The following is a 144,179-nucleotide window of genomic DNA, read 5'->3' on the forward strand; positions in this document are numbered from 1 at the left end:
ATGTGTCCCTATAATTGCACCGTATTCCATGGTTGATCTGACGAGTGAGATGTGTGCTGTTTTTCTGCAGGTACGTCTTGATACAGTACTTTCAATTCTCCTTAGAAAGCCCTGGATGCAAAATGTAACGGTCACACCACTACGATCGATGTAATGTAAAAACATGATGATAAACATGAATTTTCAACCTTTTAAACCTGTTTACTGAGATGATGGTTAACATACCAAAACGCTACCAGAAACTCAGCACTCAATGTCACATAGAATTCATTTTTTACCTCCCGTAAGGGTACGAGAGGTATTAAAAGGGGCATGTGTGTCTGTGTGTGCGTGTGTGTGTGTGTGTCTGTCTGTCTGTCTGTCTGTCTGTGTCATAATTTTCTAAAAATCGGCTTGCTCCATTGTAATGAAATTTGGGATATATAATCTTTAGGGTAATAGCAAGACCTGATTAGGTTTGAGCCAGATCTGTTAATGTTTAATTAGAGAAATTTGCATATTAATGAAATCAACTAATTACGCAGTATCTTAAAAACTGCATACTTCAATTTCAATATAATATAGTATATTCGTTAAACATAACAACATACATTTGTCCTATAAAATTCGTTGATGTATCTTACAGCGTTAATGAATAATTTGCTTAATTAATTATTTTTGGTAATTAGGCTACATCTTAAGAATACATACTTCAAATTCAACAATTTAGTACATACGTTAACCATAAGAAAACACATATGTCCTGTCAAGTTTGTTGATGCACCGTACAGTGTTAATGAATAATTTGCATAATTAATAATTTTCGGTAATTAGGCTATATCTAAAGAATACATACTTCAATTCCAATATAATTTAGTACACACGTTAACCATAACAAATTGTGTATGTCCTATAAAGTTAGTTGATGTACCTTACAGTGTTAATGAATAATTTGCATAATTAATGATTTTCGGTAATTAGGCTATATCTTAAGACTGCATACTTCAATTTCAATACAACTTGGTACATACGTTAACCATAACAAAGCGGATATGTCCTATAAAATCTTTTATATAGCTTAGTTTTAATGAAAAATTTGCATAATTAATGATTTCAGGTAACTAGGTTGTATCTTAAAAATGCAAGCTTCAAATTTCGTATAATATGATACATCAACCATAATAATACACACCTGTCCTATGAAGTTTGTTGCTACAACTTTTTCCTTTAATGAGTATTTTGAATAATGAACGATATTCAGTAATTAAGCAGTATCATACACTCTTACATACATTAACCTAAGAAAGCACGCTTGTCCAAAAAACGAAGCCTGTTACCATAGTTTTTTTTAGTTTAATGAGTTATTTGCATAATTAGTGATTCCCTTACGGGAGGCATTCAGTTTAAATCTGGTTATCAACTTATCAGCATGTCAGGAGTAAGTACAGAAACTGTTATCATTGAAGGCGTGAAATTTGGTTAGAAGTGCGAAAATGAAGTTCAGCATTTGCAGTTACAGTCTTTGCTGAACAAAGAAAAATATTGGGGAATAACATCTAAGGCCAAATAAAAAAAAAGTAGTTTGGTTCCGGGTACTCGACCCCACCTAGTTTTTCACGTCGACCCTAAAAGTTTTATGTATGCGAGAAAAATAATAATAAAATCGCGAAAATCGTGAAGTCTCGCAAGAAATAGTGGAAACTGACATCAACTTAAAAAGACAACATAAAACTATTCTTCCTATCTGTAATGGCTGTACATCTGATAGGAAGAAATAAACAACACAGGGACCATTTAGAAAACAACGGAAACCTGAACTAGACACTCACACATGAAATAAAAAAATCTACCTACCCACCTATTTTAAAATTGAATGTAATCGGAACCACACAAGTTTTTTTTACGCCTAAATATCATCTGTAAACTTCTGATTTGTGATGGATACCTACATCAATATGACATTAATAAAAGTTAAGAAAAGCACAGGGCCCAACATCGATCCTTGTGGCACCCCACTAGGAATAGGGTTCCATGGTGAATTGCATCCCTGAACAAACAACAACAACAACACACTGTTGTCTGTAAGGCAGCCATTCTTCAATCCAGTTAGCTCCAACTATACATGCATGTGCTCGTACTTTGTGGAAGGTTTTAGCAAAGTCCAGGTAGATGATATCAACGGGGAATCTTTTATCGGTGTATGTTGTTACTTCACCTAGGAATTCTAGCAGGTTTGTCAAACAGGATTTCCCTCCTGGCATTACTAATTATTTTACATAAGATAACTAATCTCAAACGGGGCGAGAGCAGTTCCAATCTTGTTTCCATAAGCTGGTGTGAACATTTTGTTTTGTTTGTGTGATGCTCTATCACGAAACGTAAGTTATTCACTCGCTTAATTCTGGCCGATTTCATATTATAGACAATTTACTCAATTGTCTAAAGGTACCCTCTGATGCACTCGAGGTGCTCAAAATTTCTCAGGATTATTGTTTGTTTGTATAAAGTTCGCACATCTTTCAAACACCGCATTTCTTAAAAGACTCCCGAACATCTCTACTATTCAGAATGAGCTTCTCTACCAGCACTCACAAACCTCCTTCGATGCACTATTACATGTAAACGCCTTGACTCGAGTTGTCATGTAGCAGTGTCAGTTGTCTCTGTCTGTCCCTCAGAGGACTGTTGAACCCCCTCAGTGTTTTCTTTATTTGTCCCCTCAGTGGACTTTTAAATGCCCCTTCACGTTTTTTAGCTCCGCTGTCAGCGAAAGCTGAAAGCGTAGCTTTAGGTATAGGTGGGTATTGAGGTATAGAGAGTAGAGTGAATCATAGGTGTCCGTCAAACTTTTATATTTTTACTATCTACTCCGAAAGTGACAGTCGGAATTCTTCGATATTTGGTGTGCATGTTCCCTGGGGGGAGGCTATTCAGATTTGTTCATGCCAAGTTGATCTGTGCCATTTTCAATTTTTTATGATTTTTTTTCATATAATGTCATTTTCATCAACTCCTTGAAAACCTCTTATTAGATTGCTTTGATATCTGGCGTGTTGATGCGCAGGGGGTAGCTTACTCAGATTTGTTAATTTCAAGTCAGCACATCCTCATTTTTATTTTTTATGATTTTTTTTTTGTAATTTAAAAAAAAAATGAATATGTTAATGAGCATAATGACCGACGCCATATTGGAAATCAGTCGACGAGACTTTAAGTAAACTGCCACTTTTCAAAAGACACTATTGACGTCAAACAAGCAATGTAATATGTGCTATAGTCATAATTCTACGCATTGGGCGCCCAAATGACAAGCGTTTGTTCGAAACAGGGTTGTAAACTTCAAATCCAATTCTGCACCCTTCTACATAATCAGCCAGTCCGCAACATCCTCATTTGCATACTCTATCCTGATTCGACCAGAAGCTGAAGGTGACCTCATTCGACCGAGCGATTTTCCACAGCAAGTATCTTGAGTATCAACACAGGACGTTCTTGGTACTCACTAAAATCACACTTCAGACCCACTATAAAAGTGTGATGTTTTCAGATAACATGTAACTTGTGGTTAATTCTATATTGTCGTGCACTTTGGAATGACAGTGAACCAGAATTCAGACAACTTGCGTAAGGAAGGGCATGCCAGGCATGCGGTTGAAGTTATGGCCGACAGTTCACATGTAAAGTTAAACGACATGAACGTGTCTTGCCTTTCCAAAATGCAAATATTTGGCAAGTAAAAATAATTAAAATAATTACAACTTTAATTTGGCTTCAGACTTTGCATTATTTTTTGCGTATCTTTCCCCGTTTTACATGTAAATCCGAAAAGGTTCTCTCTCATCATGTCATCAGTGTCAGTGATCATACCGCGCGGGATAGTCCTCGGGTGCACGAGTCTGTATTACTGACTTGACTCTAAACACCGGAGGGGGAGGGACAATTGTCAGAATCGAGTCCCGAATTCCTCCGTATGCAAGCAGGACTACGCGCGGGGCTGCTTTGAGTACGAGCGAAGTGAGGCATGTTGAGGTATTTTGTTGAGAATTATAAATATTGCGAAATGTCAAGTACAAGGTTTAAATACAATGGAATGATGAAAAAAATGGCAGAGTCTGCTGACAGGCGCCGGTCACAAGAAACACTGTGAATTAAAATATCAGACGATGTATGTATTAATCGCCGACAATCCACCCGTATGCACGAGGGACTAACCCGGAAGCAAGTCGTTGTCAGCCATACGTTACAGTGGTAACATCGTCCGAGAAATCGCTGCGTTCAGAGTGTCATTATTCACAGAATTGTTGTTTTCGAGTGAAAACCCGTCTTGAATTGTACAACTCTAACAAATGAAGACATGTCAAGTTATATTTTGAAAGTTGTATCGCTAGTTTGAGACGATTTTCTCACGTACTATAGTACTATCGAGGCTTACTTGGAAGTAGTAGGACCATACTCCAGTTCATCGGGAAGTTTAGCCAGTCCGATAATTCTTTCTGGTTTAGTTTACAACACTTTTGATCACACAGATTTTGTTGTTGTGATGAAAAGAAATTAAAAAAAGATCATTTCAACCATTTCGTTGTGTTTTCTTTGTGAAAGGTAACCGAACATGAACGAGTGTTACCACTGTAACGTATGGCTGAGAATGACTCTCTTCCGGGTACTTGAGTTTGTCGCCGTACGGAAACTAAGATGGCGATTAATACATTTCTTCCCTATATATATCTACCACAACTAGTACAAGTTGAATGTTGTTGACTTTGTAAATTTGTTAGAAAATTGAAATTCAAATTGCCTCAAAATTATTTTAGATCCCTAGTTTATTTCATTCATCATTAAAATTTTCCAGGGTTACAGCTGTAAGACACTGGAATTATTTATAGCCAACCTCAAAATCCTCTTTTTTTACTTTTTCTTGTGTGAATTTCCCAGTCATTTTTTTCTGAGATTTTGTGCAATTTTTCATAACAGTAGATTTTTGTTATAAAATGGTGACTATGGTATAAAAGTACAATACATTACCAACTTCTGTGTAAAATGTGTTTTATAGTGAGACATCATATGAAACCACTAACCACTTTATTGCATCGCTAAAACAAAACTGCATAGTGAAGAGCTGAAGACCTGAACCACTTCTACATGTCACCAAAATAAAAAATTGAATTAAAAAAAAAACAGCGGAGCTATTCTGACCGATAGGTCGCTTGTTTCTCATCAGTCCCTCAGCGAACTGTCCATGCGTTTTTCTCATCAGTCCTTCAATGGACTGTTAAACGCCTCCATGCGTTTTTCGAATTTCGCCTAGCATTTTTACCTTCCGTAAGGAAGGTGATAATATACCGATGAAGTCTGTGTGTGTGTGTGTGTGTGTCTCTATCACGATTTCCGAAAGAACGGCTGCATCAATTCAAACGAAATTTCATAGACATGTTCCGTAGGGTGATGGCCAGAACTGATTAGGTTTTAGTAATAATCCGATGAATATTAATGACCAATTTGAGTAATTAATCGATCGTACGAGTATAAAGTTGGCTTCAGATTCAGATTCAGGTAGCCTTATCTTATGAACCTTATATTGAGCATCAGATGGCCACAGATCCGAAGACACCCGACGGACTCAAACCTGAAATAATACCGTTGAGCCTACAGGGAAGGATTCTGCTTCACTGCCGTCGGGTGTATTTGAGGCTACCTAGCTAAATCTGAATCTGACGCCAACTTTATACTCGTCCTCTACATAGCTCTACACTGAGAATGACTGTTTTCAGGGGTTTCGTACGTGCCAACCTTATTTTGTGTTTCCCTTGGATCAGCACTCTGCATTGGCTGGACAAACACACAAAAAAGAAGACTCCGAGGCAGGGTATTTAAGTGATTCAAACTCACAAGAAAACAATTTTTTTTCTTGGCCTGAAAATAGGTTTACAATGAGCGTGGAGTTCACACACAGGTGAAATATTTATCATCGTTTCTATTTCGTCAAATATGGACTTATCATTTTCAAATTTCACACACTGATGCGCAGATGAATAAAGAGAAATCGTGTCTTTTTAGATTTTCGATTAGACGTTTGGGAAGTATTATATTGACCGCGAACCGTCTCCTTTTTACCATGTTCTTTTCCGATTTCTCTCGATAACAAACTACCGCTGTTCGTTGCAAGGCTTGTACATAATCATTTATCTAGCTCTGTATCTCTGGATATAAATACACTCTCACATATTTATCAAGTGTAATAATCTATAATTTATACCCAAATCATGTGTGTGGTCAAAATATGGAAAACAGACCAAGCCTCACCTAGCCTGTGAAGAAAATTTCGCGACAATGTATCAATAATGGTGACCTATACATTGACCTCTATATAATAGTGTACAGTGAGGGCGCGCCACTCAACAAAATCTTGACAATTTTCCCGTAAACTCGTGGTGGGACAGAAGGAAGTTCGATACGCACATGCCATATCCTGGGTATGTTGGGGATCACGAAAGCCGAGTGAAGTCAAGGATGGCAAGCTTTCCTGTGCTGAGAATAGGAGGCATGGCGGGCATTTCAACAACATTTTTGACCACTATTACTTTCATTGGGATTTGACAAATCACAGATATAGAGCTAAATTTCTTGCATAAATCATGAAATTCCTTATGGAAGGCATTCAGCTAAAATCTGGTTATTTTTTGTCCTGGCACTACGAAAGCAGTTGAAATTGCTAAGAGAAAAAACATCGACAGAATTAAGTCATGTTTCCTGTAAGGCTACAAAGTCGTAAGAGTTGATTATATTAAGGAAATCAATGATATCTGTACATCTTTGCTGAACACCTCGTATATTCCAAGTCATAAAAGATAAGGTGTTCCCTTGTATAATTCCATTACGTTTTCGAGTACACATTGGAGCAATGGTAAAAAAATAAAACATATGTATATATTGGGCAAGGATTTAATTTTCGTCAACTTCCAGTATTAATAGACAATGTGACAGTGGTTCCTCCGAATTTTACATCAGCTATTCGTAACGATGTGAAAGGTAAGATTCCAACAGACATACGATATTATTGCTTTCATTGGGATGGTTATCTAGAATCTATGGAACATGTAATTTCGTCTGAGTATCTCAGTACACAGCATAAATCCATGGAAGACTATAATTATTTGCAAGCCAATACAACTCTTTCTATAAAAATTAGTCTTTACAAATGTAGCAAATGTTGACAGAAAGCAACATAAGCTAATTTTTGATAATGCTACCTATGGTACATATATAGGTTTGTGGTATTATACACTGCAGTAAAATATGATGTAACAAAAATATGTAGAATCAAATACAACTCCCAGTTGTTGGTTGTGGTGATAGGAAAGGAGAGAGAAGCGTGAACACTGTGGTTAAAGAGACATTGGGGATGTTGGTAAATGAAGAAGGTTGTTCTTGGTCCAGGCAATGTCTACTATTTGCGGATCTGGCCTTCAACCATAGGGACTCGGAATAGGCATTTGTATTTGTTTTGAAATGTTTATTTCCAAGTTTGTTTGTTTACTTTTTACTTTGTAGAAAGAGACGCTTCCCTTGTTACAGGGGTTGCCGACATTCTCTAAGGGTCGCCGCTCGAGAGCGCTCGCTAGAATAGCTCATTCATTATTAATAAGGTAGCCATAGTAAAGCCAAAAGAACCAATTGATTTAGAAAAAAAGAACACAACACCAGCTTTTCAAATTGTTACTTTATTACGTGACACCTTGCAAGGAAAAGATGTTTTGAATCAACACTGATTTTACTAGTCATGACGTCATTTGGCATCTGTTTTCTCCGGTTGATTAAATTTTAGTTCAATCTTTACAAATTATATGTACAACAGTTTTTCATGCTATAACCAATCGTTTTAAGCTGCATATACTGAAATATCACAATGTATAAATATATTTAATTAGTGTGTTACTTGTCTGTGGTTAGTGTTAAACTTACCTAGTGTGTTCACAAATCACTTCCTGTACCACAGACAGGGAAAAGACTGCGCCTGTATGTATAATCATAAACAATAGAGAAAGGATCTCCCCTCCACTGTCTATTATACAATAACAAATTATTAATTAAATTTTTCCCAATAAATGACTTACAAATAGGAGCTTGACATAATGTTATTCCACAATGTTTTAAGGTGGGTCGCGGCTAATTCGGTGCGCGCGTACTTTTCTGTTATCGTCACTTCACGGTTTCGAGTGTTCTAAAGATCAGCGCGGGCTACTAATAAAGTGTCTTGTTGCGCGTTATTGCAGTGGCATAAAAAAAATTTAAAAAAAATTGGTACAAAGCTGGGAAAATTTTTAGGCCAATCGTATTGATTCTAACGTATGAAAACGGAGATCCCGTTCATTAGGAATGAGGCCCTGATATCCGAAGCAGACATTGTTATTACATCGACCTAGCCAATATGACTGTGAAAGTACAGGCAGAAGACAGAATTTCTGGACAACATTATCTTGACAACTAAAAAAAAAAGTACCAATCATCATAAATGTCTTGTTTAAATTTTGAAGTACAACTGACGCTCGTTGGGAAACCGTGTCGTATTTGCAATAAAGTTGCTTTAGGTGCGACAGAGCTATATTTGGAAAAGAACCAATCTTCATAGAATGAAAAGAATACATCGGCTAAAATTTATTGTACATCTCAGTGACGGTCGGTTTGTTTAGGTAACTTTTAAAAGTAGTACTAGTACTGATCATCATAGAATAAGAAATGTTGGCGGCCAAAATGTAATGTTTTAACTCTATTTCTATAGTGGGATAAGGTTTTAATGAGGCATAAGAATTTTCTTCTCCGAGCCCCCGGGTATCTTTTTTTATTCTAATCGCTAAAATTTGATGTAAACTTACTAATTCTCATCCAATAAAAATATCATCACCTTCAATCTAATGTACAATCCATAAAAGAATGTCTCACTCATAAAGTTAGCCAGAAATAGATTGCTTTTCAAACTGTAGAGGATGCCAAAGTTACCCTATATCTGTTACCTCAGACCACTATAGACCTCTATAGTGGTCAGGTATAGTGAAACATGTTACCCACAATACATTGATGTAATTGTTGTGTATGGTGTTTAGCATCCTAATGTTTGTTTTATAAGGAAAAGTGGAAATATTGTTTTGGAATATATGTCGAATATTAATTCTATACCTTTTAGTTGTGAAGTTTCAATGGAGATTACCATGGCAACCATTGATTTTTATAGTTTTTGATTACACCTGTACACATTTTGAGGAACCTATAGTGTCGTCAAATAATTAATAGCGAGCCTCCTTAAGATGGAAACTATAGTAAAGTTGTTTTGTTAATCCAAAATTAACCATTTCCAAGCTATATGTCTATAATAAAAGCTGGATAACTTGGATAGGTCCTGTCTTTTTTTAGTACGGACCAGAGGGCGCTAAACCTTAAATAGAAATTTAACATGTCACGACTCCGTTCAAACTCTTTTATAGTGGTCTGAGGATCGAGTCAGCACCAACGAGGTGCGAGGAAACGAATATGTGCCATGCGTTAGTCCTCAGACCATCAAAGAATTGTATTAGTGGTCTGACATTAGTCAATAAGCATTAATATTTGGGGAGGGGGTTGTGTGCTTTTATGAATATTATAAGAAAATAGTTCAATTAAATTTGCAGGTCAGTTTTACTGCTAATGTGCTATGAGATGGCGTTAAACAGCGTCACCATGTGATTAGAACCAATAGTCTTTGTACTGTGAGGACGCTGTTCGCCCTGTCTAAGTATCACATAGGGATATTGCAGCAGAATGTAGCTGTGTCTAGTTTTTAGGTTTGTATAAACGAACGTTTATAATAGCGAAATTCTCGGCATGAGGGAAGGCGATCATAATCAAAATTCCCATACGACTTGACTACAGGCTATGGAGGTAAGAAGTCGATCCTTGTCCCTTTTCTAGGGTTAAGTCGGGGGTTAAGTCTATTAAATTAGAGTAACGACCTATCAAAATGTGAAAGGTACGATTGTCATACATTTATGAAGTGTATTGTTATTCAAAACCCTGAACTTGAAATGTCATCTTTTGTATATTTTACCAGCACAATCACAAAAGAAGTCCCTTGACTGTATTGTTCGCATGGCTGAACCGGGGACATTTCCTCTGATAGCATTGATCAGCTCTCCTGGTTCTGGTAATACATGGACTCGACATCTCATTCAACAAGCAACGGGGTTTTACACAGGATCAATGTATCAATACCCAGGGCTAGGTGATAATGGTAAGTTGAAGTGCACAATGTGTTCTAAATAGAAATACAAGAGAAATGACTTTGTGCATAGACCCTACTATGATTTGTGTTATTTGAAAGAACGTGTACTTACATCCAAAATATACACCCTATAACGTCTCATCATTTGTTCAACGTGGTACCCCTCCGCGAATCACTCTGACGTAATTCCCTCATTGTCAGCTTCTAGTACAGAATGGTTCCACATTCGACTTTCGATACAAGAACTGTGTCACAAGTGTACGTAGCACCTTTGAACCCAATTGTTTTATACCGTATGGAATAGCCAAACTTCACTTGTGTTAGAGAAGTATGGACTTCAAGAGACGTTGCAGTTATTAGAAATGTCATGAATTTGAAAGTTTTACTGTATGAAATTGTGTACTGTTTGGGAAAACATACATGCATCAAAGTTGGCAGGGTAATACGGTAGCATTGCTTTCAATCAAAGGTTTGAACGATAAAGTACTGCACCATCATTCCATAATGATACATCACTGAAATTGTTCTGGTGCATACGCATTGACATAGATTTAGCGTATACTAACCACAACATTACCGAGACAGCAACATGCGTTCAAGTAGCTGTTTGCTTTGGTGGCATGGCCGCCGAATAGGCACCCACATAATTCAAGTACATAGTACATGTTGGTCAACAAGTAAATGGGAATGTCACCTAAACGTAGATAGTATGTACACGTGAAGTCAACCCATTCAGCCAACTTCACTTAAAATAACCGTGAAATATAACCAATTACTCGTGAGCAAATGTTCATAATACTTAACTTGTTCGAATTACTTTCACAAGTTCCCTATACATATATACACGTATCTATATATATAATATCATAAACCACACAGTTCTGACCCAAATATTTCGAAGAGACTGAGCTGCTCTTCATCGGTGGGTCTCCAGTTCTGTCAAATTCTGTCTCTTCGAAATATTTGCGTCAGAACTGTATGGTACATGATATTATTTATATATAGAACCTCCGTGTAAAGTGTTATATATATAGATAAAGTGTGATATATATATATATATATATATATATATATATATATATATATATATATATATATATATAGTGTGTGTGTGTGTGTGCGTGCGTGCGTGTGTGTGTGTGTGTGTGTGTGTGTGTGTGTGTGTGTGTGTGTGTGTGTGTGTGTGTGTGTGTGTGTGAAACGAATAGTGCTGATATCAGACTGTCTTCGTCTATATGCTGCCTGGAATTGCAGCAACTGTATTACAGCACTGATTTTTTTGGGTGCGAACCCAAATATTGATATATTGCACCATGATGCTGTATGTACTTCTACACAACATGTGTTTATCCACATGTGATTCAATACTATTCAAAGTATGCAATATTAATGTCATTATGTCTAACAAAACTGTTCCAGTTGCAGTCATAATCCTAAGTTATAGCAACTGTGATAGCGACCTGAAGCTTGAAACAAAGTGTGTCAGAATATTGCGTAAATGTTAAACTATGACCTCAAACAAGTGCGTTCGTGTTTGTTTTATAAGGATATCCAGGCGAGATGGAAGACCCCTCTTCAGGCACTACTTTAACAATGAAAACTCATCACTTGTATTCGAAGCTTTCATCGGAGATGCAAAATAATTTGACCGCTGCTATTGTGCTGATACGTAACCCCATCGATGTTATCATAACTGAAAGAAATCGACAATTTTCAAAGAGCCAAACTGCAGTAGCTTTGCACATGTGGGATAGAAGACTACGAAATAGCACAGGTAGTTTCATTGTTAATTTAGTACTCCTAGAAAGTATATAATCCTTGTTGTAAGGGCTGTCGTACTTAATTCTATGTAACATTTTCTCATGACCCGACCAACCTTACATTGCTTCAGTCTGGCGAAATAATAAAAAACGGCGCCCTCTGTGGCAGGATTAGCAAAATTGATAACGTCACTGATTACACTGATGGCGACTAAACGATCGCGTATCTGAACGAAAATTATCATTTAATTTTGTGACATTTTTGTTGTGTCAGACTACGGTGTGGTTCAAATTGTAACCGATTCGTATATTTCATTTCAGCGTGGCTAAAATTTGCCGCATTTAATGCGAGAATGTATAGGGATCGAGTTTTGACGTGGTCGGACTCTGGGCTTCCTATTCTTGTCGTCCATTACGAAAATCTCAAACAAAACAAAATCCACGAACTGAAGAGGATGGCAGCCTTTCTTAATGTATCTGAGACTGTTACTGAAGAGAGAATACGATGCGTTATAAACAATACGGAGGGTAATTACCATCGAAAATTCGACGACAGACAGAAAGCATATGATATGTTTACAGACAAACTGAAGATTGCTGTGATAGGGTTCATGAAATCTTTGGCAAAATACCTACCAGATTCGTCCCCAATACCGTGGGAATTATGCTTCGATCCACGGTTAGGTAACATCCCGAATATATCAAATGTACCTTCATTACCATTAAATTATAACATACCATTGGAGAATCTCTTGAGGAAATAGTAGAGTTTGCATGAAGGACATGATTTATTCAGTACATTAGGCCACCCTTGTACAATATGAAAATAGATATGAAATAAGTATATAGAAAACAATCGGAATAGAACGTAATAAGCCAAATAAACATCAAAGAAGCTGAATTAAATATTTCTGATGATCTTGTTTCTTAATTTAAAACTATAGGCTAGATTCGGGATTGTATTGTCGGCCGGAAGTGCGTGACATCATAATTACCGTACGAAGACAAGTTCCATTGGAAGGTTCGCAAATTGTTGTTGATATTGTAAAGGCGACTGATCGTGTTAACTTCCGTAATGGAGCCTTCAGGTGATTACTGGTGAGGACAGTGGGAAATCAAGCCCGGTATGTGACCCTCCCTCTGGTCCGTTGTGCTGAGAAGTGACCCACCCTCAATTCCTTTCTCTAAAATATGACCCTCCCCCGTTCAAATATTTCATTGAATGAATATTTTTGAGATCACAGAGGGAGACTGTGAAAAAGATTTTAACCAAAATATTTTCTCCTCAGTGCCCCCCCCCCCCCCCTAGCCGAAAAGTCTGCTCGTTCCCTAAGGTAAAAGAAAGGCGGTCGAATCTTGAACGAATGTACAGTATTTCAGTTTTCCCGTCATTCAGCTGCAACATGTTGAGGGACATCCGATTCGTTATGTCCAGGAAAATATAAATAACTATGAAGACAAAAGCGTAGTTGAAAGTTAATTCCCTTACGTTAGCCAGTGGAGAAGAAATTTGTTCTCCAATGTCTATGCTTACATCCACCATCATGATGGACATACTACGTACCATGGACCATCTATTATTGCTATAATAGATCCATGACCTGACAGCCCGGCTAAGATTAAGCAGAATAAAATTCACATTTGAATGAATTGGATCACACTGACAATTCAATTTAAATCATCGTCCCATTCTTCAAAGAAAAAGGAACAATGTATCATAGTCAAAAATAATTTTTCTTGTGAAACATGCTCGAGTGAATTCTATGCCACTGAAAATTTCGTGTTGTTGTCACACAATGTTATTAACATCATTTACATGCCTCACATTTTTGAATGTCAACTCCAAAGCGAGTCTCTACAGTAATGTAAGGCTATTGTTGCGTAACTTACTACCATTGATACTTAAGTCTTTTCTTTCACCTCAAGTCCTCAATTATTCTTTGTTCCACTTTCTATTGCGAACTTACAAAAGACTGAACAAAGACGTTAATTTTCATTGCTAATTCTTTTCAATTTTATTCGATTTGCTGAATATAAACCATGGTCATGTTTTATCATTCAGGTCTTAGACACCTATTGTTAGTGGTCTCAGAGTACCGGTCTATCGTATGCTGCTCAAACTTAGGGAGCCATCAGTAATTACAAGGGAGGAGGGCCAAGGGAATCAGAGGGGTAGTCACCTTTTATAAACCGGCTGTCGGAGGAGGGCCATATTTTAATAAATTGTGATTAGGGAAGGGTCAAATTTTTCTTCGACTCATTGTATTGCCTGACATTGCATTATTTGTTTGTGTCATTCCATTGCTGCCATTTGGGTTAGGGTTTGATAGGTTTCCATGATATCAGCATATATCAATGAAATTGCTGCTGACAACAATGTAGTGAATTAATTTCATATGTTGTCACTGGTGTGAAGAGCTGAGTGGATCTCACAAATATACAAAAATGGGAACAGTTAGGTAAGATATTATGGATAATGTTGAGATCATGACTTTGTTGCCGACTATGTCAGGAGTGTGTCAATCTAATCGGTGGGAGTTACAGCCTTCGGATCAGCCAATGAGATCCAAACACGGGTATTTATTAATGCAGTGCCTTCACACTCATCCACGTGGTGATAGTAGTGGGAAATAACCAATACCTTTAAAACTTTTAACATTGGTGGTAGCGGTGGAACTGAATCCTAACCAATGATTCTGAAACTCGTGTTCTATTGCATTTAACTCACATTTACAACTACTTAAACAAGAGGAGGGTCATGTTTTAGAGAAAAAAAAAGAAATTTGAGGGAGGGCCACTTTTTAGCACGACAGAATCGGGGAGGGTCACATTTTAGGCAACAGCCCGAACCTGATTTTCCCCCGGCCCTCCCCTCTTGTAATTACTGACGGCTCCCTTAGACAGGTTGTCATGTCCATGAGTGATTCGTAGAATAGTGAAAGACCCGGGATTTACTTCCAGAATCAATCCAACTTCGTTAATCGTGTGCATTTTGTTTATGCTTCCTTTTCTTGCAAGAAAATACACAACACGATAGTTCCCTCTGGTTCTGGATGTACAACTGTGGCAATGGACCGTCTATGTGATGGTGGCATAAACGTTCGCGTGTCCACACCCAAATGCGTTTTCATTTGTCTCTGCGTTACTCTATGCCTCCTAGATGTATATTTTGGAAAAGGATTACAACACAATGTGACAAGGGTTCCTTCGATTGTTGCATCAGCTGTACGTGACAACGCGAAAGGTAAGATTCCAAGCAATCTTATTAAAATCTGATGACATGTAGCGAAAGCAGCTAGATGCCTGTATTTGCCTCTGTTTCCATCGTTTGTGCCGTTTGTTTTGTTCCGAGTGATCGCCACCTTAATTCACTACATTGTTGTCAGCAGCAATTTCATTGATGTAGGTTAATATCATGGGTACCTAACCCTAACCGGAATGGCAATATTATTATTCTCCAATCATTATTAGAGTATGAAGGTGTAAGGGTAGTCTCGCTGTAGTAGTCCCCCTCTTCTCGCGGCTGCGCCGCTCGGCATGCATAAACAGATTAGGGACGATAGTCACGAGTCTGGCAGCGAGACAAGTGTAAGGGGAGAAGGAGTATGCACAGTCATTCACCCATGATAGTTTAATTCTGCTGATGATAGTTTAATTCACCCATGATAGTTTAATTCTGTTTGCACAGCGATTAGCGTTTCCTGCCATTCTCGCAAGCATGAACTCGGAACATGAGGGCTTGAAATTGGCCATATTTGTTTTCAAATTGTTGGTTTTGTTCATTGTTTACGTTCTTTTCTTACAGAAGTGAGTGTTTTGTTTGTTTACTGTTTTTGCTCTTTAAAAAATATCTTTACCATGGTGAGTGGGGACGAAGAAGGCTCAACGCGGTTGAGGGGCTCAGTAGAACTAACTCATAAATAACTAAGGTCGGTCGTGAGTCATCGTATAATCAATAATAGATCCATGGTACGATAGACAACTTCGTCAGCAGGAGTGTGTGTAGCAAAACATACCTGGCATAGTCACAGTGGTAAATAAGTATGTAGGCACACAGTGTAGCTATAATTGACAAGCAAGTCAAAAGAAGATAAAGTACACACTGTTTCACCCCTTGCCAGGCTAGGTGATGATAATAACTGAGATAAAAGTGTACACATTCGGGTGAGGACACACACAGCATGCAGTGTTCGCGGCGAAGAAATAAGCCATACAACATTCACAAGCCCTGATATGACTGAACAACGAGACGTGTCTAATATTATAGTGTAGCTCATCTGAAGATCTGTGTAAAATTCGTTTTTTAAATGTTTACCGTTTCTTTTGAATGGTAACAGTTGTGCCCTTCATCCTTAAACCCTTACTGTGCAGTCACTACTCCATTCATGGTACAGTAGTATGACTTATTTTTAATACTACTCGCCACAACTATTTTTCTCCGTAATTAAGTTCTCCTCGTAATTTTGGCAAATTATTTTGGTCCGGGTCGTACTCTTGCATTTCATTCTTGAGACCATGGAGGTTCCCCTTCTATACTTCCATGTGCAGGCATATGGTTTCTGACTTTGCCGGACTGGTTTTACTTGAACTACAAAGGTCAACCCAATTCACACCTTCTAAGTCCCCCTTTGTCTTACACTATCCAATACTGATAAGACTTCAGCGGCAACTCAGACAAGGAGTTGGTTAATACCCGCTACACAAACTTTAATATTAGCTCCGGTAGAGGACTGCTAATCCCGTACATGTCAAACAATGTGTCAACATTATGACAGATAAAGGGCATAAGGTCGGAAAATTAAATATGAGTTTCCCAGAAGTACTAATAGCAAGTAAAATACCCAAAGTGTAAAAAAAAAAATAAAAAATAAATTCATAATTATTTGGAAAACATTTGAGGATTACGCGGTAAAACAAGACTGGCCACGCTATCGCTAGCGAAAGCCTTCGAACTAGTTTCATGGGGACCGGACGTTGAAGGAAGCGCGAAGCGAAGTGTGAGGTCAATGTGACGTCTCATGATGTATATATGATGCAACAACACGACGTTTACGTAGAGTAGAACTAAATGTATTCTAAACTTCAGCGGAAAGAAATTTTGTCGATCGGACACTGACTATTTTCAAATTCTTAAAACATCTGAGAAAAATGAAGAGAGGAAGCAAAATATAGCACTGACAGACAAGATAGACGTACGGTACGTGTACAGGAGGCGAGGCACACCATGTGGTGCACACTGGACAATGATCGTGCGTGTTACGTATATGGCATCAGATGTAATACATATAGCTAACCAAATATTCTTGGAATGCAGCCTTTCTTGTAACAAGTATTGGAAATTGTCAGAAACCTGAGGATTTTATGACTGAATATATTTCGATCAAGAATTCCCATACTTTCAGTTAAATTTTCTGATGACCCCGAAGCAAGACATGTTTGAAACATTTAGTGCGACATTTGATACTGATAAACGAGTGATATAATTCATAAACAAATCTAAAGTTGGCAACTCTTTTATTTCTGTAATGATCATCAAATTTCAAGGACAACTGTCTATGTTGTACACATAGATCATACATCACTGCCTAGTCTAGTTCCTATACCTGTCGACTGTTCTCTACGATCTCTAGCTCTGTGCATGTTGTGGAGATGAACGTAACGCGAACTGACAAGACTACAAGTACAATCATGGAGGCATCATAAATATTTGTTTCATTCAAATTTTAAGTTGAGAAATCGTATTAAATTCTTTCCAGATTTCTCAAAAATCGTTTCCATATGTTTTGGAACTATCCAGCAATAATCCTCGTCATGTAAATGGCATCGACTGACATCGTAGTCAAACATACGCACGGAGAGAGATCGGAGACCAAACAAGAGTCCGTACTCACCCCATCACGACGTATGCATTTATGCGTTTGTTTTGAAATAGCTGGGGTGGTACTCCTACACATCGGGATAACTCGGAGAAGCACATGTTTGTGAGTTTATTGACTGTTTTCTGAGATGGGACATTGGGTTTGGAAACAGCCATAACAGATACTTCCAAAGAATTAGAACACGGAAGGAAAATAACGGGAACATCGATGACATTTCTACCAAACTCGAGATCGCACGTAGCTAGCTACCTAGTCAATCTGATTAAAATCTGATGTTAGATAGGCTGGTTTTCCTGTATTTACCTTTATTCCATCGTTATTGCGTCTTTTACGTGAGTTTTTTTCCTGGGCGAACGCCTTTCTAATGGAAAGAAAGAAAGGCGTTCGCCCAGGAAAAAAAAACTCACGTAAAAGACGCAATAACGATGGAATAAAGGTAAATACAGGAAAACCAGCCTATCTAACATCAGATTTTAATCAGATTGGCTACCTAGTGTACAGTAAGTATGGAAGTGCAAAGCTTAGTCCGCTCTGACCCGTGCGATACTTGTGAAGTTAATTTTGAAGTTTTCACGATTATGTTGTCAAAACACGACCTACATGTAATCTGTAAAAAAAAAATCTCATTCTCTCTAACGATTTTGGTGTGGTAACGATCGACCAAATGCCGACGCTAGTGTGTACGTGTGCAACTGTAATCTAGTACCTTGTACAAATGATACAAGTAAGTAAGTTTGTTCGTACCCAAGAATTTCAGTTTACAATTTCAATGACACAAATTGTCACTGTGTAATGTTTGGATCGTGTTAGAACAGGTCCCTCAGAATATAATTTTTCGGGTTATAATTTGTATGTATAAGTTTATAGAAATACGTGTTTCACCCAGACTGGGTGTCTGGCCGTACGTACGCACCGGAAAAAACGTAGCAGAAACACTGCCACTAGACTTGAAAAAAAAATATATCAAGGGACTCTTCGGATTAGGCAAGAACTACATGTAACCAATATGTTGATAAACTACCTGGGTCGGATTTACCAAATGCTCCTCCCAGATAAACAAACGTATTCCGGCGTTGCACATGAGCAAACCTACTTCCGTAGCGTGGGCACATAGCCTGTTTGGACCTTGGCCATAAATTGATTAACCTAGTATATATTCACCTAGTCTATCAGCTAGCCCTCGGATGTTCTTCCGATAAAATACGACACACAGCCGAACAACGCTATCGAGGATGGAACATCCGAGCAGGCCCTCACATACGAACTTCGTTCGCTTATAGTTATAGCATCGAAAGAAAGCCCGAACGTCTAGCAGCAAGACTAATATACACCCAGAATTCAACCACTGCTGCGTAATTAGACTTTGAATAAAAGATTGAACAAAGGTCTAAACAAAACACACGCTAATTTGCATTGCTAATTCAATGCCTTCACACGAGCTATTGTCTATGATTCTGCTCATGGTTAGTCGTGCTGTCATGTCCGTGTGTGATCAGTAGAATAGTGAATGATACCGGGATTTACTTTCAAGAATAAGTCAAATTACGTTATCGTGCGGTTACTGATAGTTAAAGTACATGTCAGAGGACATTTACTAGTATTTATGGTTCCTTTTTTTGGCAGGAAAATACACGATACTGCACACAGTTCAGGATATACAACTATGACCATGAACCATCAACGTGCCATTTACTTTAGCCTGTCCCCACCCAAATTCTTTATACTTTGTCTTTGCGGTACTTTATGCTTCGTATATGTGTATTTTGGACAAGGATTTAATCCCGGACCTTATTATCATCAATTTCGACACAATATGCCAGTGGTTACTTCGAATGTTACATCAGCTATACGTGGCAATGTGAAAGGTAATATTCCAGCAGACATATGATATTACATGTATTGTTATAATTACAAGGAGTCTCTACACAGTCATTCATCCTTTGAACCTCAGACCACTAAAAGAATTCGAATTATTTTAGTGGTATTAGTTTGAACCCATGATAGTTACCGATGTTTGCATATAGCGATTAGCGTTTCAAAAAACTGGAAACATTACATAAAAAATAATCTCATCATGCTGTACAACTGATTGGAAAAACAAAAACAGACATTCAAGACAACAAAAATACACTACCTGAAATTAAAACTGTGTAAAATGTCCCGATATTAGAAACATACTAGTAAAAAGGTTCACGTGCAAAAAGGTAAAATATGTAAAATCACAAAATGTACTGAGTTATAAAACGACTTAAAATGTAAGTTTTCAAACTGCTTTTAAAACTGTTGAATGAAGAAGCAGCTCGGGTCGGTGATGGCATGCAAGGCATTCCATAGAGACGAGGGGCAGAGATTGAAAAAGCTCAATTACCATAATACATAGTATTGCCAATAGGCTAGTGTAAATACATCGACCCGTGGTGTATTTTCGATGCATTCATTATTGTTTGGTGATATTTATTTCTAGTACGCGGAACACGGAATAGGATTTGTTGGGGAATGTTCTGCCCTCACCTAAGCTTCGTGACCTGAAAATTATTTCATGGAATGTTAACGGAGGGTTTGCAAGTAAATGGCATGGCACAGCTTTTAGAAACTTCATATGACCTGATATTTCTGTCTGAATGCTGGACAGACAAGGATTATGAATTACAAACGGATGGTTTTAAATCTTTTGTTTTCCCTAGGCTAAAAGTAAAATCAAAACAGGGTGGAGGATCTATCATTGTGATTAGGGACGAGTTTATTCCCCTTGTGTAATGTATATTTTGATACAATTACATGGCTAAAATTAGATCAAGCCTTATGCCAAGATGCTAAGGATATTTATTGCGCATTTGTATATTTACCACCAACTGGCTCAACTTTCTATAGGTATTATGACTGTGATATTTCTACGAACTTGAAAACCAAATTGCAACTTTTCAAACTTCTGGCAAAGTTATTGTTATTGGCGATACAAATAGTCGAACTAGAACGTGCGATGATTTCATAACGTACGATAATTTGTATGATTCAGTCAACCCCAGAGATGTCTTTACATACCACAGTGACGTAACTTTACCTATACGTTAATATACTATATATACTAGGTTAATCAATTTATGCAAGTCGACTGGTTTGCGGATTTTGAATGGTAGACATACGGGTGGCACTAGTAATGACTTTACATTCAATGGGGCACGTGGAATGAGTGTAATTGACTATGTGTTGACCACACCAACATTTTCCCTATTATTAGTAAATTTATTGTGTGTAACTTTAATGAATATTCTGACCATGCGCCCCTACATGTGGAATTGGCAGTCAGCTATTTGTATCCACAAGTAGAGAACAACGAACTTAGTACAGGGAAAGTTCGTGAAGTGTACCATTGGAACGCTAATCTTGCACCACAATGTCGTGAGGCAGTACGAGTGAATCTCGATAAAATTCACACTTCTTTCAATGAAGCTGAGATTGTTTCACAAGCTACCATGAATAGTAACGTTGATAATTTCACTAGTGTGCTGAGTGGGATATTCACTCCTTTCTGTAAATCCTATGCTACCCGATCTCGAACACCCGATAGCAATGTTCATACCTTTGATGTAAATATATCGTCTCGTAATGTACCTGACAAACCTTGGTTTAATGATGAGCTAAAGCGATATTACAGAGAGTACAAACGTGCACTCAACCAAGTCAACAAGAGTAAGACTACTGAGCACCACACTTTTTTGAACGAAAAGAAACGAAAATATAATTTTTTAGAAGCTAAGCGTAAGCGATATTATTTGCGTACTGAAGGAGATATGCTAGCTCATTTGAAAAAAACATAATCCAAAAGAATTTTTTAAAAGATTCTCTCGTTCGAAGAAGGGTAGTATAGGTGTTAATTTGGGGACGCTCTCAGAGTACTTCAAACAACTACAGTCGTCTATAGTTGACACTGAGACTGCGGAAGAATATGCTATCGATGAACAAAACATTGTATTTGATGAACTAGAGGTCAGTATTACACAGGACAAGTTAGAGAATGCTATTGGCAAGTTAAAACGTGGGAAGAGTCATGGGCCAGACTGTGTTATGAATGAATTTTTCATTGAATGTAAAGATTTTATCGTTCCAATTTTAGTTAAGATCTTTAACTGTGTGTCAGATAAAGGTTTTTTTCCAGAAAGTTTGGTCATCGGCAGTAATTGTGCCAATATTTAAAAAGGGTGATGCCAAAGATCCCAGCAATTATCGTGGTATTAGTTTAGTAAGTCATTTAGGTAAACTTTTCACAGCCGTAATTAATCAACGTTTGCTTCGTGACATTGTCATCGAACCAAGATGTTATTACCGATGCCCAGTTTGGCTTTATGCCTGGCTTGAGTACTGTGGATGCAATATTTGCTTTGAACAATTTTAATTGCAAAATCTTTGTCAAATAGAAAACGTTTATATTATGCATTTATAGACTTCAAGAAGGCTTTTGATTCTATAAACCGATACAAATTGTGGTATAAACTATCAAAAATAGGTATAAGGGGAAAAATCTTGAAAATAATTCGGTCTATGTACATTTACTTCAATGTCAGGTCTTGTGTCACAGTAAATGGCTTCCAGTCAGATTTTTTCTCTTGTACTCTTGGGTTAATGCAAGGAGAACCCTATTCTATTTTCATTGTATAGTAATGACTTGGAAATGGGGTTCTTGACTAACGATTGTATTCCCTTTGATTGTAAATCCTTGAGTCTTTTTCTTTTAATGTATGCTGACGATTTGGTACTATTTTCTGAAAGTGTTGAAGGGCTACAAAGCCAGTTGGACTATCTTTGTAATTACTCCCGTGAATGGGACCTTGAAGTAAATATTAAAAAACAAAGGTCATGGTTTTCAGGAAGGGTGGTAGGGTGAGAAATTTTGAGCAATGGGTCTACAATGGTCAAATTCTTGAAATAATTGATAGATTTACATACATTGGCATTCTACTTTATTATAATAACAGATTTTGGATGGCTGAAAAACAAATATCGGATCAAGGTAAAAAGGCTTTTGTCATGAATACAAGTTCTCTTTACTTTGAACTCACTCGACCTATACTTATGGCGACCTCAAACACACTTTGATCCTATTTACATTCTTTCGTTTGTTTTTTGTTTTTCTAGTTCTGTAACTGGTGAGCAGAAATTGCTCAAAGTAAATAAAGAATTGAATTGAGTCCATCGATCGACCAGTGGTGTATTGTCGTTTTGATTACGACGGCGACGCAATACTCGTGCTAAAAAATGATTGGGAACGGGTGGCAGTAGTGGGACCAGGCCAAAATAACAAATTAATGCAAAGTTAGATACAAATGAGTCAAAGTAAAATGTGATCTCTCCTAATTTCAATTTTCTAAATAAACCCTCCCCAAGGACCGAATTGTAAAAAGTGACCCACCCCTAATTCCCTGGTCCTCCCCGTGTAATTAGTAAATTACTGATGGCTACCTTAGCTATAAAAAGACATTGCATCTGTGAATTAGAGGTCGATTGTATGTTAAATCCGTGACAAATTGCTTCCAACCCTTCTGCAACGCCAACACTGCATAAGCCATAAGCAATGACACCATTTTACCCCTTATTTGTATTTTTGAAGATTGTAAATGTAATGAGGAGGGCGCCCTCCTGTTCTGATGTTGCAGTACAACAATGGTGGGATGCCACCAATTACAAAACAATGCTAACTCAGATACTGTAATTCAAATGGTCATAGTAATAGGGAGGTGGTGTTAAAATATTTTTGTTTTCATTGAAATGTTTGAACAGGGGAGGGTCACATTTTAGAGAAAGGAGACTGAGGGTGGGGGTCATTTTTTAGCACAACGGACTAGGAGGAGGGTCACATTTTATGCCATATACCGGGCTTGATTTCCTCCGCTCCCGTGTAATTACCTATGACTCCCTAAGCTGTTGAGCGATTTTTAGCAAATATATATTTGGCTGTTCTATGAAAAAAAAAGTTAAATGCCCCAGTTGCAGCTTTAATATAACATCTGTTAACAATGGGTTAAACTATAGAGTACTCCGAGTCCACAATATTATTTTACAAACTCCTCACTGGCTTTTTTCGGAAACGTGTTTTGTTAAACCGTAGAAAGTCGGCCCCTGTATGAACTCGACTGCTGGGGAGACGTACTATAATATGTCCGTAACGTACTGTACTATAATTGAGATATACTGTGATTTCGACGAAGTGTGGGGCCTCAATGTTTATTCGAAAATTTGAACTTTGTTCACTTTAAATGTATATTTTTTCCTTTTCTCAGCACATCCACAAGATAAGCCTCTTGACTGTACTGTTCGCATGGCTGAACCGGGGACATTTCCTCTGGTAGCATTGCTCAGCTCTCCTGGTTCTGGTAATACATGGACTCGACACCTCATTCAACAGGCAACGGGATGGTATACAGGATCAATAAGTCATTATCCCGGACTGGGTAATAATGGTAAGTTATTCATAATGCTTTGGTTAATTGGTTAATTTTGTGTAATTTGAAAGTCATTGTAGTTACAATTAACATATAGAATGAGCAGAATTTACGCTGGAGATGTGCAATTGTACGGTACACTAATATACAACGTTTAGATATAGGCTGTAACAGCTGCAATCTAGTTCAGAGTCTAACAGATTCATTACAAATATATGTGGGCTCCACAATAAGGAGAAATTGCACTTTGACCTCTAACTTATACTTGGAGATATCATACAGCAGAGAGAATCAAACTTTGCAGAGACAATTAAAGACATTGAAAATAACTATTATTCTCACAGATAAATTAGACACAATACATCAAGATAAGCTAAACATAAAGGCAAAATTTGACGCCCAAGACAAGTTAACTGCAGGATGCCAAAGGGACCTTACAGAAATTAATGCATCAATAAACAAGTTCAACACAGCACTACAGAACTCAATCAAGGAAATAGTGAACATAAAGAACAGTGTTATGAATGTTCAGGAATAGCAAACTAAAATTCTTGACATTCTAAAAGATTTGCAAAGAGAAATACCAGAAACAGTAAAACCTGCTACTTGTGATTATTATTTATTTAGCCAGCGGGGTTTCTCTTCAATCTTTATGGGTGGGAAAGGGGCAACATAACCATGGTGGCTGCTGTATGGATGAAATTTATCAAATACACATAATAGAATGCCAGATAATGCTCAATGTACACAAACACACATGCTTTATCACCTGCGGCCTCATAATTAAATATTGGCAAAGATACACAAATTGTGCATTTAATATTGAGGCGATTCGCAGCAATGTTGCCAAAATATGTTAGGTAAACGACTGCTCAAGTAAGGCAAATTGCATTGCCCTAGAATGTTTGCTGGGCCTACAGCACACAATAGTGTGCCTATTGTGACATACAATCATAGTAAGGGTGTGTTCATTTTTAACTTCCAGGGAGGGGGTAGTCATGAAATTTCCCCAAGAATATAGGGAATTCCCAAAAGCTGTTTATGTAACAACTAGCAGTCGTTACTTGTACTAAAATGGCTACAAACCCTTCCGCTCCCGAAATCTTGACCTGGTGTACCTGCATGTGAAGTTTCACTGTCATCATCTCTAATGGCGGGCCGTTGAGATCTAGCCTCAGTTACCCAGACTCTCGCCGTTGAGGGCATAACCCCGTGCGAGATGCCTTCAACGGCGAGAGTCTTGGTAACCGAGGCTAGTTGAGATGAGTTAATGTGTTATTATCATTAACGAAAACATTAATACCTACGCTCGCTGTTTCTATGATACAACTGATAGCATTGTTTTGTTATGGATGGAAGTCTTTGGCATTCTACCTCTTAGACTGTCAGATACGTTGTTTCACTCTGGCCCCTCACCGGCCTCAGCTCACGTTGACCTATGTGTGAGGGCATCCTGTGACGACGTACCCTACAGACTATCTACTACTCTGCATGGCTAGTTTGAATCTATATGCTATTGTGATTAGATATATTTTAATCAGGATTCTGCCTCCCTGGTTCTAAATACCAATCCATTTCGATAAAAAAATGTTCTTTAGCAAAAAGGAGGATCATTATTAATACTAAGGTCGAGGAAGTACAGAAAAACAACAGACTCATGATGAAGATATTGATGTTCGGCCATGGCCATTGGGGGTGCTATATACAGATCATCACCCATGTCAAGTCGAAGAACATGTGATACAATTTCTATTACTTTGTAAACGCTGTACATCACAGAGGGACTGCGGGTTGCATTATCTTTATTTAAACTAGTGACTCGAAACTATTCTTAAGGAATGGATTGGGTTTACGTATTTAAGGGAATGTTGAGGCAGAGAAAAAGACCGATGTTTAGGGATTTTTCAAAACATACCCGTTCACCTTCTTATGGAAGCACTCCTCATTACTTTATAGCTTGTCATTAAATATCGCAGGACATTTATACTTTTTGAATTATGTCCCTAAACGAAAGCACTCTAATTTTTCTCAGGGTTTTCGGGCGAGATGGAAGATAACTATGCCGGTACAACTTTAACAATGAAAACTCATCGCATGTATGGGATGATGCCAGAGGAGATGCAAAAGAACATGACCGCTGCCATTATACTGATACGGAATCCATTTGATGTAATCATCACGGAAAGAAATCGACAACAAACAAACCAGCTCGGTACAGCATCATGGGAAAGCAACCTAAAAGATAGCAAAGGTAAAAAATATTATGTTATTAATAATTTTGATTGTAACTGTATAATGGTCCTTGTAAATAATACTACATATAAAATACTATTTCATGTGTTCATTCATTCAAACTACTAGTCTAGCCCCAAAATTAAATGCAATGCAATCGTCTCGATTATCTTCACCTTATGGTGAAGTGGATTTACCTCTTTCTGCAAGTAAAGGAAATATACTGTTCATAATTGTACGACAGTAAGGATTCAATACAAGCAATACTAAACGCGATCGTCACATTGCTCAATTAGTTCGGCAGTCATATTAGAATCCACTGTCTTTTTCTTCTTCTTTTTATTTTTTCGGGGGGGGGGGGGGGTCCAAGCCAAACGAGGGTCAAAGTTTGTTGATGGAAAGGAAAGAACGAATGCTCTTCTTGAACTGGGGAATTTAGAGGTATTAAAATACATAAAAGATCATCCGTTTACATGTCGGTTAATGTCATAGGATATTCGTCAGCTCGAAGACCCTACATGTGTAGGGTCTATGGTCAACTCGATGCAAACATACAATGTTATGTGATTCGCTAAAGGAGGGTGGATGTATGATAAACAACACGGTAGTTCACTAGTTGCTTCAAAGGTCTTAAACTGTAATTTGCCTTTTACATTTATGTAATTGTACATGTATTTATGTTGTACAGCTTGAGTTTTAGGGTTAGGTTGATGTCTGACATTTGACCGTCGTCCGTCCGTCCATCCGTCGTCTGTCCGTCAGTCAACTTTTTGTATTTAAATCTTCTTCTCCAAAACTGATGGGCCTAGCTATTGAGCTGAAATTTAGAGTGTAGGTGTCTTGAAATACCCAGTTCTGATTTTGTTCCAGAGAATTTGGGTCATAAATATGCAAAATGGGTCTAATAATATAATACTTTGAAAATCTTCATCTCTGAAACAGCTTGGCCAATTGTGCTGAAATTTGGTGTGAAGGTGGTTTAAAATGCCCAGATCTAGTTTTGTTCAAGAATATTTAACCGGGTCATAAATATGCAAAATGGGTCTAAAAATATAAAGCTTTGGTAAAAATGCTTCAAAAATTTGAGTTGAAATTTGTTGTATGGGTGTTTAGGGATGAACAGATATAAGTTTGTTCAAGAGAAATTGACCGGGTCAATTAGACATGCACCACAAAAAAGTAGAGTAGCCAAGGCTGGCGTCATATGTTATGGCAGAAATAAAACTTCTGCATATCTTCATAAGCTGCCAAACACATCAAAATGAAATATTTACAGATAGCTAGAAAGCAAGCACCAAATAGAAAAAAGAGAGAATACATGCACAGTAAAGATCTCAGTAAGAAAAGACTTGAATTACAGAAATCAAGAATGGAAAAAAAAACATCACAGAAAACAGCAGAAAAGAAAATAGTTAGAGCAGAACATTAAAAATAAGTGGGGTGTTTGGGAAGATGAGTCTGTGGTAGATAGAAAGCTGCAGGAAATTTAAAAACTATCATACATGCAAACAGCAGTGAAATACCAGACTTTGTAAAAGAGAAAAATGAGAACTTCAGAAACAAGAATGCAGATACTGAACAGACACATAACATGGAGAAGAAACGAAAGAGAATTAGAAAAACAAAAGAGCATAAATTTAGAGTAGAAAGAACACTGCAGGCTGGAATGTACATTGCTGTAGCTTACGGAAATTCTTGGTTTGTTGGTGAAATCAAAGATGTTCACTTAAATCCTGATGGAAATCAAAATGTCGCAACAACTTTTCTGTCTCGAATGGGTACAAATTCATTTAAATGGCCCACACAAGCAGATGTTGCTAATATCGATTCAAGGTTTATCTTAAAGGGAAATTCGTATTGAGCCAAAAAACTCTTTGCTTCGTGCATGGTCAGTCCAAGATATAACTGAGATAGAGCAACTATACAAAGTGTTTAAGCATCAGTATTTTTGAATCACTGATGCTAATACTGGTAGTTACCTTTTAGTGAAATTTGCTTACTGAATTATGAATACTTGTTTTAACTCATTTCAGAAGCAACCTGTGTATACTTCAGATTCTTTGCAAGGTATCACGTGACATGACTTTGACATGAGAAATTTGTTGAATGTCACTAAGGTCACATGTAAAGTCGTATACATATTCTACATACTATTTTGTCACTTTCAGAGTGTTGAAATTAAAATAATACATAATTCAATACATATAATAGTTTTATACAGGTATACTGTTACTCAAGTAGGCACTATGTCATGGTTGGTATGCCCAATGCACTAACACTGAACTGGCGCGATGCTTTTCCTCCATCCAGCGTATATCCCATATATCTTTGGCAATAGTATTAAGTTTATCATTCTCACCAAATTTTCAGTGAAACTGATGTAAATATCACATCTTATACTTTATTTGAATGTATACCAAATTTCAGCAATATCCCTCATAAAAAGAATTGAATAACCATTCCATAAATTTGACAAAACCTTGAGATATAACCAACACAGCTAGCACCCGGACCCATGGTCCATCCCACACACCCTTCGCTAGCGCTGGCATATTTTGATAAATGAAAGTTCATTTCTGATTTTTAAGCTAGATAAAATATAATACCACATCTGTTGCTAGATCCATGACTTTGAGTGCTTAGAATATAGATACGTGTTTGTTTTCACAGAAAATTTCATCACAACTGTGTGGGTAGTTTTTGAGTTATGAGCTTTGGAAATTCATAAATTGTGCAATTTTTCCATGATGCCACCGCGCCCGGGGGCCGCGCCGCTCACATTAACATAATCTGACAAAGGTTATTTTTTCTGATTTTCAAGTTAGATAAAATATAATATCACATCTGTTTCTAGATCCATGACTTTGAGTACTAAGACTTTAGGTAAATGTTACTTTTCACTGAAAATTTCAAGAGGATTGTGTGCATAGTTTTTGAGTTCTGGCCTTTTGAAATCGATGTATTACGTAAATTTCCCATGGTGCCATGCGTGAAAAAACTAAGTCTAATGAAATATTTTAAAACTTTAAACTTGGGGTTTTTTTTAATTTTGTAGTCAGAATTAAACATGTTAACTTTGCACAAGTTTGATAGAATGAACTTTTTAGTGAATATGATCAAAGAAATGGGATGTTTAATACGTAATAGGTATAATTCAAATTGGACATCAAAAAATGCAAATTTTGTGGTTTTTGCACTTTTTTGGCAAAATTTCATGAAAAAGCTGTAATTCTAAAAGTACTTGATGGATTTTGAAAATTTTTTTTTCTTTTTTTTCTCATCCATAATATTTCAAAATCCATGTACTGCAATAAAGCTAAATTGATTTGAAATTTTTGCTTTGAACTCCCTAATATAAATTATATATATATTTCTATTACAGAGTGGTTAAAGCGTGTGAGATTCCTTGCACAAAAATATATGGAACGCCCTCTAACCTGGCTGACGTCAGGGATTCCTATTCATGTCGTCCATTACGAAAATCTCAAACAAAACAAAATCGACGAACTGAAGAGGATGGCAGCGTTTCTAAATGTATCTGAGGCTGTAACTGAAGAGAGAATACGATGTGTTATAAACAATACGGAGGGTAATTACCATCGAAAATTCGACGACAGACAGAAAGCATATGATATGTTTACTGACAAAATGAAGGCGTATGTAATATCGAATATGAAAACTTTGGCCAAATATCTACCAGATTCGTCCCCAATGCCATGGGAATTATGCTTCGATCCACGGTTAGGTAACATCCCAAATATATCAGATATCGCTCCAATACGATTGAATTATACGATACCATTGTCAGAGCTTCAAGAGAAGAGACGGAAAAAACGGAAAAAACGTCTGTAATAAGGACAATAGCAAGTTAACAGACAACGGAATATGATTGGGTTGGCGGAGTCATTCAATCCATGTTAGCGAAGTGGTGTTTCCTTTGAGGGAGGGGATGGGGGAGTACTGAACAGTAAAAACATATTGAAGTATTTAGAGATGGCCTAATATTGCAATATTAGTTTGACATTCACTAATATCAAGACTTGCTCCAGTGTACAGATGTGCACCAGTATCAGGAACAGTATAAATACGTCGAAAAGCCAATAACTGGTAAACAGTAAATGGAAGGCGATATACTTAGTCACACTGCATGGATGCCTTGAAGGCATCCACCGATCCAGATGTAACCAAGTTAATGTTTAGTTTGTCTCAGTCTGTAATTGTTCTTTGAAAAAAATGAGTCCCAGGAAATGTCTGTATTTGAATGAGGTAATGATTTGAAACCAGGTGTTATTTGTTGTGTGCTTTCCACAGGGTTGCTGTGTGTTGGTTGTAGTATGAGATATGTATCAGGCCTGATGTATAGCCAGTATCAGGCCCCAAGCAAGTTTAAAACATGAATTTGAGGCGAAGTTCTCTTTTCTCCGTTCCTGTAGTGGGCGGATGTTATTTCCTATGAACATGACTGTCTTGATCTGTAGTTCTTTTTTTTATATAAATCTTGCTGATTGCCATAGTATGCATTCTAGTTTGTCTATATCTGATTGTGATTATGTGTCCCTATAATTGCACCGTATTCCATGGTTGATCTGACGAGTGAGATGTGTGCTGTTTTTCTGAAGGTACGTCTTGATACAGTACTTTCATTTCTCCTTAGAAAGCCCTGGATGCAAAATGTAACGGTCACACCACTACGATCGATGTAATGTAAAAACATGATGATAAACATGAATTTTCAACCTTTTAAACCTGTTTACTGAGATGATGGTTAACATACCAAAACGCTACCAGAAACTCAGCACTCAATGTCACATAGAATTCATTTTTTACCTCCCGTAAGGGTACGAGAGGTATTAAAAGGGGCATGTGTGTCTGTGTGTGTGTGTGTGTGTGTGTGTCTGTCTGTCTGTCTGTCTGTGTCATCATTTTCTAAAAATCGGCTTGCTCCATTGTAATGAAATTTGGGATATATAATCTTTAGGGTAATAGCAAGACCTGATTAGGTTTGAGCCAGATCTGTTAATGTTTAATTAGAGAAATTTGCATATTAATGAAATCAACTAATTACGCAGTATCTTAAAAACTGCATACTTCAATTTCAATATAATATAGTATATTCGTTAAACATAACAACATACATTTGTCCTATAAAATTCGTTGATGTATCTTACAGCGTTAATGAATAATTTGCTTAATTAATTATTTTTGGTAATTAGGCTACATCTTAAGAATACATACTTCAAATTCAACAATTTAGTACATACGTTAACCATAAGAAAACACATATGTCCTGTCAAGTGTGTTGATGCACCGTACAGTGTTAATGAATAATTTGCATAATTAATAATTTTCGGTAATTAGGCTATATCTAAAGAATACATACTTCAATTCCAATATAATTTAGTACACACGTTAACCATAACAAATTGTGTATGTCCTATAAAGTTAGTTGATGTACCTTACAGTGTTAATGAATAATTTGCATAATTAATGATTTTCGGTAATTAGGCTATATCTTAAGACTGCATACTTCAATTTCAATACAACTTGGTACATACGTTAACCATAACAAAGCGGATATGTCCTATAAAATCTTTTATATAGCTTAGTTTTAATGAAAAATTTGCATAATTAATGATTTCAGGTAACTAGGTTGTATCTTAAAAATGCAAGCTTCAAATTTCGTATAATATGATACATCAACCATAATAATACACACCTGTCCTATGAAGTTTGTTGCTACAACTTTTTCCTTTAATGAGTATTTTGAATAATGAACGATATTCAGTAATTAAGCAGTATCATACACTCTTACATACATTAACCTAAGAAAGCACGCTTGTCCAAAAAACGAAGCCTGTTACCATAGTTTTTTTTAGTTTAATGAGTTATTTGCATAATTAGTGATTCCCTTACGGGAGGCATTCAGTTTAAATCTGGTTATCAACTTATCAGCATGTCAGGAGTAAGTACAGAAACTGTTATCATTGAAGGCGTGAAATTTGGTTAGAAGTGCGAAAATGAAGTTCAGCATTTGCAGTTACAGTCTTTGCTGAACAAAGAAAAATATTGGGGAATAACATCTAAGGCCAAATAAAAAAAAAGTAGTTTGGTTCCGGGTACTCGACCCCACCTAGTTTTTCACGTCGACCCTAAAAGTTTTATGTATGCGAGAAAAATAATAATAAAATCGCGAAAATCGTGAAGTCTCGCAAGAAATAGTGGAAACTGACATCAACTTAAAAAGACAACATAAAACTATTCTTCCTATCTGTAATGGCTGTACATCTGATAGGAAGAAATAAACAACACAGGGACCATTTAGAAAACAACGGAAACCTGAACTAGACACTCACACATGAAATAAAAAAATCTACCTACCCACCTATTTTAAAATTGAATGTAATCGGAACCACACAAGTTTTTTTTACGCCTAAATATCATATGTAAACTTCTGATTTGTGATGGATACCTACATCAATATGACATTAATAAAAGTTAAGAAAAGCACAGGGCCCAACATCGATCCTTGTGGCACCCCACTAGGAATAGGGTTCCATGGTGAATTGCATCCCTGAACAAACAACAACAACACACTGTTGTCTGTAAGGCAGCCATTCTTCAATCCAGTTAGCTCCAACTATACATGCATGTGCTCGTACTTTGTGGAAGGTTTTAGCAAAGTCCAGGTAGATGATATCAACGGGGAATCTTTTATCGGTGTATGTTGTTACTTCACCTAGGAATTCTAGCAGGTTTGTCAAACAGGATTTCCCTCCTGGCATTACTAATTATTTTACATAAGATAACTAATCTCAAACGGGGCGAGAGCAGTTCCAATCTTGTTTCCATAAGCTGGTGTGAGCATTTTGTTTTGTTTGTGTGATGCTCTATCACGAAACGTAAGTTATTCACTCGCTTAATTCTGGCCGATTTCATATTATAGACAATTTACTCAATTGTCTAAAGGTACCCTCTGATGCACTCAGGTGCTCAAAATTTCTCAGGATTATTGTTTGTTTGTATAAAGTTCGCACATCTTTCAAACACCGCATATCTTAAAAGACTCCCGAACATCTCTACTATTCAGAATGAGCTTCTCTACCAACACTCACAAACCTCCTTCGATGCACTATTACATGTAAACGCCTTGACTCGAGTTGTCATGTAGCAGTGTCAGTTGTCTCTGTCTGTCCCTCAGAGGACTAAAGTGAAGCTGAGGATAGACAACAAACAAAACAAGCCTACCTGAATTAGTTGGTGAGATATTATACGAAAACCGCCTCCCAGGCAACCGCACTATGGCCCTTTTTCCTTGGTATATATACCACCGTGGATCCCGGTATGTGTTGCTTATCCGCTGTCTATTCTTGCTCTGGTTCTCTTCGCCCCAGAGGGCGGGCTACCCCAGTGTCAGCCGGGGAACAGGGGGCGTCACTCCTTGATAATCCCAGTAGGGCCGGGGTCCAACTTCACTACACTCTCCCTCCTTTTCTTTTTAGGAGTCCGGACCTCCATGTAGACCAATTGGATTGGAGCCACTCACAATAAGCGTGCGTCCCCAGACTTGTGCGTCGATGTTGTACCAATCACCAGCTATAGTTGACAGGTCCATCATCAACGGACATCCATCCATGGGCTCCCGGGTTCACTCCCAGCCATACAACCGTCGGGCATTGCTGACGGTTCTCTCCAACAGAGCCTCAGTCCTTGTGCCGAGATGCCGGATGACTGCTGCACCTAAATCCTCTATTCTAACCATTCCCATCCACCGGATTGTTTGAGCACATAGGACACTTAAAGTCGGGTATAGCACTTGCAATTGCTCTAGACTTAATTCCAACACATCGACCATGGAACCAGTCATAGCAATGGTCACACTGCACCATCAAGGTTCCATCATCCGGTTGTCGGCAAACACAGTACAACTGCTGCTTACTACCACTGTTACCAGTTAAGCCCCTGCCTTGATCCAAGTGTCCCTTAAAGCGAACAATCCAGGATGGCAATTCTCCATCTGTACATCGTTTCATACGGTCATGATTCACCGTGAATACTGACCGCGACATCTTCACTCTATATAGATACGGGGTAAGCTTAGCGATGACAAGGCCGGGTCCTTTCCATGGTGGACTCAACTTCCTGCATTTACCCTTCACTGTCGCTGTATCCAGTACGTACACCGGATCTCCAACCCCATAGGAGTGAACATTGGTTTTCAGATCATAGTCCCTCTTCATGATCTTCTGTGATGCTCGAAGAGCTGATCGAGCAACGTCATAGGAAGACTTGATGGCTTCTTCCAAGTCAGCTACATAGTCATCGTGGTCCACTACCGAAGAGCGCATTTCTGATCCAAATACCAAGTCAGTTGGTTGATTGGTCTCTCTTCCTAGCATCAGGCGATTGGGAGTGTACCCAGTCTGGCGGTTCACAGACGACCGGATTGCTCCAGCAATTTGAGGCAAATACACATCCCACTCGGACTGTGACTTGTCGATGAAGCACCGGACAGCATCCATCAAAGTCCGGTTATAACGCTCTACTTGTCCGTTCGAAGATGGGCGATAAGAGGTGGTTCGGGCCTTATGAATTCTCAGTACTTTACAGAGTGCCGCAAATAGTTCACTCTCAAAATTCCTGCCCTGATCCGTGAACATCTGAAATGGATACCCAAATCGAGAGAAGAAGTGGTTAACTGCAGCACGGGCAGTCTCTTCAGCATTCTGGCTTGTCAAAGGTATGCACTCGACCCATTTCGTGAACTGATCGACCATCATAAGTATATGCTGGTTACCTCTGGCCGTCTTGGGCAATGGTCCCAGGAAATCCAGATGTACTCTTTCCATCGGTGCCCCTGCATGGTAGCACGTCATGTTATAACGGGCATGTTTACCACCCTTCTTCTTCTGGTTACAGGGTCCACACCGGACTATAAAGCGATGAATATCTTCATGCATTCCATACCAGTAATATCTATCTTTAATCCTGGCTGTAGTGCGGTGTTTACCCTGGTGTCCGGCTGATGGCAGATTATGGTTCAACTCTATGACCTCCTCCTTCAATGAGGTAGGGATCACTAAATATGAACCGGAACCAGTGTCAGCTTTTCTTCGAATGATGCCATCCTCCAGTATATACCGTTCCCGGTTGATCCAGTATTTTTTCGCTGCCGGACTCTCCAAGAATATCTCACCCTCACTTGGTTCCTTCCCCTCCTCCAACCATGATTTCAGACCAGCCAAGTCTGAATCTTCGGATTGTAATTCACCCAACTCTTCCCGGGTATAACCAAGTCTAGCAAAACCGGAACGTACCTTGGCCCCTTGGGCAACAATGGTAGTAACTGGAGATAGGTCCTTACCAATGGCTCTCTCGTTTGTGATGTTGATCCGCGAGCAATACAGTTCTTGGCCATGGCACATGTTAGTTTTCTCACTGCCTGACCCCTTGTCGCTGCCGCTGACCATACCATTCCCATCTGGTTTACCAATCTTGCTGCCAGTCCCAACCACAGTTGAATTTCTATGGTCCCCCACCAGTTCTACCGATGAAGGACTTGGTAACCTACTCTCCCCAATGCCCAATTCCATACCAGTACTGTTGTTACAAGCTGGCAGTGTTGGGAGGCCTTCATTGCCTGTCGATGTCGGACCTAGGCCTTGTTCCTCCACCCATAGTCGTTCAAAGTCAGCTTGTAAGTCACTCTCTATTACCGATGAGCATCCCCAGATTGCCGTGTGGTTGTGCTGGTAAAACTTAATCCTATCTACAGCATCTTCTATGGAGGTCAGCCGTAGATTAGCAGCATACTGCCCTGCCTCCTTATCTGAACACCCTTGGCAGAACCTGAGTATTGCCTGCTCATACATGTGCATATCTGAGATATTCCCAAATGCAGCTGTGGCAAGAGTAAGGACTCTGTCTGCCCAATCATCCAGTAATTCATCGGACTGTTGTTTACTTTGATAGAATTGGATTGATGCAGTCTCCGGTAAGTCCCGGAAACCAAATCTTCGCTCCAACCTAGTTAGCAGATCCCCATATCCAATATCCGTGCGTCTTTCCAGTAAGACTGAATAATAATCAGCTGCTCTGCCCTCTAGACACCAACACATGTACTTCTTCCATTCATCAGGTGGCAATCCCTGAACCTTACAAAACATGGTAAACCGCTGCATGAAAGCTTTCCAACTGCCTTTACCGTCGTATCGGATACCCTTTGGGATATTCAGTACCTTCGGATTCCGACTGGTTGGACTATGTTTCTCATACCGCAATCTCCGAGCAACAGGTTCACTTCCATCATCACTTTCTGATGAGCACTGTTGCTCAGTATCACTCAACGTTGAGCGTGACACAGGGTGTCTATTGCTTTGCCGGTCACTACTTGACTTGTGTTCAGGTACCGGTGACTGCACTGTTGTCGGCTGCCCACTACCAGAGTCATTCTGTGTCGTGCCAGAGCCTGTTGGGGGCGCCATTGCTGCCTGGGTTCTATGGGGTGGAGGTGCATGTAGGCCCAAGGAGGGGACAGGTGGATGAGGTTGTTGACCAGTCCATGCTTGTGGTGGTGGTCCCCAGTAAGTAGGTTGCTGCAAACCCCTGGGTTGCCACTGTTGTGCAGGTGGTCCCCATCCCGCTGGCCCAGTCCATCCCGGTTGTCCATAGGGTGGTGGTGGAGTACCCCATTGTTGCCATGGTAATGTTGATCCCCAAGGTGACCAGGGTGTTGGCGTTCCCCACTGTAAACTAGGTGGTGGTCCCCAGGGTTGCCATGGTAATTGTGGTCCTGCCTGTGTTGGGTGACCAGTGAAACCAGTTGACTGTGCGGGCTGAGTGGTAGCCGGATTTGATTGCCCCGGGAACCCATAATTACTGTTGGCGTTCGGTAACCCAGTTCCATGCAGTGGTGTCGGTTGTTGGTAACCACCATTATCTTGTGGCCACATAAAACTGTTAGGTGGGGACATAGAAGGTGATTCTCCCATCATTGGCTTCAGGTTGGGTGATCCCACCTCTAGTGTCAAACCAGTTGCACCATTAACTTGTGGTTGTGCACGAGTGTTATATAGGGGGTTACCTACACGTAGTACTGCTCCTGGTGGTAGATTAGTGAAAGCCACTGGGGGTTGACCATATTTTTTAACACCATCATCCACTGCTTTGGCCACACTCTCCACTATGGTTTGGTCTGCTGGTTGACTTTCAGCTTCCATACCATTTCCCCCCATCTTTTCATACATTGGCTGGTCCATTGTCTGTAACGGAGCCTTGACTACACTTGTAAAGAAAAGCACTTGCGAACCGAGAAATCCGAATTAACTCGAAAATCCCAGCAAAAGCAATTAATTTCAAAATTACCAATGGGGTGCTGACAATAGGTGGAACAGCGTAGCCGATCCTACCCGCCGGAGACAGTAAATAGAACAGCCGTATAAACACTATAGTAGGAGATGAGTAATGTTTAGCCCAGCATGTATTACTACGCCGTGCTTTAACCAAAAAATAATGCCCAAAATACCAGTTAAATACCGTGTAGACAAAAAAATAGCACAAATGACACATAAAATTGACCAACACTATGAGTGTGTATCAAAATCTGCTCAAGAAACTGCCCTGATACAAATTTTGAAACTGTATCTCGCTGGTGACTCTCAAGGGAAAAAGTAGCATGGGCGGCCGTAGTACACACAGTTACTACACCCCGTGTATACTAACGCCACAATCGGACCAAAAAACGCCGAAAATGACCAAAATAAAAAATGAGACCACACTGATAATTACGAAAAAACTGTAATTAAATGAGTCGCTCAGATAAAAATTGTTTCCCGAGCGAATTGACTCCTAAAAAACGAAAAGCCTGCCACAGAATTCCGTTTGCAAGAAGTAGTGCCAATTTGACATCCGCCGTAAACAACTTCACCGGAAGTTCGAAAAATCGAGATTTTGCCCACAAAAATTTGACAAAATGGAAAAATACTTCCAGATAGACGATCTTAAGTTGTTACTGACCATGGATTTCAAAAGATTGAAGGCGGATGGTCACACAAAAAAGTTATTTCCGAAGTTGAAAAACTTTCAAAAAATTGCCTATTCCAGTACACAGGACAATATGGCCGCCACACCAATAGTACTGTGTACCCACGCCAAAAACAAGCCAAAAAAAATGTTTCTCGCGTTACAATTCTCGGAAAAACTGGTCCGAACCGAACCGGAATATGCCACGAATATTTTATTCCAGTACAGAAATCAGAAATCGCCGTTTTGGCCGAATAAAACGACGATAGGAGGACAAAGATGGAAGAGTTTTGAGACAGCGATTTTTGCTGACTCAGAGAAATCACAGATTATCCTCGTCGCCAGTAAAGTGAAGCTGAGGATAGACAACAAACAAAACAAGCCTACCTGAATTAGTTGGTGAGATATTATACGAAAACCGCCTCCCAGGCAACCGCACTATGGCCCTTTTTCCTTGGTATATATACCACCGTGGATCCCGGTATGTGTTGCTTATCCGCTGTCTATTCTTGCTCTGGTTCTCTTCGCCCCAGAGGGCGGGCTACCCCAGTGTCAGCCGGGGAACAGGGGGCGTCACTCCTTGATAATCCCAGTAGGGCCGGGGTCCAACTTCACTACAGGACTGTTGAACCCCCTCAGTGTTTTCTTTATTTGTCCCCTCAGTGGACTTTTAAATGCCCCTTCGCGTTTTTCTCTCATCAGTCCCTCAGCGAACTGTCCATGCGTTTTTCTCATCAGTCCTTCAATGGACTGTTAAACGCCTCCATGCGTTTTTCGAATTTCGCCTAGCATTTTTACCTTCCGTAAGGAAGGTGATAATATACCGATGAAGTCTGTGTGTGTGTGTCTGTATCACGATTTCCGAAAGAACGGCTGCATCAATTCAAACGAAATTTCATAGACATGTTCCGTAGGGTGATGGCCAGAACTGATTAGGTTTTAGTAATAATCCGATGAATATTAATGACCAATTTGAGTAATTAATCGATCGTACGAGTATAAAGTTGGCTTCAGATTCAGATTCAGGTAGCCTTACCTTATGAACCTTATATTGAGCATCAGATGGCCACAGATCCGAAGACACCCGACGGACTCAAACCTGAAATAATACCGTTGAGACTACAGGGAAGGATTCTGCTTCACTGCCGTCGGGTGTATTTGAGGCTACCTGAATCTGAATCTGACGCCAACTTTATACTCGTCCTCTACATAACTCTACACTGAGAATGACTGTTTTCAGGGGTTTCGTACGTGCCAACCTTATTTTGTGTTTCCCTTGGATCAGCACTCTGCATTGGCTGGACAAACACAAAAAAAAAGAAGACTCCGAGGCAGGGTATTTAAGTGATTCAAACTCACAAGAAAACAATTTTTTTTCTTGGCCTGAAAATAGGTTTACAATGAGCGTGGAGTTCACACACAGGTGAAATATTTATCATCGTTTCTATTTCGTCAAATATGGACTTATCATTTTCAAATTTCACACACTGATGCGCAGATGAATAAAGAGAAATCGTGTCTTTTTAGATTTTCGATTAGACGTTTGGGAAGTATTATATTGACCGCGAACCGTCTCCTTTTTACCATGTTCTTTTCCGATTTCTCTCGATAACAAACTACCGCTGTTCGTTGCAAGGCTTGTACATAATCATTTATCTAGCTCTGTATCTCTGGATATAAATACACTCTCACATATTTATCAAGTGTAATAATCTATAATTTATACCCAAATCATGTGTGTGGTCAAAATATGGAAAACAGACCAAGCCTCACCTAGCCTGTGAAGAAAATTTCGCGACAATGTATCAAAAATGGTGACCTATACATTGACCTCTATATAATAGTGTACAGTGTAGCGCGCCACTCAACAAAATCTTGACAATTTTCCCGTAAACTCGTGGTGGGACAGAAGGAAGTTCAATACGCACATGCCATATCCTGGGTATGTTGGGGATCACGAAAGCCGAATGAAGTCAAGGATGGCAAGCTTTCCTGTGCTGAGAATAGGAGGCGTGGCGGGCATTTCAACAACATTTTTGACAACTATTAACTTTCATTGGGATTTGACGAATCACAGATATAGAGCTAAATTTCTTGCATAAATCATGAAATTCCTTACGGAAGGCATTCAGCTTAAATCTGGTTCTTTTTTGTCCTGGCACTACGAAAGCAGTTGAAATTGCTAAGAGAAAAAACATCGACAGAATTAAGTCATGTTTCCTGTAAGGCTACAAAGTCGTAAGAGTTGATTATATTAAGGAAATCAATGATATCTGTACATCTTTGCTGAACACCTCGTATATTCCAAGTCATAAAAGATAAGGTGTTCCCTTGTATAATTCCATTACGTTTTCGAGTACACATTGGAGCAATGGTAAAAAAATAAAACATATGTATATATTGGGCAAGGATTTAATTTTCGTCAACTTCCAGTATTAATAGACAATGTGACAGTGGTTCCTCCGAATTTTACATCAGCAATTCGTAACGATGTGAAAGGTAAGATTCCAACAGACATACGATATTATTGCTTTCATTGGGATGGTTATCTAGAATCTATGGAACATGTAATTTCGTCAGAGTATCTCAGTACACAGCATAAATCCATGGAAGACTATAATTACTTGCAAGCCAATACAACTCTTTCTATTAAAAATTAGTCTTTACAAATGTAGCAAATGTTGACAGAAAGCAACATAAGCTAATTTTTGATAGTGCTACCTATGGTACATATATAGGTTTGTGGTATTTTACACTACAGTAAAACATGATGTAACAAAAATATGCAGAATCAAATACAACTCTTATCAGTCGTTCGTAGTGGTGTTAGGAAAGAATTTGTTCTCGCATGGAGAGACGGGTGAACAATGGGAAAGGTTGTTCTATTTGCGGGTCTGGCCTTCAACCACAGGGACTCGGAAAAGGCCTTTGTTTTGTTTCCAAATATTTATTTTTTGTTTACTGTGGTAGTGTTAAAAGTTGTGCTTACCTCGTGTGTTCACAAATCACGTCCTGTACCACAGACAAGGAAAAGATTGCGTCTGTATGTACAATCATAAACGGAGAAAGGATCTCCCCTCCACTGTCTATGCAGATGCAGTACTGTAGCGATTTCGCTATATATCACTCTCAGTACGCTGCAACCGCGACAGATCATGCTATATAAAGCTCCCATCTAATATGTGTTCTGGATCAGGGAGCACATTTTTAAACCTTTTTTTGGTAGACAATATCCCTCACCTCTTTGAAAGTCGAGCATATCCTGTATCACAGACTATAACTGCGTCGTTCTCGATCAGATTAATGCTTCCTCAGTGTTATTTCAAGTGATACTAACTTTTTTGAGACTAGTGAATTTAAGAACCCCTCAATATTTTCCCATTTATCTCCCAGCTTCAAAACATGCTAATAAAATACTATAACAATTATGCTGTGCCAGTCTAGCTGTAACTGGAGTATTATTTTTTTCGATCAAACAAGTATCATTATATTCACTGAAAATTAGACATTGTAAGCTTACAGGTTAATTTGGGGTTGTGTCCACGAAATATAGTAATAAGATAGTATGTGTCAGGTTGGGTCGCTGATTTTGGGTGCAGACCCAAAAATCGACGTGATTGGATTTAATGTAGCACACTGTGCCACTGTGTGTGATTCAACACTGTGGGAGTACAATATTACGAGTAATGTGTTATTGCTTCTAACAAAACAGCTACTTTTAAAACTCAAATGCAGCGTCACACGTATTACTGGTCCCTTCCTCGATTGCTTTACTAGAATGACTTTCTACCCACTCGTGCAGTATAAGAAAGATATTCGAAATACACAGTCTGATTTGCACAGTTCCTTTTGAACTATTCTCGCACGCAAGAGTATATTTTCTTACCGACACAACAAAAACGTAAAAGAGGCATCAACATATAGACAGTAAAATATTTTCAAATACTTTATTTTCAAGGGATTTAATATTCATTAAAAAGAGAAATTGTCTGTATTGACTGGAGCTATTTTCCCCCTAATTTAGGAAGGTGTGCATGGTATCTATGAATAAAAAGTATTTTCGAGGGATTTTAATTTAGCGGAAAACCCACAGACCCTCCCACCTGTGTTTACCATCACAATGAAACTGTCTACAAGTTTGTTAACCATCAATGAAACTGTCTGCAAACTTGTTAACCATCACAATGAAACTGTCTGCAAACTTGTTAACCATCAATGAAACTGTCTGCAAACTTGTTAACCACCACAATGAAACTGTCTGCAAACTTGTTAACCACCACAATGAAACTGTCTGCAAACTTGTTAACCACCAATGAAACTGTATACTATACTAGTTTGTTAACCATCAATGAAACTGTCTGCAAACTTGTTAACCATCAATGAAACTGTCTAAACTTGTGAACCATCAATGAAACTGTCTGTAAACTTGTGAACCATCAATGAAACTGTCTGCAAACTTGTTAACCACCAATGAAACTGTATACTAGTTTGTTAACCATCAATGAAACTGTCTGCAAACTTGTTAACCATTGCAATGAAACTGTCTAAACTTGTGAACCATCAATGAAACTGTCTGTAAACTTGTGAACCATCAATGAAACTGTCTGCAAACTTGTTAACCATTGCAATGCTGTCATGCCTAAATCTTTGTTTCCACTGGTGCATCTGTTTGTCAGTGGAAGGTGGTCTAGACTTGACCCACTGTAGGAATGTGAATGTACTTCTGTTTCATGTCACGATGCTCTACTCCATATTTAGCAGACATACTAGCAAATATATATATGTATATATAGACACAGTAATACTGAATTCTTGACCAATGCTAAGGTGTAACTGACAAATCTATTGGCACTACATTGCCTTTAACAGGGGTGTTCTCATTAGCTGTTGACATTGGTTGCTTGTTTGATTCTGATTGGCTATCAGGGTCAGATGCTGCTCTCAGGTTGGAAATCTGTCTAAGGATTGATTTTCCTTCTTCTTTCGTCTGTAAAATGAAGACAATAAAATAATCCTTTCAATCTCATTTGAGAATGAGTTATTATTTAACAGTGATGATTTTCTTTCACTGCAAACACTACATGTATATACATGTATGTATTCCATAAAGTTTAAAATGTATATATCTGTTGTACTCACTGCAAAGTAAAAGTACCATCTATGTTTTCTATCATTGCACTTACTTCACATCTACACACGTGATACATTGTTTTGTATGGATCTAACACATGAGATATGCTGATAATTTTGTGAGAATGACAGATAACACATAGCAGCCTTGAAGAACAAGTTGATTACAGTGTGAAAGAGAACTGATGATAAGAGTGAAAGAAACCCTTTTTCTAATTCAATGGATCATGTGTAATTATAAAAACGTTTACTTTCATGGTGAGTTGGTTGTCATGATTGAGTTGGTTGGCATAGTGAGTTGGTTGTCATGGCAAGTTGGTTGTCATAGTGAGCTGGTCTTCATGGTAAGCCGGTTGTCAAAGTGACTTGGTTGTTATAGTTGTCAGGTGTCATGGTGATTTGGTTGCGATGGTGAGTTGTCACAGCAAGTTGGTTGGCAAGGGGGTTGTCATGGTGAGATGGTTGTCATGGTGAGTTGGTTGGCATAGTGAGTTGGTTGTCATAGAGGCTAGTTGGTATAGTGAATAGACTGTCATGATGAGTTGGTTGTCGTGGTGAGTCAAATGCATTGATAAAACCAGTTTGATTGTTAACTCTGAGTAAATAATATATTTGATCCCTACCTCATTGTATTGGCAGGATTTGTGAGCATAAATACTGGCCTCTTCAAGTTGATTATTCTTGATGTGATAGTTTGCAAGAAATAGGTAGGCATGACTTCTATCTTCAGTTTCTATGGACTGATTGGAAATCATAATATTGTCAACTACAAGTAACTACTAGTACCAGGCTAGATGTAGATATAGGAAGAAAGCTGGCAGACAAAACAAACCTAATACATGTATCATTAAAACATGGGACATATGTGTCTGATGGGATGAAAACCTTTACACACATAACTGATGTATATACGAAATAAGCAGACACAGTGATATATGATGTGCAAAAAAAAAGGCACCAGACACACCACCTGTGGAAAAAAAATAGAAAGGCTAGGCACATGATGTCTTTTGATGTTAAAGTAACCAAACAATTTTTTAGTGAATATATCTCCATGGTTTCTTGACAAAAAACAATTATCCCAGTTGCAAATAGCCCAGGTTAAATTTTTGACCAAAAATCCCATCTTTTGGCAATCTAATTTGCATATCAATGTGATCATCTTGTCTTGAATAAATCGTAATCTAGCCACCCCTAGAAACATACTCACCAAATTCGACACCAATACTGGTCAGATTTTTTACCAAAAATAATTGTTTAGATTTCATTTGCATAATGCTAGTCTGATTAGATTCCATTGAACAATCACTGACTAGACAATGTATATAACATCCTCAAGTAATGTGATAGTAATTGACCCAGTGGGTTTTTGACATTAAGTACTTCCGAGACAGACAAACAGACAGACAGACAAACAGACAGACAGACAGACAGACAGACAGACATACTGACATACTGACAGACAGACAGACTGACAGACAGACAGACAGACAGACAGACAGACAGACAGACTGAGAGACTGACAGCCAACCAGCCAGACAGACACTTAATCATACCTATAGCACTCCTTATATAGTTCAGTTGTGCTAAAAACAATGACTAGTATTTGCAAAAAGGCATTTGTACCTACCCCCATTATTTCAGCATGTTCTACAAACTTTGTATAAAAAGTTGCAGCCTGGTCTTCTTCCTTAAGGTTTTCATGTACTCTAAGCATGCGAAGATCAGAAGTATTGTAGTTAAAACATTGGTCATTTCTCAATCTGATTATAATCTGATGTAGTTTACACAGTGTGATTCCCTTTTGGCTGTTACCTTTACTTTCATTTGTTCTTTTGTGAGCACTTGTTACATACATCTTACACAATACCATAGGTTTTCTTGAACCCGATCTCGTACATACAAGTACCAACCAGAATCATCTTACAATACAAAACTCAAAATTGCAAGAAGAGAACCACCAAACAGTAATGACAACATGTTTGTCTGCACTCTGTGCATGAGCTCTTGTCGCACAGATTGTTCTAAAGAACTGTACCTGTATGTTTTGGTGCATTACGGGTTCTCATTCATTGAGTGAATTCACTAAGTGCTCTTGTGTGGCTCAGGATAACCTATGGTATTGTGTCAGATGTATGTAACAAGCACTCACAAAAGAACAAACAACAGCAAATGTAACAGCCAAAAAGAAGTTGCACAGTGTACACTACATCGGATATTAATTAGATTAATCATTTCTATACATTACTTATGTTTACTTGGGTTCATAGAGGCTTTACATCGGATATTAATTAGATTAGTCATTCCTATACATTACTTATGTCTACTTGGGTTCATAGAGGCTTTACAAGCCGATAGTATATGTCCAGATCCATGTATTAAGAGTTCTTTTGAAGATGGCTCATATGTGTTCTATAGTTTGGCTTTGTAATCAATTTAATGGCTTGTCCTCTCCAACATTTTTACAATAGACATACATGTACAAAAACTTACTTTGCAAGTTTGATGAGTGCTTGGTCCTCCACATCTCCTACTGAGTATGCCCTCCAGTAACACTTTTTAGCTTCTTGAATTCTTTCCAATTTTTCATAGCTTTCACCCAGGGCAACTAACATACGAGAATCATTGGGTCTATAATACACAGATGTATACTTGTTATTTGAAGAAACATTATATAATACTGTCTTGCATGGACTTTGAAATAGCAAAGGTCATAACTTAGGCAATTGGTCAGCTGTTCTTGGTAAGTTGATTTGTTATTTGAATTAATGAACTTTGCTGTTTGACTACCCATTGTTTTGTAAATTACTGCTGATACGGCGAGTATAAAGTTGGCATCAGATTCAGATTAAGATAGCGCTGAATATGATGCTACCTGATTCTGAATCTGAATTTGACGCCAACTTTATACTTGTGCTGAGGTGACTTATAAGTCCATTTGTTGGGTTGGGCGGTCTTATCATGTTTATTGTTTTTGTCAATGTAAACCTTTCAGGTAAACCAATTATACTGTGACTCCAGACAAAATAATAATAATAATGTTGGTTTCTTATATAGCGCTTTCCCACTCCGTGCTCAAAGCGCTTTACAATTATTACCCCTGGCTCGGATCAGAACAGCACAACGGCCCTTTTAGTCTTCCTCAATTCCCCGGGGAGCATACAATCCATTGCAGCCATTTAAGCGCATAGGATTAAAGCCTTCACATTGCAACCTACATCCTACCAGGTCCCCAGTTATACAGCTGGGTTGACTGAGGCACAGTCGTGGTTCAAATCTTGCCCAAGGACTTTAGCCACTCAGAAACAAACAGCAGGCAGCGACGGGGCTCGAACCTGCAACCTGTAGATTCCAAGCCGGTCACGCTAACCATTCACCCATCATGACTCCACATATATCAATGTTGTATTGTATCTGTGTATTTTTGTATATGGGGTGTATCCTGCAATAAGTTTTAATAAAAAATATGTATGTCATGGGTGAAAGGTGACATTCAAATTTGAGGTCATCACAGAGAGAGTAAAGTCCAGAGACTCTTGGAGGCTCAACCCACCTTAATTGCTGTGCTTGTTTGTAATAGTACAGACAATAAAATGGCATCTTCAGTATTTCATATGTCTGTCCAAGACCATACCAAGCACGGTAATCACGCCTGTTGACTTCTGCAAATTTAACAATACATAGATTTATGTATAGCTATCTATATGACCAATAGCTGTCACTACATGTCAACAAAATTGTACGAGTCTATAGAATTTATCTTGTGTGAAAGATTCATTATTTTAACTGTCAGTTTATGAATACATTATCCAAAACAAAGTAAACGACAGGTAGTCATCAAGGAGTAAATACAAAATTGGACACAACACTATGGGTAAATACAGAACTGAACACAACACTATGGGTAAATACAGAACTAGACACAACACTATGGGTAAATACAGAACTGGACACAACACTATGGGCTACTTGCAATCCTTTTGTCAATTCTTTGTTTGTATTTTGTCAATTCACACAAGACTTGGTCTTCCAGCATAACATGGACAAGGGTCAAAACCAAAACAGTCAACACATTTTGCAACACTGCAGTGTTTTTGCTAAGGTTTTTGAAACCACGGTAACAGAAAGGGAGAAAGAGGTAAAACTGGCAGTGTTTCCCCATAGAATTTATCATAATTTTGGTGGGGGACCCAGGTAAAATAATACGGGAACCCCGGTAGATATTACCTACTTACTGCCCTTAATAATAACACTGATCATTGATCATTGCATGGCTGTTTTTAGCCATATACATATGCCTTAAATTGGAATGCCACGCCAGGCAATAATAGCATTTATTTTATAGTTTGGGTGTCAAAGTCATTTCATGATTTCACATCACATAAGTTCCAAGTGATTACCAAGAAACACTAAATTGAATCTCTTTTCACCTTTGCTGTTCTAGCAGTGGTCCACTGTTGCATCATGGGACTTAGCAGATATACATATGTATTAGATGTACAATGAATATTTATGATGCTTAACTGCTTATTTACCTTCAGATAGTCATGAGCATTCATTACTCATCTAATGCATATGCATTTGGGAGAGTGGATGTAAAGGGGGAGGGGGGTAATGAGGGGATTTGGGGCTTTCTTGTCTATGGTAGTCTGTATGCCTGTAAATCTACCATTTGGATGGGGGTGGGGGTTGGTGGTGGAATGGGGGGGGGGGGGTGAGGCAACTTTGGGCTTTTTTATCAATGGCAAGTAAAGCTACCATGTGGCACTACATGGTGTATACATTGAAATTGGGGGAGGGGGAGAATAAGAGGCAGCATGGTGGGGGGGGGGGGGGTAATATTAGGGTTTTCTTACCTATAGCTTGTCTATACGCCTGTATAGCTGCTGATGTATTTTTCATTTCCATATATTCATGTCCCATCAATGTCCAGGCTGCTAGGTATTGTGGATTTAGCTTTAGAGCCCTTTGGAAATACAACACTGCTTTCTCATGTTGAGATCTTAAACTGTAGAAATTACCTAAAAGATATTAAATACAGGGGTAAAGCAACTTACAATTTTATAGTTTACAAACTGAAGTAGCAATGGCATGGAGCAGCATTGTTACTTACCAATAACATGGAGCAGCTTTGTTACTTACCAATGACATGGAGCAGCTTTGTTTCTTATCTATGACATGGAGCAACTTTGTTTCTTAGCAATGACATAGAGCAGCTTTGTTACTTACCAATGACATGGAGCAGCTTTGTTACTTACCTATGGCATGGAGCAGCTTTGTTACTTACCAATGACATGGAACAGCGTTGTTACTTTATACCAATGACATGGAGCAGCTTTGTTACTTACCAATGACATGGAGCAGCTTTGTTACTTATCTATGACATAGAGCAGCGTTGTTACTTACCTATGACATGGAGCAGTTTTGTTACTTACCAATGACATGGAGCAGCTTTGTTACTTACCAATGACATGGAGCAGCTTTGTTACTTACCTATGACATGGAGCAGCTTTGTTACTTACCAATGACATGGAGCAGCGTTGTTACTTACCAATGACACGGAGCAGCGTTGTTACATACCAATGACATGGAGCAGCATTGTTACTTACCAATGACATGGAGCAGCTTTGTTACTTACCAATAACATGGAGCAGCGTTGTTACTTGCCAATGACATGGAGCAGCGTTGTTACTTACCAATAACATGGAGCAGCGTTGTTACTTATCAATGACATGGAGCAGCTTTGTTACTTATCTATGACATAGAGCAGCGTTGTTACTTACCAATAACATGGAGCAGTGTTGTTACTTACCAATGATGTGGAGCAGCATTGTTACTTACCAATGACATGGAGCAGCTTTGTTACTTACCAATGACATGGAGCAGCACTGTTACTTACCAATGACATGGAGCAGCGTTGTTACTTACCAATGACATGGAGCAGCTTTGTTACTTACCAATGACATGGAGCAGCATTGTTACTTACCTATGACATGTGCCGTTTCCACTCTATACTTGTCAATTTCAACACATTTGTGAGCAAGATAGCCTAGTTCTGGCTTCATTTCCTGTAAAACACCAAAGAAATGAGCATCAAATGAAAACTGTACACAGTGAAACATCAATGATTTCAAATCTGTGACTCAAACTTTTGATCCAAAATTCACATCAATAATTGGTTGGATAATAAGTCATATTCCTATCATCCTATTTCTCGTTACTAGCATGGGTGGAACTCGCCTCCCCCCCCCCCCCATCCCCCATAGCTACCACTTGCCTTGGTAATAGGACGACAAACAGGAAATTGAGAATACAGCGCCCTCACTCAAATTGGAGTATCATCACCTCATAATACCATTTCGTAAAAGCTTTGTCCCTTGGTAGTGTAAATCAGAGATGTTTTTCATATTGTTCTGACATCGAGGAAAGCAGCAGTGCTCTGTGATTAACTTAGTAACCTATACCATGTATACCCCCAAGGTACAGACAGACAGGAAGTAGAGCGCCACCATGGCAAAGTTTGGAAAGGCCTATTGGTTGTTTGGACAACTATTAGTGAGGATGGACCCCTGCACTCATATATGCATTGGTACATGGTGATCAACTGCTAGTATAGAGGGACCCCCTCCCCCCCCCCCCCTGCCATGCCTAAAGTCCTAGTTTGTCAATGATAATGGGACTCCCTGAAAAAGAACTGCTATATCATAGGAAGTACCTAAATGTATGAGGTAGATGCACATACCTTAACATAGAGTAAATTAGAATAAATATCCATGTTGTCTAGCATATATGGGTCTGCCTCTTGCAGTTCAGAAAATAAGGGGACAGCAATATCTGCATCTGTAAAAAGAAGGAAATGCCAAATTCTGGTTTATGTACTTACGGCGATTTCACAGGCAAGGGTTGCAAGAGGGTGCACCTCAGTTAACAAAGTGATGGCTATAACTTTTGTAATGGCTGCTGATAGTATGGCAATGCAGGAAACATTGAATAAATATAGGCTGTATTACATGTACATCCACCAGCATTACAGAGTTTAGGTAGGTGCTTATTATTGGAAGTGCAAGAGGAACAACACAGACCATATTTTAAACTAAAAGTGCTTCCTTGGTTTAGCTATCCACTACAGAAGGCAGAATTGAAGCCTAACAGAATACAAATGAATAGAGAACACTTTTTGACAATAAACAGACTGGCAAACTTTGATAAAAGTTATGTGCGTGCACATGCACGCACACACACGCACATACACATGCACGCTCATACACACAGGGACACACAGTGGTGACACAGACACCACATCAAAATATAGCCTTCCTTTGGACACTAAGGATAGCTTTCCTAACTCAACCGTAGTTACGGTACTTTGAATTCAACACCAGAAGTGATTTCCCTGCTGGCTTAATTTACGCACAATAGTTTCAGCTAAACAAACAAGTTCACAATAGGTTTACAACCAAACTACATGCATTCACTCCTACTTGGTATAGGACAATTCACAATTTCCGAACTTTTTACACTTTACAAAACAGCACTCACAGTACTAACCTCTCATATTATGAGTGGCAATTGCTATTTCAGCCTTTACATACACACTTTTGTAGAAGCCCATTTCCTTCAAATCATTGTACCTCCTCAAAGCCTCTTCATTCATTTGTAGTTCAAGGTAGGTGTGCGCTAGGAAGAATTCTTTGATCCAATGAGTGGGCAGGGACAGTGACATCAACTGAAACATGAAGACATAGAAGTCTACATAACGAAATCATAGAAATTTAAACCCCCCACACGCTAGAATAGACTAACCCATACATGAATGCATTCCATCTATAAGTACTTGTTAAACTATACACCCAGAATTCAACCACTGCAAGGGAGTGGTGTCTGAGAAAGAGCTCACCTCTAACTTTGAGTAAAAGTTCCAATGAAAGTGAGACACAACACTACACTTCAAATTGTGTGCAGGAGTGTTTCATACCCAATACTTACCATAACATTGTCAGACACAACACTGTAGCTTAAACTGTGTGTAGGAGTATTTCATACCCAATACCTACCATAACATTGTCAGACACTACACTATAGTTTAAACTGTGTGTAGAAGTGTTTCATAGCCAATACTTACCATAACATTGTCAGACACTACACTATAGTTTACACTGTGTGTAGAAGTGTTTCATATCCAATACTTACCATAACATTGTCAGCCACAACACTATAGTTTAAACTGTGTAGGAGTGTATCATACCCAATACCTACCATAACATTGTCAGACACTACACTATAGTTTAAACTGTGTGTAGAAGTGTTTCATAGCCAATACTTACCATAACATTGTCAGCCACAACACTGTAGCTTAAACTGTGTGTAGAAGTGTTTGGTACCCAATACTTACCATAACATTGTCAGACACAACACTATAGTTTAAACTGTGTGTAGAAGTGTTTCATACCCAATACTTACCATAACATTGTCAGACACAACACTATAGTTTAAACTGTGTGTAGAAGTGTTTCATAGCCAATACTTACCATAACATTGTCAGACACTACACTATAGTTTAAACTGTGTGTAGAAGTGTTTCATAGCCAATACTTACCATAACATTGTCAGCCACAACACTGTAGCTTAAACTGTGTGTAGAAGTGTTTGGTACCCAATACTTAACATAACATTGTCAGCCACAACACTATAGTTTAAACTGTGTAGAAGTGTATCATACCCAATACCTACCATAACATTGTCAGACACAACACTATAGTTTAAACTGTGTGTAGAAGTGTTTCATACCCAATACCTACCATAACATTGTCAGACACTACACTATAGTTTACACTGTGTGTAGAAGTGTTTCATATCCAATACTTACCATAACATTGTCAGACACAACACTATAGTTTAAACTGTGTAGGAGTGTTTGGTACCCAATATTTACCATAACATTGTCAGACACAACACTATAGTTTAAACTGTGTGTAGGAGTGTTTCATACCCAATACTTACCATAACATTGTCAGACACTACACTATAGTTTACACTGTGTGTAGGAGTGTTTCATACCCAATACTTAACATAACATTGTCAGCCACAACACTATAGCTTAAACAGTGTGTAGGAGTGTTTCATACCCAATACTTACCATAACATTGTCAGCCACAACACTGTAGCTTAAACTTTTGGAGTGTTTCATACCAAATACATGACATAACATTGTCAGACACTACACTATAGTGTAAACTGTGTGTAGAAGTGTTTGGTACCCAATACTTACCATAACTTTGTCAGACACAACACTGTAGCTTAAACTGTGTGTAGAAGTGTTTCATACCCAATACTTACCATAACATTGTCAGACACAACACTAAAGTTTACACTGTGTGTAGAAGTGTTTCATATCCAATACTTACCATAACATTGTCAGACACTACACTATAGTTTAAACTGTGTGTAGAAGTGTTTCATACCCAATACTTAACATAACATTGTCAGACACTACACTATAGTTTACACTGTGTGTAGAAGTGTTTCATATCCAATACTTACCATAACATTGTCAGCCACAACACTATAGCTTAAACAGTGTGTAGGAGTGTTTCATACCCAATACTTACCATAACATTGTCAGACACTACACTATAGTTTACACTGTGTGTAGAAGTGTTTCATATCCAATACTTACCATAACATTGTCAGACACAACACTATAGTTTAAACTGTGTGTAGAAGTGTTTCATACCCAATACTTAACATAACATTGTCAGCCACAACACTATAGTTTAAACTGTGTAGGAGTGTATCATACCCAATACCTACCATAACATTGTCAGACACTACACTATAGTTTACACTGTGTGTAGAAGTGTTTCATACCCAATACTTACCATAACATTGTCAGACACAACACTATAGTTTAAACTGTGTAGGAGTGTTTGGTACCCAATATTTACCATAACATTGTCAGACACAACACTATAGTTTAAACTGTGTGTAGGAGTGTTTCATACCCAATACTTACCATAACATTGTCAGACACTACACTATAGTTTACACTGTGTGTAGAAGTGTTTCATACCCAATACTTAACATAACATTGTCAGCCACAACACTATAGCTTAAACAGTGTGTAGGAGTGTTTCATACCCAATACTTAACATAACATTGTCAGCCACAACACTATAGCTTAAACAGTGTGTAGGAGTGTTGCATACCAAATACTTACCATAACATTGTCAGACACAACACTATAGTTTAAACTGTGTGTAGGAGTGTTTCATACCCAATACTTACCATAACATTGTCAGACACTACACTATAGTTTAAACTGTGTAGGAGTCTTTCATACCCAATACTTACCATCACTTTGTCAGACACAACACTATAGCTTAAACTTTAGGAGTGTTTCATGCCCAATACATGACATAACATTGTCAGCCACAACACTATAGTTTAAAATGTGTAGGAGTGTTTCATACCCAATACTTACCATCACTTTGTCAGACACAAGACTTGACAACTCCAACCAACTTCCCCAATGCAGAGGTGACTTGTGTACAGCTTCAACTAAAATTTTTACAGCTTCAGTAAATAAACAAAGTTTCTTCAACACAACGCCATACCTTCAATTGGGGGAATAGGTGAGAGAATGCATGGTTTAAAAACCTAACTAGAGTAAGACATGGGTTCATTGAGGGTATACAGTGGCTAAATTCTAAGGATTTTTTCTACCCAGTACCGATAGTATCTGCTTTCTGAGAGTCTACATAACATGTACATCTCAGTAGTCAAGCTGCCAGGCATCATGGCTGGCCTTCCATGCATTTATAGTTTGAAATTGTGAGAGTCATTTCATGAATTCACAGCACTAAAATTTCACATGATTGTTAAGAAACACAAAATTGAGACTTGGTTCATGTTCATTGCCCCTTAAGCTTGCAGTTGTCAAGCATTGCCTCATTGGAGTTGGATATGCATATGTATTAGAGAAATAATAAATATTCATGACTATCTATTTATCTGTAGGTAATAAGCCCTTGAGTCATCATCACCCTCATGAATATTTATTGTTCAACTAATACATATGTATGTTGACTCCCATGAGGCAACATTGGATCACTCCTAAGACAGTATAGTTACACAACAATGACTATATATGTCAAATTTGTGTGTGCATTTTTGTGTGTTGTTTGTTAGTTTGTTTTTAATATTTACGTATCTTTGTTTATTTTTTTTTTATGTACCTGTCTTTTATTTTGTTCCTTGTAAATGACATTTTAATATTAATCATTGTAATTTCTATTTTATTAGACTTTTTAAAACTTTTCGAACTTCTTTTATTGATCAACTTTTTTTCCTTTATTCAACATGGTTATTTTACTGATATGTGAACGCAAGCAATTTGACCATGTTATTTTGGTCACAATGTTGCTATATTATAAGCGATAAAGCAATTGATTGTATTGTTTCACGACCATTTGAGGCTAAGATCGCGTGTAGTTATATCATTATTTCATCCTGTGCATGGTAAAATTTGGGAATTTGCTTCAAAAAAGCTGTTGAACTTGGTAAAATTTGGCCATTTGTTTAAAAAAAAAAAAGCTGTTGAACTGAGATTTTTAGCCTTGATGTTAGAAAGCCACGATCATACAAATTGCACACATACTGTATATATACATACATGTCAACGACAACAAAAATTGAAACTTACAAATATAAACAATATCCATCAAGTTCATTCTTAGAATGTAATTGGGCAAGTTCAATTCTAAGTGTCCTGAGGGATTCATTCTTTAAATCTGCATACTCCAAGTGACCTAAGGGATCTGGCATCTCATCATATTTCTTCTTTTCACCAGACTGAAATGAGACAGAAACAAGTCTTCTACATTAACAGCCACAGTCCACCCCCAACAAAATTAACATATGGTTAATTGGTGTCAAGGATTAATCCTCTTAACCAACTAGTAATTACTTGTGTACAAAAAATACCCCCTTGGGAGAAAGAGGATTAAATTCCTACAATAAGGATTTTGTGTCTCATTGCAGATCTATCGAGATATGCAAATATGCCTAGCAACAACAGTTGGCAAACATGCGGTCAAGCTTTCGCCGTGGCCATGTGTGATGACATTGAGAACAATTAGTGTTGCTAAGCATTTGACACTTCCAGATTCACCATCCTCAAGAGGTTGCTATGGATGCAATGGCTTCACCATCCTCAAGAGGTTGCTATGGATGCAATGGCTCATGCGGGATCTCGTGAAATCTGCCGCGAGCTGAAAAACTGCTTATTAGCTGACAAGTTTACAAGTTTTCATAAAAATTGTATATTTACTGATAACATAACGTGATGTGAAATCATATGCCATTACACATGTATAGAAGAAAATGGACATACAAAAAATGTACACTAGTCTATGTATCACTCAAGACATTATCATACAAGGCAAGGTTGGTGTCACTAGAACTAGAGAGCTCTTCCCTGATAATATGGTTGTTGACGCTTGAATGGAGTCTCTGTGTATTCAACTCCATGCGTTATTGTTGATACAAATATGGCCCGCTTGGCCTTAACTAGTTGTGGTCATGAAATAATATGGCATGCAAGACATTAAAATTGTGACTATCTACATTTGATAAAATAACAGCTGTGGCAACTCCCATGTTTCAGGTAGGAAGATTTCTATTGTAACTTTGTTAGTTGTAGACAGTGCAGTGTGCACTAGTGCTGTCAAAATGTTTGACTAGTTGACTTACCAAATATCTTGCATACATATGCAGGAAATATGCTGTATGATTTTTACATTTGGCCACAAAGTAAGCCGCTCTGTCATATTCTTTGAGATCAAAGTAAGATTTTGCCAATGTGTACTCATCCAATTCCTGTAGGAAAACCTGTGGTTTAAAAGAATATATGGTAGGACACTATGTAAGTATACACATGTACACAAACAGTCTGTACGATACAACATTCGTGCCATGCTATCAGTAGTACTCTGTAGGTTTGTACATATGAGATTGAATGATTAAGGTCTTACCTTGAACTTGTGATAAGAAGTTACAATAGAGGGTATTATGTAGATTCAAATCAAACGGGCAGAATTGTCTCTGCTTCTGACTATTTATCTGACAGTAATAAGTACATAGAAGTCATGAATATTCAGTGTTGATCTAATACATATGCAAGTCCTATAAAGCCACGTACAGTAGGCCACTAGCAGAACAATGAAGGTGAAAAAGTTTGGTGTTTCTTTGTAATCATTCAAAATTTCAAGTGATGTGAAATCATTGAAATGACTTTCCAGAACCGAAAAGTTTATCAAAGTACTTTTAGTTCCTGGAGTTGCAGGGCGTATTACGTACAATGTACATGTAGTTGGTCGTTAAAATCTTAATCAGAATTTCAACCTGTGAGGTTGCCAGGCTGTTTACAGCCAAACAGGGATCTCAGTACAGAGGAAAATGCTGGTCCTTTTATTCCATCATACTGAGCATCAAAGTGACGAGTGTAGTACTACATAACTGAGTACATTGTATGTAGCACTAATTACTCACCGTGTTATTTTCTTCTTCGAGTGGTGATGACGGCCTGATAGAATTGAGTGAATAGGATAATTCAGCTGCCCTGCAAATACAAGATGATTTTAAAAAATAATAATAATAAAGCAAAGATAGTAAAGTGGTCCTTCCCTTAGCTCTATAGAGAAAACATGGTGCAAACACTGTCATGTGTGGCAGGTTTCTGCTGCACTTCAAAAGTGTTCTATCTTCCTTGAGCTACAGTTTAATTACAATAATGTAATAATGCATACTTTCACATGAACAGAAATGGCTAATCACAAATTTCCATGTGTTAAATATAAGCCATAGTGTGTATATTTCAATGTTGAAGACTTACATATTTTATTCAAATCATGCAAACTTACTTTGCTATTCATATGTAAATTGTTATGCACTTTGTTTGTTTGGTTGTGGTTTATCTATAACACTGTAGCTATTGATACAGATTTCAGTTTATCTGAAGGCACAGTTACATGGGTTGATGCATGATGCAAATTGAAATTAGTTGCATATGACAATACCAGCAGCTATGACAGAGTGTGTACCCGAAGCAGCTAATTGCTTGGCGAGTCGCAAGGCAAACTGTTGTGCATGCATAGACATACATGTATAAAGGTTACAGGTCAATTATAAAGGTCAAGTCTTCTAGCGACAAGAAATTTATAAAAGAAAGTTATAAAATTGCTATGCCAATAAAATGACTGAACACTTGTAGAGAGGTATTGATAGTAAAACTATATTCAATTCAAAGTTTGTTTACGGGTGATGTTGATCTTTCTGATGTGATGATGTCACTATTTGCATTAAAGTTTAAAATGATATCAAATAGCTAGCCCTGTATTTTAAACGTTTGCAAACAAGAAGATACCGCAGAGCTACAACTCAGAAATCGTTGGGATTTCAGCCATTCTGTTCACTTTGCTGTCAATTTCGCCAGGTAAAAATGTGAGTTCTAAGCATATTTGTTCTAGCGAGGTGGATTTTTGACTGACCTGAAGTCAAATTATGGCATTTTTTCAGGATATGAAAACTTGCTTTTGGGTATGGATGTTGATCAGTCTCAACCCTTTAGGGTGATTTATAATGGTGACAATTGCGGGGGTGATGTTTGTTGGTTGGTTTGTTGTTGTTTACTCATGTATGTATCTACTCATTTGTCGGTTTAATTGTTTTTGTTTGTTTGTTTGTTTGCTTGTTTACTTACTTGTGTTTTGTTTTTTGTTTACTTCTTTGTTTGTATTTGTAAACAAAACTGAGTCTGAGCTGCCTGTGCTTGCATACGGAGTAATCCGGGACTCGATTCTGACAATCAATTGTCCCTCGCTGTGTCAGTAATATCATGGATGTATTATCACTAATACATCCATGGTAATATAGACCCGTGCACCGTCTGCAAGCAGGACTAGGGTAATGACAGACAGACATGACATTCTTGGGAATCTTGAGTCGACCGTCCCAAATGTGTGACTAGACGTAAAAAGTAAACACTTAACCACTTACCATTTGACACTGTTAAGTAGTCCTCTTGCACTACATTCTTTAATAGCATTCAGTAGATCTCTTTTAATGTTTGGCAAGCTAACGATACGCAGTTCTTGAGTCATGCTTGAAAGAGTGGCCATTTTGATTTCTCGCGGGAGTGAAGTTGTATGTAATTACTTTACTCCACACCGACAAGAGTGAAACTATCAACATATTCACATTCAAATTCACATTCAAATTCACATATCAAGTCCTGGCTGTTGCGACCCTCTCCGATTCAGTCGTGCTAAAAAGTGAATCTCCCTCAATTTCCTTTCTGCAAAACTTGACGCTCCTCCATTGAAATATTTCGAAAAAACATGCTGTCAGACCACAGGGAACTTGACAGGACGAATAAATAATGTTGTTCTCGCAATTTTACGGATTTCTAATATTATTTTCTTATTTTCTCTGTGTTTCAAATAAAGTTTTAAATATTGCCATCATAACTATTGTTTCCTTTCACTGTTTTTGCCCATTTCCTACAGTTATCACTGTCTTATCAGAATTTACCAGCTTTGCCTTAACTGGTACTATGGTAGATTGCCAACCCTAGAACAAACTTACGAGCTATTTGACCAATTAACACACTGCATGCACAGTGAGTGTAAACATCTACTGATCCGACTAATGGAAGTGGGTAAATAGCCCTTGAGGTTGTTCTAAGAATAGCAATATACTAATTATATTAATGCAAAGCTGGTAAACTCTGACCACAGGGGACGCAGGAACCGTGTGACAAACAAAACAAAACAAACAAACAAACGAACGAACAAACAAACAAACAAACAAACAAATAAACTATCAAATAAATGACAAATGAATAAGCAAACGAACGACAAGTATAGGGACAAATAAAATAATTAAATAAACCAGCAAATAAACAGATACTCATGGGGGGTATACAAGATATGTTTTTTTTCTATACCCATCATTATAAAAAAAAAAACATTTATGTTTTTTTAGTGATGGGTATAGAAAAAAACATAACTAGTATACCCCCATGAGTATCTGTTTATTTGCTGGTTTATTTAATTATTTTATTTGTCCCTATACTTGTCGTTCGTTTGCTTGATCATTGTCATTTATTTGATATAGTTTATTTATTTGTTTGTTTTGTTTTGTTTGTCACATGGTTCCTGGGTCCCCTGTGGTGTGATATGCTCCCCGGCCCTCCCCCTGTAAATACTGAAGGCTCCCTAAACAAGCTAAGTTCTGGTTCTGATTGCAAATTTGTTGCCCACGTTGGGGGCGGTAAATAATGCCATGTCCGTGTGTCGTCAGAAAATTTCAACATGGCTTCATCGTGTGTCGGTCATGTCTACCAACTCGGGAGAAATTATCAACGGAACGTAATAATTTTGTCCCGTTTCACCCAAATTCAAACATGCACACCTCACAATCAGATCATTGTACGGACTCTCACCAAGCGACAACGGGACAAAAATATTAGGACTTTTTGGAAAACCATCGGACAGTTCGGATTGGCTGCTTTGATAGGGAGCCTTTTAGTGGCACCTATGAAGTCCTGGTTCACATGTGGTGGGAAGTCACGGCGAGAGAGAAAGAGAGACAAAATGAGAGAAGCCGAGAGCGCCAAAGAAAGTCTACATAGTACTGGTGCTAATGCGACGGTGTAGACTCTAGAGGGACGAACATCTTGCCATGCCCATCTGCCAAAGCTGCACAGATTGCACATGAATGATGGACCCATGCCACTACCAATATGCAACCTTAACTATTTGTATTGGCTATTGCTCTCAAAGAGAACCAATTTCATCGCAGAGAGGATCTCGGTCTCAGAGTCAGAGTAGCCAAAACCAATTTCGTTCAATTCGGTACCAACCAAAGACATAATGCGTCAATTATGGTAATTAGTGGCTAATAGAACTACAGGTGTTCATTGTGCTGCAAGCTAATGTAATTAATGACATAGAGTTATGCTGAGTATTAATTAATATCATGGCATAATATCAACATTTGATAAACGATTGTAATTTGTATACGCGCGGACAGCACATATTCATAGTTGGTGTGTATACAACTTTTTCGTACCATTAGCGGGCTTTTTCAAGAAGATTGAAACTAATGGACTGGAACTGTGAATAGTGTACAGAATTTCAATTGTTCGGAATGTGAAATTAAGGATTTTCGCACTTTAATATTACTGTTATTTGTTTGTTTGTTTTTTATTTGTTGACAGCAATTATATATCTCTTTAAACTATACCTTGTGAAATATTCCAGGTGAGACTGGATGGGTGCCTTCAGTGTTCAGAATCAAATATAAAAACTTAATGCAATAAATTTATGAATGTTTATAACCCTGGACAAAAGAGCAAACCAAACACAGATTGATTTCTACTCCATGGTATGGATACTTTCATTGGTAACTGGTCGTTTCAACACCTGACTTTCGGCCACACCCCTAGACTTTTGGACATCCATGACTGCCCAAGATGTTTTAGCACTATACCCAAGACTGTGATGGTTAGGGTTAGGGTTAGTGTTAGCTTTCAAAAACCACAGAATTTAATTAGCAGTACCGATTTGTTGCGGGTACTTGTGCCGAATTAGCTGCAATAGCTGTAGCTTTGTTTTTTATTTACAATACTTTTTTTTATATTTTATTTTGTGTGACTCAACATTTTTCGTTTTAGTGCAAATCATCCTGGATAAGACCTAAAAAAAATTTATTGATTGGTTCCGGTTGCCCGACCCCACCTAGTTTTTCACTGCTGACTCTAAACCTTTTTTATGTATTCGAGAAAAAAATAATAAAATTGCCAAACTTGTGAAGTTTCATGAGAAGTAGTGAATGCAGAAACTGACTTAAAAATTTAAAAAGACAATATAAAACTATTTTTCCAATCTGTAATGGATGTAAATCTGAGAGGAAGAAATAAATAACACAGAGACCATTTGGAAAACAATGAAAAACCTGAATTAGACGCTCACACATGAAAAAAAAAAATGTAATGAAATAAAATAAAAAATCTACCTACCCCACCTATTCTAAAAACAAGCATAATCGGAACCACACAGTTGTTTTTATTTGGCCTAAACATCTTGGGTAGTGGTGCTGAAATGTGTAGGGCCAAAACGGTCAGGTACCAAAATGTCTAGAAAGCTGTTCATCTGTGTAGGTGTGTTGTTGACATGACACTGCTACCTTACTGTCTATTCATTGTGACCTACAATTTTGGTAAGAACATGCAAAATAACAACTTTTGGTTTACAAAAGAAACTAATTATATATTCCAAAATATGCATATTAAGTGTACAATGTAATTTTTAATGACTAACAACAAAATGTTTGTTCCTTCTACATTCATAATGCATGACAAAATTTGACATAATCAGACCAAATTCAATCTGATTAAAATCCGATGTAGATGTCGGCTAATCGTTCATTGCTATTTTACCTTCGTTATTTTGCCTGAATTGACCTTCTTGGTACATGTTTACATTTTTTAGCCTGATCGCCTCCTCTACACAAACATGTACCAAGAAGGTCAATTCAGGCAAAATAACGAAGGTGAAATAGCAATGAACAATAAGCCGACATCTACATTAGATTTTAATCAGATTGGACCAAATTATGACTAAAACTGTCCACTTGGCACGTTTTGCAATTATGTCGTTTCGTTGAATCAATCATGGAAAACTTATCAGTGCTCAATTGTGTTTCATTCGACTGTAAATTTTAGAAATGAATGTCACACTTTGGCGAATGAAGATTCATTTTGTCATAACCAGTCCATGAATATTATCTGCTTGGAAAAAAAACATGTTTCAGAAAGTGTTGAGATTAACTGTTGAATTAATGTACAGCAATTGATCATGAAAAGTGTGTTTTGAGAGAGTTTAGTTGCCTGTGGTTTGAATCTAAAATCTTAACACCAAAGTTCTTTTTACCACACAGGTGATAATTTTAGTAAATATTGGCCATCACAAAGACTTGTGGCTCCAATTTCTGTCCTCACAACCATTAACACTTTGCCAGGCCAGTCTTTGCTCTGAATAAGACCTGTGTAAGGTGACAATACATTGGTGTTGAATTTTTGTTTGTTTTTTCAATTCTATCAGACAACAGGACTTTCCTTGTCTAAACCCATAAAAAGGGTTTCATGATCCCAAAACAATTAACACTGACCCTACAATAATCCAGTAAAAATGAAAACGTGGAAAACTTCGGAAAGAAATTTTCTATGTCATGACATCTTACGATTTCCCTTCCTTTACTGCATTCCCCTGTATCTGCCATCATCTAACCCATTGACAACCAGTTGCCTCATCTGTAAATACGTGTCATGCCATGCCTATCAGCCAGCAGTCATGCGAGAGGGGTTGGCCACACCAATGCAAGGGTTGACCAATGAGGGCGCCCTGTCATGTCACTCGTGTACCTTGCAGACTACCTATTGCCAAAATTAAAATCTTAAGACTTGCCATGGATTCATGGAGTTGACTCAACTATTGGTATTATATAAGGCCTTGAGATAAAGTCAATATGACATAAAACTCACTTTGACTCCATCTGAATACTTGTTTTTTGAAAATCTCCCCAAAAGATAGGAGCCCTCTGGTGTTGAAGTGTATTTTGTATGGATATATTCTTCTCTCATGGACTGATTCAGTTGGTCAAAGACACATTTAGTCTATGTTGATTCATTTAGGAAGACAGTCTACCCACGTTATAGCATGTAAGCATGTTTAAAGTATAAAACAATATTCAATATTCTTTATGAATAAATTTATCCTTGGTTCAATATAAACGTGATTCAAGTTATTTTTTTCACTTGCAATTGTGTATCAAATGCACACTTAAATGTGTTATCTTGTTGTACTACTTGTAGCTGCTGCTGTTTGTTTGCTGTGTTTTCTCTGCTTGCTCACAAAAGCAGAACTAGGCCTAATGGCATCGAATATACTGCATCCTGCGTGGTCTGCCAATTGTGCTACAATTATTCCGTGATCTCTGGCCGAAATACTGACCTTTGGTGCTGATGTATTATGCAAATGTATGTACATATTTTAGTCTGTGGCACTGACAATGAAAATGGTCTGCAGTCTGTCGGCTAGATTGTCCACATCACTGTACTGTGCCAGCGCTTACAGTAGACGAGAGTTAGCGTTAGCACAGTTACAGCACAGCGACATGGACATTTTAGCTAATGGATCATAAACCATTGTTATCCTGAACTCGCCAAATAGCTACATGCACGCTACATAAATGTCAGATGTATCACTTGTGGATGAAGCTCTGCTGTTTATCACCAACAATGTACACACTGACATACTTCCTGCCAGTATTACTGTACCAAGAACAAGCCAAGTTATTGTCTTTGAAAAGAAAATATGGATTATATACCCTGCTCTTTCTATGTAATTTCAATCCATGTCTATGTCACAGGCCTGCTTCTGAGGTACTCGAAATAGGAGTAAAAACATCTCAAATTTTTCATAAATTATGCTTGAGGAGGCAAAATTCTATTATTCCGCAACATCCATGACCTCAAGGTTTGTTACTACTCATCTAATGACTTGTAGTGACAAGGCCCCCTAGGTTACTCACATTTCCTTGGCTTAATGAAGAAAAATATTTGGGATAATATCTAATTATGTGCATCACGATGACTTTAGAATTCTGTCATCAGCAGGGATATGTTAATGTTGGTTAAAAGTGAGTCTAGTGTGTAGATATAAAATCAACCACTCCGTCTTGGCACACCTATCTAATCATTAGATTTGCTCTTTCACTCAGCGACGTCACAGTTCTTCACACAAAATATTGCAGACAGTACAATTTATACGATCTCATCTAAGCAAATAGTTTATTTATCAGGCAAGAAAAAATATATACAAAAGTAACCAGTGTACAAATCTGGAATGAAGTGGACAGTATTATTTCAATAAATTTGTTTTTTAAGTACCTGTTGGACTGAAAAGTCTCCATATGTTTTCCATACATTATTAGTCTGTATTGCTGGCTACTTTCAACTTTGAAATGGCAGTATTAATAATATTATATCAGGAATAAATCAATGTCTTTCAAAGTGAAAGAATGAAAATCGAAGTAATGATCAGATCCCAAATCTACAAACACAGAAAAAAACATGTCAGAATATCTTACAAACAACAGCGCCAATGGCACTGAACTTGAAAACTCTGTGCTATTCTGCCTGTTTGAAATTTAATCTACATAATGACCACTGTTTGAACTTCTAATTGCAAGTTCAATGCAGTGCCTAAGTCTTTTGATCTAGCAGACACAGACCCATTGAGTAGCACAGATGTGAGTGAAGCACACAGAATGGAGTATCTTAGAATTATATCCTGCACACAACATAAATATTTAGTTTTGCTTAATGACATAAATAATGATAAACTTGGACTTTTGATCTGGTATTTCAAGGTAGAATGCACCTCAGGGACAAATTTCCCTTAAAATCTCTCCAAACTTTGCCATATGACATCTTGCTCTGCGTCCTTTTGAAATAATAAAAGATATTTGGGATTCACTTTCTTGTTTTCAAGGAAATTGCCAATCTTGTATTTCCCATTACTCGGCAGCCATATTGGATTCTATGAGGACTAAATTTTGAAATCGTTTTGAACTACTTCAAAACTTTAAGTTTAAAGAGTTTTATTTCCAAGGCACATTCCACGTTAAAATCTTTACATTATAACTTACTTTTTGACTTGCAGACAACAGAAAAGAGAATGTCACATCACACATAACATTATTTGTATTTTAGTGGTAACTGGTAACATTCTACAGACAGCAACACAAAATAACAAAGACGAACTCAGCTGAACAAACCTGTTCATAAAATCTCATGTGGACATGTTCATGAAATCTATTTTCTGTGTGTGCTAATAACTATTGAGTGCCTAGTATATATCTCGTAGTTGTTTTTCGTTGAAAGCTCAAGTGGTGAGGTCACATCATGTGAACAATGTTAATAGCCTGAAAGTTCTAGGCATTGTTCTGCATACATTCAACCCAGCGTGGGGAAGCGAGTGTTTAACATGAGAGGACCAATAACTGGATCTTTCAGACTATGTTCTTATATTATTTAAATCACTGCCATCTAGTGATGTTACTTTATTTACATATCAGTACGAATAATTCTATTTGATTAACCTATATATATATACAAATTTAATTTGATAAATAATCACTCAACAAACGGATGGAATATTTATCTATTTTTAAACTTTCCTCTTGGTTGTTTTACTCCTTGGTGATCTAGGTCTAGCTTTGGTGCTAACAGTAGACACTGGATAAAGGCTTCGTCTGGCACCTTTAGACTTGGCTGTAACTGCAGTGCTTGTAGGACGACTTGATAGACCTTTGACACTGCCAATGGCTTGCATTACTATGTTGTCCTTGGTTCTTTCTGGGGCTGTCTTGGGTCTGTTTTCTTGTTTGTTGGAACTGTACTTTGATGGCCTATGAGAAACACACGGAATATGATCATTTATAAGAAATGTGATAACCTGTACCTGCATCTGTGTTGGACTGCAAGTGTTAAGATACATTGCGTTGTTACCCTATCAGGCTTCTAAAATGACTACTAAATGAGCCATTATCCAGCCTAGTGCAACTAGTTCTTGTCACAGCCGATCAAAATATAATCATGCAAAATGACTGTGAGTCTGTGACGTAAGCCTTTTGACACTGATGCAAGTTAACAACCAACACAGGATTACGTCAAATTTCCAATCAAAGTCTGCATTGATGAGTTATACAGCCATTTTGCTTAGTGGCTGACAAAACACACTTTAGAATAAATGTATCAACAAGAAATATGAACTTAGCAACAACAAACATGAACTTAGCAACAACTATGAACTTATCAACAAGAAATATGAACTTAGCAACAACAAATATGAACTTAGCAACAACAAATATGAACTTAGCAACAACTATGAACTTATCAACAAGAAATATGAACTTAGCAACAACAAATATGAACTTAGCAACAACCAAATATGAACATAGCAACAACTATGAACTTAGTAACCACAAATATGAACTTAGCAACAACTATGAACATGGCAATGACAACTATGAGCTTAGCAACAACAAATATGAACATAGCAACAAAGTATGTTTTACTGGGTTTTCTCATACAGTATAATTTCCAACTGATTGTGAAATAAAACCCTACCTGTACAAGTTATCTGCTGGTCTACGTGGAGACTGTATTCCTTGGATTGGCTTCAAGACTCTGAAAAAATAAATAAAAAAAATACCATGATAAAGTTGTCACCGGGTAACTTAACTATTAGATATATCCACCACCTAGAGCAGCCCATACACCCATCACCCTTACACCAGAGGACAGATAAGAATACACTAAGACTATATCAGATTACACTAGGTGTACAAGACTACATAAAACAGGAGTAGTTTGACATTTACCTGGCATCAAAAGGTGTCTTTTTCATAGTAGACACAGTTGGAGGGGCAGTCTTGGGACGACTTGTTGTCTGATTGACATTAACTGCTCTGTAGTGATAGATGTTTGGAAAGACAAGGTACATAAGAGTTGGACAACAACAAGGAAAGCAATCTCAAGTTCATTCATTTGTTCATTCGTTCATTCATTCATTCAGATCAAATGCATCATGGAAATACCAACGACTTGTTAAATCATTTCGTCAACCCAAGCCATAGATTTCTACATCTGATATGTGAGATATGGATGCAATACAATAATGACTGATGCACTTAAAATTAAATTTGAAATCATCCTATTTTCATGAAGGTTTATGTAGGCAGCTGTACAATTTAAAAGTTCCAGACAAATGAATACCATCTGAAAGAAAATACTGTAAATGTAGGGAAATACAGAGATCTGTCTGTCTGTCTGTCTGTTTGTGTATCTCTGTATCTGTGTTGTGAGGGCAATCAACATGCATGTTTATGTCAACAGCACAATCGAATTTCAAAATCCTGGACAGACATTTATCATCTGAAAGACAATAATACTGTATTGTAATTTGTACATGTGTGGAAATAGAGAGATATTTTTGTCTCTGTTGGTGTGTGTGTGTTGTGGAGCAATCAACATGTATGTATGTTTGTCCATTGGTACATGCAATCAACATGTATGTTTCTTTGTTGGTGTGTGTTGTGGGGCAATCAACATGCAAGTTTACCTGTTGGTATGTGTTACGCAGGCAAACAACATGCAAATTTGTCTGTTGGTATGTGTTCTGTGGGCAATCAACATGCAAGTTTGTCTGTTGGTATGTGCTGTGTGGGCAAACAACATGCAAGTTTGTCAGTTGATATGTGCTGTGTGGGCAAACAACATGCAAGTTTGTCAGTTGGTATGTGTTGTGCGGGCAAACAACATGCAAGTTTGTCAGTTGGTGTGTGCTGTGTGGGCAAACAACATGCAAGTTTGTCAGTTGGTAAGCGTTGTGTGGGCAAACAACATGCAAATTTGTCAGTTGGTGTGTGTTGTGCAGGGCAAACAACATGCAAGTTTGTCAGTTGGTATGTGTAGTGCGAGCAATCAACATGCAAGTTTGTCAGTTGGTGTGTGCTGTGTGGGCAAACAACATGCAAGTTTGTCAGTTGGTGTGTGTTGTGCGGGCAAACAACATGCAAGTTTGTCAGTTGGTGTGTGCTGTGTGGGCAAACAACATGCAAGTTTGTCAGTTGGTAAGCGTTGTGTGGGCAAACAGCATGCAAGTTTGTCAGTTGGTGTGTGCTGTGTGGGCAAACAACATGCAAGTTTGTCAGTTGGTATGTGTTGTGTGGGCAAACAACATGCAAGTTTGTCAGTTGATATGTGTTGTGTGGGCAAACAACATGCAAGTTTGTCAGTTGGTATGTGTTGTGTGGGCAAACAACATGCAAGTTTGTCAGTTGATATGTGTTGTGTGGGCAAACAACATGCAAGTTTGTCAGTTGGTATGTGCTGTGTGGGCAAACAACATGCAAATTTGTCAGTTGATATGTGCTGTGTGGGCAAACAACATGCAAATTTGTCAGTTGGTATGTGCTGTGTGGGCAATCAACATGCAAGTTTGTCAGTTGATATGTGTTGTGTGGGCAAACAACATGCAAGTTTGTCAGTTGATATGTGCTGTGTGGGCAAACAACATGCAAATGTGTCAGTTGATATGTGTTGTGTGGGCAAACAACATGTATATACTACTCCCTCACTAATCTAAATTAATACAATCTCATAATAGTTGGTACACAAACAATGACATGGGATTTTCATAAACATGCTACATGTATATGTATGTTCACAAATTTGCACAGTCCATGACTATTAATGATCAAGTAGTAAAATATATGATTTCACTTGACTGTCCAAATTTCCAGAACATACTAACTACAAGCACATCGAAAGCTAAAAAAGTAATCACAAAAATCTCAAGTTTGACTTGAGTCAAATTAGTTTACATACACACATCAAGAATCAAACAACTCTTGCAATGCAAGTGATTACATTTGGCTATATTTCTGATTCATAAGTACTTACATAATGTTATACCCCCAACCCCCAAAGCCCATCCCTCCAGATTGGCTCACCTCTGCTGACATATGTTATACCCCCAACCCCCAAAGCCCACTCCTCCAGATTGGCTCACCTCTGCTTACATAACGTTATACCCACAACCCCCAAAGCCCACTCCTCCAGATTGGCTCACCTCTGCTTACATAACGTTATACCCACAACCCCTAAAACCCACTCCTCCAGATTGGCTCACCTCTGCTTACATAATGTTATACCCCCAACCCACAAAGCCCACTCCTCCAGATTGGCTCACCTCTGCTCTGCTAACATAATGTGATACCCCCAACCCCCAAAGCCCACTCCTCCAGATTGGCTCATCTCTGCTTACATAATGTTATACCCCATACCCCCAAAGCCCACTCCTCCAGATTGGCTCACCTCTGCTTACATAATGTTATACCCCAAACCCCCAAAGCCCACTCCTCCAGATTGGCTCACCTCTGTTGATGACAAGTTGCTCGATATGAATAACACCATTGTCATCAAAACAGTTTACATTTTACATGCAATGAGAGAAATAACCAACTTACTTTGTTTGTTTTCGTCTCTCCATTACTTTCTTTGTGACAGCAGAAATCCTTTGGTTAGGTCCCTGTTTCTGTAACAACACAATGTCTTAATTTAGTCTTTTGTTTCACTTTGAATTTTAGTTCAGTACAGTATTTTTACTTTACACCAAGCCATTAGAAAAGGCTGTCTGTGTACAGCTGAAACGTCAGGTACTTTAATAAATGCTGATTTCTCAGTGAATCTTGGACTTGTCTCCTTGAACTATTATATTAACTTGACAACACAATGTCAATTGGGAGGGATATCTGGTTATTAACGTCATGATGAAATTAACACACTGTGATGCGATGTTACCTGTTTTTTAAGTCGCCTTTCTTCCACTAGACTTCTGTCATGACAGATAATTGCCATTCTTTCTTGTACAGGAATCACAAAGAATATATCATGCATGTCCAGCAAAGCAGCTCTTAGCTGTAGACACAAATGAGGAGACAAACAAGAATGAATGTTGATTGAATCTTGATCAAATTGATGCATGCATATATACATACATACATACATACATACATACATACATACATACATACATAGATACATACATACATACATACATACATACATAGTAACATACATACATACATACATACATACATAGTAACATACATACATACATACATACATACATACATACATAGTAACATACATACATACATACATACATACATACATACATACATACATACATACATACATACATATACATTACATACCATACACTCTTTTACCTTGTACAGTGGCAGACCAATACATTGCCCACTAGTATGACTACAGTTACTGTAAAATATTGTGTTACTTATAAGACTAACCTGTGCTATAACTCTTTCTGCCAGCTTGGTATCCTGTAGTGACAGATTACCACGTTTCACTGGTGTCTCTTCTTGGAATTCATACACAAAACTATAAGTATCCTGAAATTGATGAGTAGAATACGTGAAGTGAGACAAATTAATTAATATACAAAATACGAGACAAATTGATCAGTCCATAGATAACATTCCAGTCTGTTTTGGCATCTCTACTTTTCCATGTACTGAGTGAATCACCACCATGTATAAATAACACTGGTAATCCAGCTTTCAGTTTACTAATATAGCTGCAAACTAAATCTATTGTTCTCCAATGTGGTAGATTACACAAGTGGGTGATGGCAGTTCCTCTGTTGTGCAATTCTAATCACCCTGTGATCAAGATAGTGTAAATACTGGAAGCCCCAAAACAGTATACTGCAAGTTCATGGAACTTTGTCAACAAAACTCTGTGACACCTCCCTACTGAGACTATAATTAAACCAACATCCTTTCGATAGCTAATCGCTATTTCATCAACATGTTGTGACAGTTTGTGTCTATCTTAGTAAATCGAAACTCAACTATCTAAATTGATCACATGCATTTACCTAGTTTGTTTACAAATGATTTCCTGTACACAACAACAAACTTATACAATTTGTTATTTTGGCAATTTACCCAGTTATCAATAAATTTGTTTAATATCATGTTCTCAAATAGAAAAAGCATTGTAAGGTGTTTATTTTATATACCCATTTGTCGTCCATACGGTCACTTTAACAAAACTTGCAAGTTTACTGTAAATGTATATGACTAACTGAGTCTGCATGTAAACTTACCCTGACTGTTTTCACAATGGCCTGTACTTTATCTGTTCTCATAAGTCTTCTTGTCAAATAACCCTTGACAGCTGCTGACACTCGGTCAAACTTGGATTTCAATGTTTTGGAAGCAACCTGTGACACAAAACAGCAAATATCCAGAGTGAATACAAGAGCTTTGACAAAACTTTTGTTAGATATCACGAGGGGTTGCAGATTTAGCAACCTACATTTTTAATAAATACAGCTCTAATAACCCTGGACTTTGTCTTTCTTCAACTCAAATTCAAAGTTACGGTATATATTTGTAAAGTCCCAGCATTATTATTTACTTTAACCAAGTACTAACAGTTGGACAAAAACTAGCTTTTTTCCACAAGGCAAACTACTAAATGTACACGGGAACAAACATGTTTATTTAAACACATAAACATATGTACATGGGGATCAGCCATTTCCCATCATGTGAAAGTATTATTATGATTTTGTCATTCAAATATTACTTAAGTTTGGGGATGGTAGAACACTTTTGAAGCACAGTCAGTAGAAACCTGCCAATATGGCGATGTAGATGGGCAAGGACAGTGTTTGCACCATGCTTTCCTTACACTGTGGGGTGAACACTGCAGGGAGTATCACTACAATATGCAGTATTACAATAATTAAATAGATTACATGGGAATGCCACTCCACGAAATAAATGCATTTTCATAAACTTTGGGTTCAACTGTTTTTTGCCCCTAAATTTTAATCCTTTTTTTTCTTCAAATGATCCTATAAGTTTGAGACAGCAATTATACTTGACCTTTCTAACTATTGCTCTGGACTGTGGACTGCTTGACATCAATGGAGTAGACACACTAAGTTGAGGTGAATTAGTACTGTTAGATGAAGTATCTGACATAGTCGCTGGCTTTAGTTGTCCCTCTAGGTAAAATGGATATCTCATCATGGAAGGGTCAGCTGTGTGTGGTCTGAAGTTGGCTGAATGTTGTGTTGTTGAGTTGTCTTGTTGGCCAACACTACTCTCCAAGCTATCAGAGTAACCTGGTCTGGAACAGCCTGTACTTTCACTGTCAGAATCTCCTACAAAATAAATTTAATAACAGTTAGTAATTTGGATAATGATTCATTTTTACTATCACCTCTCTATAAGAATTGCATAGGGCAACGTCATAAATATGGTATGCTAAGCATTGTGAAGTGTTCGATACGAAGAGTTCATAGTTTGCACTACACTGGAAATGTAGGCTGTATGTATGTATGTATGTATGTATGTATGTAGGTATGTATGTATGTATGTATGTGTATGTGTGTGTGTGTACGTACGTATGTATCTATGTATGTATGTATGTATGTGTATGTATGTGTGTGTGTACGTATATATGCACATATGTATGTATGTATGCAGACAGGCAAAATCAGAATTTTGGTTCATATATTTGTGATTTATTTCATCGGTTTTCAAATAAAAAACTGAAATTTTGCGTAATCACAAAATCTTGTAATTGCATAATGTGGTTTTAATAGTCAGGTCTTTAAACAGCTCTCGTGTTTTTAAAGAAGTCATGCAATGCAAAGGTGGTGAAAAGTAACTTCTCGTTACTTACGTCTCTTAAACTAAAGCAGTTAGGGTGAAATTAATAATAAACCCTTTCCTTTATTCCCTTTAAAACAGTACAAATCTACTCACCTCTACCTTCAAGTTGTCTCAGCTGTGCCATCTTTTCTAACCACTGTTCATTTTCAGTTTTCTCCTGCGTCTTTGTAACTTCATCCACCACAATTCTTTGTTCTTCTAGAAACCTTGTCTCCTGATCTTCGAACTCTTTCTGTAATATTAACTGCTCCTGTTGTTGTTGCTCTAGCAGCTGTTGTAGTTGTTGTTTCTGTTGATCCAAAAGCTGGATGCGGAGTTGCTCCAGGTACTCAAATTGCTTGCACTGGAATTCAACTAACAAATCCTCTGGTGTGGCTCCTCTATGTACGCCCCTTTGCGCTGAAGACATTTCCCTAATATCTCTGCTCGGTTGTTCCACATGCTCTGCATGACAATTACCACTGTCAGTCTGTTTTGCAATGTTTTTATTTTTTCTTATATGTATAATTTGTTTGTCATTTTCCTCTTTTTGACCCTCATTCTTGTCATTTGTAAATTCTAGACTTCTCCTAGCCGTTGCATTTTGCAAAGATTCTTGCGACAAGTCCCGCTCGTAGTCGTAGGACTCCTCTCGATCAGAATGCGCTTTGACTAATGCTGGGGATGGCTCGTTTAGAGTATAGGAACCCCTTCGTCTGACTGTGACCGGAGGTGAAACATCGTCACTTTGACTTGTACCTGACATAGAGCTAAGCGCAACATATTTTGACTGATCACCTCCGTTTTCTTGTCCAACAGGCGCACCTCTGACTTTCCACGAGTCTTTGTCTGGCAAGACTTCATCGTTCATAGTGTCTATGGATTCCTCGATGTCTCTAAGTGTATCTGCACTATCTGTCACACAGCTGATGGGTAGAGAGCAAGACACGGCTGCTGATCCATAAGTCATCTGGTCACTACTGCCAGTGCTAGTCAACTGTTTAACTTCGTCCTCGTGATGGTCAGTCTCTATATTTGGTGTCACGCTTTTGAAATCACTGTGATCATCTGACAAGACAACGCTATTCTCAAGCTGAGTATCTGACTGTGATGTGCTTGGTCTTATAGCTGAGAGATCAGGGGTCTGCGAAGGTCCTGGCATTGGCAGTGGTGTGTAATCGCCAATTAGACTTATGGCTGATTCTGTATCACTTACCGGTGGAAAATCTTGAAATCTCATCTCCATCTCACTCACTTCTCTTTTATCTTCATCCGGCTCTATTTCTTCCTTTCTTTCATCTTCTGATTCTTGACTAGATAAGCTTATCGGCGATTCCGCATCTTCATATTCTGAGGTTGAAGTTCTCACTGAAGATGGACTGTCTTCTTTCTCCTTGACAGTATTACTGGACTCTGACGAGCTGGGAAGACTCTCATCGCTTTCATTGACAGCAATAACAGTCCTGTTTAATTCACTAATATCGCTACTACTACTGGTTGACTTGTATCCGCTGGTTACCAGATCATCTGTTGCATCTAGATGTAGTATCGGTTGTCCTGAAGCTGAAACATTACCACTGTCATCCAGAAGAGTATCTTCTTGTTTCGTTTTCGTATCTTGTATTTCTGGAATTCTTTCGATGGGTGTAGAAGACATGGTTTCTCTTGACATGCTACTTTCTGATAAGGTGTGTCTATAGGACGACCCCATTCCACTGTCAACCTCTCTGGATGACTCATCACCAATGACAGGACTACATTCTGGAGTACAGCCACCTCCGGGATGCTGTGTCTTTCTCTCCTATAGATGGATTCAATGTTATGAAATATATAGTTAGTAAAATTGTGTGCATGGGGCATAATTTTTCATGTCCGAAATACATACACATCAATACCGCCAAGTCAAATGAGTAGAAATAAAGTTATAATGTAAGCATAACGTACACATGGCCATCTTCATGCTTTTCTATTTCAAATGTCTTTGGAAACATTTAAATGTATCGCCTTTTCCTATTTCATACTAAATGTAGATTTTCTGAAAAAACAGTTGTTGGTAGAACTTGTACACACTGAAAACATTGGGGGACATGAGGCACATTTGGATGATCAAAAAATTGGATAATTGGAGTTTATGGTTGGCTATTTTGAGACTAACCCCCCACCCCCACCCCATTTCTAGATCTACTCTTTACAATCAGGTTCAATGGCATGCTCACATCTATTGAATCTACAACAGCCTGTACTTTTTCTAGTAGTCTCTTCTTCTTGTGATCTTGTAACTTGGCTTCAAGGTCAACCGCTTGTTGTTTATACTTCCTCATTTCTTCTATTCTGTCAGGTGTCATCTACAGAAGGCAAAATCAGAAGTGTTATGGGGTACATATCTACATAGTGCAAAATCAGAAGTGTTATGGGTTACATATCTATATAGTGCAAAATCAGAAGTGCTATAGGTAACATATCTACATAGAGCAAAATTGGAAGTGTTATAGGTTACATATCTACATAGAGCAAAATTGGAAGTGTTATAGGTTACATATCTACATAGTGCAAAATCAGATGTGCTATAGGTTACATATCTACATAGTGTAAAATCAGAAGTGTTATAGGTTATATATCTACATAGTGTAAAATCAGAAGTGCTATAGGTTACATATCTACATACAGCAAAATCAGAAGTTATAGGTTACATATCTACATAGTGCAAAATCAGAAGTGTTATAGGTTATATATCTACATAGTGTAAAATCAGAAGTGCTATAAGTTACATATCTACATACAGCAAAATCAGAAGTTATAGGTTACATATCTACATAGTGCAAAATCAGAAGTGCTGTAGGTTACATATCTACATAGTGCAAAATCAGAAGATGTTATAGGTTACATATCTACATAGTGCAAAATCAGATGTTATAGGTTACATATCTACATAGTGCAAAATCAGAAGTGTTATGGGTTACATATCTACATAGTGCAAAATCAGAAGTGCTATAGGTTACCTATCTACATAGTGCAAAATCAGAAGTGTTATGGGTTACATATCTACATAGTGCAAAATCAGAAGTGCTATAGGTTACACATCCACATAGTGCAAAATCAGAAGTGTTATGGGTTACATATCTACATAGTGTAAAATCAGAAGATGTTATAGGTTACATATCTACATAGTGTAAAATCAGAAGTGTTATGGGTTACATATCTACATAGTGTAAAATCAGAAGTGTTATGGGTTACATATCTTCATAGTGTAAAATCAGAAGTGTTATAGGTTACATATCTACATAGTGCAAAATCAGAAGTGCTATAGGTTACATATCTACATAGTGCAAAATCAGAAGTGCTATAGGTTACATATCTACATAGTGCAAAATCAGAAGTGCTATAGGTTACATATCTACATAGTGCAAAATCAGAAGTGCTATAGGTTACATATCTACATAGTACAAAATCAGAAGTGTTGTACGTTACATATTTATCATATATAGTGCAAAACAGGATTATATTATAGGTTCCATACAATGTAGATACATCAACATTTTTGTGGCAGAAAACAGTTTGTAAAACCCTATTCATCAAAATGTGTCATTCAAAATGACTAAATCACATTCAAACATCCAAAAATATAATGAATAATGTTAAGAGTGCCAGCCAAAGGAGTGTTCTCAAAGACTGAATATACGTATGTACACATAGCCTGTCAGTATGGTCTCAAAAGCTGTATGTAATGTACATTTTGTACAATCCCACAAAACTGTGACAGACGAGGTAAGTATCAATGTCCAGCTAAATGAGCTCACTACAATAATATCATTTAACTTCCTGTGTGTTATCAAGATTGAAATAAAAAAGATTGAAACACCCTCCCATATCTATTAGTGCGTACTACAAGATATAGACACATAAAGTGACTTGTTACATGTCCCTAAAACCACAAATTATCATTTTTACCAACACTTTAGAAAGAATTAATTTCTTGAATAGTCCATTTAGTGACTACATTTGATATCATTAATCCTTGATTCCAATGGTCCAAACTTTAAAGGTCATACCATTTCTTTTCTAACACTGGTAGTGGATAACTTGTACATATTCATCATGTCTAACTTACCATTGGAGGTGGTATTGGTTTGCCATCCATCTTGATCATAGAGACAAAATCTGAATTAAATCTATCCATTGTTATCATACTCTCACTGAGAGTATACAGTGCCTGCATCTGGGAGTCAAAGAACTCTGTGATGTCTCCCATCATGGACATGGCCGATGTCTATAGATATAAAAAACAATGGAACAGTACATATACATTAGCTGCTAGCATTATCATACAGTATAGGACTGTTAACAGGGCTCAAAATTGACAGTAGTCAAGGGCATGTAGACTACCAAACATTGTGTCTTGACTACCAACTTTGTTATTTGGTAGTCTATTATAAGACCAATGGAAATCAATGGAGATGAGTAGCTGAAGCAGTTCACTTGGATAAATTTGGCTACCAAGCCTAAAACCTAAATTCAAGCCCAGTTTTAATAATAATAATAATAATAATAATAATAATAATAATAAGTGGTTCATTTACACAAATGTATAAATGATTGCAAACTTTGGTGACAAAAAAAAACAAAAGAGAGAAGGGTAAATGGGGAGTCAAGAAACAGCTTACATCTAGTCTAGCCTGACCCCCGACATTGTACATTGTGAATGATAACAATAAATGAAAACATCAAATCATATAGTTATAGTTATACATGCAATTTGAAAATACAGACTTGATTGACGTTTACAACTTTCATGCTAATTCAATTGTACAGTTCAAGAGTGAAATGGGAAAGAATGCTACTGGATTTTTGTTTAAACTATTAACCATTCAAATTTCAATCATATGTTCTGAACCTTAGAGATGAACTTGTCAGAGGCTAATGCCATTATTACCTGATAATAATTTTGTTTATAATAGTAGTACATTTGCTAGTCAGTTTACTATCTACCCCCACTTCTTTAATTCAATTCAACCTAGGGTATATATTTGATTTGTGTTGACCATGTTCTACTTGTGTAATTCACGCGCATTTGCTTCATGCACATTCTTTTAAATTTTAACAATTGTTATGGTGTCATTCAATATAATTCAAACTTGTTAAGAAAGCCTGCTCAGGTGTGAAAATAGTCAAGATTCAATTTGTTTGTGTACTGTAGTCATTTACTACTGATACAATATGAGAATGACAGACACAAGTTTCCTTGATGCAATACATTCCCCATGTCAATGTCTATGTAGCTAGTAATTGAAATCAAAGATTAGAAAGGCTATGCAACCCTACCATTATCTTCTACAGCTACTAAAACATTGTACAGACTCATTCTCAGGATGGTCACAATAATAGTCTGTGATAATTTCTATATCACCAAAAACTTACCAAACTTACTGTGGAACATTAAAATGTGTAAAGGAGTGACAAGTCTATGATATGTTAGTCACACGACAAAATGGTGTCATGTCAATAAAAAGGAGTCTAGGCTTATTTTCAACCATTTCCTTAAAACTTCTTACAAGTTCAACCACATACGAAATGTGTCTGTCACACTTGTGATCAAAAAGAGACACAATTTACCTCCCCCCCCCCCCAACAATCTAACACTTCCTATGGTTTTGTATGTTAGTGATGTGTATTATGTAAAGTCAGACATTTTATGATGTCATAACTCATTCAGAATGGTAAATCTAGTATTAGTGAATTAATCTAGTTTCATTATGTGTACACATTTTAAGCAATACATCTTGACAATTTCATCGAATTACATTGTTACGAACTCACATATATGTAAGAGTCATAATGACATTCATAGACACTTCTCCTATTAAACTGAACCACACCCACAAATAAAAATAAATCTGTCTAAAACATTGAATGAATACATTACAGATGTATGAACTCATACTGACTGTACATGAATTTCTCCTACCTGAACCACACCCTGGTGACCCACCAATAAAAATAAAACTTTAAAACATGGTATGATATACAACGTAAGCTGTAGGACAATAGAATAACTGTGAACAACAAGCTTCAAGTTCAAAAAGAACAAAAACAAAGATCAAAATAGCATGGCCTTGTAACCTACTTGTACCTATTGTTGCCAATGTTGGTACATGTATATTGTTGATTCATAGTCTAAAATACGACCAACTGTAAAATAATACAATAGGAAGCTACATGTAGGGAGTAATTTAGCATATGGAAATCAATATGTGTATTTGGTTCGGAATAGTTAGAACTGCTTCCATGAACAACATTTGTAATTAACACATAAGTTCTCAGTCTTCAACTTGATTACTACTAGTAAAATCGAAGTGGAAGACGCATCGAAGACACATGTATTAAGATTTGCATTACACTACAGGTTGCATACTTTGCTACATCAATATACACTGCAAACAACCTAACAAGTATAGGTAAGAGGCAGCATGTCAAATAGCCTGTGAAAGCACGTTGTTGACGAAATTACACCGTTGTAATGCCCTGACAGCAATGTCTGATACACAGTGATGATAGAATAACGAAATCATAACATTAACAACATTCCTACCAGCAAAGTACAATGAAAATGGAACTCAGTCACGAGTTTCTCTGGCGAATTATCCATGGCAGTGTCGATAGCTTCAAATTCCCTGAGAGTCGATGAAAGTCACGCACACGAAGTGATGGGTGCACTGATTGAATTCGAAGTCAAAACTAACGTACGTTATTCCCTTTTAACAAGACGTAACATGTACCTGTACGATTCTAAACAAGTCACAACAACGTCTTGTGATGAAGTTTTACGGCTTGGTCACGATCTGTAGTATCCTAAGTGCGCAAGCTTCAATTTCTAGTACACAGAAAAGGTTACACGTATATTTGCATTGATTATTACACACTGTATTTGTGAACGATCTCGATTTTGTGTTCAGGAAGATTCAAATTTCTGAAGAATGTACACCGCTGGGTGACTCACCGCGTCGCTCCCGTAGGCCGTATTTATTATTATTGCGGTCCCTTTGTAAGGGCCAGCCTAAAGTTTCCGGTGCAAGTTAGATTAGATTTTGATGGCAAATAGGCTAAAATTGCAAGCAATATGGTGGGATGATGAGACAGATAAAAACTATTTCTTTACGTACCTGGTAATGTTTTGAACTTGTTCCGTCCTGAGACATCGCCATTTTGAAAAATGTATACAGTGCCGCGGCTTCCTTGTATGTAGATGAAAGGACAGTTTCAATTGGACGCTCTTCGTTAGACGCCCAATCAACGTTCTCCTCATACAAATGTACGGGCGAGTCAACATGTGAAATAAAGTCCCGAGAATGTTTGCTCACGTGACTGACAGTCAGCTGACAGTGACTCTCCACAGGCTGGAAATTGTTGAGTGACTGTCACACGTATGCGAATTTCCTTCGGAGAACGCTATATGTTTGCAGGGTTTTTTTTCGATGGATTGATAGCAGCACAACATGTGTATAAACCATTCACGTCATTTTGCCAAACGTTGCCGAAGTGGGATATCAGTCGTAAGTTAATTAGTTATCTGCTGAGCTAAAGTCAGCTGACCATATCAATATTTACGCTGTATCATCTGTCTGGTGACGAACAGTTAATTTCCTTGTACATATGGACTTGGATTTGAAGAGTTTTCCTTTCGTTATGCATTGGTTACTTTGATAGACCAAATTGAGAGTTCTATCTCCAATTTGCTGGGTTACGTCACTGTCAGAAGTAAGTGATTTCACCCCAAAGCCCGCGAAAAGTCCACACCTGTGCTGTGGCTATTTAATAACAAGCATAAACAATATTGACGTGTTCACTCCTATCCACACAAGTTCAGTATTAGCAAAATCAGAATTTGATGAAATGAATGCAATTATTTCACTGTGCCATTTCTGTGAGGTTCATGGACCTAGTGTAGTGTTCTGCACTCAACCATTCCAGGCTGAGCAGCAAGGGGGTGAAGAGCCCAATAACTGTGCTGCTGGTTGTGGTGATGGTGGTGGTGAGAGTGTATGGTATTATCATAAGGAAAGAAGACTGAAATCACCAACATGTGCATCAATGTCATCAACAACAAGTGACACCACGCCACCAACCAAGAAATCAGATACCTGTGAGGTACTTATACCCGTTATTATTCAATTTTTTTTTGTCATCCAGATGGAGACCAGAAAGAGAGTACATAAAAAATACACATGTACTCGATGTCTGATAGTCACAGGCACTTGGATTAATCTTTATTTTATTTTTAAAATACGTGAAGCACATAAAATAAAAAAAATTATATACAGATTGATTCAAGTGCCTGTGGTCCTACTTACAGACAGAGCAACTTGGGACTCAATTCTGATAATACACGTATTCTCCCATTGGAGAAGGAAGGGGGCAATGTGGTTATGTCAGAATCGAGACCTGACTTACTCTGTCCACAAGTAGGACTAGATGTCTGATAACCATACTTGTATGGCTGTAGTGTACTTGACTCTATATGTAATATTGACAGTTGTCATGAGGGAAAGGGTCGAGTGACTGTCAGAATTAAGTCATGGACACACAATCCATGCAAGCAGGGGTTAAATGTCTGCATGGATGTATAAGTGAGAATACATCCATGATGTCTGATAACTTTCGATATCAACCACTGAAATGCAATTTCATTTTAAACTTCTAGTGAGAGAGCTTTTAACTTAAAAGATATTGAACACCTTTCACTGTTCAGCTGAGTCTGTCTGTGTCATCAACATCCCCAAACTCCATAGTGACTAAAAAAATGGATGAAAACAATGCATTTTATCTTATTTAACATCTAAGTTTTTTTTTACCAAAATTAACTCACAAGGTATCCTTCCTCTCTAAACATGCTGTCAACTGTTTCTGCTTCATTTGGCCAAATCTGGGTCTGCCTTCTTGCAATCCTTACATGCAAAATGGCTGGAACTTCAGTAACCAGAATATGCCATATTTCTACACAAATAAATTGCCTGTATTCCATGATTCTGGAGAAATGTGTAACAGTAACGATATGGAAGAAATTTTTTTATATCAAAACACACATTAAAAGAGGATGAACTGAATACATTTTATTAGAACAAATAATTTGTGACCTTATCATAGTCAAATTGCTATGGTTTACTTATACACAAGCTTTCTTTTTTCCAATTTTGATTGAAGAAGAGAACTTGTGTATGAATCTTCGTGCATCCATGATGAATATACAAAGTACTTAGTTATGTACAAACAAATACTTCCTAGGGAGAAAGATGATTTAAAAAGATTGCATAGACAAAGACCCTGCTGACAATCAACTTCTCTTCTGTAATATTTAAGAAATATTGTAGAAATAAAAGTGTACAAATATGAAATTTTTTTGTGAATCTGTTGAATTTTTCAGGCATGTAGATCATTTTTACCAGGCCAGTCGTACTTCATCAGTAAAGATACCGATGCCAGAATAAACTACATGTCCAGCCAGTATCCTGACAATTCACGTCTGTACAGTCTAGTAAGACAGGCTTGTTTGAGAAGTCTTAGTTGTGAGGTAAGTTAATTACTCCACATTGTAGATTGTATACTAAAACAACTCACAAATCCCCATGTGATTTGATATGTATGAAATAGTACATGTATAGAAATAGTCATAATAATATGACATATCCACATGATGTGTAAGTGCAAGTAGGGTTTGTCGGTGGCCGAGTGGTTAAACCACTTGCTGCTTACCACTGCAGTCAGGGGTTCGAACCCATTCAGGGTTTGATTAAATTTACCATGCTGTAAAGTAAGAAGAGTGTCATTCTGTTTGACTCTACCATACAACACAGGTTTTCCCCATGTACTTCGGTTTCCTCTTGCACTAACATTGAACCTTAGGAGCCAGTAAATGGGACTAGCTCCCATTGGTTATCCGATAAATAAATAGATAAACAAATAAGTAAAGTATGGCATTCTCGGGGGTATTGCATGAGTACCTGCAGTGTTCTCAGCCTCCATACTCTTTGAGAGTGTAATGCAATAGACGCTTGCACGCCAAGTAAAGTTACTGAAATAAATGACTCCAACAGTTGTAGCACACCATGCTTGTGTTAATCAATCACATAATTTTGGGCAGTTTCATAATATCCTAATATGGTACATTTGTCATATCAGGATGCTATTTATACATTGTTTACATCTTATGAACAGTTGGGGTGAACTCATTTGCATGAACTACATTTGGTTTGTGATTACTTATTCTTCTAGAGGTGGTGAAGAATAACTTCACATTCCAAGCCACAGATAGTCTCTAGACTACATATACCATCTTCTATAATCTTAGAAGTTTAAATAAGACTCTGTCTTTTTCTACAGGTATGCCCAGGAAGAGAAGGGCCTATTTACTTTGGTGATGAACATGGCCATGTTTTAAGCCATACTTTCTTTATGAAAGACAGTCAGGCCAGAGGTCTGCAGAGATGGTACAGTATCATAGTAGTTATGATGGACAGAACATATTTACTGAACTCGTGGCCTTTTCTTGTGTCACACTTAAGACAACTCATTGATGACATGCAATCTAAAGCCGAGAAGGTGTACAAAGCTGAACAGGCAGAGACGCCTCAGAGAGCCAAACGTATCACCATGGAATTCATGACTCCCAAAAACTTCAGACGTCAACGCAGTGCAGGTGGTAAAGCTGCCAGGTCATTGGTGGATCTGACAAATGATAGAAACATTTTCAAATATTTGCACATGTCATTTGCATGGATTCTGAAAGCTTGCGGTAATCGACTGACTGAGAAGTTACTAGAGGGATCGCCGACTGAGGACGCTTTGATAGATCTGGAGAAACAGGAAGGTAAGAATTCATACATAGATTGGTACAAGACAGCACATAAGTAGACTCTTGTGTAATAATGCAGTAGTTTGTGATAACTGGGTAGAGTACTTTAATTTGTATTAAAGGGAATGTAGGCTGTGTAAGAGGTACACCATGATGGGGCGCCCTCACACATCGGTCAACCTCTTTCACAGCAGGCTGGTGAGGGCAGAGCTATGTGATGTATCTTACAGTCTAAGGGGAATAGCACTCAAGGAAATGAAGGCATGTTCATGAACAATGGGTGCTTGGAGAACCATTTCATGATTTAACATCACATAAATTCCGCAATACAGCGAAAAAGTACCAACAAAAACTATTCAGAATTATTTATCTATATGAAGGAGTCATGAATATGTACTGTTCATTCTTCTACCCTTCGGAGACAAATATTTCTCTGGTTCGAGCAAACATTTGAAGAATCTATATTGTATGTATGTAATATTGATTTCTCAATATGGCACACCACATCTGTTTACAAATATCTCAACTGATGTGATGAAATTATTTGTGAATAGACATACAAAAGGACAACATTTTCAGTGTGATTTTTTTCAATGATGTGCGCCCTCATGAGTTTAAACTTGAAGAAGCTATCTTTTGTGGTTTGGCCACTGAGGGCAGTATGACAGAGCTAGAAAGTGTGCCCTAGAAAGTATGCACGCTTTTGTGTTGGCATTATTGCAGATAAGCCCACCATAGTGGGAGACAAAACACTCAAGTTGAAACACAAAAGACTGATACTATCAACATATTTCTGTGACTTAGCAAGGTAAATATGTTGATATCGTTTGACGAAAGTTTTGAAACATTTAAAGCTGTGATTACAGAAAAAGGCAAACAAGTTAAGTTTAATTGGCTTGTAGCCCCGTTCACAGTCACTGCATGCTGTGATGGAGCTATAGTTTATAATTTAGAGTAGTTCTAACTCATTCAAGTCCTTTTCATTACTTTATTTGTCTGCGAAATCTAGTATTGATGCATTACAAAGTTTTTTGACCAGTAAGTTGGTTTATAGTAGGTATAAACTCACGAATACCTACAACTATTTTAAAGTAACTGAGTTAGTATAAAGTGTGACTATATACACATATATAGTATACTGTCATTTTTGAAATTTTACTAGATTTCTCCCTCTATGCTACCAAGTTCAACTAAATTATGAATTGTTTAGAACCAGATGAGATGGAATTTTATACTTTCAATTTTACAGTCTTTCAATTCAATTTGCTTACAATAGGGAAAAACTAGCGAAATTTGAAAAGGCAGTATATTTTTACCCCAAAACACACGTGTACTGCACAATACATGCAATGTGCTGCAGAAGAAATTTGTGCTTTAGGCCATGTGCAATGTCACTTGTCATAAATCGTATTCAACAATTTAATGGACTAATTGTAACATTCTTAACCATAACCAGAATTCCTTTTTTACCCTTTTTAGACTGAGACTTATAAAACTGCATTTTTTCGACTAAAACACACCCAAGTCTATTTCTGTGCATCTCCATCATGTGCTTGAACGTATAGAAATATTTGGTGGTCAAATCAACGATAATTTTCATCAAATCTGCTATTTTTTAATACTCGTTGTGTCAATCATCATCATGTGCTTGAACTTTTGCATCTGGTGGACGAAAATGACATGAATCTCTGAACTTTAGTTCAAAATGAAGCAATATCAATTTTTGGTGTCAAAATGTGCAGTGTCAAACAAGTTCATTAGTAACTATCACTAACTTTGGTGTGAATGTTTCAACTTCCAACAACCCCATACCAAGTACTTTTCCTGTTGAACACTTCTGAAAACATACTGGAAGTTCAAATAGTTTGGCTGTATGTAATTTTGTGAATTCATGAAATGTTTAATATTATAATGTCCTTCTGTAAAAATCCAAGATATTAGATCTTCAGAATTGTCCGAGTAACATGCAAATTTTTTGCTCACAGAGTCAAAAGATTTCTTTTGAATGTAAATCCCCAAGTTTTTGCGGACGTCTTTGTCAGCATTGTCAAGGGTGTACAACAATAGGACGTAACCACGTGTCTTGGAAGAGATGCCCCGGCGCCCCTGTCAAGGCAATGCTGACAAGATGTCAAAAAAAAATTTGGGGGATTTGCTTCTAAAAAATATGTTGATAAGAAATTTTCCTTTGATACCAGGAACCCAGGGTCTGTGAACATTCATGCAGTGATTGGAAATCATTGGCACTCTCTTGGGAACCTACCTGCAGGAACAGTTTATTTTGAGGGTTTTAAACTCTATTTCAAGAATTTCTGTTGTTGCAGAACTTTGTCTTGCAAATTCTTTGTTAGGTTAACAGAAAAGTAACTTCAATTGAAGCCCATCTAAACAAAAGTTAGTTTTTTTCTCGAGGCACTACTCATATGACATTATTCTTTATATTGTACATTGTCCCTTGCTTGGAGAAGACCATAGAACATTTTACTGTGTGTGTTCCACTAAAGGCCTACAAATCTCAGCGTAATCTTCCCTTCAGGCATTTAACTACTTTGTATATATTTTGTCTGTGTGGCTGAATGCCCGGAGTACAAAAAAAAACCGAGCCATTGTTCAGTTCTTTGATAATCGTACTAAATCCTTATGTAATTAAAACATTGAATCTACTGGAAATTCTCTCTGTTGATATTGTCGTCCATTTTAATGACAGCTATTTAACTGTCTTATGTGGATCTGCTGACACTTTTCAATTAAATTGTACACCAGAAATCTAATCCATTTTAATTTGGACAAATCTCCTGACAGTGTTTTTGTTACAGAAGTAGTCAGATTGTAGTCGTACAACAAAGATTTGTACGCACATCTGTTGAGTATCTGTCTTGTCTTTTTTCTCCAATTGACCGAAGTGCTTGTCCTGAAGACAGAGACATTCTAATGCCAGACCCAAGGAAAGGACTTCTCAGAAACCACTTCTCAAAAGTTGTTATATTTGGTGTGTAGGTACCTAGAGGGAAGGTGGTTCAGATTTGTTTATATTAATAATAGTAATAACAACATTAGTAATAACAATAAGTTATTAATCCAGAGAAAAATACATGAAACATCATTTATGTGAATGTTAACCATTTATATGCACAGCAGCAGGGTAATGACCTTTGACCGGACCAGTGTATCTACTGAACATTTCAGATTAAGAGCTGAAATTTATGTATACACATCTTCCACTCATTCAAGGGTGTTATTTATACCTTCAGGTTATTGGCCATGCATCAATATACTTGCTCCCTGATCGGAAAATCACTACCCCTAAGGATGCCTCTTTCCTGTCAGCTCAGGTCATCATGTTAGTTAGATATAAATGAATTATCCAGCGGTGCTACATATTTCAACAGTTTATTTATTGATATTCTGGGACAATCATTTTTGAAGATAAACAGCATGTTTTTTATGTCCAAACACACAAAATTGAGGCTACAAAAGTTATGCCGGTCAATAGCTTGTTGTCTAGTGACAGACAGAATTTTCATAAACTTGTTTACCTGTATATTATACATATAATTAGCTTTGATATAACTGTATACACAGAAATCATATACATGTGTGTCTAAAACACCATATTCTGGTTATCAGAAAGATAAAAGATTTCATGGTTTGGCCACTAGGAGTGCTGTTTTCAAACTGTTTTGGAACCAGAAACGAGCACTAGAATAGTTGAGTATTGTAATATAAAGACAACAGACATGAAGGTACCACTTATTTCTATGTTGTTGCTGTACTAGCTCTTTCATTAGCAACTACCAAAACCTTACCACTACCGTAATGGTCTTTATAAGAATGACTGAAGTTCTTTCACACACATTTTATTCCACTGCTTTTTGCAATGCCATTCAATCCGATGCCATGGCGAAACTACCCACATTTTGCCGAATCTTGGGCCTCTTCTTGCAACCCTTACATGTGAAATGGCTGGAACTTCAGTAACTGGAATATAGCATTAAAACTTATTAGCCCCAGCAGGCAGAGCCGGGGATGGAGGGGGGGGGGGGGGGTGTTGGGGGTGTTGTAATTTCTAAGAAGATATGTGTGTGCTACAACATCATAAGTCATTTTTTTCAAGGAGCTATATATCTAGGATTTGTAGAATTTTGTGTGATTGTGTATTTTTGTCTGCATAAAAGAAAATCGCTAGGAGCTATTCCCAGCACAAAGATTTACCCCCAAAAAATTGCTCATTAATGCATGTATAGTATTCCAAGTGAAAATCATACGTTCAAGGAACTGGATGTCAAATGTTATGACAGTCATGTTTTTAAATGCAAGAAATGACACCATTCAATCTTGTGAACTAGTTCAGTTCCCATGACTTGAAAGAAGGTAAAATAAAAATAGAAAAGAATGAAAAGCCCTGGACCTGGACAAGATTTTAAAGGACGTACAAATCTTCCATGGAATTAAGAAAACACTTGTTCCTTTGCTTTAGAATGCTATATGCTTTCAAACATCAACAGCCTGAAGCAGACCTTTCTCCTTTCACTATGCAGATGTGCTTATGTGTACTTCAGTGAGTAGGAAAGGGGTGGCTGACAAAAAAAAAGATGAGGGGGTAATTATTTTCCAACCAAGGAACAAGTGAATTGATGAATGGCCTATTACCGAAGGTATAAATAACACCCCTTGAATGAGTACTGGAAGATGTGTATACATAAAATTCAGCTCTTAATCTGAAATGTTCAGAGGTATACCTGGGAAAGAAAGAAAGAAAAGTACAATACTATTTACTTTAAATGCAGGGGTCCACAAAACAATGTCTGACTAGTCTTAAGTAGTAGGTCCTAGAAGTAGACAGGAATGAGTGCTTTACTTTCATTAAGCCGCCAATGTCAACCTGGTGTCACCTCATCTCCAGGTTCATAGCCCAACAATATGTTGTCTTTGCTCCATTTGCTACAGTTCTGCGTATGGCCCCTCCCCTCCCCTCCCCCCCCCCATCCAATCTCCTTGTTCCATTGAGCAAGACTTCCATAAATGGCAAAAACCCACTCACTGCATCACTACTTTCACCATGCCATGAGTGTGCTTTCACCATTGAGGGCGCACTGCACTGTACAAGTAGAATGGACTTCAGTATAGCAAATGGTCACAGTGATATACATGTATTATATGAACAGACAAATTTGGCAAAAGTAGCAAAGTTGTGAGAGACTCTGAGTCGAATGTACTGTAGGCTATGCAGCACTCTTGTGATAAATTCTGGAGTACAGTCTTCCATCATATTTCAGTAAGCTTTGGTAACAATTCTCATTTTTCATCATCCAAATTACCAGCTACAATTGAGCATGTATTGTATATGTTTTAAAGGTGCACTTCAGGTTAGGATTCAAATCTAAGTGTGCAACTCTAGTCGTTTGGCAGGACTTTAGAATACGATGGTCCACAACAAAACAATAATCTCATATAATGCTTTTTAAAAATAACACTAATGCAGTGACATAGTCCTTTAATAAAACTCCATGTTCTATGAATATGATGTGATGAAGCTGTCAGTGTTTCCAGGGCATAAAATTACTGTGTTTTGTAGTTTTTATTCGCTATTTTAAAAATCAACAACATGAATAATGCCAAAGGATTTTAAAAAATTTCAATCTTTGGGCAATCAAAAACAGTTCGTCTAAAAAAAAGAAGTTGCATATTTCATGGGGAAAGAAAATTATGATGAAATCAAGCCCTCTGGTATGATACTGTATGTGGCAGTTTGAATTTCCTACATTTGCATTTATTACCCACAATGCCCTTTATATAGCCCTGCTGTGTATTTAGAATGATTAGTATTGGAAGAAAGTTTATCTGGTGTTTATTGCACAGTAGGACAGGAGTGCTGCTAGATTCAAAGGCAACATTAGTTTCAAAACAAAGAATTGTCTTGTTAATTACCAAAACGAATTCTTTCTGTGAGGAGTTTAAGCACCCAGCATTCTTACACCATGACTGTACAGTGTACTATATCCAGCAATTCTATAGTATTCCTGTCCTTACAAAAATGACACTTACTAACATTTGCAATTTTGATTAGAGTTGACTGCAATCAGAGTACTGTTTTATCAGTAATTGGGCAATTAAAACTGGCTTTGAAGGTGCCAGGAAGTCTTCTCCTCCTAACAGTATTGAAACATATGGCCACTGCCTTTGATACAACTTACACAAATACACACATGGAACACACAATACTCTCGTCTGTACTAATGTACTACAGATGGCTTGGAGAACGTTACATTTTTCTTACATTCTGTGGTTAAGTGTACATGTATACGTTAAATAGCGATATGCAATAAGGAGAAGATTTTCTGGCACCTTCAAAAACCGTGTGATAATTGTCCACCACGGATAAAACGATATTCTGATCACAGTCATCTTCAGTGCACCTTCTAATGAATAACCTCAAATTAGTTGCGAGTCAAAATGATAGAAATTGGGGTTTCTTGTGAGTCACCCACTCCACAGTATTGAGGATAGAGATTACCAAAAAAACAAATATTGCTGGGTCACTAGAAGTTGCTGTGTGTCAGTGGTATGTTGGCTTAAAGACAGTGGTCATCTCTAAATTATTCAACACCACAAATGGTAGAATGAGTTTCAAATCACAAAAAGCATTGCAATATGAAGACATACAATCCATGTAATTACACTCTGTTAATTTGCCAAATAAAAACTAAACCAATGTCAAAAGTTCACCATTTTCTTTCCAAGAGAAACCAGCTTATTACCCAGGGACCTGAGTTCTGACAATTACAACTCATTATAATGGGTAAACAATTATAAGCCTAAACACAGATTGATGGTAATTGTTGTATAGCAGACCACCTCTATAGTCATTTACGTAAAAGTAGAACCCTTTTTCAGTTTGTGCAGTACAGTGGTCATCAGTGGTTCATACGTCAATGTTTGACTTTCTCACAGTCTTAGCACAGCTAATGACATGGAGTGTTTATCTTGGATGTTTTAGTTAATTACACACTCATGTCACAAAAAAGTTAATCAGGAAAGTGTAGAGGAGAATGGATGAATGGGATATGAGGCTCTTTCAGTATTATGTGTCGTAGGACTACACAGCAAATTGTTACCAGCTAAAGTTTTGTACAGTTATCAGTCCAGGCAGTAATCCAATCATACACTGTAAGATATGTCTTGTTGTTCAGCCCTCTCAGTCTTCTAAACCACTGTAAGATACATGGTACTAGTATATGTCATGGTGTTCAGCCCTATCAGTCTTCTAAACCACTGTAAGATACATCGTGTTGTTGTTGTTCACTTCCATCCCCAAAACAGTTTGCAAACAGCACCCCTAGTGGCCAAACTATGAAATGTGTTATCTCTGTGATAACCAGAATATGTTGTATTCAACTTCAGAATAAATGTGTCCTAATAACCAATCACAGACACAAAATTCATGTAGATGATAAAATACAGAAACTTGCCGATTCAACTGGAGGCTAATTGCAGAGCTGGGATCAGTGTCACAGATTGCTATAAAACTGGAAAGTAACTGGGAAGATGATAAAGAAGTGAGAAAATTTGTAAACTATTAAAAATGGTTGAACTTGTGCTCTGATGAAAGAGGTAATTCTCGCTACCTGAAATAGAATATTACTGCCTAGGGGCATCATAAAAATAATGAACATTCAATTTCTTGGTCAACACCATAACTTCTGCTCGACATGCTTCCCATGCATTACTATAGGAATGTGAAAAAATGTTGACCTTCATCTATTTTGACCGTCTAGCATGAAGGAAATGCTGGTGCAGGTAGCAAGAATTTTATGGCTATGCATGTCATGAAAGTGTTAACACAAAAATGAAAGTATTCAAAGAGTATCTGCACAGTATTGTCAGGTTTGTAAATTCTGTTTGAACAAGTATAATAATAATTTACATGCAGCCATATTTCAATGAAATTACTTGTCCTTCTTCAAAGTATAAATTACGGTGCCGGCATCCATACTTTGAACGTGCAGAGACGTTGAAGAGATATCTTACTTTGAAGAAGTACAAGTTATTTGTTTGAAATATGGCTGTTTGTAAATCAAAAATGGAAGAAGAAAAACAGCTTGTACAGGAATCCTAATACGAACATACATAGTGTTATCATTGTTTGAGATTAATATTTTATAAGGTACACATTATAAAAATTGAAATTTTTGTGTATTTGTCAAAGAATCTTATTTCTGTAGCCTTGAACATTTAGACCAGTAGACTGTTAGACATATGTCTTCTTATTCAACCCTATCAGGCTTCTCAACATAGTGTCACATGACACATCATATCTTTCAGACTATTTGACCAGTTAACAGGTAACTGAATTCTTTCATCAGCTTGTACATTTGGAAATAGGTAAACATTTAGATTTTGTTTCCGTGACGATAGTATATATATATTTGTTTGTCTGTGTTAACATTTATAAACTTGTCTGACAGCACAGCTGAATTGTGGACAACAAGGTTAAAGAATTTCTGTAGACTCAATCCACAGCTACTAAAAACAAGTCTCTTGTTAACAAAATGACCATAACCCACAGACTTGACTGTCTGGTTTGAAAGTATCATTCAGCAGAACAGCCCAGTCTAGTATACTGAGTCAGATAGGCACGTCTCAGGACTTAGAAAATGACCATAACCCAGCAAGGCTGTGTAGTAATTGCTAAGAAATACATGACATTGTTGTACTTCCAGATATTTAATCAGGAACAGTTTTCTCTCTGTGTGTGCCAGGTTCCATGTAGACATCCAGAGATTCTTTTCTGGTTTGTTGCTATGGATACTATGATGTCACTAGTCAAGAATGATAGCTTGTGCCTTCAAAGTGATAAGATCATCTTTTATTACGGTAGCATCTGTAGAAATGTTCACTTTTGAAAAAAATAAAAGGCTGTTCTTTCCTCCTTAGACATTTAATTGTTCAAGGAAAAGGTTAAAGCAGTAACCATTTATTGTAGGAAAGAAAAGATGGTGTCTGAAAGTTCTAAAGATCAGTAAGCCACTTTGATGTAATTTACACATGAAAGAAACTGAACAGTTCATTGATGGCAACAAATTAGAGTTTAATTGGAGAGATGTTTGTCAGACAGGATAAGGGATGGCGTTAAATGTTTTGTATTTTGTAGTAAGTTATATTAGTGTACAGAACATGTCACAGTGCCCTTTCTTATTAGCCAGACATCTGTCAGTATTAAAAGTCCTTAATTAAACTAGCAACAAATCAGGGACGATCGCACAATGTCACACATACAAGCTCAACAAGCGAACTTCATTCATTTAGGGAGGAGATGGTCTGGCGTCAATGCAATTGCTGAACTTCATTTTCATACTTATAAACAAATTTCATGCCTTCAATGATAACAGCTTCTGTATTTATTCCTGAGATGTTGACAAGTATATAAAATTTACTTCAAATGTAAAATACAGTGCTGGGTTTGTGGTATTATTTTGGTATGTTAACCATCATCTCAGTAAACCGGTTCTTAAGGTTGGAACTTCATTGATGTTTTTACATTGCATCGATTGTAGTGGTGTGACAGCTACATTTTGTATGATGGTTTACATCATATATAAATGTGTGATGTCACACTTGTGAATGTTCGTTTAGGGGGAGGGTGGAGGATGGAGGGGGTTTTGTCCTAAACGAATGATGTTCGTTTATTGAGCTTGTGCGACATTGTGCGATCATCCGTAGTCAGAGCAGGTACAACCCAATGTGTTGTGATACCAGTTTTATGCAAAAAGTATTACCCTTTCTGATACCAAGTTGCATTTAATTAGTCTAGCCAGGGCTCCCAGGGGAAGCTAGCCCTAGATCTAGTGTTTCATGGGCGACAAGAGTATGGAAGTTTTGAAGGTAGATACACCAGGTTGAAATGCTTCCAGTGTTGACTGCATAGTCTCTGTTACTTAACGCCAGTTTTGATTCACCTGACCCTTTCTCATACCACCACCGCATGAAAAGTATACCCTTTCTGATACCAACCAGCATAGAAAACCGACCCCTTTCACACAGACCCTCCCTGTATTGGCGTCTATGGGATGCCCCCCCCCCCCAACATTTTTATGATTACAGATAAAATAGTGTTTAAAAAAGCAAACAAACATGCCTTTTATGTCAACAATGAAACAATGACAGATGTATGTTATGTCAACCATTTCTTTTCTATTTATCACAATTTGCAGAGACTGAAGAAGGCTTCATTAAAATATCAACAAGACCTAAACCTGAAAAGACTCCAGGTATTGGAAGTACGCAGTTTATGGTTGGTGATGATGATGGTGATGATGAATGGAGAGGTCCAGACTGTGATGACAAGGATGATAGCCATGTACCAATATTTACAAGTCTAAGACATATGAGACAGGTTAGGGATGATCACTCAATGTCACACGAGCTCAATAAACAAACTTTGTGGGGGGGGGGGGGGGGGGCAAGATGTGTTATGTTAAGGCGATTGCTGAACTTCATTTTCACACTTCTAAGCAAATTTCGGAAATTGTCACACCTTCAATGATATCAGGTTCTGTATTTACGACCAAGATGGTGATAAGTTGATTAAAAATTTACTTCTAATGTGAGATACAGTGCTGTTTTGCTGGTGAGTATTTTAATGTGTTTACCAACACGTTTTTACATTGCATCAATCATAGTGATGTGACCGCTAAAATGTTCATCATGGTTTACATCATATAAATATATTGTTTTTGCATTTGTGAAGGTTTGTTTAGTGGGAGGGTAGGGGAGGGGTTTTTGTCCTAAATGAACAAAGTTTGTTTATTGAGCTTGTGAGACACTATGCGATTGTAACCTAGTTCATTAGATTATAAAATTCAAGCCACAATCAAGTGTCTGGTCGAAAAATACAAAGAAGTCATGTCAGAGTTATATGTACCACAACTGTGGAATTTTATCTAAATCACCGATATCAATGGTGGTGTCATTTATCAGTATCTTGTGTGATGTTTCGTTGGTTGTATGGTTTCCTAGCAACCTTGCTTCTCTGTAATTCTGTAGACAGAGATTACAATTAGATGCTTGTTCTCATTGACAGTTGTTAGGAGCCCCTGATTTCCAGGCTGTAGCTCACCATATCCTGATAGGAAACCAGGTTATTATAAGATGTGACCATAGAAAGACTGTGACATCAGCAGTGGAAGTTTTAAAGGTAAATACTACCATCAAAATTAGGAGAGTGTAGAGTTTCAGTTGGACATCACGATTTTTTTTTTACATCTCGCAAAAACTTTTTCTTTACGAATTACACAAACGTACGACAGACACTTGATAGCATGGAAGCATATGAAATGATACATTTCATCTCATTGTGAGCACAACTCATTATCACTGTCAGCTGAAACAGAAGATTCAAACAAAAAAAAAGTATTTATTTGTTCAAAGTGAGATCAAGTGTAACATTTTATGTGCATGTGCAATGTCAGTGTCTGTATTTTGTTTGTGTAATTCGTATTGAAACACCCTGTGTGAGACGTATAAAACATCGTGCTGGCAAATTAAAACTCTATACTCTCTTAATTTTGGTAGTAACATTTATAGTGTATTTTTTGGTCTCCCAGAATGCCTCACTTCCAATGTTACAGAAGGTCTGTTCTAAGCCAGATTTGACAATTTTCATAACTCTATTTCAGAGAGGTTGCATGATTGCAGAGTTTGTAAAAATGACTTTTCTGAGTCCCTAGGCATAAATAAAGAAATGCAACTAAGATAAAACCAGCCTCATTTTTATTCCCCTTCTAAATTGACAAAGAGAGGGCACCATTTGCTACATACCCCAGTTTCCTCCAAGGTCTATGTCCAAATCTAACCCACTGTCATCCAAATTTCTGGATTTTTACAGCAACTTCTTCCCTCTGGATGTGGTCGTATTATTCCATACAGCAACCAATATGAAGATTCCTGGAAGTGCAACTTCCTCGGATTATCACCGGGAACAGCTCTGCCAGACCATGTCACCTCATCTGAACTGTATGTACTCATAGATGTGGTGTCTCCAGCCAAGTCACCACCAGGACCGATGTTGGTGGATGTCTTACAGGATAGCCCTTGGAAGGGGTATGGCATTGTAGTTGGTTCAGGAGGTAGTCTTCCAGAAAGAGGTAAGAGAGATCAAAGCTGTGTAGCTCTGACGTTTCACAAACACATAGATACCATGCCCATGTAGCAGTAAGGTATATCTATATCATCTTGCTCTGGATATATAGTGAGCTCAGATATGGATAACATATTTCAATTTATAGCATTTTCAATTTATAAAACAACTTTATTTCATTTGCGACTGAATGTAAACGAACATATACCAAGTCCTTCTTTGTATTAAACTCAATAAATTATTTGTAAACATTTTCAAAAGGTGTAAAAAGTTTACAGTAACAAACTTTTTACACACTTGCTAGCTTTTTGGGATTTATTGATGTACCAACATGGACTTGGTGAATGTTCAGTGAGTCCAAGTTGGAAAACATGGTGTAACAAATGTCGTTATTCTTCTTTCAATTCAAAATCCAAAAGAAAAGCCCATTTGTCATCCATTTAGCCGAAAGACAAACACATTTTTGACCTGCATCAGTTGAATTTTTTCGTTCAGCACTCCAATTGCCATGGTCTTTCATCATCACCAATCAACCATTTTGTTTGGTCAGCTTGCTACACAAAGACATTGGTGCGTGTTTCTTGTACTTGTCACACTTTGCAAACATTCTTACACACTACAAGAAGACTTACATGAAATGTTGACTTTTACAATTTGTAACATTTACCGGAACTGAGTTTTCTGGTATTTGGTGGTAAATGACCAAAATGTCAGAGCTGAGTTTACTTGTGAGTAATTTACTGCATGCTTACAAGCCAAGTCAAATGTTGTGTAACGCCTTTAGTATCAAAAGAAGTGTTCGGAGTGAAAAGACTGATTTCACATTCTTACAGTTTTGTATTCTTGTGAATGACATCTCTCTCGGCCCCCCATTCAGTTGCAGTGAAAAATTGATCACACAGATGGTTGCTTTTACGACAGGAGACCTGTTTTTCAAGAGTGCAAGGTTCAGTTGATACAAGTTAATGGCATTGTATAGGACTAAGGTATATATCATTTTAAAGTGTATATAGATTTACTGCTTAGGACTGTCTCCTCAAAAGTATCAAACGAAGCCCTTGAAAGTTTAATGTCCCTGCATGGATTATTTATTATTTTATGGGCACTTGGTGTTCACCTCAATTTGAGTTTAGTTCAAGTCTGTATGATATAGTATAGATGAGATATGCTTCTACTACTAGTACAAGCACATTTAGGTCAGAAGATCTCTTTAGAAATAGTGTGTCAATTAATAAGTCTCATGAAAGTATAGGAAGTTCATGACACCATGTTTGATTACTAAAAAATAAGAATTTAGTCAAGAAATTAGTACTAATATATTCTTGTACCATGACCAAGGTTCTTATTACTTACGAGTAACGATTTGCCAGTTCAGGTCGATAGGGTTTGACAAACTGTCTGTTTGCTGCTTTTACTGTTAAGTGGCATAGTGGCAATGATGTGATTGTGGAGATGATGTAAGGCAAATTAGAGAATCTCTCCACATCAGAAGACAAGGGGGCAACACCATGAACAGGGACAGAGGGGGCATACAAATTACATCTTCATGTCATCGCCACTACATCACCTAAGGGTAAATCCAGGAAACAGACAGTTTTGACAAAGCCTATTGACCTGAACAGGTGAAAAGTTTAATACTTGTAAGTAATGAGAACGCTTGGTCCCCGGGGCTTGGTCGTGGTACAGGAATGTATTATTACTATGTTTTACCAACCTGATGAACGTGTTTAAAGATGGTCCAAAAATTGTTATCATATGGAGACATGTGTCTTCTGAGTTGTTGATGTCATAATACAACTATTGCAAACATCATTTTACGTACATGAAGCCATAGGAATAACATTTTAGCAGGATTTTTAATTTCATACTTTTCCACTCTTCCGGTTACATCTTTGTTATCTTTATGAACTTCACACACACACACACACACACACACACACACACACACACACACACACACACACACACACACACACACACACACACACACATACACACACACACACACACACACATAGACACACACAGTGAGAATAGTATCAATGAAGTATAACTATGAAAATTAATTATAAAATATATTTGTTTTATGATAATTATTATTAGTAATTAGAACAAAGTAATATTAAAAATAGGATGATAAAGTCTTTAAACTTTTACTGTTACTTTGTTCAAGAAAACTCCAAACTATTCTCAGTTAAAGTCAACTGACAAGTCAATTTAGAATCCAACATGGCCGCTGAATACTGTGTTAATAACTCTATGGGAAAAATAAATGATTGATGATTTGAAAATCCCCCCCTCTCCCCATTTCTTTTATTATTTCAAAAGGGGCCCAAACAAACTTTCATATGGTAAAGTTTTGAGCGAATTGACAAACTTTGATTTTCAGCAAAAATATGTCCCTAAAGTGCATTCTGCCTTCGGATCCAAGCTCCCTCCCATGTTGATAATTGATGGTACCAATTAATTGTACACGTCAAGCTGTATTTTCAGCAAAACAGAAGGTCATGGCGCCAAGGAAGATTATCACAAGGACGTTGATAATTATAACATGGAGTATTATGTAGTTGTGACTCATTACTAAGGCACAATTTAGTCCTCAATATTATTATTCAGGAATTTAGAATCGTTTTCCAAAATGATCATACCACCTAAGAAGAGAGCTAATGAACTATTTAACTGGATAAAGCTAATTAGCTAATTAATTGGGATGAAAAACAATAGACACGTATTTGGTGCTTTGTTTGAAATCCTGCAATTATTCTGTGTCTGTTGTCTACAGACAAACCATGGTGAAGTCATAGCTGTAGGGTGCCTACAGCAACAGGTTACTGACTCAGAAGCAGAATTTTGCAGCCCCCGGTCACTTTTGTTCATGCTGAGGGTCACCCATTGTGAGCATATCTTGTTAGCTAGGGTGCTTGTGAGAGGAGAGTGTAAAAAGCCTTGGGGGTAGTCGTTACAATTCCAAATAACGACCAACGCACCCTTGAATTAGATGTGCTGCCTCCTCCATGGAAGTCTCAATCATTAATTTCAGACAACATTAAATTTATAGCCCCCAGCCACGCATGGCGAGACCTATCAGTTCACTCTCAATTATACATATTTGGATCTGAATATGCACTCCGTCCATCCACAGGTAACTAACTTCTCCTGGTCAACATGCACTGAAGATAAAATGTGTAGCTGGGGAGAAAGAATTTAAGTTTTAAGGACCCTTGTTCATTCATTGCACTGATTCATGTGATTCCCATAGCATCGCTGAATACCTTGTCACAGTTAGATCCATTTCCAAGGTTAGCCTTTATTTGTGTTTGTCCCTGAGTATGACCTCAAAGATATGAGAAATATAAGCTCAGAATTATACCTCAGGTGTTGGAATTGAATCTCGATGTACAAGTGTCCTTGGAAGCCTATAAACACTTGCAGTTATTCATATGCAAATGAACATTGTCCTGGAGTCTGTTCTGAATAAACACCTCTGACACCTGTAAGTCAGAAAATATAGTATGCCATTCTGATAGAGCACAGGTTGATGTTGTCCCCCACAGTGGTGATAGATAGAAGTTGTCAAAGCCATTCTGATATCAGTCATTACAGTAAAATCGATAGAGTAGCCAGTCTGGAATCTACAGGTTGCAGGTCGCACCTTGTCATTGCCATTTGTTTCTGAATAGCTTAATCCTTAGGCCAACCATGATTGTCCCTCGGTCAACCCAGTTGTATAGCTGGGGACCTGGTAGGATAGAGATTGCAATGTGAATGCTTTAATCCTATGCATTAACAGAGACTGAAATGGATTACTAGTATATGCTCCCAGGGAGTTGAATTATCAAATGGCTATTGTATCACATAGGGTAATGATTGACAGTGCCTTGAGGTCACTGCAGAAGAGGCGAATTCTAAATAGTTTTATTATTATGATAATAGCTATGCTGTCATCACTATTACAAACTGTCCATTCAGTGATTTGTTAAGGTTATTGAACCCCAGCAACAGAAAGGAGAAAGGGGTGAAAGTTGCAGTGTTTGCTATATGACCTATCATGTACAGTCATGATGGTTGAATGGTTAGAGTGTCCAGCTCGGAATCTGCAGGTTGGAGGTTCAAACCCCATCGCTGTCATTTGTTCCTGAATGGCTAAAGTCCTTGGGCAAGATTTGAACTATGATTCTGCCCCAATCAACCCAGCTGTATGATTGGGAACCTGTTAGGATAGAGGTTGCAATGTGAATGCTTTAATCCTATGTGCTAACAGTGGCTACAATTGATTGTATACTCCCCAGGGAGTTGAGGAAGTATAAAGGGCCATTGTGTCACTGAAGATCCGTGCCAGGGGTAATAATTGTAAAGCGCTTTGAGCACAGAGTGGGAAAGCGCTATATAAAAACTAACATTAGTATTATTATTGCCAAAATTTTGTTTTGGAACCCTGGTAAATTGACAAGGGACCCTGGTAGACTTTACCTACTTTAATACAGCCCTTTGTGAAAACACAGCCAATACCCATTTTCATGCAAGCTGACAAATAAGATAAATACATTTTACAATTTCTTGATATATGAAAGATTTCTTTACCTAGTTGACCCATAGACCCTACGTGTAAGGTCTATGGTTGACCTAAACTGTATGCTGCCAATTAGATGTTATTCTCAAATTTTTTTCTTCATTCAGCCAAGGAAAATATGAGTGACCTAAGTAATATTCTGATAGGACCTGTTTATCCTTTACCCTGAGAAAGTACCACTAACTATAAACCAAGTATTTCTTCCAACCCATGATTTTAAATTTATGCTGGAGATCCAAAATAGAACAAGAAGATTGACTTATTCTGAGTACCTATAATAGTAATTTACCTTATGCTAGAGAGTCAAAATAGAACAAGAAGATTGACTTATTCTGAGTACCTATAATAGTAATTTACCTTATGCTAGAGAGTCAAAATAGAACAAGAAGATTGACTTATTCTGAGTACCTATAATAGTAATTTACCTTATGCTAGAGAGTCAAAATAGAACAAGAAGGTTGACTTATTCTCTTGGATGCCTAAAGTTATGCATGTGTAGCACATGGAAGTGATAAGGTCACCAAGATATCTAATGATAGTTATTGTTATGACATACCTAGGTGGTAAAATTATATTTTTATGACCTACCTAGGTGGTAAAATTATATTTATGACATACCTAGGTGGTAAGATTATATTCAGGTAACAAGACTTGTCAGACCATGTCCTTTGTAACCCGAGCGCTTGTAATAAATCTTAAGTTAGTATCGTCTTCTTACCATGGGGTCAATATAAGAGAGGTGTCAGTGTTCTAATTACTGTATATATAGTTATTCTATGCTTTCGTTTACTTGCAAATATATGAATTCCAGACCCCTCACCAGCATTTAACTCAATTCCACTGGCCCACAATACATGTATGCCAGACCCCTATCCAACCTCTATCCCAGTGACAATGACACCAAATACATGAATTAAGTTCTCGAACCCTTCCTTATAGCCCGTCCCACTCCTACTGACCGTAAATACATGTATTCCAGACCTCTATCCCAATCCCACTGACTTCAAATACATATATTCCAGACCTCTATCCAACCTCTATCCCAATGTGTTACAATACACAGCAGGAAAACCACTCCCCTGTTGTTTTATAATACCACAGACACACAAATTCATAACTTACTCAGCTACAGAGTCATTCTGTAACTGTCCTTTCCAAGACCACTTTGCTGTATTAAGCCTTGCAAATTAACATTGAATAGTGAAATGATTTCATGTATTCATTGTTGTTACAACTTGGTTAAATCCATACCTTGGTAATTGTTACAGTTCATCCATGTCTTATCCCAGCTTATTTCATCAATAGACCTGAACTCTAACTAAAACTAGGATCAGTAAATATAGTTTGTTGGCTAATTACATCAATTAGTATTTTCCAATGCTATGTGATTCTCTCATTGAGTGGCTATCATTATGAAGTGGTTTTTGAAGGTAAAGATTAACTCCTACATGCTTCCATGTTTGGATTTATGCTATGAAGGTATCAATCAATCAATCAAGGTTTTGTTGAGATAAGATGTTCTCAGTCTGACAAAGAAGAAAACAGTTGACGTTTTGCAAATAACCTTTCCAAGAGCTCAATCCTTACACTAATGAAAGTGTTGGGAAAATATTATGATTTTGAAAGGACTGATGATGATGAAAAGAACAATATAGCAGTTAGTGTGCGCTATAGTTAGAAGCACCTCTAGAATGGCACATAACCACTAGATGATGGATAATGAATGGAATTGTTAAATTCCTTTTTGGTTCCAGTGTGCCAAGATGGAATATGATTTGTTCCTCCTTCTGCCAAAAAAGATCATCTCCAGAAATCTTACGAACACCTGAAATAGAAATATCAGAAATACTACGGCCATTGTTGTTAAAATATACAGTAACTGAATAAAGTCTGCTTCCATGTCATGTATACAGTATAGCGAAGATGTTCTGCAAAGTGATCAAAATGTCTCACATTTGAAATTACATACAACATACCAAGGTTTTATTCGTGTTGTAAGATATTAATTGTTTAATATAGATTTTACCTTCCCCATGTGTTGCTGTTAAGTGAAGCGGATACTGCATTGCCCAGCTGTGAGAAATGTAATCAACCTAAGGAGGCTCAGTGAGGCCTATGTAGCAAGTGTTTTCAAGTTGCTTGTATCATGAATCGTGATTAAGCCGTATACAGAGTAACAAAAAAATGAAATCAAGGTGGCCCAGAGAACAGTTCATTCAAATTAAGTTTATTATTTCTTTGTTTGTTGTTTATTCTATTTCTCAGCTCCAGCAATTCTATGCAGAATAGATTTGGCGTTGTCCAATCACAATTTGACGGAAGAGGTTGTGCATGCATTCCTAGTAGCCATGAAGGAGGAATGGATGAAGTAAGTATGGGAATCATGATGGAATATTGTATTCCTTTATTTTCACCTATGTGTGCAGAGTTCAGTGTTCAATGCGTTAGTCACACAGAAGTAAAGTATTTTAGGGGATGTGTCATCCATGAAGACTTGTTTGATACAAAGTAATGCAATCACTTGGCACACACACAGGCGCACACACACACACACACACACACACACACACACACACACACACACACACACACACACACACACGATTACCGTGTTGTACAGATGCATAGGTTTTCATGCTTTACTATTACATTAATATCTATTGATATGATTACTTGTTAAAGTACAACATGTTTCAGAAATAAACTCTTTCAATTTTTGCTGTTGCTTTGTTTTAAAAAACTCCAACCTATTCTCAGTTAAAATCGATAAAAAGATCTGGGGTCACTATACACTTTTATGGAATAGAGGTCAAAATTAGATCAAAACATTTGAATCCAATATGGCTGCCAGATACTGTGTTAAAAAACAAGATGGTGACCCTCCAAATTTCGTTTATTATTACAAAAGGACCAGGAATAAGCTTTCATATAGCAAAGATTAGAGAAAGAATTGAAGAACTTTGATTTTGAAGGAAATCAGCCCTCAGGGCACATTCTACCTGATGTGTGTAATGGGTACAAACAACAACACATCTATCAGTCTACTTTTCATAAACGTTTCTTCACACTGTAAGAGTTGCTTCATTCACCAACCAATGTCTGCCTCTAGTCGCAGACAGACAGTAAATAAAAACTTGTAGACAGTAAACCATATATATGTCAGTCAGTTTCCTCATGACCTCCCAAGTGATATGTTATCCCTGTAAACAGTCTAGTTTAATATTACATGAGCACTGTCACCAGAGAATGTCTGTGTATATGCTTCGTTTGGTATTCAGTGTGTAAAGTCTGCAATCCATGCTTACGTCGGAGCTTTTGACGATCTACGCAGCAAAGATTTTTTTTTAAACTTTGTTGATGACGAGTGTTCACAAGACAACAATACTTTTAGAACCATGTAGATGTGGCGTGTGTGTGTTTGGTTTATGGCATTCCTAGAAATCTTTGTTACTTTCCAAATGTGTTGTATCAGCCATGCCACTACAAAATGGGTGAATGTGTCAAAATCTCAAAATCACGTCTGTAATCCGCAGTAGTTGTTTTTCTCCCCTAAGATTTCGTATTGATTAAAAGAGGGTATTCCCAGAACTATTTTAAGGGACCAACTGTCCGCTTCAGGAGAAGAAACAAAACCATTCATCGTCTGTAGTCATCTGTCCGAAGGTGGTACAACGCAGAAAATGACAAGTGACTGTCACATAGTATTAGATAACAAAAAAAAAAAAACCCTAACCTATGAACTAAAGATGAAAATAAACCGCTCCTAGGTGTAACCATAGATCTTGGAGAGTCACCTCTATGATGTAACCTACATGTTGTAAACATTCAATTGTGAAACGTTTTTCTTGATAGCTATTGTGTGAAACTTTTAATGTGTGTGTGTACATTGAGATGATCATTAAGATAGCAGATAGACAGTAGAACTATGATTACATAGAATTAGCCTACACTTGACAGGTTTCGGGAAATATTTGTTAAGATAAAACGGCTCTTTCCAAGACTGAGTGAATGTCTTTTGTACGACAACACTCACTTATATAATTTGGAATAGGTTCAGTTCATCTACATCAACAACCTCTTTTTAGGAATAGGATATCAGTAGCTGTTGTCAATCGTAGATATGAAGATGTTACTGATTTCAGTCGTATTTTTTCAGTGTAGGTGAGACCGATACTAGTCTTGATACCACATACTGCCACAAGTGTTAATTCTGAAGTTCGTCTCTTTCGCAAACTCGGAAGCCAGGGCCATATTTTTTTCCCGATTACACAACGAGGGGCACCTCGATCTAAGTTAAGTATCGCCGTAAAGGGGCTAGTGCTTTATGACGATGATCTCCCGTCGCATAAATGTCCTATTCCCACTAGATCAGCAAATGTGTTCCTAATTATTAGTAGATTCTGATAGCCAATTCCAAATCAAAACAACAAAGTGTTTTAAAGTTGTCACAATATGGCCGTAAAATGTCTGACCCATATTGCACCCAGCAGTCATAAAAGTGTCGTTTGTTTTAGTACTGTTAAGAAAACAGTATTGTAAACTTCAGTCAAGCCGACAACACTCACCAATTAGAGTTTTTTTATTCTCTCTATTCTATTCACAGCAAGGTGAAAGCCCTCTTTAAGTTCTCGAAAGCTGGTACAGCAAGTAAAGACGACACCGACAGGTTACTCAAAGTGCTTGGAGCTAAGGAAGAAGACGAACAGATGTTGAAGTTTTGGATGACAGGACTAAGTGCCCTGCATCGTTCCCATTTACTGACTTCATCACTTGAGACCTCTTCTCCTTGATCTCTGCCTGTATATAACAAATCCACAGACAAAACGGAACTGAGATAGACACTACCAGTGTTGTACCACGATCTACAAAACACATAAAGAGTTTTAGTGGGAAAATTATTGTCTTTTCTGGGTCACCGACATATTGATTAATGGTAAAAAACCAGCCCCCACCATACCCGCCGCTGTTTTTTCATGGTCCGTTATCAGCTACTAACACCGTTATACTATTAATGAAGGTGTATTTATTTAATCGAGATAGTATATATATATATTACTTTATAAAATTACTAACATAAATTGATAGTTTTAAGTCACATGGGAATATCTAACAGATTTTCCATCGCCCAAAATACTGAACCTTAAAGTTCGTTTCTAAATCGTTGACTTGTGTGACCCAGTGACGCATGAAGCCGAACGTATAATCTGTATGGATCTCGACGGCCAAGAACTGTACCGTTACACCGACGTGTCAGCCTCTGTTACTTGACATGAAAAAAAAGGGTGAAGCTTGCCACTTTTTCAACAGTTTGGGCTAGGTTAAACACATAGTTTGGACGAGGTCTGTCCTGTAGTAGAGCAGATAAGCGAATGTTATATTTTCGGATTGTGGTACTGCTTACACCGAGAAGCTCAACGGCACGGTGTGTTGAGGCTGACTGTGTGAAAATCTTGAATTTTATTGATGGATATTATCAATCAGAAAGTAAATGAACCTTAAAGGAGTGAGAGTGGCCAAGGCGTGTTCTTTCCCACACTTGTAACGAACCAACAAGGGACCGTTGTTCTATTCACCAAGTCCATCGTTTATTTTCTACCTTTGTCTCGTGCTCCTTTTTCAGAATCGATTCATTCATCTGTGTGTATTCATCGAATATCGTAAATTTCACAGTGTTGACTGATAAATCGTCTTCTCACCATATAACGATCATTTGAATACTGCTATAGTAGTATTTAATTGTTTATATGAACTTACCTGAATGCAGTAGACAACCGAGACATAACCAATACCCCAGCCGACGACGGGTTTCTCCTTTCTCATATACAATGTCTGAAAGCCGTCACAGTGTCTCACGAAGATTGCTCGGTTTACAAATTGCGCCAATAATATTTTGAACTGTGACAGATATTTTTGTTGTTGTTTTCATGTAACTTGAACCTGTATATAATCTTGCTAATGTATTGTATTAGACAGGAATAAACGAAATACTCTCAGAAAATAAACGAGCCTAAACCTACGATTTTTTATTGTAAAACCTTGTGAGAGTGTTTTTGTTTTGTTTGTTTGTCATCGTAATGATGAGACGGTCGGTGAAAAAAACAACGAAAAAGTTTGTGTATCATGTTGGTGATGCTTTCAATTCAAAGTCGTACTTTTAAAAGTCAGGATGTCTCAGAAATATTGGTGAGATACTGCGATTTGTGAAGTTTTAAAGGTGCCTATGATAACGACAATTTTGTCCTTTTTTGCGTCGCCATCTTACTATCAGTTACGTTGTTTTTTCCTGTCCCACCACAGGAGGCGTTGTTTTTTTGATATTTTGGTAGGATTTTAATACAGGGACAGTAGAGTCATTAGAAACTGACAAATAAACAAATGATCATATTCCTTCTGATGTGTGATTACGACAGACTAGTACTATTGAAACAAATTGAAATCGGTAAAAATAAAGTTAGGCCTACTTTCAAATTGATAATGTAATGTAACCACTGCATGTGTACTGTTGCACTCAGAGCGTATTTTTGCGACATATTCTTTCATTTCTGGCTGCCAGGCGAAATTTATTCATTTTTCAGGTCATGGGTCCTAATCTAAATGCACGCAGGTGTGTTACCAACAGCCTTTAGGTTAGTTTTCGTGACGGGCGTATTTAGATAACAGATTGAAAATGACAATATTACTTGTATTTTACCTTTTAAATCAGTATTAGTTCTAGCACAGTGAATGTAGATTGCAATGACACTTTTATGTTTTTAACAAGAAAACCTTGGTAGCTTACTTCTGAGTTGACTATATCAAATACTGTGAAGCTGGAATTGTCCAATTGAATGTGATGATAACGATACGGCGTGTACTGATTATTACGGGGTGATGTTAGGAAAATCAAACGGGAAGGGGAATAGTTTAGGAGGGGAGTCATTACTTTGAAACTATCAATAATTTATACAACGGAACATTGAATACAAGGGAATGTTAATATCCGAATTGTATAATATTGACAAGTGCGTTTATCAATTGAATATTACAAAGTACTGAAATATGGACACTAATGAAAAAGATAAACTCAATGATGGAGTCAATAAAAAAAACACAAAAGTTAGGTTGTCGGATCAATGTTTTATTGAGCATTATTAGTACATAGTAAAAATTGGCCCGTGAACGGAAAACTCAATCTTAACTGTTGTATATCAGTACTTCTCTGTTCGACTTAATTGCGTTTCATAAATTTATGATGGTAAACTTTAAGGACATACACTTTGTTTTGTCCAAAAATATTTCAGGATGACCTCCCTCCCTCCCCTCCCCATATATACATGTATGTGTGTGTGTGTGTGTGTGTGTGTGTTCATGTGCAGAAGGCCTAACAAAAAGATTATTGTTCCGATTACGCTCAATTTTAGAATAGGTGGGGTAGGTAGATTTGTTTTATTTTTCATATGCGAGTGTCTAGTAGACGTAGTTTGTCCACCTGAATGTGTTCCGTTGTTTCCCATATAGTCTCTGTGTTATTGGTTTCTTCTCATCAGATGTACAGCCATTACAGAATGGAAGAACAGTTTTATATTTATTGTCTTTTAAAGTTGATGTCAATTTCCGCATTCCCATTTACTATTTCTTGCGAGACTTCACAAATACGTAAAAAAAATCAGGGTCTAAATGGGGTCGGGTAACCGGAACCAAACGATTTTTAGGCCTAAATAAGTAAATAAATAAATACAAAATTAAAATTAAAATTGAAATAATAAAATTTAACTTAAAATAAAAAATAAAAATAAAATGATTAAATAAATTTGAAAAAAGACTGGGTCAGTCACAGTGTAACACTAATGATTGCATGACTTCCCATGACTTCTATTTGGACAACTTTGTATCGGTGGCGAGTGTTTGTGTACATTTTGTCTGCTTCCTAAACAAATCGACTTAACACAACATTGCATCACACTCGTTGTGATTGTCTGTGCAAACTCGAGATAAGCTCTTTAAAGATACAAGCTTCAATTTTCATATAATTTGGTACATACATGATGATGATGATGATGATACGCATATATCTGATTCAGGCTCAGTGATCGTGTGCTGTGCATCTTCGAGACGCGTGTCTTTTTTTTTAAAAAGATATAATTTATAAGGAAGAGTTTTGTACTAAACTTTCAAGTATCGTGTATAATCCCATGGTGCATCTTGGTTTGATCTGTTCTCTTGTACCGACTTGCTTCTCTTTCTGCCTTCTGATGATGTTTCTATAGGTGTCAATCTGCAAGTGTTACTCAGGACATAGTGCCATGATAACTGTCCCTAATCAACAGCTGCAAATGCCAGTATATTTTGCAAAGATAACAACTTTATTGCGTAGACAAATGAACAAACATGGCTAAATTATTATGTAAATGTGCCGAACAACAAGACCATGCCCATAGCAATAGTAAAAGATGGTGTTATTGCAAAGACAGCAGGCGTGTGTAGGCAAATAGATGAACATCCAAAACAATTATTGTATTTATATGCCAAGCAACAGCTGTTTTGCAATGAAAACAAGAGGGATGGTTGCATATAATCGCCTAGCAACTATGACCCCGCCCATAACAACAGGGAAATGATGTCGTATATTACATAGATAACACAGAGATTGATATTTTGAAAAGACACATGTATGCGTAGGAGCTAAGACCACAGCAACAGCAATATACCCAGACATATACCCAGGGCCCTTTGTTGAAATGGAAATAATAAGTTATGCATTCTCATATAAACACAAATGTGCATAGCAAACATGGAATACCCATAGCAACAACAAATACTGTCTTGTGCAAAGATGTCTTGCTTATCTATGAGAAAGATAGGGATGTGTGTTAATCAACTTGCCAACTTGTTAATCAACTTGACGGGCACCGTCACCTATCATTGTCCCAAACTCTGCAGTTGTGCTACAACGCCATTGGTGCTATTTTGGGTTTGTAAGTTTGATTATTTATTAATTGTGTTTGTCGGTGGTTGGTTGTTGGTTGGTTTTGTTTTATTTGGGGACCGTGTGTGTGTGTGTGTGTGTGTGTGTGTGTGTGTGTGTGTGTGTGTGTGTGTGTGTGTCTGTGTCTGTGTCTGTGTCTGTGTCTGTGTGTGTGTTTAAGGGCGCTAGAGGGGTATTTTATATGTCTCTTCATGTCATGGTGCTCCCGGCAATATTCAGGTTTGTCTGTTGAGTGTCCATTCATATTATAAGCGTACTTCTAATCTCAGGCCACTGCTGCAGTGATCTGACTTCTAATAGACTTGTACACGAACGGATGATGAGATCTTCCAAACAGTTGCCCAGGGACCTGGAAAATGCTGCCAAGCATACTCCAACCCGTGCAAATTACATTGACGTGCAAACACCGTAGCCTGGCACCCGGTTCATCACATGTACTCCATCTCCACTTGCTGTCGCTGACATAAAAGCCGATTTTTATAGTTCAGTGAGAATTCCATTCAGGTGGACATACTACCAAAACGACGTCGCGTTTTCCTACAGCAAAGACAGTCATTTTAGCATACACGGACGAGTGCATTTTGTCATTTGTTACTTCTCGGATCGATTCCTACATTAATGTGTTCTCGGTAATGTCACCACAACAGGTGAAATCTATCTGTGTGTACATTGTTCCCGGGCCGCATTACACCTTTAAATTGCATCATGTCTTTAAATAGCCGTAGACAGGGTACTCGTAATATATTGCATACATTCAACTATTGACAGGACCTCGGCAACCTCGTGAGCTGAGCATGTCTCGCCGTTTCTACACTCGATTTTTGTCGTGACAGATTTAGTCATGAAACATTTATGCTTGGTCACACTTTGCTCATCATTGACGTCATCACCCCTCTTACATTTGCATGCGCACATATTTTGTTTGCGGAACACCATGATTGGGGTTGGGTTTGCAGCAAACACTTGTCCAAAAATTTGAAGGAAAAAAATCCGGCAATGTTGTCTATTTGAATTGGTTACAAGGCAAATATTGTTTTCTTGGGTTTCAAAGTATTCGATGTTAGTTTTCTTTGTTACGATATACACCACGGTGCATATTGAAAAGTCAAATGATCTCCATCGTGGTGGCACTGTGTCTGCCTAAAGATCATGTGAACTTGAATATCACATTCCTTCGTGTTTTTAGTGACCTGTTGTAATGGTGGTGGTGGGTGTCTGGGACCGGGGCAAAGGCGACTGGCTAACTTCTTTGTTGAAAAATATTTATTTGCTCTATATAATGAATCTCGGTTACGGTACGTATCAATTCACCTGTTACAAGTTGAAGGTAAAACGAAGTTGGTGTTAAATTGCAATGTAGAATGAATGGTACTGAGGCCGACAAGCGGGGTCAGGCCAGCCATCATTAATAACGTGTTGAATACTCGACACTTAAAGTATAACCTGGTCCGCACGTACCCAGGGACGTAATTCTACTAAAAACTTAACAATGAAAAACACGTTATGTTAGACTCTCGACAAACAGCCTTCATGTTAATTTATCATTTGGAAATTCGCAGAGTTTTGTCAAACGGAACAAAAATCGCAATATTGTAACGTTGGTATTGAAATCAACAGGTGGTCCAAGTCAGTATTAAGGCGCAGACCACTAGAAAAGGTTGCGGTAACGCCAGGGTATTACCCAGCACCCCCCCCCCCCCCCCAGTTAGTAAAAGCTTGTTCCATGTACCATCTCCTCGTCAAACTTGACACAGGAAGAGCAGGTTGAAATACATAATTAACATATATCTCTGTCCGATTTTTGTGACACATTTAAACTTTGCGACGTGTGGATTGGACACTGATTTTAGTTACTAATGTGATGCGCAAATACACAATGTGCATACCTTACTTTATTCAGATTTCAAACTTTACGCCAATTTGAATGTTGGTCTATTTTCCGCCAATACGCGCAGGTAGTCTGTACATGTCGTGACTCGTTTGATGGTTGTCATGGCAATATGGGGTGGGGGCCATGCTATTGTTTTTGGAACCCGGGCCCCAGTGCTTACACGCGATGAATCGCCTGGCTTCTGTACTTGCATTCCTGGCAACGTGAAGATATGTTATTGTGTCACGTGATAAATGACGAAAGGGAATGACCAAACTTTAAAATGAGCGCGAGATTCAAAGGCCTTCTAGGACTGGTTTAGATGTGACAACCGATGTGTACACCTGAAATTAATTTTAGTTTTAATGCGTGGTAGACATTTATTTTTGAGAGATGATTCAAACGGCAACATAGCGTAGAACCAAGTTAGTGCTGAATCCTGGGTCTTTGGAAATTCTTCCTGCAATTTTCGACAGGTAGGTTACTGATATTTTATTTTCGACTTGTTCAAATGTTCGAAAGCCATGGTGGCGAGACAATGGTCTTCGGCGTCACAGTGCAAGCTCGTTTCACGGCATTGTTCGCAAGTACGAGTGGTCCTGTCTTCAGGTGGGTGAACTTCTTTTTATTTGTGCCCAGTAGCTTGCATCACTCTCGCAGGTTGTTCGGTCTCCAGGCCATGGCTAGACCACTAGAAGCCTCTCACAGTGTTGTAATGACTAACCATGGCAGTTGCGCTATCTGCAAAATATATGTATATGCTATCTGTTGAAATTTGTATTTTGACAAAAATAGCCAAGTTGAGTATAACTGCGCGTGTATGCTACACTACATTACCTGTCGGCTAACTATGATGTCTGGCGCTATACCATTCTGAAACTGTGACAGTGCAAATCCGAATAAAGTTGCTTATTCAATTTGGCTCCCATTACGAGATTTGATAGATTAACGGTCGATTGACCTTACTAGGACCTGATTGTACAGTGTGTGTTGATATGGACTAAAAGCTTTGGTATCAAAGTCCGACGTCGAGTCTGCCAATGAAGTTTCCACTTGCTAAGTTTAGACCAGCATAAAAAGGTAAATTTATATAGACGCTTTACTTTCCTCGGCTTGACTACACCAATGGTGGTATTGTTTAAGATAGCAGGTGTGGATATAAGTATACAATGTATACATAATTTTCAAACAACCCGCCAGTCTGTGTAGTCTAATGGTGCAGTCAGACCTGCGCGGTGGTGATAACTTTTATCTTCCATTCACGTTAGACGTGTGACGACAAACAAACAGTCATACATTGACAAACCTGCTTGTACAACATACACAGTTTCTTTAGCAATCCCATATCCATGCCCTTTATTTGTGTCAATATTTTTTTCTCCGTGAAGTTCCTCACAACGTTTGGACATCGGGAACCAACAGAATCGGATTAACTTTCGTGGCACCCCCATATACAACGGTTAGTTAAAGTCGAACAAATGTCAAACCGTGTACCGTAGCACAATATACACTAATCAGTTCAAGGATGGTCCCGGACATTGGATTGTTTGCTCCGTAGGATCTCAAGGTTGTACATTTCTCTATCGTCATTTTAAACACTTCCATTATATATATATATATTTTTAATTCATTTTTACATGCGACGTAGCTAGGCAAAAACGCATTGACCTCGACAGTTTGCTAAACAGTAAATAGTACTAGTGACGGGGGGCTGGGAGCTGCATACAGTACCCATGATAGGAAGGCTATACAGAGGGACTATCGCTTTCGGGTTTTTTTATTTCATGGTATTTTATTGTTCGGTAGCTGTACTGGGCTTATCAACATGATCTACAGGAATGCCAACGTTGCATGCTATCTCGCAGCATGCACAGTATCACTGGCTCCTAATCACTATAAACGCGGGTAGTAACAGGGGATTACATACTGTTTTAGACGTGTTCGCCTATTTATCCCACTTTGTATCCTCCAAAATCCAAAGTTAATCAGGGATTCGTGTGGACTATTGTGTTAACAGGCGTTATCGATACACTCACAACATCCACAATTTATATATCCTATCTCACTGCATGCAGTAGCTGCTATTAAATAAAATCTTGCCATGCTACCACAACATATTGAGCCCCCGTTCAGTGCGTCTAAAGAACGAAGTTGTGTTGAAAACTGCATTTCATGCTTGAAAGGTTAGAGACATCAGCCGCTTACTCAACCATTAACTCTAAAAATCATTTTCCTGGCTTGCCTGGGGGCACTGGATTTACCGAGATCGTTGCTACCTGCCAAGGTATGCAGTTAAAGATTTCACTTTTGGCGGGACTCGTATGCATGCAAGTTAATAACTAACTCCAATAAGTTGCAAGTGTCCTATACAAAATGCGGTGAATAGACACACAGGCGAGAACAAGGGTTCTCGGTTTGTAAGAACTGGAGAGAGACTCCACCCAATGTTACGTGCTGTGGAATGCGTATTGAGTAAAGTGTAGTACTCCTGTTTACTCAGTTATGTACAGGTGTAGGTAAACGTGTGTGACTGAGAATGTTGATGAGCAAAGCAAACCCTTCAAGTGTGTATTCCACATACACACAATAATTTAACTTTAAAAAAACACCAGTATCTACAACGCATAATAGATGCACCTTTGTGCATTTTTTTTTATTCCGCTTAAAGTTTCATCTTCTATACTTCTCTTTATATCATACACACAAGTAAAATCTGACTTGAAGCCCCTGGATATGTGTCACGTGACCCTCCATTTCTATGTGAGCCGTATTCTCCAGGTGCGTAGCTGCACCAACAACTCTTTCAAATGTGTGGGAATTTATCACTTCTCTCAATGCCATCCGAGGACACTCAAGATTGTCTGCATCCTTGGCTGGAAAAAAGGATATATAGATGAGTCAAAATAAAGAAGCCTTGAATGTCTACACATTAATTCAATATAAAGGAGGGGGTGGTATTGTGAGCGTTCAGTCTCCTTACTAAACTGGAAAGTGAGTATTAAGTGTAAATAACTATTTTATTATCTTGGTGTCATTCACCACTGTTGTTAGTTATTACTTTTCAAAAATTGCCCAACTTCATTATCGGAGTTCATTACAGTATTTTCCGACAATGGAATCACAGGCTAGGCCACCCCATTTGTTGAGAGTATATTGCTCACACTTGAACTAGGGCGTTCTCGTATGAAAGTGCCATTCAACTCATTGAAGACCCTGGCAGGTTCTCACAGTCTGGTTGTGCTGCCTTTATCGGAGTGACTAGTCCCCTAACATACATCAAGTGTATTCCTTCACAGTGTGCAACTTCTTCAAATAAAAAAGTGGCACATACACGAGCAAACTAACAAAACAGACAGACAGACAGACAGACAGACAGACAGACAGACAGACAGACAGAGACAAATAAAATAAATAAACAGCCAAATAAAGAGGATTTAAGTTTTACATTCGTTCTGCAACAGACAGTCTCACAGTCCCAAACGATAGAAGATGACGAGTACAGATCCTTGGAAACAATCTGCAGCGTACCTGGTCAGGTGTACAGAGTGTCATTCAACTCTCACCACATGGGGTAGTCTGTGTATAACCCCAGACAACCCCAGTCGGGTAATCCATTTGATTGTCAATAGCATTCTCGACATAGCCTACGTGCAAACTCACAAAACGACTCAAATCTTAAATTGTTTTATTTGAATAGGGTTGCAGGGTCACTACTCCCCATACTAATGGCGGTATAAAGTCCAATGTGGATGTTCATGATTTGGAACGAGGATTTAGAATATAATGCCGCACAACGATTAAAATAAGAGAGATATCGAAACAATTCCAAAGTAAGAACTTATCTTTAAGTTAGATTGCTTGGGTAGCGTTGCATCAAATGTAGAAATCTATCAACGATAGAGGGCACACTTCATACTACCTGTACAATGCATGGTTGGGTGCAAAATAAGTGTTTACAACACAAAACGTGTCACTCGTATTGTAACAGTGATGATATATAAACAGATAAAAGTAAGCACTGTGTCAGTAATCTCGGAGATGTCCTTGCTGGTATTGATAGGTTGGTGCATCGAATTCCAAAATAAACAGACAAAACGTATGTACGGTAATAACGTGTCGAACTGCCTTCATGAAAGACGAGTATTCAATCACGCATGTATTCCTTCTATCTACTATCACCCTGTGTAAAGTTAAACTAAATTACATGTAAACGTCTCTGAGTATTCTGTGGACTCGTTTTTTTTTCATAGGATAATGAAATAAAGTACAAAATATGATCTTGCTTTTGGAATACATCTTTGTTAATGGAAATACCAAAAGACGAAGAACTTCCAAGAGAGCATACACCTGTTCGTAGGTCCCATCTTTCTCGTTAAAGTGGTCCCTGGTTAAATAGTGACATCGTCACTTCAGCTATTTCAAGAAAACAAACACAAACAATAGAATCAGTGATTTGCACCATTGCTCAGAACAATTTAACCAGGGCTGGGTACAGGTCCAGCCTCCGGTATCGATAAAAGGAATCTGCTCGCCAGAAGGAAATTACTTACATTGAAATAAACGGGACATAAATTTGCGCGAAGATATAATCCTGTGTATTGACTCGACAATAAGTTGCCATCGGGTATTCTTAAAACCACAGCCTAAACGTTTACCGGCCAAGGTATGGCTCCCAGCGACTGGATTACTCGGGCATTCTAAGCCACAGCCCAAAAGATTTACCATGGCCAGTCAAGGTATCGCTCCAAGCGATGGATTATTAGTTTAGATGATACAACCACGTGATTAGAAAAGTAAAATGAATGTGCAATTCGCCAACATGTTCCGGTCGCTAGGTAAAATCAACAGGTTGCTACGTGGTTTTTTCCCCTCATACTAGACCATCCACTGCTTTCTTCCAGTGCTATAATAATAATTCGCAAAAACTTTGACTGAAAACTAAAGTCCTTCCGAAAGTGCAGAATTACCATACTAGATACTACATCATCATCATCGGCGGCGGCGGCGGCGAGACACGAACGATTGTACATTCACCATGTCGCGATCTGACAGGCTTGACGAACGAGATTGGAAAGATTTACAATGAGCCTGGTACCGATTTGTCTCGTCAAAGTCAATTGACCTTAAACTCAAATACCATCAACAGCCTTAGAATTTGCAATAACATAATTACTTTGCTTACTTACTTACTACAGTTTAGACAATTAAAGCGAAATAGCTTATAAACTAGTCTGCATTGCCTACTCGTTATGGATAGATACGAGCACACATGGCCATGGTAATACAGATCAGCTTGTGACGTCAGTGTCACATGGTTGACTATTATTATATTTGTCTTAGTTGAAGGCTTACCTGTTGTAAAGGGCCGAATAAAAAACTTGAAGGCATATTTGCGGACAGTACACTCCGGGAGCACACTGCACTCCTAAAATTGGGTTTATTATCAAAATTGGCATAAATGTTTTGCGTTACTAGCATCATTTTTGAAGGGATATATAGAGAACCGCTTATATGTAATGGCAGTACAGATCTAGCCTAGAGTCAAACTGGGATTTGGAGATGATTGAAAGTCCCCACATGACTTGACTGTAGGCTATTTACAGGCCTGGATATGACTCATCCCACAAATAATACCAATGAATTAGCAGACAGGTATTTTAATGTCACCCTGTGTGGGCATGGCAGCATTGAACCATAGACATTAGATTTGTTCCTGTTACTCATCAACGACAATAAGCCGGTTCTTTAGCAGGATACACCCAGGTACGCAGAAAACGTCTAACATATGAAATATCTGACCTGGGAAAAGATCACATGACTTTTCAGCTAAGATTTTTGTCCCCTTCTGAGAGCGATACTTAAATACATCAATTTCGGGACCTGTAATTAGGGCAACCTGTTGATTCGTAAATAAAGAACTATATTGTCTATTTCATTGCAAAGCGATGTTCATTCTGCACTGAATTACGTAAAATTCTTTGTTATGACGTTTGATTGGCCTGTTGTAGTATCGACTATTTGTTTGACCTGTTTTAGTACCACAGCTACTAGTATTTGCCTCAGTCGATTACTCCCTCCGGACATATAACGACTTTGAGGACAGATTGAATTTTCCCGCCAAGTGCCAGAGGCGCCAAGTGACACCCTAAGTAGCCAACAGTCTCGGAGACTGACATTCTGTGTGTGTAAAAAAAACTAGTAACTGTAGTTGGACAATATCATCAAGTTAATATTTGACATTCAGTCATTTAGCAGGCCTTGGGTCTGGATGTTAATCATATCGGGAGCTAGTAGGTAAACCCGGTTGAAAGAACTTAGACGTCTAATATGTTTGCCTAGTGTCTTGCAGAAGTCTGAATTAACGCCTTCGACCTTCTGCTGGGGAGAAAATATAATTGTTTTCCATACATGGCATACATATTGTGTTTTGATAGCAGTATCAATAAACAGTTAACCCTTCAGATCCCGTGTAGTTCGATTCAATGAGCTGATTGGCAATTGTACAGTTTGGGAGGATTTCTTAATTTGAACATTGTAGCGCCAGTGTAGAAGTTGTTGTCTGATACCAACGTGGAGTATCTTACACCTGTCTTCAGACACAAGAACCAGTGGAGCATAACTTTCAACAAATCTCACCAATTATTTAGCCTTTCACCTCAAGGATTAGAGTGATTGATTTAATAGGCTAGACTGGCCTTCATAGATTCTCTTGTATGGCCAAACCTTTGTGTACACAACAAGCTTGATATTTCCGCTCCTCATGTAAGATAACAAATTGCGAATATAAAGACTTTTTTGCGAGAGTAAAAAAATAATGTTTTAAATAATACTCTACACATTAACTAAAAAATTCGAAGTTTGGTAATGAAATTACATCCTTATATATGCTGATTGATTGCTTTGCGTTTTCGACTCATCACCACCATCATCATCACCACCACCACCATCATCACCATCATGCACTTTAGGCAAAGAGATCCAGGCTCTGATTTACCTGCTGTGCAAACTACTTCAGTATTTTAATAGTCGATCTGTGTAACCGCAAAACAGTGCATTTGGCGATGTTCAAACTCATTCAGATGAATCCAACTAAAATACTGGCTACCTCGTTCATCGACAGCAATCTGCAAAATAGTATGACCCTGTTCAATTTGCTTGTCTTCAGTTCCTTTGATGTCATAAACATGTTTTTGTAAAAAAAACAAAAAAACATATAGCCAAATCAGATATTTCAAAGAAACACGTACGACTGTGAGGTTCTATGTTTGTAAGAGAAATCTAACCTCATACATTAGGATGCCTCTAGCCTGTATATCTCGATCTCTGATTTTACTTCGCCCCCCCCCCCCCCGACCGGTTAGTGAGATCATGCATGTATAAGAGATCTCCCTTTATACCTCCATGGTGTGATGCGAAGCATAATCACAGATCATGGGGTACTATTAGTATTAAAGTCCATAACTTCTATTTTGGATACAATTAACTGAAAAGAAAAACACGTCAAAACAATACAAATTTCATGGCAAAACGTAAAACAATCCATTCTACTATGAAGTATATTAATCTTAAAAAGTTATGAAACACGTCCGTTCACTGTTACTTTGTGATATATAGGGTGAAAATCGAAAGGAGAAACCACTGCTACAAAAGACCTCGAATTCCGATCAACACACGCACACACGAGTCAGGATTGCCTCACCTGTTGGAAAATCATCCCCAAACAGGGGATTACTTTCCTACACACCCTCACAGTATTCCATAATCATCATCAAGTGATGAGACAACGCGAGTACGTGTATTTGGTTTCCTAGCACTGTCATCTTTCAACCCTCGGTGATCCACACAATACGATAAACGTAATTCCACTCGAAGCATTCATAATCCAGATCTTGACCGAGACTTTGGCCCGGAGTTAACATAATAATCCGTTTATAGTATTCCTTTGGTAATCCCGATATGGTTTTCGCGAAACGTGTACAAAAGTTCGTTAATATCCGTCGGTGTTAACAGCAATATGATCTCACTCAGCGCAAAATCACGTTCTCACCTATATTTAAATGAGCAAAATTTGCATAAGAAAGGATGGACCGGAAACATGCTCCCTAGCCCTGCATAAAACTGCTAAATTTACTATTTAGCTACAATGCGAAATATATCACCATGGCTCATTATTTATGTGTCTTGTTTGTTGAAACCTCCTCTTTTTTCTAAATCTATTCATCGACAGGAAGTAACTTTTATAAACACCTAAAAATAAACACCCCACAAACGACATTCTTCGTGTTTACCTGATCAAGTGTGATGAAGGGCCCACATAACACAAAAACCAAGCCTCGGGGAAGGGTTGTTATATACCGAAAGATAAACCTGTTTGACTTTCTGGTAGCTTTTGGAGACTTTATAAATACAATTTTATTATGTGTCTGAGTGTGTTTAGGGAGAAATAGTAACAATTTGTGTTGTAGGCGCGGTAATGCCACAATATAAATTATAATACGCCACAGGTACACGTACGTAGTTTAACGACAGGCCATTCGAAGGGCACATGCACACATATGCTGTGGTGTAATCATAACTTGTTGTGAATGATGACGTAAAGCCACAAATTATATATGTGACACAGCTTAAATATTATCACGATAAAATAACAAACGACCAATTAAAGAGAAATACATGTCGTTTACTATTCTGTCGAGCCAGTATGTTGAGTCAGCCAAGTCTTTGGGTAGAAATTTCTTTATACCTGAGCGACCCAGAAAAGACATTTTCACCAATTTTCACCAAATCTGCATCGCGAAACCTCTCTGAAATAGAGTTATAAAAATAGGCAAATGTGGCCTTCTGCATACTTGGGTGAGGCATTCTGAGAAATAAACAACGTTTTGGAGCTCCTAATTACATTAAACCATGGCTTCAACATTTTTTTGGGGGGGTGGAGATGTTAAGGGACATGGCGAGATTATTGGTGACTACTAGGCAGTCATTTTGTGAGCCAACGATCGGTTCTGAATCATTTAACCGAATGTGTGGATTCTGAATTTTAGGGCCAATATTAGGATTTGAAGTACAGGATGATAGTGTCATAGCCGGTAACTCAAACTACACACTCAGAAAATTCCAATTTTGATCAACGTCGAGCGAAAATATGGGATTCGCTTCAAGATCATTCTTTTTCTCACAGTTTGGAGTATAATTTGCTGTTTGTAATTTATATCAACCGACAGCATTCATTCTCAAATATCTGGACTTGTTATATGATTCTACAAGAGTTGTTTCAATAATTAATTGATGTTACTTTGAGCTCACTATTTTTCTTGGCACATTTGTACATTTTAAGATTAATTTTATGACACTTTTTGGCCATTATGCAACTCGGTTAATGTCAATCAATACAATGAATGTGTAATATGTTTATTATTATGTCAATTTAAACAACAAAAGTAAATTTGTAGGCAATATGATTTTGCAAAATATGATAGGACCTCTTAAGGCAGAATGTGCCTCGGGGACAAATTTCACTGAAAATCACGTTCTCCATTTCTCTCCAAACCTTGCCACATGAACGCTTCTTCCTGGTCCTTCAGATATAACAAAAGGGATGGGGTTCATCGTCCTCATTTCAAGGAAACCATCAATCTTTTATTTTCCCATAGAGTTCACACAGCATTCGATGTCCATATTGGAATGTAGAATGTCAAAAATTTTGATTTCAATTTGACTTCTATTTCAAAAAGTTGTCCGGTGGTGACCCTTGAATATGACTGCGCATTGGTTTGAATTTTCTTGAGCAAAGTAACAGCAAACGTTTAAACAATTTTTCCAATGCACATTCTGCGTTAAAACAAATAACAAAGATTTTTTGTTTTTAAAAAAAAAAGAAAAGCCACTTAGAAACGTAGAAATGTGTTGAGTTTTATTGCCAATAGCCTCTATGAGTCATTAGTTGTGTTGTTTTTTCTACTTACAGGTTGGTCACTGACAAGGGTTCCTCCAGAGGTCAGGACACCTGAAGAAAACACTAACCTATAAAAACCCTGAACTGGCACGTATCATATGCAAATTCATCTACCTGTCCATTGACTACTTTCTCCAGCCGTATTTTAACCTTGTCGCTGTGCGACAACATTTGACATTACGATCTGCCACTAAGGATAAACGAGCCTTTCAAAACTAAGATATATCAAACCACAACAATATTGTCTGTCGACGTTGACATCAAATATTGGTGAATGTAAATTGCTAGATGTATCAAATAAGAAACTCATGGCCATTCTTACTTCTTTTTTAATTCCACAATTTAAAAGTTATTGCAAACTTTTCAGGGAGCTAAAGCTGTATTGTTGATCAGACCAATTGTCTGCTGTTTCACTTGATAACACCCCCCTGAATCCAGAATGTTTATCTGAACGGATTTACAGGGAATCCGACAATATTTTGGTTTACACATACAGGACCGTCATAGTAGATAACCAGATACATAAGACTGAAGACGATATCACAATAGCTCATAACAGACAGAGAAGAAAAGTAAAATAAGAAAGCATGGTGCATTTAGTATCGCAAGAACTACTTTTATCTTGCCTAGTAACCAAACTATCGTGCCAACATGAACAGTGGTCACATACGAGTAAATATGACCCAATTTCGACTTGCAGAGACTGCATGGCAAGTGAAGATAGTTTCAGTTGCTATTTTGACCAAGGACGTGGCGATGATGAAGACAGCAGTATAGATGAAACATATGACAGATTGAAAAGTCTGCTTCAAGTGTTTAGTTCTGAATCAGATTCAGATGATGACCATTACAAAAATAATGTACTTCTGAGCAGGACTCGACTTCTCAGACATAAAGGAATTGCAGTTATTATTCCTGAGCACAATAAGAATGGTTTCCAGACAGATGAATTCACTCTTAAAGTGATTGAAGACACTAGTCGTTTTCCAGAAACTGATCCACATTCCATCGAAGTTAGTCACGTGATTGCACTAGAACCACATGGTGCAGTTTTCTACGAGGACAAACCAGCACTAGTTCATATACCTTTGTATGTGAAGCTTGGGAAGGAAAATAAAGTGGTCTGTCTATGCAGTGACTCAGGTGAATTTGATTCACCATCTTGGGAGCTACTACCAACACAGAACTACACAGTTAATGATAACTGTGTAATCATCAGCACATCACATTTCTGTCTCTTCAAGGTCTTAATTAAGAAACCATATCCTGGAGCCAATAAAGAAATCCGAGCAAACGAAGGAGGATTTGTAAGAGTTGAACAAATTCCTGGAGTTGAAGTTAATTTCCCACCTGGGGCACTGTACCACAATATTGATGCCAGGGTTAAGGTTCTCTTTGAGGACCCTCCGTTCCAAAAAGACCCAGCCTGTGATCCTCCAAGAGCCTTGGCAACTCCTGTGGTCATGCTAGAACCTCATGGATGCCAATTCAACTGCCAAGCTGTAGATCCAGTTACTGTTCGACTGCCAATTCCCCAGTATCATGAAATTTGTCAAAGGTTTGGCAATGACCGGGTCTTTACAATCTGGCATAGTGCTACAACAGAACATGAACCACTAGTGGCTAAACAACTCGAGACAAGCTACACAATAGAATCTGATGATAGTGGAAATTACAGCATCTGTTTTCCGGTGACCAATTTCTGCTTTATTTGGGCACTGGTGGATATTGTGAGTTCGAAGTTGAATGAGGCCAGGCTAGGTGTTTTACACTTCTTTTCAGACACAGAATTTCAAATGAAATGCCAAGCTCTCATGGTGGAAAATCAGGACACTTGCACATTCGGTTTGGAGGTACTGTGTTATCATTCTGATAAGAAGTTGCCAGATATTGGAAACTATCAACATTGGGTTGGAGGAGCAATGGCAAAACCAGTCAAGCAAGGTAGGACCACAAAGTCATTGCATATTACACAAATTAATATTCAAACCATGCCCACCGATAAGATGTGTTACATATGGTATATAGCATTATCAATATGCCCAGCAAATTACACATGATTCTTGTCAACCACGAATTAGATATTACCTACTAATTACTATATATTATTGATATGCAAATTAGTCTAGTTAATATGCATGGGCATTTACACAATTTTATTTGAATTGAACAAACTGTTTTAGAAAGAAAATGACATAGACACTTGCACACAGTCAGACATCATCATGTGGTTCAACTTTACCTCCCCTTATGGGAGGCAAAGATAGACAAACACAAAAAGTATTGGTATGTTTTGCATTGCAAATTCTTACTATTTCATTGCTAGTGAAAACTCATTGCCTCTTTCCATTTAGGTTCCATAGCAGTGAGATTAGTGTCAGAATGCTTTGAGGCAGACACCAGTGCAGGGGAAGATCCGTCCTTAGAACAGCTGGAGAAAGACTTCAAAGGGTTGGAGTTTGAGAAACAATTTGCCTGTAAATTCAAAAACAGACCTGTAGACAAGGGAGTGTTTGGTAAAGTGTTTGTGGAAAGAATTCTACCTGATGGTCATAGAGAAGACATCTTTAAGTTTAATCTGATCAAGGTGAGATGGCTATTTTTGGCGTATATATATATATATATATATATATATATATATATATATATATATATATATATATATATATATATATATATATATATATATATATATATATATACAAATATGACAGTAAAAAGAGTCTTCAATGATGATATATACATGTTCTATTTTATATTAGTGTGAATGTTGCTTCTAGTGTCTAGACATGAGATTGTTCAAGGGCAACGACCTTATCAGTGATATGCAAATTAAATCTAGAAATGGGTGGTGTAAACAGCAATAATTGCCTCTTATGTGGTTGATGATATCACTGTGATGATGGGAAAATAAATCGTTAAAAAGAAAGGCTGAGTGTCAACATATGAAACTTTGTAATAATTACTCTTATTCTTACAGAGTGGAAGTAAACAAGATGCCATCACAATGGAGGGTAATCCATGGATGTTGGAACCTGTCAAAGAACTAGCAGGTAAGGCAAAAGTCAAATTGGATAATGTCATGTTGTTATATTTTTTTCACTTTTGAATTTTGTATCATTTTATCAACATCAACATGTTTAAGTTTTCAAGTGTTATAAACAATTAATGTAGACCTTTATTAAAATCACCACCCCTTCTATTATTACATATATGCTTGCACCATTGCATGTGCATACTAGTGGTATTTGCACTGTGGGTGCATTACCAAAAACATTATTGCATACCTGTTTGCAAATTACATACAAATGAGTGTGTGATATTTCTTTGTACACGAAATCATATGATTACACAGCATATGATTTTTACTGAAATTTTTACTGTTTGGAAGAAACATTTTGTGTAATATTAACAGAACCATATCTTGTGTGAATGCCAATGTGGGTACTTGGAGGTATTGCAATCATGCTTGCAGTGTTTTCTCCTGCACTGTCACTCACAATGCTCATGAAACTATGGCTGCAGAGAACACCACAAGTAGTGATGCAAATACACCAAATAAGCCACACTTGCATGTGCATCCATGTTTCATGGGGTTCTGTTATATTACTTAGTCCCAATTTATATGTCTCATTGATCTTTCAATAGGAGTACTTAATATCACCAATGACAAAAACTGGAAAATCTTTGCCAGGAAACTGGGCTTCACTCAGCATGAAATCAGCAACAAATTTAGTAGCATAGACCCATTCAGCAGCATTCTGTCATTATTTATGGGCCGTGGAGGTACAGCAGATGAGTTTGTTAAAGCTATGTATGATGTGAACCAGGCCATTCCTGAAGAAACTTCAGCTACTTCCTCAGACCAAGGTAACTGTCACATACACCATAATATTAAACTCTACTTACACCATAATATTAAACACTACTTGAGAAAGTGTAGGTTTATTATATTTAAAGGAAAATCCAGCCAGGCTTATAATTTCTGCCTTCACAGTACATTTGTATTGATTACTGCTTTCAACTTATATTTGGAGTGGAGTCATGATGGGTGAATGGCTAGCGTGACCGGCTTGAAATCTACAGGTTGCAGGTTCGAGCCCCATCACTGCTTGCTGTTTGTTTCTGAGTGGCTAAAGTCCTTGGGCAAGATTTGAACCACAACTGTGCCTCAGTCAACCCAGCTGTATAACTGGGGACCTGGTAGGATGTAGGTTGCAATGTGAAGGCTTTAATCCTATGCGCTTAAATGGCTGCAATGGATTGTATGCTCCCTGGGGAGTTGAGGAAGACTAAAGGGCCGTTGTGCCATTCTGATCCGAGCCAGGGGTAATAATTGTAAAGCACTTTGAGCACGGAGTGGGAAAGCGCTATATAAGAAACCAACATTATTATATTTGATTTTGGAAATAAAATAGCACCTCAGCAACTTAGTCAACTTTTAAATCTTGAAAAGAAGTCCTATTGCAATTGATATCTGTTCAGCCATTTTTGGAATTTCCTGCAAGGGTTCATGGGAAAATCTCTTGTAATGATATCAGTTTTACCCTAATCCCTATGTCTTTGACAGTTATACAATAAATATAACTAGAATTTAAATAAACTAACAAAAATTTCATTTTTCTCAGGCTTAATTTTGTAAATGATAATGTTCATTTTGTTTATTCTAAAGCTGGAAACAGTCTTGGCTTGACACGTACACCTGTATCTAGGAAAAGAGCTTGTTCGTCATTCGAAGACCAGCATACAAACAAACAGTCATGTATTACACCAGATCTTAGTATCAGCACTGAAGACAGTGGACCAATGCAGTCTCCATCAGGTACAAAAATATTAGAATCTTGGACTCCGGGAAGTTCAGAGACAATAGAATTCTTTGGTGGTAACGATCCATACTCAGTTGTAAATCCATGTACAATAACGTCATCACCTCCTGGACCACCACAAAAAAAGTCAGTCTCTATTCCGTCTGGTAGTGCTAGTCCATTGTCAAAATTGTCATTTGGACAAATCTGTAGCACACCGCTTATGGAATCTACTGGACCATCGGGTCGCAATGGTGCAGCACTACAGCTTTCCCAGCCACCGGTATCGCGAAGTACTACTGCACGTAGAGATCTATCCAGAAATATTGAAGAGTTAAGTGAAAAAAAATTGTGGGAGATTGCAGGACATGTCATGCATAATTGGAGAACTCTTGGCCATACGTTAGACTTGGAGGAAACTGACTTGTGTTCTATTGAACATTCTCATCGTGGTAATGTCCGTGAACAGGCATTTCAGATGTTACATATGTGGAAAGTTCAAAGTCCTGAAGAGTGTACCAAAGGTAGACTGTATAGATCACTGTGTGAAGTGGGACTAAATCACATTGCACTCAAATGTGGAGGAAAAAGACGTCCATTAGGTGAAAGAAGTATTAACTGTGAATGAAAGCGGACAAGCATTATGAATGCTAGACGCTAAAAAGCTTATTTTAATTTATGAATTATTTAAAAAGTGTTAGTGACCAAAGTCACCATAACGATCAACTTGAAAATATCAAAATATACAAATAGTCTCTAAATATAATGTTTCCTACTTGAATATTTGGTAATTTCAATTCACCGGGAAAAAAAATGAAATTTCATCTTTTTCTGTTTGTAAATATTTGCATACTGATGTTAATCAACATAATCACATTGCCTTCAGATGCTGTGAACTATTAAATTGAGATTGTTTCACTAAAAGAATTGTACACTCAAAGTAAATTCTATTTTGATATTATGCAAATAGTAACGTTATGATTTAACTATGACCAAGTGATGAATGTATAAACTCACAAAAAATATGATTTCCCATTGAAAATTTATATAAAATTTTTAACTATTTCCAGATTTTTAAATTCTTACAGAGTGTGTGACATTTTTAAGTTAGATGTTTATATTTCAATATTTGGAGGAAAACTCTTGTTTATCTTTTTATAATATATTTGCACTGTCCATAATTCTTTAACAAAGATGACTGTATGTAATAAGTATTCTTGATATATGATATCAAATGTCGTAAGGCCTAAAAACAAATTGTTTGGTTCCGGTTACCCAACCCCACCTAGTTTTTCACTGCCGACTCTAAGCTTTCATTCAAGAAAAAAATAATAAAATCATGAATATCATGAGTCCCACAAGAAATAGTGGGATATATATATATATATATATATATATATATATATATATATATATATATATATATATATATATATATATATATATATATATATATATATATATATATATATATATATATATATATATACACATATATATATACATATATATGTGACCCCACCTATTCATAAATTGAGCGTAATCAGAACCACACAATTTTTTTTGTTAGCCTAATTAATTTAATAGCCACCAAGTGTATTTTCATCATGTGGTTTCTTTTAACCAGAGAAATATTCTTCGTCCATTCTGTACAGTAATTATTAATAATCAATTTCTATATATATTCTGGTTTATATATATATGCAAACACAATAATGTTGACATACCAATAACGCACACTGGCTAATATGTGTGTTTGTTTTATGTACCTATAAGATAGAATTGTGCTGTGGGACAAATTTCCCTAAAAATCAGAGTTCTTCAATTCTCTCCAAACTTTGCCACATGGAGCTTGTTCCTGGTCCTTTTGAAATGATGAAATAAATTTGGGGGTTCAAATCACCGATCTTTTATTTTCCCATAGAATTAACCATGGATCTAGAATATTGAGAGAACTAGATCTATGAGTTATAAACTGTGTATTTGGCAGCCATATTGGATTCTAAAATGACCTACTTTGATAAGGTCAACATCTATTTTAAAGATTTAACATACGGTGGTTTAATTGATCGAGTTTTCTTGAACAAAGTAAAGCAAAAGTTTAGAGAGTTTATTTTCAAGGTGCATTCAGTGTTGAAACTGTCATCTATTAAAGTGGAATGATTGTTATTTTTTTGTTTCATAAATATTTGTAAATATTTCATACAAGAGTAAATGTGTGTGTACTGAGGTTGTAGCCTTATCACTGTCAAAATATCATGAATACTGTTTGCTTTTCTACAAAACTGCCACGTGGAATTTTGACTGCATATTAAATGCCAGTTTTGAACTCAATTTTCAATATACTTTTTCATTTTGTTTCGATTTTGTTTTTCACTCTGCTGTCATAATCTTGTCATGAATCTTTTTTTTTAAATATAAATTTATAATTTTTTTTTTATTAAACGATAAGTCAGTTTTTGGAAATTTTTCTTTGGAAAATGAAACACGCAAAGCTGAGTTTGATTCCTGCCTGTGTATTTTAATTGATGACATTTTTTTATCTGTCCATATATGGCACTGTATCTGTCCATATAAGGCACGGTATGTCCATATATGACATTGTATGTCCATATATGGCATATTTTGTAACATCAAATTTAAAGCTCTAATATATATTTTTCTGTTTATAATTTATTGCACTTACCCAATTTGTGGTTAATGAATCAAAGAGATATTTTAGTCATCTTTTAGTAAAGTATCGTTGAAGTAGCCATCATGTAATGATGATAAGGTCATTTCAAAGCCCTTTCTAGTGTAAAAGTATAGAGTGTACTTGACTATAGGGTCCTCTATGACCTTCGTATGCCAAAACACTGCCGCCAAAGTAAGTGTAAATATAGTTGTGCTAAACAGAGTGAGAAAGTTAGTTTTAGACAATACTAAACAGTCATAGACTAATAAATTATCATGTAATGATTTTAACATTTGTGAAGTCTTTTCTATAGACAATAAAATGTAGGATAGTCATAAACAACCATGTATTTCAATCTGTTCCTGCCGAGTTCAATGTAGCTGCTAGTCTGGATGCCAACTGTGGTAACGATACTGTATAGGAACTAGACTATGTAGCTGCCAATCACTTGATTTGCTTTCATTTTGCCCTAGCTGCAGCACATTGATGTCAACACATACACACATCATTTTGGAGACCCACTGCACTTTATGATAGGAATAACAGAATTGTAAAATTTCACATCAGTTAAGGAGGAAATTGGTGCCAGTGTATTGTACTAAGTTATTCATGGTATTCATCAGTGATGACCTTAGTGAAAGTCATCGACCTTTTAGTATTATGACATCATCACCACAGTATGCTAATTAGCAGAGAGACCAACAAACTGCGCATGTGTAAATCTTTCACGAGTTTTTATCACACAGTGCAGCAGAGTACCTCAGTTCAGGTCAGTGTATTTTGGAGACCTAATTTCTTCCATGCGTCTCTCAAACTCTGTTCTACTTGAAGTTGTGGAAAACCTATTCAAGGTGATCCTGGAGTAAGTAGAAACTTGAACTTGTTTTGTGAAGATGTCGGACAAAACACGGAAGGAAAGATTGAGGCAAGTGCTTCTGTGATGAATCCCACTGAAAGTGCTACCATCGGTAAACAGACCTCCAACTTCCACTTTAATAATTAAATGACCAACATGTAAGAAACTATCTGTGCTTAAATTTACAAGAAACAAATTATGAGCAAATTATTTTCCATTTCCGACAATACACATTATGCTAGCAGTTGGTTTATTTTCACTACACTTTTTCACAATTCGCCTACCTTGTTGAAATTGAAGCGCTGTGTCCTACGATGTGTGCAATGTGAGTGATAATACTATAGTTTAGAATCGATCCAAACCCTACAGGCTACAATTTATATATACACAGATAAACAAAGTTTACAATACAATCTCAACTATGATGGTATAATGACATGTATTATCAAATGACAGTTATGTTGTGGATCATTCTGTTCCAACTACATATATACACCCATTTATTGTCTGCTAAATAAAATAACAAAAATAAATGCCATACAATTGTGTCCATTTTGTATCCTATTTTGCATTTTAAGCAAAGAGAAATGTGTGTGTGTGTGTGTGTGTGTGTTACAGCTACAGCTCTGCTGGTACAATCATAATGCATTTGTCCAGTAAAATCTCTGATATCTTCATGAGCACACTGCAAATGTTTTAGTCTGTAATCAGTGTATTCAGGCAACTCATTGTATACTATATAGGTTAAAGGTCAATAAGAGAAATCGTCATGGTTAAGTTTAAGCAGAGTGAAGCAGAGCCAAACTTATCCATAAAGATTTCTCTGTCAACCACTAACCAACTTTAGTACAAGTCAACCATTGGTCATTTTCATTATTGACACAAAATTATCACTTGTTTAGGGGCCCATACAATTGACCAGCAAAAATGTTGCAATTAAACATCATAGACCCTCCACCAACTTGGTGGAGCCAAGGTCTGGTCTATGCAAACATGTATTGTTAGCACATCAGTATGTTGGGGATGGGAGGGAGTGGAGCGGAGCCTAATTGTTCGATTTCACTCAGTATTAAAGATTTTATTCTTGAAGTAGAAAATTGTAGCATTTTGGCTGTGCAGATTTGTATTGGTTAATATGGCATTGTCAACAGGTTGATTTCTAGTATCAGTATATATGTCTTTGGCAAGTAGGACAACTCTTCTATCAGTATAGGGTTGAGATGTAGGGCAACTCTATCTATATGTCTTTGAGATGTAGGGCAACTCTATATATCTTTGAGATGTAGGGCAACTCTATCTATATATCTTTGAGATGTAGGGCAACTCTATATATCTTTGAGATGTAGGGCAACTCTATCTATATATCTTTGAGATGTAGGGCAACTCTATATATCTTTGAGATGTAGGGCAACTCTATTGTATATGTCTTTGAGATGTAGGGCAGCTCTGTCTATATGTCTTTGAGATATAGGGCAACTCTCATATATGTCTTTGAGATGTAGGGCAACTCTATCGTATATATCTTTGAGATGTAGGGCAACTCTATCATATATATCTTTGAGATATAGGGCAACTCTATCGTATATGTCTTTGAGATGTAGGGCAACTCTATATATCTTTGAGATGTAGGGCAACTCTATCGTATATGTCTGAGATGTAGGGCAGCTCTGTCTATATGTCTTTGAGATGTAGGGCAACTCTGTCGTATATATCTTTGAGATGTAGGGCAACTCTATCGTATATATCTTTGAGATGTAGGGCAACTCTATATATCTTTGAGGTGTAGGGCAACTATGTATCTTTGAGATGTAGGGCAACTCTATCGTATCTGTCTTTGAGATGTAGGGTAACTGTATCGTATATATCTGAGATGTAGAGCAACTGTATCGTATATATCTTTGAGATGTAGGGCAACTGTATCGTATATATCTTTGAGATGTAGGGCAACTGTATCGTATATATCTTTGAGATGTAGGGCAACTGTATCGTATATATCTTTGAGATGTAGGGCAACTGTATCGTATATATCTTTGAGATGTAGGGCAACTGTATCGTATATATCTTTGAGATGTAGGGCAACTCTATCGTATCTGTCTTTGAGATGTAGGCATGTCTTTCTTTCAGTCCATAATTCTGTTGCACTTTCACAAGTATAACTACTGCAGAGAACACTATAAGTGCAAGTGCAAATGCCCTGAGTACAGTGCATGCCACAGGGTTGTCATTAATTCTAAATACAGGTTGTTGCATGGTCTGGATGGGGGTGGGGTGTCTAGAGTCCATGCAGTGTTATGCTATGGTTTACATATATTTACTTTCACAAGTTTTTGAACCTTCACCATAAAGACCAAGTCATTGGTATATTAATGGCCTATCTCTCCTTGTTTTCATTCCAATAGACAACATTTCATTGTTGTGGTCCAATGTACAAAAGCCTCCTCCCATACCAATTACACTGTTGAATTTATTTGTCTTTACTCATTACCTGAAAGTAAACAGATTTTGTTTAAAATGATTAAATGTAAATAAAGTATTTTAGTTCTTCAGAATGTGAGATTGAACTTGAATGATTGGGATGGGTCAAGTCTATGTGTGGACAATAAACTAGTTTAGTGGAGGTCTACCAAATCAATTATAGACTTACAATGTAACTTGGGGGTTATCGTGTCATGCATTGAAACTCAATCTCTGCCTCTAAATACTTGCTGTACCATCTGACCTACTTTTTGATTATTTACCAGAAAACAAGTTGGAGAGATTATTTAAGATTTTCCCAGAAAATATGGCAAACCTTAGTGGTTGCCATAGAAGCAAGTTGTTTGTGAATTTGGTATTAAAAAAGAAGTTGAAGAACCAATGACATGATTTTCTTTAACATACTGCATACATATATCTGTCATTTGACAATACCATCATTTTATTCAATGCAATTTAAAGTTAATGATGAACCATCAAACTCCTATATGGTTTTACCAAAAATATGCTAAAATTACTGCACAGACTCTGCCATAGCTTGTATATATAACTGATTAAAAACAATATATACTTTTATGCAAATTTACACATAAACATTGAAAGTCTAAAATTGATTTCATCAAGAATTTAATGTCATGTCATGTCTGCAACCCATGTTGATGTATAATGTACATATTTTCATAGATATTTAGTTTTGTTTTCACTGCCCTCTTTATATTTTGTCATGTATTTATTATAAATGTTATTTACAGTGTCTAAGGAGACAGACTTGATTAGCAAGTAGCTATTTTCTGGTCTCCTTTTACCTACCTCAAAAATGTATTATTTATTTTATCTACAAATATAAATTTAATAAGTAGGTAATAAAGAAGATATATATGAGATACTTTATGCTTTCACATGAAATTCCATTCTTTTGTCACATGATTCTAATGATAAGTCATGTGACCAACCCAGAACATCAGACTGTGAACAAGTCCACAGGTGTAGATAAAAGCTTCAGTAGTTACTTCAGTAAATCGTCGTGTCTGTGCAGTAAGGTCATATCTGCTATACAATAGACCTGTTGCCAGTTTCAAGATGCATTGCGCGTCTCTCCATACAATACCATGTATTGTGTATGCGCTGAGGCGTTTGCACGCACTACTCGGGGATGGTTGTCACCTGACCATACCTTGGATATTCACCTGTAAAATCCCACTCTGTCATTGATGGAATATAGTCTTTGCTCTATAAAATCACTCATCCGGACTGGAAAATCAACTATTGCATAGCAGATACAACACTGCACTGACGTGATGAAATATTAATTGTATGTAGAGTCTGAAACTTTTACATGTCTTACTGATATAGCAACCTACACAGACAAGCTTGCATCAATAACATCCACTTTACAGAATTTCAGAAAATATGTCAACATAAAACAAAATTACAATGGACTGAAGTCTCTAGAGTGAGTTCAATACATATCTGTTGAAGTATCAAATGGAAAAAATTCTACTTGCAGAGTAAAAAAAGAATCTAATTTCAAATTTTTGCTGCATTGTCATGGGAGTACTACAGTTGGCTGTTATCATGTGACAATGTTGATGAGACGTGAGCAAAAATTTGGAATTCACTTCCAAAAAAAAGAAAGTTTTGACTATGTGAGTAGAAACTTTCATTTGATAATAAGAAACTAGAGGCCATGAACATTTATTCTCACATATCTGTTGAAAGTTTTTGCCAGATAAAAAGAAATGAACAAAACTTTAACAAAGAACACATTATTTGAATTCTTTGTGGTCATTGAAATTGTAAATCAGATTATTTGGGATTTTCACAGATTTATGCAAAATGGGAAAATAGTTTTACAAAGTCATCATGACACTAATTTTATAATACCATTGTCATTGTCCAAAAATCACTCGTATATGATGCAGTATTAAAAAATGTACAACTGAATATCTCCTGTATAGCTTTCAACGGTATTGTGTTGTGTAGTGTATTGTGGTCCAACTATTGTCAATTCTGCTAAAGACCTCTACATATAAAAGCTGGGATTGTCTTTTTTAAAGAGAATGATTATGGAGTAATCTGAAGAAATCCTCATAAACCTTGTAAGATCTTAATTGATTTTTTTTTCAATCTTTTAATTACAGCTATTAAAGGTATTTGAGTTCCTAACACTTTTTGATTCAATTCGCAACATTTGGATAATTAATCCAATTTAAATCTCTGACTGTCAATTGTGGAAGTGTAACTGGGTCATTGTTCAGATATTAGGATTTTTAAGACATTAAATAGCTTGGACTATTGAATGATGTCATTGTCTAATGGGATGAAAGACAGATATAACTTGATGTCTCAATTTACACATTACAGTAAACTCCACTACTCATACAGCTTAAACAGGAAGCATTCGCCAGAAGACTACATGTATGCCTATCTATCTATCCATCAATCTATCTGTCTAGTCATTCGGAGGACTGGTTCCATAGAAGTAGTTCACAGATCTCCATTGATGTCTGTCGTGCATAACTTTTTGAAGTTCAGCAATAGTTATCCCGAGTTCAGAGGCAAGTAAGTGTTGGCAGTGTGCCCTCTAAGCCAATTTGACTCACCACTGAAGTGCACAATTTCTAGTGACACATTAAAATTTGGTGTTCCCCTGTCTCTTACTACATTGTATGTGGTGACTCACAAGAAATCACAGTTTTTATCATTTTGACTCACAACAACAAAATTTTCCTATCATTAGAAGACACACTGTTCAGGTACGTCAGATCTGGTCTTCCTGGCTTCCTCCTAAGTCAACCAATTTGCAAGTTGAGGTTGTTTCACTGGATTCATAACAATTGTAGTGCTGTACACAGCATGATTGCTATACATTGTGACAAGTCAGTGAACAAATTTAAAAATATGTCAAAGGTTTGTTATTGTAGTTCAATAACAAACTTCTCAGACACTTTCTAGCATTTTGCAATTCATCGAGTTACAAACATTGACTTGGTGACTATGTTGTGTCACACTATTTTTCCAAGTAGAAAAAAAAACATTTTAAAGTTGTTTGATGAATGAAAAATCCAAAATAAATACCAATTCTTCATCCATATGGCCACTTTAAAAGTTGAATTAAAAGTAAACGAAACTCTCCTCATATGAGTCATAATGCTGATGTGGTCAGTGGTAAAAATGCTGTTTTTTAGCAAGGAAATAACCTCAAATTGATAAATGATCTTCTGACATAGAATTGCTGTTTTACCTGTAAACAGAAAAAAAAAACGAATTCAAATTATGATGTGGTCTTAAGGTGTGTTCACACTCACACACATTCTCCGGAGAATCAGTGACTTAGATTAAACTCTGGAGGGAATTTGTGTGTATGAATGGGCAACAGCGTAGGATCTGCGGCGTAATTAAAACCGGCGCTGTTGGTCGATCCAGCTCCGGAGGATCTCCAATGTAAAGGATACACTTGTCAATGTGAACGTGTTACACTGGAGGAAACCCTCATTTGCATACAATCTGTCCTTCAGATCACAACCATTACAGTGTAACAGTATGGTTGCTCACTTGCTGTATTGTAAGGTATTTTCAACTCACCGTAACTCAACAGAATCCACCATTTTAGACACTGTAAAAGCGTAAACCTCAACTGATCTCTCTTCTTTCCTGCCAGTAAAATCAATTTAGAAATTATTATTAGTCATGTTGTGGTGTTACAATTATATTGACAAGTCTGCCATGGTGATGTAAGTCATATATATATATATATATATATATATATATATATATATATATATATATATATATATATATATATATATATATATATATATATATATATATATATATATATATATATATATATATATACAACAATATATTTTGTTTAAACTTCCCTCTGCTGCTACGCTGCCAGTACGACATTCTTTTAAAGAAGAAGAACAGTATATGGTTATAAGTTATTTTAATAGTTTCGACTCCAGTCACTTTTCTTTCTTGAAAGAAGGTGTCAGCCAGAGTAGGAAAACTGTGAAAAGTTAAAATAACATCTACTTCACAGAAATGGCCTGGTTTATACCAACACTGTGATAAAATAAAACACACTCCAAGTTATCTGCATAAAATATGAGCCTGCTCCAGAACTTCTGTGGGAGGAAACTTCTTGTAGAATTCAGTTTGAAGTGAACTAATTACAGCAAAGGGGTGTGGCTATCATACTGTCTGTCTGTAAACTATTCCATTCTCACTCACTCAATTTGTATTCAGGTTTGCACACCACAATGTCACTCTGCATGAATACTGATGTGATACCAGATCACTTCCAACATAATGTAGAACCAATTTAGTCATAACAGAGCAGTGAAAAGAAATGTCAAGCTATTCAATTAACCCCCTGTTATGTTAGAGAGATAGAAAAAAGAAACAGCTATAGTTTAAGCAGAGAAAAGACATGGAGAATACTAGTGTATTTCACCGTTAATTGGCTAGTTTCATTTGAAAAGACGTTGCAACTACCAAAAATACTTTTTCACCAACAAACAAAATATCGCACAATAAGGCACATCAATTAACTCATCTGGGAATGTCTTACCACTGCTAGAAAACAATGAGAAAATACCTGAGTAAGTTTCATTTCTTCTCATTACAGTAAATCACGTTGTCTAAAAACTCTTTTATTCAAAGAAAACAAGAGAATCCTTTACATAGGGTTTATTTCTCTTTGAGTCTCACAGCAGCAGGTCCAATAGAAAAAGGGTGCCAATGTCTTTCCCAGTAGTCATTCATTAAGTTTTAAAACTTGTAGATGTTATCTTGAGATGGTGTTTTAATTGCTACCTGGGACTGTACCTTTTAACAGTTTCTATTCAAATCTTTTCACAAAAGGTGCTTGCTTCAAATGACCCAGCAATTAAGAACAATCATTAGCTAATGGGGCAATCACCAGTTTCTCACTACAAGTACAGTCCAGGAAGACTACAGCCATAACTCGGAAGAGAAACTAAAATTGTACTCATCCAGTGATTTTCCCATTCTATTGAATAAGGAAACTATTCCTTCCATGTGTTGACATTTTCTCTATGGTAAATTAGGATTTTCTGTTGAAGGAGTTACAACAATAGGAATTAATTGAAGAGTAAATGGAAAATGGTGTACTTGAACCTGATTAGCTGTATTGTTTTTATCTACTTAAAAGAATGGGGCAAGTAGAACTAAAATATGCGCAGGTTCATTTAAATCAAGGATATGTCCATGAAAGATTTTTCACAGAAATGGATATAACTGCCCCAAATTTTATTTATGTATACATGTGTGCATGTGTCATTTAAAACATTTCTACATCAAAATGATATATAGTATGAATTTGTCTGTGTTTTAATGAATGAATAAACAATTTAAATCACTAAGTTATTATCTGTTTTGTGTGAACTTATAAATATTTCATTAGAAATTATTTTGGTCATCCCTTTGCTGAGCTGTCATAATAGGGAGAAACAAACACTTGAAAAAGCCCCCTATGATTACATCATTGTAAAACGTCTGTGTTCAACAATTAGCCCCTCGCTGAGTAAATCACCTTGGGCAATATTTTCACTTTGTTGGTTTCAGTGAGTAAAGACAATCCCTCACTAAGTAGATAGTTGGACATCAACTTAGACTGGAATTAAGACATTGTAACATTGAAGTACAGTGTATTCTTTGTATTCATTTCAAATGAAAACATGACATGAATTTTTTAAGACTTTAGACTTTGTGAATCAATGCAGGACATCATTCTCAGTTAAGTCAGTTGATTAAATCAAGGGTAGGTTTTGAAACCAGGGAGGGGTGGGTTTTGAAGCCATGGAAGGGTAGGTTTTGAAGCCAGGGAGGGGTGGGTTTTGAAGCCATGGAGGGGTGGGTTTTGAAGCCATGGAGGGGTGGGTTTTGAAGCCATGGAGGAGTGGGTTTTGAAGCCATTAATGAGGGGTGGGGTTTGAAGCGAAGAAGTGATGGGGTCAAGGAGGGCTAAGGGTTGAAATCAATGAGAGGTGGGGTTGAACCCATAAAGAGGGGGTGGGGTTTGAAGCGAAGAAGTGGTGGGGTCAAGGAGAGGTTCAAATGTAGGGGTTAAAACCAAGGAGGGGTGGAGTTGAAATCAACAAGGGGAGGGGTGTGAAGGAAACACGGAAAATTCTCATGTAACAATATATTTGCACTGTGATTCATACACAAGTTCCCTTACTTTTCAGAAATTTCTCAGTGATCATTTATTTCTTTACATTTTCTTTTAATACATTGTCGACTGAACTGTAATAATCACTTCTGAGTACTTACTGGCTCTATCAATTGATTCTATTGCATTGAAGTGTTTTTCTCTGTCCACCTGACCCAATATGTCTGTGTACAAAGTATAGATAAAAAAAGACAGTTGACACAACAACTGTTAACAGTCTACCCTCTATTCAGACAAAGATTCACAGAATCAACAAAATTCCATTAAAATTCCATCTAACCATCAAATCACCAAAGTAGTCCCTGGATAACCAGTCCAATACACAGTTGACATCAATTCTACATTTGTTGTTGGTCTATCTAGGCTACATTAGTTTGTACAAATGAGATGAAAAGAGTCCAAACCTATACAGTGCAGGTGCATTAATACATCTATTTAGTGATAAAAGAGATTCTAGTCTTTTTAAATTGTTGTTTGTAGTCGGGAGAATGACCCATCAGAGTAAAGTGGCCATAGGCAAGAGTTATGGTAATTAGCTCCTCTTTGCACAAGTTATACAGTGATTCTTTAGAATACAATTGTCAGCCAAAACACTGATTGATGGTAATTGTTGTATAGCAGACCACCTCTATAGTCATTTACGTAGAAGTAGAACACTTTTCAGTTTGTGCAGTACAGTGATCAATGCCTACTACCCATATCACACATTTTTCCTGGTACTATCATTAACCCCCATTACCCATTTTTTTCTCATTGCTTTTCTCGATGCCATTAGTGCCCAATAACAAACTTAACCTTAGCAATAAGCCACAATTGCTTTATTTAGTTCTGTATGGTGATACAAACATGAAAACGCCACTTTTTGTGATATTAAGTACAAATTGTGACTGGTATACACTTCCCGGCAGGGGAAAAATTGTGACAAAACTTGACTGACTTGTAAAGTATGTTTTAAGGGCATACTCTAGACTGGCACCAGTCTCTTGGGGAGAATTTTTTTTTTAGTCTCATAAATCTTCAGATGTTTTGAGTTTGTAATTCACTTTTTGTTTATGTAAGGAAAATGTTGTCTTTCACTTTTGATTTTAATTGTTCCCAGTTACACAGTTTCCCAAGAATGCCATGGCTCTCGCATTCCTACCTGTAGACTTGAAAGAATATCGCTACTACACTGTTCTGCGATACTAACTGACATTTTGATTTTTTGAATTTTCGCTAGCCTATACCTGTAGCCTTGAATGATAGTGAAAATTCAAAAAATCTAAATTTCAGTTTAATAGGATAGCAGAACAGTGTAGTAGCGATAGTCGTTCAAGTCTACAGGTAGGCTAGCATTCACTTGACTGTTTTTACATTCAGTTACTAATAGTTCCCCCCAAGGATGCCAGGGCTCTTGTGTTCTCCAGACTGTTTTGCAATCACTCACTCACTCACTCACTCAGGTCATCTTTTCACTTACGAGAGCACAGTGGTGGGGTTTTTTTAAAAAAAGGTTATTCTATTCAAGGAGAGAATGAAAAATGTTCATCAAGTCAAGGCCTTGCCCCTAGTATTTTACCTCTGTATTTAAACAGTTTTCTAGGCTTTAAAACAAGTGTACAGTATAGTTTTTTTAAATAGAGTCTGGTGAGGAAAGTGAATTCAAAATTTTCTTTTTGAGATTGAATTAGATAAGAGCTCAAGTTGTTTGCTTGGAACAGAAAAAAATGTCTGTGTTTACATCAGTGTTTGAAATGATTCAAAGAATTGGAATTTCTAAAGTCTAGTAACACACTTGTTAACAAAATGTCCCTACCCAAATAAGTCTGTTGAGCAATTACCCTGGAATGCATGACGAAAGTTGTCTTTTTTCAAGTGTTTGCCCAGAATGTAATGTCTTCATTGACTTTGTACTCCAGTCACTAGAGTGGTCTGACCAGTGTACAAATAATTGTGAAGGATGTTAATAGCTTTAGCAAGTTATTTGTATCCCCCCAATTCAGACAGTCAAATTTATTCCAGTTATTTTCAACTTTTAGATGAATAACTAAAAGTATTGACTTTTTTCTACCAACACTGATGCGTAATCAATAGTATCGGTATTTGCAATTACTAACTCGACTGCTGCATTCTATCCAAAAATAGATTGCTGGTAAAAACCCTACACAGATCAACTTCTATCACTGTGAGTCAATGGTCACCGTGTGTAATTCTGTGGAAAAAGTGTAATTCTGTTAGCTTTGTTTTGTGTCAGTTTTCTGTCACAGTTCTTTATTTTTTGTTACTTGCATGTGTTCTTGTAAATATGGTTTGCCTAAAAATTAAAATTAAAAAAAAATGCTCATCTACCGACAGAGTGATAGAATATAATACACTGTTTCGCTATCCTAATTACTGACATTTCTATTTTTTGAATTTTTGCTAGCCTACCTGAAGCCTTGAATGATTGCGAAAATTCAAAAAATAAAAATCTCAGTTAGGATAGCAGAACAGTGTAGTAGCGAAAGTCATTCAATTCTACAGGTGGGCTAGCGTTCACCTGACTGTTTGTGCAATCAGTTACCAGTAGTCCCCCCAAGGATGCTTGTACGGCTTTTAGTTTTATGAAGTCATCAAGTGATACTTAGGTACATTCCATAGGATGTATCTGATTTAGTAAAATCAATAATTTGATGAGATTTGCTGTGTGCCACAATTAGGAAAACAGTATTGTCATCAAAAGGATTATCAGATTATCTAGTACATGATGGCTATTTTATTGTAGCCTAGTTTACAGCGATGAATGACTAACTCTGATAACACTATTCTGAATAAGATGAGTGTTATCGGAGTCAGTTATTCAGTGATATAAACAGGCTTATTTATTGTGGTATGTGTTAGGTACTTTGTACTTCATAGTTTAAGTCTATTAATTGCTTTCAAATCTCAGTCAACTAAAGCCTATTTTGTAATTGGTAAAGTCAGGATAACAGTGTAATAAAATGAAAGGATTTTGTTACTTTTGTTTTGATACAAGGAAAGTTTGTGGCCAGGTGTTAGTTTGAGTAAGTAGGAAATGCCTAATGAGAGTGAATTTCCATCTTTCCCATTAAAGTCATGTAAGCTGAGTTTATGCGCTTTTTTACTCAAGTGAAAATACTAACATGATAACCTCCAGTAAACTATTTTTAAATGATTTTTGGTTTTGTTAAAACAGTTTACTGCATAATAGGGATTTCTTTAGTCTCGCTGCCAGACTCATGACCATCGTCCGTAAGCTTTGTATGCCAAGCAGCACAGTCACAAGAAGAGAGGGACTTGTGCCGACAAGTACCTCTCTTCGCGCGACTACACCGCGCGACATACAAAGCTTAGGGACGATAGTCACGAGTCTGGCAACGAGACTAGGATTTCTTGAACCTTTTTGACATGTGTGATAAATGAGGTCATGAGATTGTTTATAATTATATCTTGATACCATGTTTGGGTTCAGTTAATTGCAAATGGTGGCTAAATGTTATGTTACTCCAGTAATTAGAATCTTGCAAGTACCTTAAAAATATGCAGCATAAACTATGTCCAAACATGTGTAAACTAAGCTTGTGCCCCTTTATTTTTGAATTGAAATTGAAATTTGACAAGTTAATAACAAGAAAAATCAACAAAACAAATAAAGTACATGTAATAACAACAATAACAAGTCTTGGTAGAAGACACAGCTCCTCAAATACTTTACTTCTATGTGATTGAATGGAGATGTGATTTAAAAGATATTGGTGGAAATTGGTGACAAATTGGAAAAATAACGGCGATGTGGAACACTTTAACTCATATTTCAAGCACTGCAGTGACTTAGACAGTGGTTGCCATGATGTAGAATGACCACAGGACGTAAGCCATATTTTCTGTTTGAAGGCAATAACTTGGCTCGTGCATGGTGTAATATCTCTACTGTACCGTGATTGGTCACCAGGAAACAAACACATGCAGCTAGTAACAATGCACACACAATAAACAAAGGACAACAAAACAACCTTCATAGCATAACAACATACTCAATCAACAATGATAAGGCATACAATTCTCTAATCTTGATTTTAAATTTTGTTTATGATTTATCAAAATTATATTAAATTCTTTCAATACTAGTAATAACATTCACATACTGTGTGAATACAATCCGTTTTGCAGACTGCTTGGAGACTGTTTACAGCCACAAGAAATTTTCCAATAGGAAGTTTATCACCTCAGATCAAAATATGCAAAAATTGAAACAGATAGATTGGAAATTGGCTTTTGTACACTGTAGTGCAAATTAGCTGTACAAGTATTGTTGTAGCTGGTTTATATGGCGCTTACAGTATATTCCGTTCAATCTCTCATATGGAATGAGAGACTGAATGGAATATACCGTACACAAATGCCGTAAACAGACTAGTATTGTTGAGTTAACAAGTTACAATTTTTTTCATTTTTATTTCATTTCATTTAAAATAAACACCTACTGGTATACTTTCACCTTTGACGTAGTAAGAATGATCTGTCACCCTTAACTTAGTAAGAATGAACTGTCACCCTTAACTTAGTAAGAATGAACTATCACTGCAGATGTACAACAGCTTTGTAATGGATGAATGAAATCCCTTGAAATTAAAGTCACCTGTGTTTTTTTCATGCAGTAATTAATTATCTAAAAGTGAGTTTTTCTTCTCAATATCCAAACTCTTGTTAAGTTTGTACACCAAGTTGTGGACCTCATGCTGATGAAGTAGAGAGTGACAGCTGACAATCTTCATCTCACTTTCATCTAACAAAATACAGATGTCAATGATTTTGACTTTGATCCATTCATCTATGCATGCAATATCAACTTCAAATGTGTTATTTCTCTGTATCCGGGTTGATTTTACTATTATTCTAAATCCCCCTCAAGTCACACAATATGGTGCATAGTCTAAATGTCAAAAAGTACAGCAAGAATTACTCAAGTAGTCTGTCCCTCACTGTTTGTTGCCCTTCCATTGTCATCATGTCCTGGCAAATAATTCAAAGGCCATCAACACTTTCTTCAGAGTTAAACAGAAGAAATTTACATGTCAATGAACTAAGTTAGTTCAAGGAAAGCTAAGTAAGTAAGGCTAGGAAATCAATGTAAAGGGGTAAACAGTGACTTTATTTCATTAAAAGTTAACTTGTGTAAATTGCACAGAGTATTCACAATGGAATGAACAAGACCAAGCAGTTTTCAGTTTTATAGGGATGAGCAAAGTTAATAAGTTAGATAGCTATAGTGATATTCAAATAGAACATCACATATTTTGAACCTAGATTTGTAATGAACAACTCTGAAGTTGCACATGCTCAGTAATGTCCTCGGGTGAATACCATAGAAACTGTTTTAGGCTACCTAGCAACAGTATAGCTACTGAAGTTTAACATCAAAATGCTATCTACCCAGCTACCACCTTTCACCAGGGTGAGAATTACAAGTTCATTTGCAATTAGATACAGATGACATTGATTTATAAGGGTGACACTTTATAATTTAACTTGACAACTTCCCACTGTCAATCAACAAGTGGTTAACACGTTAAGCAATGAAACTTTCTACTTATAGAGTCAAAGTTGACACATGTATTCTACCCATTTAGCAACTCACAGGTGTAGTTTGCATTATTTTGCATAAATTTAACACAAAACAAAAAAGAAAGCAGGTGAATAAAACAACACTTTTGAAAGTAAATCCACTTAACTGTCCCAGATTTGTACTGTGAAGAATGCCAATATTTGATTTTCAGAAA

At 37.3% G+C, this 144,179-nt stretch overlaps 3 protein-coding genes across 6 annotated transcripts; 1 reads left to right on the top strand and 2 right to left on the bottom strand.

Annotated features, from left to right (window-relative positions):
- Positions 1–42,591: 42,591 nt before the first annotated feature.
- Positions 42,592–58,864, bottom strand: LOC144435565 (cell division cycle protein 23 homolog). The gene is made up of 14 exons (XM_078124151.1): positions 58,739–58,864; positions 57,233–57,302; positions 56,435–56,572; positions 55,386–55,534; positions 54,165–54,297; positions 51,233–51,410; positions 50,427–50,524; positions 49,671–49,752; positions 48,541–48,705; positions 47,238–47,346; positions 46,178–46,315; positions 45,315–45,393; positions 44,308–44,424; positions 42,592–43,541 (listed from the first exon to the last, which is right to left on the bottom strand). Exons 1-14 carry the CDS (start codon positions 58,858–58,860, stop codon positions 43,377–43,379), a joined length of 1,743 nt encoding a protein of 580 aa, XP_077980277.1. The 5' UTR covers positions 58,861–58,864; the 3' UTR covers positions 42,592–43,376.
- Positions 58,865–64,589: 5,725 nt separating this feature from the next.
- On the bottom strand, positions 64,590–80,361 carry LOC144435129 (uncharacterized). Of its 3 annotated transcripts, none has more exons than XM_078123689.1 (12): positions 80,227–80,361; positions 77,178–77,336; positions 75,286–75,414; positions 73,184–74,870; positions 72,296–72,576; positions 71,509–71,625; positions 70,688–70,789; positions 70,176–70,292; positions 69,842–69,909; positions 67,193–67,279; positions 66,939–66,998; positions 64,590–66,217 (listed from the first exon to the last, which is right to left on the bottom strand). In XM_078123689.1, exons 1-12 carry the CDS (start codon positions 80,266–80,268, stop codon positions 65,977–65,979), a joined length of 3,090 nt encoding a protein of 1,029 aa, XP_077979815.1. In that variant the 5' UTR covers positions 80,269–80,361; the 3' UTR covers positions 64,590–65,976. The 3 variants fall into 3 exon arrangements, with proteins under 3 accessions (XP_077979815.1, XP_077979814.1, XP_077979816.1); XM_078123688.1 differs by lacking the exon at positions 80,227–80,361 and adding an exon at positions 79,656–79,773; XM_078123690.1 differs by lacking the exons at positions 67,193–67,279; positions 80,227–80,361 and adding an exon at positions 79,656–79,773.
- An 88-nt stretch (positions 80,362–80,449) lies between these two features.
- Positions 80,450–106,620, top strand: LOC144435232 (folliculin-like). Of its 2 annotated transcripts, none has more exons than XM_078123814.1 (9): positions 80,450–80,616; positions 80,993–81,211; positions 82,485–82,631; positions 83,441–83,927; positions 94,124–94,305; positions 94,993–95,106; positions 95,797–96,055; positions 102,884–102,986; positions 105,222–106,620. In XM_078123814.1, the coding sequence occupies exons 1-9, from the start codon at positions 80,560–80,562 to the stop codon at positions 105,406–105,408; spliced, it is 1,755 nt and encodes a 584-aa protein (XP_077979940.1). In that variant the 5' UTR covers positions 80,450–80,559; the 3' UTR covers positions 105,409–106,620. The 2 variants fall into 2 exon arrangements, with proteins under 2 accessions (XP_077979940.1, XP_077979941.1); XM_078123815.1 differs by having other exon boundaries at positions 81,035–81,211.
- The last annotated feature ends 37,559 nt before the right edge of the window (positions 106,621–144,179 follow it).

This window comes from Glandiceps talaboti, chromosome 5 (assembly GCF_964340395.1).
Source record: "Glandiceps talaboti chromosome 5, keGlaTala1.1, whole genome shotgun sequence".
Taxonomy (NCBI): domain Eukaryota; kingdom Metazoa; phylum Hemichordata; class Enteropneusta; family Spengelidae; genus Glandiceps; species Glandiceps talaboti.

Excerpts from the sequence above, each read along its gene's own strand:
- LOC144435565 (XM_078124151.1), bottom strand. The coding sequence starts at position 58,860 with ATGGCCACTCTTTCAAGCATGACTCAAGAACTGCGTATCGTTAGCTTG. Across the intron at positions 44,425-45,314 it reads AACATGCTGAAATAATGGGG|TCCATAGAAACTGAAGATAG; the intron begins GTAGGTACAAAT and ends ATTTCCAATCAG. Across the intron at positions 43,542-44,307 it reads AATCCTGCCAATACAATGAG|ACGAAAGAAGAAGGAAAATC; the intron begins GTAGGGATCAAA and ends TTCATTTTACAG.
- LOC144435129 (XM_078123688.1), bottom strand. The coding sequence starts at position 79,712 with ATGGATAATTCGCCAGAGAAACTCGTGACTGAGTTCCATTTTCATTGT. Across the intron at positions 70,293-70,687 it reads CAGAAAGAGTTATAGCACAG|CTAAGAGCTGCTTTGCTGGA; the intron begins GTTAGTCTTATA and ends TTGTGTCTACAG. Across the intron at positions 66,218-66,938 it reads CCAGCAGATAACTTGTACAG|GCCATCAAAGTACAGTTCCA; the intron begins GTAGGGTTTTAT and ends TGTTTCTCATAG.
- LOC144435232 (XM_078123814.1), top strand. The coding sequence starts at position 80,560 with ATGTGTATAAACCATTCACGTCATTTTGCCAAACGTTGCCGAAGTGGG. Across the intron at positions 81,212-82,484 it reads AGAAATCAGATACCTGTGAG|GCATGTAGATCATTTTTACC; the intron begins GTACTTATACCC and ends TGAATTTTTCAG. Across the intron at positions 94,306-94,992 it reads GTCTAAGACATATGAGACAG|TTGTTAGGAGCCCCTGATTT; the intron begins GTTAGGGATGAT and ends TCTCATTGACAG.